Source organism: Taudactylus pleione, unplaced genomic scaffold (genome assembly GCF_031769625.1).
Source record: "Taudactylus pleione unplaced genomic scaffold, aTauple2 ptg000740l, whole genome shotgun sequence".
NCBI classification, from domain to species: domain Eukaryota; kingdom Metazoa; phylum Chordata; class Amphibia; order Anura; family Myobatrachidae; genus Taudactylus; species Taudactylus pleione.
The window spans coordinates 269,653-413,831 of NW_028285142.1; the positions used below are offsets into that span (position 1 = coordinate 269,653).

General features: G+C 47.9%; 1 protein-coding gene across 2 annotated transcripts; it reads right to left on the bottom strand.

Moving 5' to 3' along the window:
* Positions 1 to 2,963: 2,963 nt before the first annotated feature.
* PIK3CD (phosphatidylinositol-4,5-bisphosphate 3-kinase catalytic subunit delta) lies at positions 2,964 to 78,546 on the bottom strand. 2 transcript variants are annotated; one of them, XM_088457160.1, is made up of 23 exons: positions 78,376 to 78,546; positions 37,035 to 37,204; positions 36,364 to 36,592; positions 32,671 to 32,894; positions 31,751 to 31,930; positions 30,570 to 30,713; positions 30,390 to 30,479; positions 29,488 to 29,706; positions 29,315 to 29,411; positions 22,715 to 22,845; positions 21,477 to 21,527; positions 20,009 to 20,176; positions 19,780 to 19,901; positions 19,468 to 19,611; positions 18,922 to 19,021; positions 15,300 to 15,478; positions 12,848 to 12,957; positions 12,695 to 12,773; positions 12,305 to 12,472; positions 10,317 to 10,440; positions 9,126 to 9,271; positions 7,978 to 8,110; positions 2,964 to 3,959 (listed from the first exon to the last, which is right to left on the bottom strand). In XM_088457160.1, exons 2-23 carry the CDS (start codon positions 37,173 to 37,175, stop codon positions 3,822 to 3,824), a joined length of 3,117 nt encoding a protein of 1,038 aa, XP_088313286.1. In that variant the 5' UTR covers positions 37,176 to 37,204; positions 78,376 to 78,546; the 3' UTR covers positions 2,964 to 3,821. The 2 variants fall into 2 exon arrangements, with proteins under 2 accessions (XP_088313286.1, XP_088313285.1); XM_088457159.1 differs by having other exon boundaries at positions 78,307 to 78,546.
* Positions 78,547 to 144,179: the final 65,633 nt, after the last annotated feature.

The following is a 144,179-nucleotide window of genomic DNA, read 5'->3' on the forward strand; positions in this document are numbered from 1 at the left end:
AAGTTAAATCACTGGCAGGTGAACGTAGACTTTTAAACTTCAGATGAACTGACTCACGGGCCTTTTTCCGCCTGCTGCCTGCCTATTCGGTGGTCACAGAGCTCGGGACGGGTCCCGAATCAGTGTACGTGGCACCCCAGGCGGGGACTTAAGGCACTCGTCACTGTGCCGGTCTCTTTTAGGGCCAGAAAAGACAGGAAGGACAATCTGAATAAGGTCTCTGAAAAGTTGAAGGAAATTATTCTAAGCCTTAGTGGACTGTATTAGATGAGACCTCTGTATTAGATGAGACCTCTATTGAAGCCCTATCAAAATAAGCAGCCAACCTTCTATCTGTACTGCTAAAGAGACAATTCGGAGAGAGTCTAGTCTCTTTAGGCTACAATAACTTATTTGGCTCAGCAGCCCACCACAGCAAGGCTAAAGCCCACAGCCACTACAGTGGAAATCTTAGGATGTATTACTTATTGGAGCATATACTTCTCCCCATAAGTTGCTATATAATTTCCTGTCATCCTACATATTTAAAAATTCTTGGAGTGAAGACAACCCCTTAGGATTATACTCACCCCACGGTATAGGCGGAATGTCAGCCCATGTGGTCCATTATACTGATAATAATCAGACATATTAAAATATTAAGTGATCGTATACTAGACCAGAGCCTGTGCCTATAAGCTTAAGGCACTACAAGGTTTTTTTTAGGAATGACTGTCTTAGAGAGCTGCATAAAATCCTGGTTACGGACTACTGGCTAAGGAACTGGAAGTGGAGTACGTCCAAAGACGCTACTATACCGCGTAGTGCTCTTTTGAGGCACTATAGACCAGCCCTGTAGCACCTGCAGTGTATTAAATGGAGCACCCGGAGAAAACCCACACAAGCACAGGGAGTATATACTCTGCACAGTTAGGGCCGTAGTGGGAATCAAACCCACAACCTCAGTGCTGTGTGGCAGTAATGCTAACCATTACACCGTCTGTGCTGTTCTAATGTGCTAGGAGTCTTGCATTGCTGGCCTGGTGGGATTGAAACCCAGGCTGTGTGGGGTGCTAGCCAGAGACTCTACCCTTGAGCTACGGCTGGAATACTCTAGAAACCTTAGAGCTGGAGACACCATCCCTGTTCTGAGAAGCCACCTGGTGAGCAGAGGGAAAACGAACCTACCTTTATAGGAGCAGCAATGCTACACCCCCCCGAACCGAACCTATAGGCATGGGGATGTTTGATACTGAACCCGTGGACCCCAAAATTGGAGCACGTTTTAACTTACGCTGTACAGGACAGCGTATCCAACACCCCTTACCTTGTTATACAGTGTAAGGGAGCAAATTAGGTTCTTAGTGGGTAATTAACTCTGGGGACGCCTCAGTGCCCCTATGATACTTATAGACCCCACTCAAACGACAGTAAGTGTGACAGTAAGTGTGGTGAAACCAGGTTAGAATCTGAAGCTGGCATACAGAGAGGCAGGAGAGAGCGTCTATGTAACGCTCCTGGCAGTGCCATGGAGCCATTTATAATTGCATACACTGTTTTCACATGCATACATGAGACATGTATTACGACAGACAACAGATACATACACATATACACAATATATACATATACACATACTCAGAGTGCCAGAAAAACCTTAGGCATATCATTAAGCAATTGCTGTTTTCCTGCTCTCCTGACCAGCCCAACCTCCACTGTGTGTTAACAGTATCAAGTTAGGCAATCAGCCACTAGAATAAGCCCCTCTGTCCGGATCTGGTGCAGGCTTTCTATATGTAGTAGACGGTCAATGGCCACCCGCAGCTAAAGCGTCGATGGCCACAAAAACAGCATGACCGCCAAGCTAGGCTCCGCCTCCAGTCTGGCACCAAACAGGCCACTGGCACTTAGCGCTGATAAGAGGCTCAGCGCAGTCCAGCAAAATCTGCAATGTTTACAATGCAAAATCGTCTGTGCTTAGAAGCGCCAGGACAGGAGGAAGCAAGGAGCAGATCTCAGCGATAGGCTCCGCACTCCCGCCTATGGCGCCTGTTGTAACGCGCCCTTACTATCACACACCGCCTTTTTTTTGTGCCAGACTGATGCTCACAGTATCTGCCTAAGCTGCCGGTGGGGCTAATGGAACACCGGACGTGCACCGCAAGCAGCGCATCCTGGTCAACCCTGGAGACAGTGGTCTCCATAGCCGAGGACCCCAGCGTGAGCCGCAAGCAGCTGCAGTAGGATCCTCCCGGCAGCTCCCACGTCGCAGACAGGCAGGGGCAGTCGGCTGCCTGTCTGTCCTCAATGCTTGTAATCAGCACCATCTTTTCTATTTTTAATCTAAACTATGCCCTAGGAGCACATTTCTAAGACTGAGGCTCGGGGGGGGGGGGGGGGTTGTGGGGAGATGGGGAAGAGCTACTAACTTCTAAATTCTTAAAAGTACCAGCTCCCGGTTAGCACACATCTATAAAAAAAAAAAAAGCTTAGGGGCTGCTATTCAGCCCCCCTGCGCTAACGTTCACCCGACTCCGGCCGGGCACCAACTTAAACTGAGGTGCCTCTTGCTTGGAGGTGGGGTTATAGGGAGAGTGGACACAGTGCATCCTGGGAGCAGAAAGCTTTAATTGCGTGGTGCCCGGATTTGGTTCCCAACCTATATCCCAAGGTCAGCCCTGTATACCCCCTATGGACCCTGAAGTAGAAATGATGGATACACAGATCTTTTCTGTCAATGTGAGTGCGTCACAACGCTCGGACCGTTGCTCTCTCTTACCTTCGCTGCTCACCGCGGTGAAAGCTGACAAGAGTACCTGGGGCCCCTGTTAGGGCCGCAGCGATATTTAATTCAGAGGATCCCCGACCCTCGGGGGCTGCTGCGGCCATAACCAGTGCGTGAAATGGTTTCCTGCATAGCCAGTATGTTCTGCTGTTACAGCACATCGTCACTACACAGAATAATATAAACCACACACAGCATCTCTAGGGAACAAGGAAAGATTGTGATCACATTTAATATTAAATGAAATAAAAACAAAAAATTCCGTCTTTCCGAACACGAACAGTGTACACATTTATTAACATAATTACAAGGGGAGTTGGTTTATTGCCACATTAAAGGCTTTCCTGTGTCCAACTCTGGCGGAAAACTACAGGTAGTCTGTGGTAATGGGTCAGTGCAAGATCTGCCATTTATGGGCTGCGAGAATCCCGGAAGCCTCAGACGAAGCCGCCAGTACAACAAGCTGGGAATGACCTTTCCGGACAGACAGACTTGTACATTGGAGCCATCACTCAGCGCGAGGTTTCCCCTCCTCATGTGCGACTTAGGACTGCGCCTTCACAATTGCGCGAGAGGACTCCAGCACGTAAGTTGCCAACAGACTGCAACCTCCCATTATATATCATTTAAAGAGAGAGTCAGCAATGGTCATCTACCACAGCACAGATGGCATCGAGAACCTACAGCCGCCAACATGCTGATGGTACACAGGTGGGGTGACGCCCACATGCCAGGACAGCTGGAAGCTTGTGGAGGACATAGCGGGCCCCAGTGATCAAGGGCCCCTGGATTGCACATCATTCCAAATCATGATTTTGTTCCTTGCAAGCTGTTGCTGAACCTACTGCGATGTCAATATGTATTGCTCCCCACCCATCATAGAACCTCGGTGTCGGCAAACGGACGGCGTAACCCAACAGCCCGATAAAGCCCCAGCAACGATGTTCGGCAAGAAAGGTTTAAATAGAATGTCTTCACCGACGCTGTCTCTAGAGTGCTTGGAATGAGACCCATCGCGCCTGAGCTCGGTACGCGGTCTCCGGTCTGTTCCTTCCTCTCACTGCCTGTTGTCTTTAGATACAGTGTGAGCAAACCAGTTCACTTTGGTCTTCCAGCTCTCGCGCAGGGCCTCATTAAACTTCACCCGGAAATGCTTCAACGCGTCCTCATCGCTCTTCCCAAGTGCTAAGGAATCCTGTCGGGAATAAGGGAGAATATTACGTTCAGGTCAAAATTGAACATTTGAAAATACAAAGTAACAGCCATGTTCTAGGTTTTATTAGTACAAACGTAATAGAATGAGATCAGAGGTCACAATTGACAATTTTTCGGTGAAGTGCGGGGAGACTTTGTACAACAGAAACACACACACACACACACACACACACACACACACACACACACACAGTGCACCTGAATCTCCCCTATACAGGTAATGCCCTGGGTACACTGTGCACCTGATCCCTATACAGTATATGCTGCTTACACAAACACCTATACAGGTAATGCCCTGGGTACATTGTGCACCTGATCCCTATACAGTATATGCTGCTTACACAAACACCTATACAGGTAATGCCCTGGGTACACTGTGCACCTGATCCCTATACAGTATCTCCTGCTTACACAAACACCTATACAGGTAATGCCCTGGGTACACTGTGCACCTGATCCCTATACAGTATCTCCTGGGTACATTGTGCACCTGATCCGTATACAGTATCTCCAACTTACACAAACACCTATACAGGTAATGCCCTGGGTACACTGCGCACCTCAATCCCCCTCTGTACAGTATCTCCTGCTTACACAAACACCTATACAGGTAATGCCCTGGGTACATTGTGCACCTGATCCCAATACAGTATCTCCTGCTTACACACACACCTATACAGGTAATATCCTGGGTACACTGTGCACCTGATCCCTATACAGTATCTCCTGCTTACACAAACACCTATACAGGTAATGCCCTGGGTACACTGTGCACCTGATCCCTATACAGTATCTGCTGCTTACACAAACACCTATACAGGTAATGCCCTGGGTACATTGTGCACCTGATCCCTATACAGTATCTGCTGCTTACACAAACACCTATATAGGTAATGCCCTGGGTACACTGTGCACCTGATCCCTAACCTGATCCCTATACAGTATCTGCTGCTTACACAAACATCTATACAGGTAATGCCCTGGGTACACTGTGCACCTGATCCCTATACAGTATCTGCTGCTTACACAAACACCTATATAGGTAATGCCCTGGGTACACTGTGCACCTGATCCCTATACAGTATCTGCTGCTTACACAAACACCTATATAGGTAATGCCCTGGGTACACTGTGCACCTGATCCCTATACAGTATCTGCTGCTTACACACACACCTATACAAGTAATGCCCTGGGTACACTGTGTAAGCAGGAGTTACTGTATAGGGATCGGTTGCACAAACACCTATACAGGTAATGCCCTGGGTACATTGTGCACCTGATCCCTATACAGTATCTCCTGCTTACACACACACCTATACAGGTAATGTCCTGGGTACATTGTGCACCTGATCCCTATACAGTATCTCCTGCTTACACAAACACCTATACAGGTAATATCCTGGGTACACTGTGCACCTGATCCCTATACAGTATCTCCTGCTTACACAAACACCTATATAGGTAATGCCCTGGGTACATTGTGCACATAGAACCTAGGACATTAAATTCAAACCAGTAAGCAGCAGTCTGTTCAGTAGGGACTAATGGCAGTGCTGAGGCATGAGGCACCGATTGGTGGATACATTCTCATGCATATATTGGTTCAGGTATTGTGCTATAGGTTAGAATACGTCAATTCACTGGGAACAGAGGCACGAGGTTCCTAATGCCTGAACTGTCCCCTCCATCTTCTTGGCACAAAGGTCTGCGTGGGGCCCTATTATCATCCTATAGTTATATGCCACAAGGGTTCTGCAGCACCTTATAAAGTACATAAACAAGTGAGCGACCAAGAAACCAGCGACTTACTGTACAATACAGTACAGGACATGGTATATACATTGCTGCATTATTGATCATAACACTGACACAAGCAGCAGGGCGCCAGCAAGCAAGTATTAGGCGCCGCCGCGAGGAGTAAGCGATAGTATGAGTAAGGGGAGGAGAAGCACATGAGGGAAGAGGGCCCTGATCCTGAGAGCTTACATTCTAAAGGTAGGGGCAGACAGATAGGGGTGACAGATGTGGTAGACAGGGAGGAAGGAGCAGCAAGTTAGGATGAGAGCTGGAAGGCTTTGATGAAGTAGTTGGTCTTGAGAGCCCGTTTGAAGATTAGTTGGAAGGTGGAGAGTCAGATAGGGAGAGAGTTCCAGAGGTAGTGAGCAAGTAATCAGTAGGCAGGAGAGACAGTGTACACTTGTTGAGCGGAGTGAGTGGCCAGGAGTGTGAGGAGAGATGAGGTCAGAGATGTAAGTGAGAGAGGAATGGGTCAGGGCTTTGTAAGTGAGTGTAAGAACCTTGAATTGGGTTCTGAAGAGGAAGGGGAGCCAGTGTAGGGCTTGTAGGAGAGGGGAGGCAGATGTAGAGCGTTTGGAGAGGAAGATGAGCCGAGCAGCAGCATTGAGGACAGACTAGAGAGAAGAGATGGATTGGATTTGGGGAGGCCAGATAGGAGAAGGTTACAGTAGTCCAATCTGGAGATCAGTGGATGAGGGTCTTCATAGCATCCTGGGTGAGATAGGGTTTCACCCTGGAAATAATTTTGAGACGGAAACGGCAGGACTGTGAGAGGTGCTGAAAGTGTGGTGTGTAGGAGAGGAAGGAGTCCAGGATAACTCCAAGACAGGGCACTTTGGGGCTAGAGGAGATAGCTGTGCTGTCAATAGATCATGAAATAGTCTTCCCACATAACCTCACTTCCCACTATCAGTTCAGTCTTAAGACTTGTTAAGTGTAAGAAAATGCTGGGACATCCAGGAAAAAAAAAAAGAAAGACAAGCAAGTGAGGAGAGAGGTCAGGGGAGGAGATAGCAGAGACAGTTGGAGATACGAGTGAGGAGAGAGGTCAGGGGAGGAGATAGCATAGACAGTTGGAGTTACGAGTGAGGAAAGAGGTCAGGGGAGGAGATAGCAGAGACAGTTAGAGATACAAGTGAGGAAAGAGGTCAGGGGAGGAGATAGCAGAGGCAGTTGGAGATACAAGTGAGGAAAGAGGTCAGGGGAGGAGATAGCAGAGGCAGTTGGAGATACGAGTGAGGAGAGAGTTCAGGGGAGGAGATAGCAGAGACAGTTGGAGATACGAGTGAGGAAAGAGGTCAGGGGAGGAGATAGCAGAGACAGTTGGAGATACTAGTGAGGAGAGAGGTCAGGGGAGGAGATAGCAGAGACAGTTAGAGATACAAGTGAGGAAAGAGGTCAGGGGAGGAGATAGCAGAGGCAGTTGGAGATACGAGTGAGGAGAGAGTTCAGGGGAGGAGATAGCAGAGACAGTTGGAGATACGAGTGAGGAAAGAGGTCAGGGGAGGAGATAGCAGAGACAGTTGGAGATACGAGTGAGGAAAGAGGTCAGGGGAGGAGATAGCAGAGACAGTTGGAGATACGAGTGAGGAAAGAGGTCAGGGGAGGAGATAGAGGCAGTTGGAGGTACAAGTGAGGAGAGGGGTCAGGGGAGGAGAGGTAGATCTGAGTATCAGCAGAGAGATGATATTGGAGGTCAAAAAAGCTGATGAGTTTACCTAGGGGCATATTTATTATTATTTTTACTAAAATAATGTGAAACGGCTTTTTTCACACCCTTTTCACATTATTTTAGTATCACAAATTTATTAATGGGCAATTTGAGTAGTTTTCGTGAAAATTACTCCATGGTTGTACACAATATGCTCAAGGAGTTTGGAAGCAAAAGGGAGGAGAGATATGGGTCGGCAGTTGGAGAGATTTGTCCCGTTTTACTACAGTGCTTGTTCTCAATTATAAAAAAGGTCAATAATAAATAATAATGAAGCATAAAGGAAGTATGTCTTATATAACCATCTCATCTCCTGATGCAAACTGGCCTGATGTAACACACATACTTCTTTTTCTACTCATTTCACTTTGTACCCAGTATCGGATGCATTGCGTGAGAGTAAGAAACGGTTATGCCCATCTGGGCTTGGTTCATAGGCAACAAAATGACTTCCGGTGATGTATGCAGACAATGGGAATAGTACTTCACCTTGAGATATTGTATATCCTTAGAACAGGCGAGTTCGGGCAGACCTGCCGCTTTCATCAGTGCAAACAAGTTAAGAAAGAGGGCACCGTGGCATCGAAGGATCGTGTATGCTTTTTCACAGTAGTCCCGGAACCTGTATGGACAGGAAAATGCAAAATGTCAATGTGTACCAACACTATGAAGCCATGGGCAACCTGTAATGTGCACCAACACTATGAAGCCATGGGCAATCTTTAATGTGCACCAAGACTATGAAGCCATGGGCAACCTGTAATGTGCACCAACACTATGAAGCCATGGGCAACCAGAAATGTGCACAAACACTATGAGGCCATAGGCAACTTGTAACAGAACACTATATGACATCGGTTTAAGAGTTCAAATAAATAGTTTTAAACAGCATAGACAGAAAAAAAAATGGTGATTGTAACAACTATTTATTCCTAAAGCCAACGGACTCCAAAATGTTATAAATAGGTGTACATTTAACACAGGGAGAACAGTCCACTCCCCTAGCCTAAAATGTCACAGGGCAGTAATGCATGGTTTTATGGCAGACTGGTCACCTAAATGCAGCCATTGGGTATGTCCAATCTCCTAGTGTAGGTTTCACAGGGCAATAATGCATGGTTTTACAGCGGAATGGTTACCTACAGGCAGCCATTGGGTGTGCAGTTTACAGTGACATTACTAAGATAGCACAAGACTCGTGTTCATGAGGTCAGACTGGTCATGGTGAGGTTCCTAGCAGATTAATGCGATTTCATATATGGGTGCCCCAGATTATGTACAGGACAAAATGTCCTATACAACATACTCAACCTTGTCATCTTTTAGGTTCTCGTCTCTTTATAAAGAGTTGGGAGCAAACACAAAACGGATACAGTACTGGAAATTATACTTAAATATTAAGTGAGGAAACAAACCATAATTTGCAAAATAACTTCCACTATAAATTAAAAGACTCAACCACAACCCCAAACCTCATCTCTATCTCCCCCCACCCCCTTTACCCCAGGGGCACAGTCTGATGAGGTCAGCCCAACAAAGAACGTGGCTGCTATCTGCAGGTGCCCAGCAAGCCCCTCAGGGTCTTGGATCAGTAATGAAGAACAAGGTACATTTCAGTATCAAAGGGTTTTTCTCACCTCTCAAATTTCTCACTGTTGTTGGTCTTCCCTTGCTGGATAACGTGCACAAAATCGTACGTCAGGATGAAGGGAACCCGTTCTCGGTTAAAGCCAAACTTGGTCTTAAAATTACCGAGGAAGTGACCAAAATCTATGTGGAACAGCTGTAAAATGAAAACACTTATTTTCAGAATCAGGAGGCGGTGAGGGGCTGTATTCGCAATGAAACGGCTTGAGTGTGTAGTAAATAAAGATATCAGATTAACTCCTAGCACAAACAATGATAGCCGGTACATCGCGCTTTTAGTGTGTCCTAACACGCTCCTCACAACCCTTGGCTCGGCATTCCGCATGGGAATCTATGGCAGTTATGGTCTGTGTGAGAAAGGAGTGGGTGAAGCCTGACATCTTGTTAAATCGAACGTTAGTGCCTTCACAGCCCACCATTGCCGTCCCTTGGCAGTTTCCATTTTATTATTTTTTCTTACAATCTCCTTTCATACCGTGGCGTGACGGTCAGAATAATACTGCAACTCCTTGCCTCCAGCCGAGCGCCATAGTGACAGCCAAGGTCTGGCGGATTGCTGGGAGCGCAGCACAAATGTTCAGTCCTGTAGCCGCTGCACGTTTTTATAATCCGCAATAATAATAATAATTATATAGCACTTTTTTCCCCAATGAGGACTCAAAGTGCTTTACATTTGCCTTTACAGCACAAAATATAAAATAAGCTGAACAAGGGACATTAGTGAAATGCGTGAGGACAGTAGAGTCTATTTTTGAAGGACTCTAGAGTGGAGGCCTCTCGTACTGTGAGGGGAAGCGAGTTCCAGAGAGTCAGAGACACAAAGCTGAAAGCTCGACCCCCAGATAAATTCCGGGAGATTCTCGGTACTGTTATTAATCCTTCGTCAACGGATCGCAGTAATCGAGTGGGGCAGTAAGGGATCAGAAGCTGCTTCAGGTACGTTGGGCCCAGAAAGCCAATCGTGAAAACGACTCGCCATCTTACAGGCAGGAACCGCTTCCATAGAAAAGGGCCGCTATTTTAAAGGTAAATACTTATTGACACCAGCTTCTCCCCCACCCCTAAATATCCCCGCAGCCCTGCTGGGGCAAACACAGTCACCTAATGGAAATGCATTGTAATAATTCTGGCATTAGTAGTCCTGTATCCTGTAACAAATGACATCAGTAGGGATCACCCACCTGGCCGGTTTCACGTATCATGATATTGTCGCTGTGACGATCTCCGATGCCCAGGACATATGTCGCTACACAGTAGCCAGCGCAAGACAGAGTGAACTCCTCAATAGCGCGTTCCAGAGCTTCCCTATTATACAAGGTGAAAAAGAGACTCTCAGAGATAACAATGGGGGAACCTCTAACGCACAGGCTCTCAAACTCGGTCCTCAGGACCCCACATGGTGCATAATTCCAGGTCTCCTCACAGAATCACAAGTGAGATAATTAGCTCCACCTGTGCATCTTTTAAACCGTGTCAGTGAGTAATGAATACACCTGTGCACCTGCTGGGTGACCTAGGAAATGTGTCAGTGAGTAATGAATACACCTGTGTACCTGCTGGGTGACCTAGGAAATGTGTCAGTGAGTAATGAGTACACCTGTGCACCTGCTGGGTGACCTGGGAATGTGTCAGTGAGTAATGACTACACCTGTGTACCTGCTGGGTGACCTGGGAAATGTGTCAGTGAGTAATGACTACACCTGTGTACCTGCTGGGTGACCTGGGAAATGTGTCAGTGTGTAATGAATACACCGGTGTACCTGCTGGGTGACCTGGGAAACGTGTCAGTGAGTAATGAATACACCTGTGCACCTGCTGTGTGACCTGGGAAATGTGTCAGTGAGTAATGACTACACCTGTGCACCTGCTGGGTGACCTGGGAAACGTGTCAGTGAGTAATGACTACACCTGTGCACCTGCTGGGTGACCTGGGAAATGTGTCAGTGAGTAATGAATACACCTGTGCACCTGCTGGGTGACCTGGGAAATGTGTCAGTGAGTAATGAATACACCTGTGCACCTGCTGGGTGACCTGGGAAATGTGTCAGTGAGTAATGAGTACACCTGTGCACCTGCTGTGTGACCTGGGAAATGTGTCAGTGAGTAATGACTACACCTGTGCACCTGCTGGGTGACCTGGGAAATGTGTCAGTGAGTAATGAATACACCTGTGCTCCTGCTGGGTGACCTGGGAAATGTGTCGGTGAGTAATGAATACATCTGTGAACCTGCTGGGTGACCTGGGAAATGTGTCAGTGAGTAATGATTACACCTGTGCACCTGCTGGGTGACCTGGGAAATGTGTCAGTGAGTAATGAATACACCTGTGCACCTGCTGGGTGACCTGGGAGATGTGTCAGTGAGTAATGACTACACCTGTGCACCTGCTGGGTGACCTGGGAAATGTGTCAGTGAGTAATGAATACACCTGTGTACCTGCTGGGTGACCTGGGAAATGTGTCAGTGAGGAATGATTACTCCTGTGCTCCTGCTGGGTGAACTGGGAAATGTGTCAGTGAGTAATGAATACACCTGTGCACCTGGTGGGTGACCTGGGGAATGTGTCAGTGAGTAATGATTACACCTGTGCTCCTGCTGGGTGACCTGGGAAATGTGTCGGTGAGTAATAATTACACCTGTGCACCTGCTGAGTGACCTGGGAAATGTGTCAGTGAGTAATGAATACACCTGTGCTCCTGCTGGGTCATCTGGGAAATGTGTCAGTGAGTAATGACTACACCTGTGCTCCTGCTGGGTGACCTGGGAAATGTGACCTGTGTGAGGTCCTGGGGACTGAGTTTGAGACCCTCTGCTCTAATGGACCCTGCGGATATTTCTCTGAAGGTGGGGGGTACACACTGAGCGCTCCACTAGAGGTATTAGAATTATTGCTATAATAATCCTGTGTTACTAACAAACGTGGCGATTGGCCCCGTACTTCTCTCCTAGACATTTTGATAAACACGAAGAGGGTTCTGGACCATCAATTAAATATAACATATTAAATGGAGATTACAAAATAAAATTCCTGTAGTATTGGTTTCGGCCTGGCCTTAGCCAGTGGTGTCGCGATAGTCGCTATATCAGACGCAGAAGATCATTTATCCCAGCGCAAGGCGTCAGCACCATCGGTAAATGATCAGTCTTGAAAGCTACTCCTGTAACGCACCCTGGATTCTTGCTCTTTAACCAGTTCAGAAGGGCGTCTTTATTGAAGGCCGCGGTAGCCGCCATGTTGCTTTTGTTTCGTTGGATGTTGGCGATGGTGTCAGAATGCATGACGACCTCAATCAGACCCGTCTTATCCCCTGTTGATAGGCAGCCATAAGGGGTCACCCTATAAGGAGAGAGAGAGGCATTCACATACTTACACGCTGAGAAACTGCTCCCAGCTTCCATCACTACCCCCAGATCCCCACGAATCCCCCACCCCCCATGTCCATCCACATATAAAAGGAGTTTCAATGACACTTCTATAAAAATAAGAAGTTGGTAATAACTTTCCCAAAGTGCAGGAACATGGTCCCCCGGAGCTAGGGCGAGCCTGGCGTAACATTACCTGAGGTCCAGGCCTTCCTTCTTCCACAGAACATCCATCAGCGTAATCATCTGCAGCGTCAGCATGTCCTGCCGCAGGTCTGCGCAAGACAGAGGACATTATGTAAGGATTACCCCAGGGATCTCCTACATCGCCCCATGAACCCGCTCTTACCATCTCCGTTCTTAAATATGATCCCGACTCTGCTCCCACCCGACAGCTCGTTATTGTACACGATCCAAAGCGGCTTCATCTTGGACTCCATAAAAGTGCAAAGTTCCACACTGTCAATGAGATGGGCGACAGTCACTGGCTGTATCAGCCGCCCGCACGCTATATCCAACGCCTGAGGGCAGAACGCCCAGGGGGTGGGTATAAATCAGCACAGACCCGATATACCTAGCCCTAGAGTAAGCTATATAATGCTGCAAGGTACTCCCAGGAGGAGAGAGAGATGTACACACCTAATACCCCGGGGACACTGTTCCCCCTACTGGTGAGTAACTGACGGGGCAACATCATTTTCCTCTCCTGTCCCTACACCGCGCTATAGTGATTGCAGGAAGGAGCAGAGCGGCCATGTTGGAGGCTGGGGCGAAGCTGCCGGAGGTTCTGCCCTTACAGGAGAAACTGTCCTCTAATGGTGCATACACACGGTCAGATGTGTCAGACGAACGACTGAACGATTTTTGCCTGTATTAAAATTAATGGAATTGTCCAAATCTGCAAACACATCAGATGTCAGATATCGTTATCTGACCATCGGGAACGCGCATCGCTCATCGTCCATCTGACAAACATGCAGATATTTCCTCCAGATATGAACAATTTTTTAACGCATTATTGTACAGATCTGAAGCAAAATCTGACCCTGTGTATGCGCCATTATCTGACCCTGTGTATGCGCCATTATCTGACCCTGTGTATGCACCATTATCTGACCGTGTGTATGCACCATTATCTGACCGTGTGTATGCACCATTATCTGACCGTGTGTATGCACCATTATCTGACCCTGTGTATGCACCATTATCTGACCCTGTGTATGCACCATTATCTGACCCTGTGTATGCGCCATTATCTGACCCTGTGTATGCGCCATTATCTGACCGTGTGTATGCGCCATTATCTGACCGTGTGTGTGCACCATTATCTGACCGTGTGTGTGCACCATTATCTGACCGTGTGTGCGCACCATTATCTGACCCTGTGTATGCGCCATTATCTGACCGTGTGTATGCGCCATTATCTGACCGTGTGTATGCGCCATTATCTGACCCGGTGTATGCGCCATTATCTGACCCGGTGTATGCGCCATTATCTGACCCGGTGTATGCACCATAAGCCTATAAATGCCAAAAGCACAAATTTCTATACCGGATACATTTTGCGATTATTATTATGAGGGTACTATTGGGTTGTCGGGGGTTTTAGGTTTAATGGGGCTGCACTAGATATAGGTTATAAACAGTAATATTTATATATATATATATATATATATATATATATATATAAATATAACACGACGGAGGCCGCACCTCGCTCCCTGTATAACAGACACAGGCCGCACCTCGCTCCCTGTATAACTAAGACACAGGACGGAGGCCGCACCTCGCTCCCTGTATAACTAAGACACAGGACGGAGGCCGCACCTCGCTCCATGTATAACTAAGACACAGGACGGAGGCAGCACCTCGCTCCCTGTATAACTAAGACACAGGACGGAGGCCGCACCTCGCTCCATGTATAACTAAGACACAGGACGGAGGCCGCACCTCGCTCCCTGTATAACTAAGACACAGGACGGAGGCCGCACCTCGCTCCCTGTATAACTAAGACACAGGACGGAGGCAGCACCTCGCTCCCTGTATAACTAAGACACAGGACGGAGGCCGCACCTCGCTCTGTATAACGGAGGCCGCACCTCGCTCTCTGTATAACATAGACACACAGGACGGAGGCCGCACCTCCCTCCCTGTATAACTAAGAGACACACAGGACGGAGGCCGCACCTCCCTCCCTGTATAACTAAGAGACACACAGGACGGAGGCCGCACCTCGCTCCCTGTATAACTAAGACACAGGACGGAGGCCGCACCTGGCTCTGTATAACGGAGGCCGTACGTCGCTCCCTGTATAACTAAGACACAGGACGGAGGCCGCACCTCGCTCCCTGTATAACTAAGACACAGGACGGAGGCCGCACCTCGCTCCCTGTATAACTAAGACACAGGACGGAGGCCGCACCTCGCTCCCTGTATAACTAAGACACAGGACGGAGGCCGCACCTCGCGCCCTGTATAACGGAGGCCGCACCTCGCGCCCTGTATAACGGAGGCCGCACCTCGCGCCCTGTATAACGGAGGCCGCACCTCGCGCCCTGTATAACGGAGGCCGCACCTCGCGCCCTGTATAACGGAGGCCGCACCTCGCGCCCTGTATAACGGAGGCCGCACCTCGCGCCCTGTATAACGGAGGCCGCACCTCGCGCCCTGTATAACGGAGGCCGCACCTCGCGCCCTGTATAACGGAGGCCGCACCGCCCTCCCTGTAGCTCCTGCGTGTATAACGGTCGGCTGTTTGTACCATATTACTCCCAATCACATCCCAGCACTATGGCACTCACCAGACATCTGTGAGAATGAGGTTGGGGTCCAGAGGGGAGTAGAGGTGGGACAGGGGCTCCAGGTAGGTGTCCTGCCTTATACACATGTGCATGGCCTCTTTAGCCTGGGCCTTGTTGGTCTTCTGGACACTGGACCTCACAAAGTCATTGAGACCCTTCAACTTGGATAGAGCGTCCCCCTGCACCACACACACGATACAAGGGTCATTTACTACAGAGAACAACTCTACTCACACAGAGGCATCCAATAAATGATTCATTGTGACAACCCCCCACCCCCCCTTCATATGTCACTTCCCAAAATATCAGCCACTAAACAAAATGCCCAATCCTCCAATTCCCTGAAATAATCTACAATGACAACAACGGAGTTACTCTCTACATGAGAATAATGACATTTCTAATGAAAACAGGGTTGAAGTACCAGCACTTGCCCAGTAGGGGGCAGAGAGACACCAGTAATATCATATAGAGCGCAGGGTTCTCACCTCTAATCCACAGTACCCCCCATCAGGACATGTCTGCAAGATTTCTGCCTGAGGAAGCTGGCGGGATAATTACTGACCCAGCAACAAGGATTACCTCACCTGTGCATGATTAAAGAAATCCACAAAACATGGCCTGCTGGTGGTACTGGGCTACTGGAGATGGAAACGCTGATCTAGAACATAAAAACCCCTTGAAACTTCGTATATTGGCTGCATATAATGTACGATGGATTGACTGCCCTTCCCCGTGGCTGCTACATCACATACCCGGCCACGTGATAGCTGCACTGCGCGATCTTCTCCTGCACCAAGGACAATCGCCCAAACATCAGGCAATCGCCTAATGAATGCACCACCAGGGGGCAGGGCAGGGCAGGGCAAGTCACCACCAAGGGGCAGGGCAGGGCAAGTCACCACCAGGGGGCAGGGCAGGTCAAGTCACCACCAGGGGGCAGGTCAGGTCAGGTCACCACCAGGGGGCAGGTCAGGTCAGGTCACCACCAGGGGGCAGGTCAGGTCAGGTCACCACCAGGGGGCAGGGCAGGTCAGGTCACCACCAGGGGGCAGGGCAGGTCAGGTCACCACCAGGGGGCAGGGCAGGTCAGGTCACCACCAGGGGGCAGGGCAGGTCAGGTCAGGTCACCACCAGGGGGCAGGGCAGGTCAGGTCAGGTCACCACCAGGGGGCAGGTCAGGTCAGGTCACCACCAGGGGGCAGGGCAGGTCAGGTCACCACCAGGGGGCAGGGCAGGTCAGGTCACCACCAGGGGGCAGGGCAGGGCAGGTCAGGTCACCACCAGGGGGCAGGGCAGGGCAGGTCAGGTCACCACCAGGGGGCAGGGCAGGGCAGGTCACCACCAGGGGGCAGGGCAGGGCAGGTCACCACCAGCGGGCAGGGCAGGTCACCACCAGGGGGCAGGGCAGGGCAGGTCACCACCAGGGGGCAGGGCAGGGCAGGTCACCACCAGGGGGCAGGGCAGGGCAGGTCACCACCAGGGGGCAGGGCAGGTCACCACCAGGGGGCAGGGCAGGTCAGGTCACCACCAGGGGGCAGGGCAGGTCAGGTCACCACCAGGGGGCAGGGCAGGTCAGGTCACCACCAGGGGGCAGGGCAGGTCAGGTCACCACCAGGGGGCAGGGCAGGTCAGGTCACCACCAGGGGGCAGGGCAGGTCAGGTCACCACCAGGGGGCAGGGCAGGTCAGGTCACCACCAGGGGGCAGGGCAGGTCAGGTCACCACCAGGGGGCAGGGCAGGTCAGGTCACCACCAGGGGGCAGGGCAGGTCAGGTCACCACCAGGGGGCAGGGCAGGTCAGGTCACCACCAGGGGGCAGGGCAGGTCAGGTCACCACCAGGGGGCAGGGCAGGTCACCACCAGGGGGCAGGGCAGGTCAGGTCACCACCAGGGGGCAGGGCAGGTCAGGTCACCACCACCACTTACAAAATTGTATTTTATTTTTCCTTTTAAATACAACAAATTGCACATTTTATTGTAGTGCTTGATTGAGGGATGTACCCATTATACCACCTGGACAAAGTCATTGGCCTGTGATAAATGGACGGCTACAGTCTCATAAATGCTGTAAAGGGATCAGCGCCAACTGCGCGGAGAAGACAACCACAGAGGGACGAGGGAAAGGCCGGAGATATGGCGTAGCCGTCTCAGCCCCTTCCAACCAAGGAGGAATTTGTTTACACTACAGGGGCAAAAAGGTCTGCTGCCCCCCACCCCAACATAAGAGAGGGGGGGGGGTAAGAGTATTAAACAGTACGTAATGAAAATCCAATTGATTCTCCGGGCGCACTAGGGGGACGCTACACATGTAGAGTGTCGGTGAGAGTATTGCGTGGAGCAAAGAGTCAATTCAACATAACATACTGGAGTCACATTGTGATGGGGCATGGGGCACGAGTGCTGTATCATGTAAGATTTCATTTTTACCAACAATTATGAAGGGGGACTCTGTGTTCTGTTTGGTAAATATACCTTTAAGAGCATGTAGTGGTGTGTGATATACAGGTATCTGGAGCCATGCTGACTGCAGTGCCTCCCACAGCGGCTGGAGGGTGCGTGGTGGAGTATCCACAGAGCAAACACAACGATCGCGGTCGTCTCACAGATGCTCAATCGTGTTCATGTTTAGGGAATTAGGGGCCAGGGAAGTAGTCGGAAGTCTGGGTCGTGCTCCTTCTCCCACTGTCAGACACCTCTAGCCGTGTGACTTGTCATTGTCTTGCTGGAAGATCCCATCCACCTCAGGGAAGACTATCAGCATGTATGGGGGTACGTGCTCTGCAAGGATGGATTCATAACCACTTTGGCTGAGGGCGCCTTCCCCATGGAGGAGTGGGCCCAGAGAACGCCATGAAAACATCCCCCAGACTATAATGCTGCCACCACCAGCTCGTGGTCTTCCACCAATGGTTGGAGGGTGATTGTTCTCCGATGTTTCTCGTCTGACACGCCAACGTCCATCCATTCGATGAAGCAGAAAACGTGACTCATTGGAGAAGGCAACCCTTCACCAATCAGCGGAGGTCTCCAATTCCGATACAGGGGTGAAAATTTAAGCCTTTTCCGCCGATGCACCTTCGTTAGCATAGGTGCAGTGACCATTCGTTTGCTTCGGAGCCCCATACGCAGCAGGGATCGCTGAACTGTCGTTTTAGATACGTCTGGTGGCCCCCAGGTTCATTTTGACGGTGAGCTGCTCCACTGTAGCGTGTCGGTCCGCCATCACGCACCTTTGTAGCCGACATTCACCTCTCCGCAGTTTCCACATCGGTTATTCGCAATGGTGCCATTTGTCCAGTCACGATATACCTCCACCACAACAGCACGCGAACAGTTCACAAACTGCGCTGTTTCATAAATACGTCCACCCTTGGCCCGAAAGCCAATAATCATCTCTTTTTGCAACTTGGATAAATTGCACCTTTTGCCCATGACAGCAACGGGTGATATGTGTGCAGACGGCCTATCGCACTCCTTATATACCCACCAACCCAGCGCACGGCACGTGATGTACTTCATGGGCTACACGCTGCCAATGTCAAATGTAGGAGGTGGTCATAATAATGTGACTCAACTGTGTTTATCTACACACACAAATATCTATATCTATTTATTTATACCTGCTTCATAAGAACCTTCATATGGTAGGTGCTCCCCCGGCAATACGCTTCAAGAATGAGCCCGAACCTCAAGGCCACAGCCGGAACGTGCATCTCGGACCTAGAGTGGAATGAAGAATAGAGTCATCTAGGAGAGAGGTTCTCAAACTCGGTCCTCAGGACCCCACACAGGTCACGTTTTCCATGTCACACAGCAGGGGCACAGGTGTAGTCATTACTCACTGACACATTTTAAAAGTTCCATAGATTAAGCTAATTATTTAACTTGTGATTCTGTGAGGAGACCTGGAAAACATGCACTGTTTGGGGTCCTGAGGACCAAGTTTGAGAACCTTGGTCTAGGAGGTTACTCAGACCCACAGAAACAGGGAATCGAACAATATACATGAAGGTTTAATGAGGATGACGCCAGAGGGTGTTGGGGCGCTCTCATTGGTTACCCTCTGGCCGAACGGTCAATGCTTCCCCCAGACACACGACCTGTCTCCAATGGTCCCATCATCTACAGTGTTTCTAAATACCAACGTCAGTCAGATCATGTCTTACCTAAGGTGCCAGAACAAGAAGTGTCCAATCTTGCGGTGGTTCAGTGCCCGTTCCAGGAGGAACATGGTCAGCTCACAGTCCAGGTAGGATTCATACTTGAGAACCTGCACCAGCTGCAGGAGGTACTGGCGAAGCTCCTCGTTCCTACAGAGGAGAAGTCAGATTAGCGTCGCCTAAAGTCTATTCATCTTCTAACTAGTGAGGTCCAGCTTTCTGTGTTCACCCACCCCAACCATTGATGGCATAGACCTTGACCAACCACCACCGAGCAGGGCCCCCCCAGCCACCCGTGCCAACATGAGCTGCACTCACGTTAATTTCTTCAGGCAGCTCATTGTAAAGGATCCCACGTGTCGATCAGGGAAGTTGAAGTCTAGTAACTCCAGGGCGGTCAGGACCGGCAGCTCCGGCCAATTCTGCAGCAAATACACCATCTTTGGAAGACGCAATACGAATGGTTATTTTTCAGTTGCCATTTCCCGATCTCCCCTCCCCGCTACAAGACTTTCGGTCGATGTCACGCGTTCCCCCTGGTCAATACCTGCGCCACATCCTCGTGTTTGTTCCACTTGGTGGTCAGCAGCAGTTTGGGGAGGGCCTCTGGGTAATGGACTTTAATTTCGTGACGCAGTTTCCACACAAGCTCCTTCTCGTGCTCGTATAGCTCTGCTTGGCCTTTCCGTTCCACGATCTCCTGGAGCTGCTGCCGCTGGGTGGGGGAGAGGGACAGACACCGGCTGTTTGTCATAGCTCAGAGTGACCCAGATCGTTCAGCACAGACAACAGCCCACGTGGGGGGCTATTCACATGGAGCACATCCTCATGGCACAAAGACACAACACACACCGGGGGGGGCAGCATTGTAACTGTTACTATGTATAGTCTAGGACAACAACGAGATTCACGTTAAAGACATATGTACAGGTCTGTGCTGGGAAAAGACCACGACATGCCCCCTAATTGCCAATTAATAGGCTTAGAACACTAATTAGGCAATTTAGAGGTTCTCAGATTTAGTAACATTCACAGAACATGATAAGAGAGGTGTCAGTAAGTTATGTGTAATAATCCCTCTGCCACCACACATAACCTACAGCAGCGCCGATATAGGCTCTACGTCCTGGCGTTATTTCCACCGACAGGCAGCGACCGTCATCAGGCGCGGCAGGGAATAAACTGGATGGGATAAGGGACACAGACAATGACCACCTACATGACTTCCTGCTGGACGCACGAACGCACCTCGTACACAAAAGATAAAGCTACGACCCTCCGATGTGCTTGGGGGAGGGGGGGTCTTGGGACAATATGACCCACCAACATACTGGGGGGGTGGGTTCAATATGACCCACCGACGTGCTTGGGGAGGGCTATATGATCCACCGACATGCTTGGGGTGGGGGGGGGTTGGGGGCAATATGACCCACCGACATGCTTGGGGGGGGGGGGGGGGGTGGCATTATGACCCACCGACATGCTTGGGGGGGGGGGGTGGCATCATGACCCACCGATATGCTTGGGGGGGGGCAATATGGCCCACCAACATGCTTGGGGGGGGGGGGCAATATGACCCACCGACATGCTTGGGGGGGGGTGGCAATATGACCCACCAACATGCTTGGGGGGGGGGGGAGGGGGGTCACAATATGACCCACCGACATGCTTGGGGGGGTGGCAATATGGCCCGACATGCTTGGGGGGGCAATATGAACCACCGACATGCTTGAGGTGGGCGGGGGCAATATGACCCACTGACATGCTTGGGGGGGGGGGGGGGGGGGGCAGTATGACCCACCGACGTGCTGAGGGGGGGGGTGGGCAATATGACCCACCGACGTGCTGAGGGGGGGGGGGGGAGGGGGGGCATATGACCAGACGTGCTGAGGGGGGGGCATATGACCAGACGTGGTGGGGGAATATGTTGCACAGGGAGAGCAGGAAATAATGGGATAACTGTTCCTATAAATCAAATAAATACTAGATTTCTCCCTTTAAGGTGCCCACATTACCTCGTCAGGGGTCGCAATGTTCACTTCTCCAAGTCTGCCCAGATCCAGGATCTACAGGAGAGAATCAGAGGATTAGGACAGACCGTCAGTCAGACCACAGTACACCTCAGCACAAGATGGCCGCCCCCATGCACCAGGCTTTTCAGTGTGACACGGGTGACGGCAGAAACAGAATAACCTCAACACAGGAATTTAGCTTTACGCCATCGTACTAACCAGGCCACGCCCATAATCGGGTCACATGTCCCTTTTCCAAAGTCATACCCCAGCCTGGGCTGTGAGAGACGTCACTCAGTAAGACTGACCGGAGATCTCAGGGAAGGGATATGGAGAATAGAAGGCAAACGAGGGACCTGTACATGATGGTGATCTCTTCATGCTGAATGACTAGCACCATCATAGACACTGAGCAATGCTCTATAACAAGGATATTCTGTACAGGGAGAGCAGAACACTAGGGGCGAGCAGTTCCCAAAAACAGGGGAGAAAATACAGGTTGAGTCTCCCATATCCAAAATGCTTGGGACCAGGGATATTTTGGATATTGGAATATTCTGTATTTTGGAATAATTGCATACTATAGTGAAATATCTTGGGAATGGGTCCCCAATATACAGACAGAATGCATTTATGTGTTATATACACCTTATATATACACAGCCTGCAGGTCATTATATACAATATTGTCAATAATTTTGTGGCTCAAACAAAGTTTGTGTACATACATGAAATTCATTTATATATCATATACACCTTATACACACAGCCCATAGGTCATTTTATACTTTATTTTTTATAATTTTGTGCATTAAATGAAGTTTGTGTACATTGAACCATCAAAAATCAAAGGTTTCACTATCTCAGTCATGCTAAAAATATTCCGTATTTTGGAATATTTGGATATGGGAGACTCAACCTGTACACACTTCTCCCTTTAAGGCAGTGTTTCCCAAACTCAGTTCTCAAGGCACCTTAACAGTCCAGGTTTTAAGGATATTCATGCTTAAGCACAGGTGACTTGCATTCTAACTTAGTCAGTTTGATTTAAATATCTGGGTTCAAGCATGGCTATACTTAAAACCTGGATTGTTAGGGTTCCTGGAAGACAGTGTTTGGGAACCACAGCTTTAAGGATTCCAGTATATAGGAGCACCGGTGTCCTACAGATATTATTCCGGATCCGGAGATGTCCCCTGCTCTGTGATACTCCTCAGACACCGCGCTCAGTCCCCACCTACCTTATCAGCAGAGGGATAGTACACCGGGCAGTCGGACATGCTGAAATAGCAGATCCTTAGAGTTGCTGCACTCTCTGTATTAGGGTTACACTGTATGGTTCCCATCGGGTTCAGCAATTCCCCCTTTTCATCTACAGTAGAAAGAAGAAGAGATCAAAAGACCAAGATGAGCCCTTACAGGAGCAGAAGGTAGACCTGCAATGCAGGAGCAGGTAATCAGCGCGTCCTGGCCACACAAGTGGGGACGTTTATCAAAGCTTGGGGAGAGAAAGAACCAACCAATCGGCTCCTAACTGTCATGTTACACTTCCATAGGATCACTATCTGTTCGGCGGGTTCTTTGTGGATTGCAAGCGAACCAGGGCCAGCCATGCATTCCTGCCGCTATCTGTAATGATTTCCGTGCGCAAGGAGACCGCAAGCGAACCAGGGCCGGCCATGCATTCCTGCCGCTATCTGTAATGATTTCCGTGCGCAAGGAGACCGCAAGCGAACCAGGGCCGGCCATGCATTCCTGCCGCTATCTGTAATGATTTCCGTGCGCAAGGAGACCGCAAGCGAACCAGGGCCAGCCATGCATTCCTGCCGCTATCTGTAATGATTTCCGTGCACAAGGAGACCGCAAGCGAACCAGGGCCGGCCATGCATTCCTGCCGCTATCTGTAATGATTTCCGTACGCAAGGAGACCGCAAGCGAACCAAGGCCAGCCATGCATTCCTGCCGCTATCTGTAATGATTTCCGTGCGCAAGGAGACCGCAAGCGAACCAGGGCCAGCCATGCATTCCTGCCGCTATCTGTAATGATTTCCGTGCACAAGGAGACTGCAAGCGAACCTGGGCCAGCCATGCATTCCTGCCGCTATCTGTAATGTCCGTGCACAAGGAGACCGCAAGCGAACCAGGGCCAGCCATGCATTCCTGCCGCTATCTGTAATGATTTCCGTGCGCAAGGAGACCGCAAGCGAACCAGGGCCAGCCATGCATTCCTGCCGCTATCTGTAATGATTTCCATGCACAAGGAGACTGCAAGCGAACCTGGGCCAGCCATGCATTCCTGCCGCTATCTGTAATGTCCGTGCACAAGGAGACTGCAAGCGAACCAGGGCCAGCCATGCATTCCTGCCGCTATCTGTAATGATTTCCGTGCACAAGGAGACTGCAAGCGAACCAGGGCCAGCCATGCATTCCTGCCGCTATCTGTAATGACGTCCCTGCACGAGGAGACTGCAAGCGAACCAAGGCCGGCCATGCATTCCTGCCGCTATCTGTAATGACGTCCATGCACAAGGAGACTGCAAGCGAACCAGGGCCAGCCATGCATTCCTGCCGCTATCTGTAATGACGTCCGTGCACAAGGAGACTGCAAGCAAACCAGGGCCAGCCATGCATTCCTGCCGCTATCTGTAATGTCTGTGTACAAGGAGACTGCAAGCGAACCAGGGCCAGCTATGCATTCCTGCCGCTATCTGTAATGACGTCCCTGCACGAGGAGACTGCAAGCAAACCAGGGCCGGCCATGTATTCCTGCCGCTATCTGTAATGACGTCCCTGCACGAGGAGACTGCAAGCGAACCAGGGCCAGCCATGCATTTCTGCCGCTATCTGTAATGACGTCCGTGCACAAGGAGACTGCAAGTGAACCAGGGCCAGCCATGCATTCCTGCTGCTATCTGTAATGACGTCCACAAGGAGACTGCAAGCGAACCAGGGCCAGCCATGCATTCCTTCCGCTATCTGTAATGTCCGTGCACAAGGAGACTGCAAGCGAACCAGGGCCAGCCATGCATTCCTGCCGCTATCTGTAATGATTTTTGTTCACAAGGAGACTGCAAGCGAACCAGGGCCAGCCATGCATTCCTGCCGCTATCTGTAATGACGTCCGTGCACAAGGAGACTGCAAGCGAACCAGGGCCAGCCATGCATTCCTGCCGCTATCTGTAATGATTTTTGTTCACAAGGAGACTGCAAGGGAAACAGGGCCAGCCATGCATTCCTGCCACTATCTGTAATGACGTCCGTGCACAAGGAGACTGCAAGCGAACCAGGGCCAGCCATGCATTCCTGCCGCTATCTGTAATGATTTCTGTGCGCAAGGAGACCGCAAGCGAACCAGGGCCGGCCATGCATTCCTGCCGCTATCTGTAATGATTTCCGTGCGCAAGGAGACCGCAAGCGAACCAGGGCCGGCCATGCATTCCTGCCGCTATCTGTAATGATTTCCGTGCGCAAGGAGACCGCAAGCGAACCAGGGCCAGCCATGCATTCCTGCCGCTATCTGTAATGATTTCCGTGCGCAAGGAGACCGCAAGCGAACCAGGGCCAGCCATGCATTCCTGCCGCTATCTGTAATGATTTCCGTGCGCAAGGAGACCGCAAGCGAACCAGGGCCGGCCATGCATTCCTGCCGCTATCTGTAATGATTTCCGTGCGCAAGGAGACCGCAAGCGAACCAAGGCCAGCCATGCATTCCTGCCGCTATCTGTAATGATTTCCGTGCGCAAGGAGACCGCAAGCGAACCAGGGCCAGCCATGCATTCCTGCCGCTATCTGTAATGATTTCCGTGCACAAGGAGACTGCAAGCGAACCTGGGCCAGCCATGCATTCCTGCCGCTATCTGTAATGTCCGTGCACAAGGAGACTGCAAGCGAACCAGGGCCAGCCATGCATTCCTGCCGCTATCTGTAATGATTTCCGTGCGCAAGGAGACCGCAAGCGAACCAGGGCCAGCCATGCATTCCTGCCGCTATCTGTAATGATTTCCGTGCACAAGGAGACTGCAAGCGAACCTGGGCCAGCCATGCATTCCTGCCGCTATCTGTAATGTCCGTGCACAAGGAGACTGCAAGCGAACCAGGGCCAGCCATGCATTCCTGCCGCTATCTGTAATGATTTCCGTGCACAAGGAGACTGCAAGCGAACCAGGGCCAGCCATGCATTCCTGCCGCTATCTGTAATGACGTCCCTGCACGAGGAGACTGCAAGCGAACCAAGGCCGGCCATGCATTCCTGCCGCTATCTGTAATGACGTCCATGCACAAGGAGACTGCAAGCGAACCAGGGCCAGCCATGCATTCCTGCCACTATCTGTAATTATGTCCGTGCGCAAGGAGACTGCAAGCGAACCTGGGCCAGCCATGCATTCCTGCCGCTATCTGTAATGTCCGTGCACAAGGAGACTGCAAGCGAACCAGGGCCAGCCATGCATTCCTGCCGCTATCTGTAATGATTTCCGTGCACAAGGAGACTGCAAGCGAACCAGGGCCAGCCATGCATTCCTGCCGCTATCTGTAATGACGTCCCTGCACGAGGAGACTGCAAGCGAACCAAGGCCGGCCATGCATTCCTGCCGCTATCTGTAATGACGTCCATGCACAAGGAGACTGCAAGCGAACCAGGGCCAGCCATGCATTCCTGCCGCTATCTGTAATGACGTCCGTGCACAAGGAGACTGCAAGCAAACCAGGGCCAGCCATGCATTCCTGCCGCTATCTGTAATGTCTGTGTACAAGGAGACTGCAAGCGAACCAGGGCCAGCTATGCATTCCTGCCGCTATCTGTAATGACGTCCCTGCACGAGGAGACTGCAAGCGAACCAGGGCCGGCCATGTATTCCTGCCGCTATCTGTAATGACGTCCCTGCACGAGGAGACTGCAAGCGAACCAGGGCCAGCCATGCATTTCTGCCGCTATCTGTAATGACGTCCGTGCACAAGGAGACTGCAAGTGAACCAGGGCCAGCCATGCATTCCTGCTGCTATCTGTAATGACGTCCACAAGGAGACTGCAAGCGAACCAGGGCCAGCCATGCATTCCTTCCGCTATCTGTAATGTCCGTGCACAAGGAGACTGCAAGCGAACCAGGGCCAGCCATGCATTCCTGCCGCTATCTGTAATGATTTTTGTTCACAAGGAGACTGCAAGCGAACCAGGGCCAGCCATGCATTCCTGCCACTATCTGTAATGATTTTTGTTCACAAGGAGACTGCAAGCGAACCAGGGCCAGCCATGCATTCCTGCCACTATCTGTAATGATGTCCGTGCACAAGGAGACTGCAAGCGAACCAGGGCCAGCCATGCATTCCTGCCGCTATCTGTAATGACGTCCGTGCACAAGGAGACTGCAAGCGAACCAGGGCCAGCCATGCATTCCTGCCGCTATCTGTAATGATTTTTGTTCACAAGGAGACTGCAAGGGAAACAGGGCCAGCCATGCATTCCTGCCACTATCTGTAATGACGTCCGTGCACAAGGAGACTGCAAGCGAACCAGGGCCAGCCATGCATTCCTGCCGCTATCTGTAATTATGTCCGTGCACAAGGAGACTGCAAGCGAACCAGGGCCAGCCATGCATTCCTGCCGCTATCTGTAATGACGTCCGTACACAAGGAGACTGCAAGCGAACCAGGGCCAGCCATGCATTCCTGCCGCTATCTGTAATGACGTCCGTACACAAGGAGACTGCAAGCGAACCAGGGCCAGCCATGCATTCCTGCCACTATCTGTAATGATTTCCGTGCACAAGGAGACTGCAAGCGAACCAGGGCCAGCCATGCATTCCTGCCGCTAACTGTAATGTCTGTGCACAAGGAGACTGCAAGCGAACCAGGGCCAGCCATGCATTCTTGCCGCTATCTGTAATGACGTCCGTACACAAGGAGACTGCAAGCGAACCAGGGCCAGCCATGCATTCCTGCCACTATCTGTAATGACGTCCGTACACAAGGAGACTGCAAGCGAACCAGGGCCAGCCATGCATTCCTGCCGCTATCTGTAATGTCTGTGCACAAGGAGACTGCAAGCGAATCAGGGCCAGCCATGCATTCCTGCCGCTATCTGTAATGACGTCCGTACACAAGGAGACTGCAAGCGAACCAGGGCCAGCCATGCATTCCTGCCGCTATCTGTAATGTCTGTTCACAAGGAGACTGCAAGCGAACCAGGGCCAGCCATGCATTCCTGCCACTATCTGTAATGATTTTTGTTCACAAGGAGACTGCAAGCGAACCAGGGCCAGCCATGCATTCCTGCCACTATCTGTAATGACGTCCGTGCACAAGGAGACTGCAAGCGAACCAGGGCCAGCCATGCATTCCTGCCGCTATCTGTAATGACGTCCGTGCACAAGGAGACTGCAAGCGAACCAGGGCCAGCCATGCATTCCTGCCGCTATCTGTAATGATTTTTGTTCACAAGGAGACTGCAAGGGAAACAGGGCCAGCCATGCATTCCTGCCACTATCTGTAATGACGTCCGTGCACAAGGAGACTGCAAGCGAACCTGGGCCAGCCATGCATTCCTGCCGCTATCTGTAATTATGTCCGTGCACAAGGAGACTGCAAGCGAACCAGGGCCAGCCATGCATTCCTGCCGCTATCTGTAATGACGTCCGTACACAAGGAGACTGCAAGCGAACCAGGGCCAGCCATGCATTCCTGCCGCTATCTGTAATGACGTCCGTACACAAGGAGACTGCAAGCGAACCAGGGCCAGCCATGCATTCCTGCCGCTATCTGTAATGACGTCCGTACACAAGGAGACTGCAAGCGAACCAGGGCCAGCCATGCATTCCTGCCACTATCTGTAATGATTTCCGTGCACAAGGAGACTGCAAGCGAACCAGGGCCAGCCATGCATTCCTGCCGCTAACTGTAATGTCTGTGCACAAGGAGACTGCAAGCGAACCAGGGCCAGCCATGCATTCTTGCCGCTATCTGTAATGACGTCCGTACACAAGGAGACTGCAAGCGAACCAGGGCCAGCCATGCATTCCTGCCACTATCTGTAATGACGTCCGTACACAAGGAGACTGCAAGCGAACCAGGGCCAGCCATGCATTCCTGCCGCTATCTGTAATGTCTGTGCACAAGGAGACTGCAAGCGAATCAGGGCCAGCCATGCATTCCTGCCGCTATCTGTAATGTCTGTGCACAAGGAGACTGCAAGCGAACCAGGGCCAGCCATGCATTCCTGCCGCTATCTGTAAATGTCTGCGCAGCACACGTATAGGAAACGACTGCGATGCGAGAAGTGCGTCACATATATGACTTCGGATTAATGTTTCTGTCTCAGTTATCGCACAAGACTTTGCCATCTCTGGATCGAAGGCTCGGTACATTGAGAGACAGAGGAAGGCCGGCAATGCATCCGGCAAAGCTGCGTACTGATGGGAATGTCGCCTGCACGCCATCGCATGTCTGCAAGCCAGGCCTTCGCATCATCAGCCCGCGTCTCAGAGAGGTGACTGGCTCAGAGGTGGGCTGCTACTGTCTATTCTCATGAATGGTACATAGCTCCGTCACACTTCTCCCTTGGTATAAAGTACTCAATGTTATGCTGAGATTTAGTCGCCCACATTGTGATTATCCATCATTTGGGAGCATCAGACTTCCCTGACACCCTCCCTAAGACCACGTTTCCCCCTGCGTACTGGGTCACTGGTCGTGGGGACCGCTTGCGGCTATTAGAAGCGAGTACTGTATCACTGAGGGACCGGACTAGATGCAACCTCCAGAGTTCCATAGAATAGACAATTATTGGCACAGCGAGCTGAGATTTGGGCTATGCGGGTACCCCCGCTGCCAGACGTAACGCCCATTACCTGGAATGGATGACCACATACAGAGCGAGTACTCCCCGCACTTCAGCATGTCCTTGTAGTCAAACAACATGGTGTTCACCCAGGCAATGGGGTAATCCTGCACAGACCAGAGACATTGTCACCACAGAGACCAGGCAGCATGGACAACCGCTGGCACACGGGCGGACACTCACCGTTTTTTTGGACTTCTTCTTGGTCGACCTGGGTTTTTTGGACTTATCGACTGCATACAAAGCAAGGCTGAGCCGGGTCATGCGAGGAAGGTCACATACTGCGATGTCGAACTCCAGAATATGCTGCCATTGTGGCTCAGAAGAAGCACTGACCTCATTACTGGCCACCGTCTTACAGAGGAGCTCATTGCCGTGGTAGAGGCCACACTGGACCAATAGCTGCAGGAGACAAGTAACGCGAATAATATAGATGACCGCTTCTACGCATAACACCCGGGCACAATACCATTTGTCCACAGTCAAAACGTGGATAGGAGAATGCAGACGCTGTAGTAATTTAATTTAAAAATGTTAACTGCGCTGGCCAGGGGGCAGGGCAGGCGCCGGCGAGGCCAGGGGGCAGGGCAGGCGCCGGCGAGGCCAGGGGGCAGGGCAGGCGCCGGCGAGGCCAGGGGGCAGGGCAGGCGCCGGCGAGGCCAGGGGGCAGGGCAGGCGCCGGCGAGGCCAGGGGGCAGGGCAGGCGCCGGCGAGGGGGCAGGGCAGGCACCGGCGAGGGGGCAGGGGGCAGGGCAGGCACCGGCGAGGGGGCAGGGGGCAGGGCAGGCACCGGCGAGGGGGCAGGGCAGGTGCCGGCGAGGGGGCAGGGGGCAGGCGCTGGCGAGGGGGCAGGGCAGGCGCCGGGGCAGGCGAGGCCAGAGGGCAGGCCAGAGCAGGCTCCGGTGAGGCCAGATACAGGGCAGGCGCCAGCGAGGCGTCTCGATGGGAATGCAGTAATTTCCCTGTACCAAAGTCTATGGTCACTTTACCCCTCTACCTCTATAATAAATAGGGCATTAGTCACATGCAGGGAGCCACATTACAGAAGATCTGCTGAATTATTATTTAATAACCTGGCCCCTCACCTTCAGTCCTTCATCTGCATTCACGTTATATGCGTACAGGAGCTGCAAACAAAATGGCTTCTCCAGCTTCCATAGAGAACACTGATGTGGCTGTAAAGGAAGATACAACAATGCATTATGGGTTGGGAGACTTCTCCTAAGCTATAGACAGTAGCGCTGTGACTGGAATGTGAGGCTTACCTTCTTAGTAGGTAATGGTGGGGGTTTGTGCCGTATTTTGGAGCCGAGTATTGTGGCATCTCCTTGCTGGATGGGTAATGTGGAGATCGTGGTGACGAGGGTGAGGTGAGCGGTGCAGTTGGTTTTAATACATTTGTTGATGTACTGAAACATAAGAGGATAAAAAATTTTTTACTTATGGTAAAACTTACCTTTGTTAACTCTCTTTTTTCAGAGTCCATAGAGTCCACAGGAAGACCTTTGGGGGGGGGAAGGTGGTGATTGAGGACCGGGCACCATGCAGTTAAAGCTTTCAGCTCTCAGGATGCGCCGGTCCATCCCCCTATACCCCACCCCCGAGCCAAAGGCACCTCAATTCTTGACAAGCCAAAGGCCGGAGGAGGGATGAGGAGGAGGAGAGAGAAGGAAGACTTGAACACACAAGAATCACACTCTCACGGAGGAGACGAGAAACCGGTGACCAGAAACATTGCCCATATGAAGCCAGGTGCGTCAGGGCGGGTACCCTGTGGACCCTATGGACTTCGAAGAAAGAGAGTTAACAAAAGGCAAGTTTTACCATAACTAATTTTCTTTTTCAGGGTCCAGACCTTGGGGATGACCCAAAGCAGTCATTTAAGGGTGGGGACGCTCCTGGGCTGAGAGCGGAATCCGGCGCCCAGGAGCCGCACAGTAGAAGTCCTGGAGCTGAGCAGGAATATCTAAGGACAGGAGCAGCACAGGAGAAGTCCTGGAGCTGGGCGGGAATGTCTGAGGACAGGAGCCGCACAGGAGAAGTCCTGGAGCTGGGCGGGAATGTCTGAGAACAGGAGCCGCACAGGAGAAGTCCTGGAGCTGGGCGGGAATGTCTGAGGACAGGAGCCGCACAGGAGAAGTCCTGGAGCTGGGCGGGAATGTCTGAGGACAGGAGCAGCACAGGAGAAGTCCTGGAGCTGGGCGGGAATGTCTGAGGACAGGAGCAGCACAGGAGAAGTCCTGGAGCTGAGTAGGAATATCTAAGGACAGGAGCAGCACAGGAGAAGTCCTGGAGCTGGGCAGGTAATCATTCAGCTGCTTTATGCCAGATGTACAAAGTTGGACATAGGCTGAACACCACAACAGTGTTAGGAAAGGCTGTTAAGTGAATATAAAGCAGTTACATTTGTTTATCTTTATTTCAGCAGGACATGGCAGACACTTACCGTGAACTGACACAGAGGGTAGTTGCCATAGATGTACTCCAGCACGCCATTGACCTGCAATGTGTACTCCTCTGGGCGTCCCGGACACGGCTGGCCGGACACATTGGACTTCTTCCTTAGCGCCAGGCGGACAACAGATATAGGAAAGTCTCTCGGAGTCACCTGTAGTGTGAAGCTCTCCTGCAGATAACAAATGCAGAGTAATTGTTTTACCACCTCTGGAGGATCTCCGGAGACATGGCAGAAGTCTCTAGCAGCTCCAGAAGGATTCGGTGGGTTTGCAGCAAAACACAAAAACGTGTCAAACTATTGCTGAAACACTTATGTAAAGAAGGAAATTAAAAATACCCAACATTTCTTTTTTTTTAGAAATAAAATCAGTTAACAAAAGATCGGAAATAACCAGCCGGATCTGACCCTTACTTTACATATTAATAAACAATGAAGAAGAACTAGAAAATCTAATTTGTAATTTAAAAAGAGTCTATTTTAAATTTACAGACAAATTGGAAACGAAGCTAAGATTTACATAAGCGCCTGGATAGCCCACGGGGAGGAATGACAGGGTTAATAACCAGTCTTGTATTATTACCAACACAAAGAGGTTGGAGGGAGCTGCTCACAGGCTTACACTCTATAGTAACGCAGGAGGATTATATACCAGAGTAAGTGACGCAGCCGGTACGCTGGTCCAGCCAGACTACAACCGGAAAAACGCTTAACGTGGCAGACGTGGTCACACGGGTGACAGATGATAATCTAGATAAAGTGCCAGGTATTGATATCAGGGAAGTCAGCATATAGCTGAAGCATGCCCCCCCGTTTGCGGATTTGGTACATCCCTTGTTCCTCTCTGGAGTCGGAGATGTTGGCGATCAGTGGAACATATGACAGAGCGCAGTCCACGGGACCCTGCTCACCTCGCTACTTTGAAACTTGATGTTGATCATGAGGGTCTTGGTGCTCTGGGGGGACTTGGTGAAGACTTTGGAGGAATGCTCCAGCTGGAGAGGAAAGTTAGATTCCATCCAGCATTCCCATTTCATTTGCTCCCGCTTCGCGGCCGTCTCCTCACAGAACTGGCGCATTCTGCTGCGAAAATCATTCACTTCCGGGTCATTTAAAGAGTCAAATTCGTGGAGACCTGAGAAATCAGATTTGAAACGAAGATATACGAGCACAGTCTCTGCAACAGACATGATACACCAGCCACAGGCTAGTGACAGACACGATACACCAGCCACAGGCTAGTGACAGACACGATACACCAGCCACAGGCACGATGCACCCGCCACAGGCTAGTGACAGACACGATGCACCCGCCACAGACACGATGCACCCGCCACAGACTAGTGACAGACACGATGCACCCGCCACAGACTAGTGACAGACACGATGCACCCGCCACAGACACGATGCACCAGCCACAGACTAGTGACAGACACCATACACCCGCCACAGACTAGTGACAGACACGATGCACCCGCCACAGACACGATGCACCAGCCACAGACTAGTGACAGACACGATGCACCCGCCACAGACACGATGCACCAGCCACAGACTAGTGACAGACACCATACACCCGCCACAGACACCATACACCCGCCACAGACTAGTGACAGACACGATGCACCCGCCACAGACACGATGCACCCGCCACAGACACAATGCACCCGCCACAGGCTAGTGACAGACACGATGCACCCGCCACAGACACGATGCACCCGCCACAGACTAGTGACAGACACGATGCACCCGCCACAGACTAGTGACAGACACGATGCACCCGCCACAGACACGATGCACCAGCCACAGACTAGTGACAGACACGATGCACCCGCCAGACACCATACACCCGCCACAGACTAGTGACAGACACGATGCACCCGCCACAGACACGATGCACCAGCCACAGACTAGTGACAGACACGATGCACCCGCCACAGACACGATGCACCCGCCACAGACTAGTGACAGACACGATGCACCCGCCACAGACACGATGCACCCGCCACAGACTAGTGACAGACACGATGCACCCGCCACAGACACGATGCACCCGCCACAGACAAGTGACAGACACGATGCACCAGCCACAGACACGATGCACCAGCCACAGACTAGTGACAGACACGATGCACCAGCCACAGACTAGTGACAGACACGATGCACCCGCCACAGACTAGTGACAGACACGATGCACCCGCCACAGACTAGTGACAGACACGATGCACCCGCCACAGACACGATGCACCAGCCACAGACTAGTGACAGACACGATGCACCCGCCAGACACCATACACCCGCCACAGACTAGTGACAGACACGATGCACCCGCCACAGACACGATGCACCAGCCACAGACTAGTGACAGACACGATGCACCCGCCACAGACACGATGCACCCGCCACAGACTAGTGACAGACACGATGCACCCGCCACAGACACGATGCACCCGCCACAGACTAGTGACAGACACGATGCACCCGCCACAGACACGATGCACCCGCCACAGACAAGTGACAGACACGATGCACCAGCCACAGACACGATGCACCAGCCACAGACTAGTGACAGACACGATGCACCAGCCACAGACTAGTGACAGACACGATGCACCCGCCACAGACTAGTGACAGACACGATGCACCCGCCACAGACTAGTGACAGACACGATGCACCCGCCACAGACACGATGCACCAGCCACAGACTAGTGACAGACACGATGCACCCGCCAGACACCATACACCCGCCACAGACTAGTGACAGACACGATGCACCCGCCACAGACACGATGCACCCGCCACAGACTAGTGACAGACACGATGCACCCGCCACAGACACGATGCACCCGCCACAGACTAGTGACAGACACGATGCACCCGCCACAGACACGATGCACCCGCCACAGACACGATGCACCCGCCACAGACAAGTGACAGACACGATGCACCAGCCACAGACACGATGCACCAGCCACAGACTAGTGACAGACACGATGCACCAGCCACAGACTAGTGACAGACACGATGCACCCGCCACAGACTAGTGACAGACACGATGCACCCGCCACAGACACGATGCACCAGCCACAGACACGATGCACCAGCCACAGACACGATGCACCAGCCACAGACTAGTGACAGACACGATGCACCAGCCACAGACACGATGCACCAGCCACAGACTAGTGACAGACACGATGCACCAGCCACAGACTAGTGACAGACACGATGCACCAGCCACAGACTAGTGACAGACACGATGCACCAGCCACAGACTAGTGACAGACACGATGCACCAGCCACAGACTAGTGACAGACACGATGCACCAGCCACAGACTAGTGACAGACACGATGCACCAGCCACAGACTAGTGACAGACACGATGCACCAGCCACAGACTAGTGACAGACACGATGCACCAGCCACAGACTAGTGACAGACACGATGCACCAGCCACAGACTAGTGACAGACACGATGCACCAGCCACAGACTAGTGACAGACACGATGCACCAGCCACAGACTAGTGACAGACACGATGCACCAGCCACAGACTAGTGACAGACACGATGCACCAGCCACAGACTAGTGACAGACACGATGCACCAGCCACAGACTAGTGACAGACACGATGCACCAGCCACAGACTAGTGACAGACACGATGCACCAGCCACAGACTAGTGACAGACACGATGCACCAGCCACAGACTAGTGACAGACACGATGCACCAGCCACAGACTAGTGACAGACACGATGCACCAGCCACAGACTAGTGACAGACACGATGCACCAGCCACAGACTAGTGACAGACACGATGCACCAGCCACAGACTAGTGACAGACACGATGCACCAGCCACAGACTAGTGACAGACACGATGCACCAGCCACAGACTAGTGACAGACACGATGCACCAGCCACAGACTAGTGACAGACACGATGCACCAGCCACAGACTAGTGACAGACACGATGCACCAGCCACAGACTAGTGACAGACACGATGCACCAGCCACAGACTAGTGACAGACACGATGCACCAGCCACAGACTAGTGACAGACACGATGCACCAGCCACAGACTAGTGACAGACACGATGCACCAGCCACAGACTAGTGACAGACACGATGCACCAGCCACAGACTAGTGACAGACACGATGCACCAGCCACAGACTAGTGACAGACACGATGCACCAGCCACAGACTAGTGACAGACACGATGCACCAGCCACAGACTAGTGACAGACACGATGCACCAGCCACAGACTAGTGACAGACACGATGCACCAGCCACAGACACGATGCACCAGCCACAGACTAGTGACAGACACGATGCACCAGCCACAGACTAGTGACAGACACGATGCACCAGCCACAGACAATGCACCAGCCACAGACGCGATGCACCAGCCACAGACTAGTGACAGACACGATGCACCAGCCACAGACACGATGCACCAGCCACAGACTAGTGACAGACACGATGCACCAGCCACAGACACGTAACAGACTACAAGGACTCCAGAGGTAGAAGGAGAATAACCTCGCTAGATACTTATTACAAACACACACTATATCTCTCACCCACCGCCCTAGTCTCACCTTTCCCAATGAGCAGGCTGATCTGGGAGTTGAGCGACTTCTCTGCCCGATCACCCTCCCTGGCCACGAGCCTCAGGACTGGTAGGAATGGCTGAATGTCACAGAGCCGCCGCTGCTCGTCCTCCAGCTCCTGCTGCTCAGCCGTCTGGTTGATGCAGGTGAAGACATACGATGTGGGGGATCCGAGAGTGTGGAAGAGGGGCTCCTGCTGCGCCCGTTGCCATAGTAACTGAGGACAGAGAAAACCGCACCGCGAATGTTAGGCACAGGATAATTATATGGTCCTTAAAACACCTACTGGAAAAGCCTCCAGTGTGAATAACCATACATGAGGAAAAGAGAGAAAGCCAGGAGCGACCTCGGTACATGCAGCTCATCACAGGAACCCAGCGACATGACTGAGGCACGAGGCGCTGGTTCCTGGTGAATGGACAGATAAATATGGGTGCCTGGATGCCTCCACCCCGTGAAAGTCTCTAGCCTGAATTCCATGGGCTTTGGTTGGAACATAAGAGACTTCCAGATATACAGTATTTACTATTGCGTGTTTTGGTGCACTGCATAACCCGTTAGCCGGTGAAAGTGATGCGTAACAGACGCGTTACTATTATTAGCGAATGGAAGTGCGGCCAGGCTCCTGCCATGTAGCACATTGATGAGGGCATTCCTACCTTCTTGATATTCCCTAGGCTGGCGCTGCATGGCACAGGAAAGTTGAGGTAAATGCCAGTCGGCAGCAGGAAATCCACTGAAATGTTCTGCTTTTCCTCTTTGGCCCAGAAGTCCACTGGGCAGTAAACTCCAGGTGGCATCCTGCCCTGTGGCTACTGCCCCTCCGGCCCTGCGGACAGAACACATTTACCATTAGCGTCACATGGGTTTTCTGACTGACCACGTCCCATAACAGCTCCATAATCCCCACCATAGCTTTCAGAGCGAGCGCGTCCATATGACGTATATAACCTGGGCTCTCACACAGCGATGCCCTCAGTTCTAGTCATAAAACACTTTGTGCAGGATAATGAACAGATGTGATCTATCATCAGCTAAGCAGAGAATAAGGGCACCAGACGTCTACACAGTGGTGGCAGCCATTTTGTAAGAGATAGACAGCCATACAATCCATTCACTAGGAGACGGCGACATCACTGAGGACAATACTTATGATGCAATGGTTCCTAGTGAAGGGTTTTATAGTGATTTAGCCCACAAAACGGCAGCCTGCATCATGCAATGCATGCGAGAGAGTTTATAATCTTTAATGAGATTTCCACCAGGTAGCAAGCTTATTTTTCTCCCCCATTTTGAAATTTTAAGGCTCCTAAACCAGATCTGACCGGGAGAGGGTGCGCTGGCATACTACCCCCAGGAGACCATACCAGGGACCCCGCCCACTTCTCCAGTAAAATGTGCCATCCGGGGTCTTGATAAGGTTTGCAGCAAACCTCGACCTCATGGGGCTGCCGCGCCCTTCACTGTGCCGCAACTGAAGCATTGCACAGCAGGGGCGCGGGTCTGTGATGATGCAACGCCCTTTTCCGCGCATTTCACACCTGGACCAATGAAAAGCCAGCAAGAAGGCCCGCTGTACAGTGCTCTATCCTAGCCATGCTAATAAATTATATTATAATAAATAAATATTATATATATACACACACACACATATATATATATATATATATATATACACACACACACATATATATATATATACACATATATATATATATATATATATATATATATATATATATATATACACACAGTAAGACCTACTAATAACATACACAGGTGTGCCTTTATATAGTTCATGATTGATATCTACCTCTGTCATGAAGCCAGGCCTACACTAGAGTTCAGACTAATGGGGCTGATGTGTACTCAGTCACCTCTATGATAGTAAGTTTAGATGAAACGCGTCAGTCAGCTGCAGTTGTGCTCTGAGCAGTAATAGAGCATCCGGTCTGCTCTGTGTGCGTCTGCCGGCTAACAGGGAATGGTGCAGCGTTGCTCCAGTTTTACTCCGGCTTCTATTACAATCTTTGTTTACTTTGTCATGGCCATGCCGGGTGCACACAGCAAGGGAGCTGCCACTCACTACGGCCATGCCCGATGCACACAGAAGGGAGCTGCCACTCACTACGGCCATGCCGGGTGCACACAGCAAGGGAGCTGCCACTCACTACGGCCATGCCGGGTGCACACAGCAAGGGAGCTGCCACTCACTACGGCCATGCCGGGTGCACACAGCAAGGGAGCTGCCACTCACTACGGCCATGCCGGGTGCACACAGCAAGGGAGCTGCCACTCACTTCGGCCATGCCGGGTGCACACAGCAAGGGAGCTGCCACTCACTTCGGCCATGCCGGGTGCACACAGCAAGGGAGCTGCCACTCACTACGGCCATGCCGGGTGCACACAGCAAGGGAGCTGCCACTCACTACGGCCATGCCGGGTGCACACAGAAAGGGAGCTGCCACTCACTACGGCCATGCCCGATGCACACAGCAAGGGAGCTGCCACTCACTACGGTCATGCCCGGTGCACACAGCAAGGGAGCTGCCACTCACTACAGGCATGCCCGATGCACACAGCAAGGGAGCTGGCCACTCACTATGGGCATGCCGATGCACACAGCAATGGAGCTGCCACCCACTACGGGCCTGCCTGGCGCACAGGGCAAGGGAGCTGGCCACTCACTATGGGCATGCTCGGTGCACACGGCAAGGGAGCTGCCACTCACTACGGGCATGCCTAGTGCACACGGTAAGGGAGCTGCCACTCACTACGGGCATGCCCAGTGCACACGAGAAGGGAGCTGCCACCCACTAGCCCAAGGTGAGGCCCTGTGTCTGGTGTCAGTGATAACTGGGGGTCTCTGCTCTCATAGCACATGGAGGCTACACTGACCTGCTGGATATGCGTCTGATACCTCCTGCATAGAATGTGGATGTGATTTGAGCCAGCGTCGCTAGTCTTACCACCACGCTGCTGGTCAGGATCATAGATCTGTGCCTGTGATCGTTGCCCATTGTGCTGTCCATGGTGGGTGGGTCCAGGGAGGCGGAGGGTACAGGGACCCCCGGGGGGATTTTGGGTTAGGCACCCCCCCCTGGGAGGGTTAGGGTAGGGGAAGGGGGGTTAGGCACCACGCAGGAGGGGAGGGGGGGGCGGGTTAGGTTTAGCCTCTAACGTGGGGAGGGGGGGGTTAGGGTTTGGCACCTCTAAGGGAAGGGGGGGGGGGGGGAGAGGGGAGGGTTAGGGTACTTACCTTCAGTTGATGGGATTTCAGAACACCAGCTTTACATACCGATTCCGGAAGTAGCGTGTAAGATTCATTTCCTGAGCAGCGGCTTATAAACGCCCCATACCTTGCTATTAAAGCATCGCCCTTTTACATTTGGGGCTTAAACGCACTGGGAAGCAGCCACTTCCTTGTAAACGTACCTGTGACACCACCTGTCAGACATTGAAGAGGATGCGCGGAGGTCTGGGGCTCTTTTGCTGGATCCCGAATAGGTGACTTGCACCCCAAATCAAAAGGGGATACTACAGCACCCTCTGGTGTACGTCTGGTTGGTCAAGAGTCCATCCTACAGCAAGATCATGAGCGAGTATATACCTCCAGGCTCCGTCTCATCTACTTTCCAGGAGAGGAACAAGACGCTAGGCTTCACATTATGGAATGGCCGAGCAGTCTCCAGACTTACACCCCATCGCGCTGGTTTGGGAGGGACAGGACAGAAGGGCGAGAGCAGAGACACCTACAGGTGCAGCACGTGTGGGGGAGCTTCTGCTGCAGGGCTGGTTATCTGGGATTTCTTTATATCACATTATTCATTTGTTCTAAGCTTTAGTGTCAGAGAACAGAGAGTCAAACCGCAACGTTCAATAAAACCTGGAAAATATGGGTATTTCTACAAGTGTTGGCTGGTAGGGTGCTTCCGAATGGAAGTGGTCAGACCTGTTTGAGGAAGGCATTTCTACCAGAATTCTTTACTAAAACAATTGTTTTGTGCCTGGTATGTGACATTTCAGGTCCTTGAAACAACGAACACTGCAAGTATAGACTTTCCAGCCCTGCCATATAGTCCCACACAGAGGTGCAAAAACAGCAGCTAGAGCAGAAATCAGGGCCGGGAGTAAACCCACTATAGAGTCTGATATAAATGTAACATAAACGGGAGATTGCAGAACAGCCCGAGACCCCTCACGGTCACTCTCAGCGATCAGAGGCATGACGGGATAAGAAAGTCCTCTACCCAAAAAGTACATTATATGCACACTCTTGTGTTCTATGGTGGCCTGACGGGGGTCCCCATTAAATATACCATATATATTATATATACTGTATACATTTATTTTTTTACGTACAAATTGGAGGGCTATGAAAATTGCTTTAAATATAAAAATACAACCGATTCTTCCTCAGTCAGTAACGGTTTTGCTGCCACGTGGCAGATACGTTATTGAGGACGGCAGTGCACGCAATGACGGAGATGTGGCCATTTTATCACAAAAAGCGAAGAACGACTTCAGTTTTACTGAACAAAGAACTCCCAGGCGGATCCACGCCGTGCCGGTAACGTATAGGGTGTAACACAGACCCACCATGCAGACGTGCATTATATAGGGGCTGAAATATTACTCTTCTCTAAATAAAGTGTGGGGGGGGGCTCTTCAGGGTGAACTGATGAAGCCGGAGTATTTACGGCAATGGGTAAAGGGGGCGTTCGCAGAAGGGCCAGACCATTACTTTCCTAGAAGTTATAAAGTGTTCCTGTCTTAGGTTGGTGCTGGATGTCACCTTGCACAAAGGGTCAGAACATGGCGCCTTTCAAGTAAAAAAAACACAAAAAACCAGAACATGTAAATGGCTGCAAAAAAAATAAATGAGATATTTATATTATAGCATATAAGACCGTGTATTTTTGCCATTTTACATACCAATAACTTATACTGCTCTGCGCCTTTTGTTCTAATTTGTCTAAAGCAGTAGAAAAAAGGAGAATATTTATATAAGTAGCGTTCCCACTACGCCGTTTTAGCGTGGCGCCGCGCCCTGCCTTATTTCTAAAGGGCAAAAAGCACCCTGCCCGGCACCCCGCAGTAACAGCCTGCGGGTTCTGTCCCCACCTGCGGGTCGCAGTGTCCTGCGGGTGGGGAAAACTGCGGTGTAGCAGTCAGTCGGTGAATGGATGCCGGGCGCTTGGCGCAATGCATCCATTCACACTGACAGCAACGCTTGGGGGCAGCCCAGCATGTCTAAGTGCCAGGCACGCCCCCAGGCGTAACAAAAGGGGTACGCGTCTTTAAGACATGCCGCTTTCAGGCACATGTACTTTATAATAAAATTATATATATATATATAAATAATTAATTTTAATTCACTGTTACACCTCTTTCAGCCGGGAGGTAGTTGAATCCCGGCACCGGCATCCCGATGGTAAGTAGCGGGGTTCGGGTTAAGCACTAGAGAGGGGTGGGGGTTTTAGGATAGGGTTATGATACTTACCGCCAGGTGTCAGTACTCTAACCATCAGAATGCTGGCGTCGGAACTCTGATCGCTGGGACGGCGAGCGCCGGCATCCCGTACCCGACCCTTGTACATACTGATCTTGTGAGAACACCCGACGCATTTCACCTCTCTGACTGCAGCTCTCCGTGTGTTACAGAGTTATTGTCCTTGTTCATATTGGTCATAAGTCAGCCCTGATAATGGCCAAAGTCAGTAACTGCTTCGGCATTTCTCATGAACATTGCTGGCTCGGCCCCAGTGACGGGCTAAATCAAGGGGGCCAAGTAACGGCTCGGCCCCAGTGGCGGGCTAAATCCCGGGGGCCAAGTAACGGCTCGGCCCCAGTGACGGGCTAAATCCCGGGGGCCAAGTAACGGCTCGGCCCCAGTGACGGGCTAAATCCCGGGGGCCAAGTAACGGCTCGGCCCCAGTGACGGGCTAAATCCCTGGAGACGGGCCGTCCCAGTCGTGGGCTAAATCCCTGGAGACGGGCCGTCCCAGTCAGGGGGTAATAATGAGAGCTGGACAGATCCCAGGAGACAGGCAGACAGTGCATATATAGAAAATACCAGCAGTGGAGTATGTATGCTTCATATAACTGAGGAAAAACGTTGTACAGAGAGCGTACGATGTTCTGCACATCTGGAAAGCATAATCCGCCCGACTCCTTACAGTCGAAGCATCAGTCACTACACAGCGTTCCTTTCCCCGGACATACACAGCACTCGCTAACAGTGGTAATGAGCCCCAGTCCTGCCCTTTTGCGCACTCACTGCCCGCTCTGCGCCATCTTCTCACTCAATCACACATTAACACACTGCTGGAACAGTGATGCCACCATGGGTACAGACATAGCAGGAGTGGGGTCTTCCAGAGATCCCACATGGTCCCGTCTCTCTATATAACCCTCAAAGCCGTATACTCCTCACTGCTCTATAAGCACCAAGAATCTGAGCTCTATAAATAGGAGTAGAGGGAGCATTTGGGTTTACACAAGACTCGTACAAGGCAAATTAGGACAGAGACTAGATTAGAGAACAGTGAAGGCAGCCATTTTGTGGGCTGGACCTATAGTCAAAAAAATGAAACTGAGCCACCAGTGTGCCTCGTAACATTTGATCATTCTAGTACCTCAGTGCATCTCGTTGCATGCGAATGAACAGAAGGTCAGCCCACAAGATGGCTGCTGCCCAGTGCATATAGACACACTTTAATGGTCTCTCTCAGCTTGCTCAGTAAGGGTGCCCCAGTCTCCTTGCAGCAGAGGTCCTCTCCCCAGTCAGCATTCCTGACATCCCAGTCACAGAGGTTACACACCATTCCCAAACGCTGGGGCTGTATGAGCAGGAGCCATGTAAACCTAGGCAGGGGAATCCCTGCTGCACAGACGGTGTATGACTCACAGACATCCAGACATGTCATCTCCATGGAAACGGAACTGCGTCAGATTATAGTATACAGGAGTACGCCAGGAAAGGACCAGTGTACGTAATGTATACATGGCCCAGCGCTGCCCAGGGACTTGCTGCCTTTTCATTGAAGAAAACCAGATTTCGTACATTAAAATTTTCAGTAAACGTTTCCATCAGCATCCACAGAGACGCATTGGAATGCGGAATATAATACTATTATCCCTAGTAATGCCTGTATACTTCCATCTGTGCAGTCACAGCCTCTGAGCGCAGGGATAATGGGCACCCGGGGTCAGCTGCAATATTGTAAAGAAGACTGACGCCACTTGCGGATCTCCGACGGTTTTAGTGTAAGGAATAGGGGGACATTATTGCATTATGCTTACAGACAGAGAAAATACATGTCAGCTAAAAAGCTCACAAGTAGATATGTTGGAAATAAATTTTAAACAGAACATTCTTCAGGAATGAAAACAAATAATTATCCCGTCCCACCATATCAGGCAATGATTTGGGTAGGGGGAGGGCATATAAAAGAAAGGAGAGAACAGTCTGCAAAGTTGATTGGAGGATGGAAGGACCGCCCAATGCGCAGTGTAATGTCTGTAAGTCCAAACGTCAACCTGGACTAATGCTGTGTGAAATATTTAGAACCCTGCCTTGGTGCTGGCCTTTCTGTGGGAGGTCCTTCCTCTGCGGTCCTCCATGGCAGCCATTACAATGTGCTTAGGATGGGTCAGAGGAGATTAAGCATCCCCCATGTGTTATATAGTAAAAGGCGGGACCCCTGCGACTTTTCTTCCGTTGAGGTAAGCTGAGGACTGGAGACTTATCAATCAAGAGTTACTCGCTGTATCGGGCCAGCGTTACTTGGCTGTTATTTATTCTGTATTCTGCGCCCCCTTCGCTCCCCTGAATTTCGCTCCTTGTCACCATCTCCTCGCTGTCTCCTGCACATCACTGATATTCCTGGGTGCAGTCAGGGGTCAGACCAAACGTCATTACATTCCAACAAGATGGCTATCAGTCACAAAGAGCGGACAAGCGCCAAATGGGGACGTCTGAGGTACCACTACGCGGGGCAACACGTAGGGGGAGGCAGGTTGAGTCCCAAACCAGCAGAGGTAGAGAATGGTTCAGTACAGGAGGGGAGGATGAATCCCTGCACCACACGGCAGGTGCCCCGCGTTGTAATGACTATGGAGGGCAACAATAGACGACTAAAGTATAGAAACGTAGTGTCGGTGCCGCTGGTTACTGCGGAATGTGAAGGCGCACAACATGCCGGTTCCCAGACCGGATAGGACCACCTCCACAGCAGTTTAGAAAGCCTATAGCTTGCATGAAGGAACCTTTGTCACTTATCGCCAGCCTGGCTGCCTAATTCTACAGGGCTAGAACATATCTGTCCAATTAATGACCAGCAATAATGGATTCTGTCCCTAAACTAGATGCAGCCATAGGGTCATTTCTCTTGAAGATGGGAGACCTCTTCTGTCCCTCATGGATATAAAGATGGAGCGTTCTTTCATAGAGCTGAGTTCATCATCAGGAGCCACATTGAAGACTGTTATTGCCATGGTCTCAGCGGGCATCAGATTAGGCGGAGAGCCACCCCATGTGGACGCCAGGAGACGGTAAACAGGCAGTACCAGTGAAGTCCCATGAAGAGACATCTATACGACTCCTGTGTGCAGCCTGTTTGGACACCAATGCTTTTTCGTCAAAGACTACGGCATCAGTGTCAGAGGCTAGTAGAGGCCACTGGTTACGCCCTGGGCAGCAGACATTCAGGGAGAAAACAGACAAGTCTATCTTGTAGATACAAACGTCCTCTGGAGGGAAGTCAGACTGTACGCCTCAGGAGCAAAGGTCCAAGTACTCTCATCCTCCTTCATCCAGTCAGCAATATGAAGACGCTGGAAGCTATAGGCCAGGAAAGCAATACAGCAGCCAGAACAGTCCTCCTTCTAAGCTACGCTATAGAGCATTCAGGAGTAGAGACGCAAAACCTCAAAACAGCCGTAGTGGGTGGAGCTGCACAATAAGTGGTCACATGGACCCATTCTAGCAAGGACCAATAGGTTTTAGATAGCATAGGACAAGAACACAGGATAGATTTCAACAGTATCCAGAAGGAAATGTCTGTGCATCAATCTCAGCGGTTAGAAGCTTTGCAGGACCATGTACAAACCTTGATAAGGGAAAGGATATTTCTCCAGACTATTGCTGGTGTCATAAATCCTCAGCTTGCACTATTCTGGTCCTAAAAAGGAGACTCCACAGTCAACCCATGTTCTCTCTCCTCCAAGGATGTCCTATCAGTCTGGCCCAGGCTGTGGGTCATGGATCAACACTTTCAACTCGCCTGTCTGCCTGAGCAGATTCAAGAACATTTACAAATATGCTCTGGCGATGGATGCGAGAAAATGTAGGGTCAAGAAACGCCCTACTTTGAGGACTTTCTGGAGATAGGGCAGTCAGAACAAGTTGGACACACAACACCAGTAGTAACAGCACAAAAGCGTGGCTTGGGAGCTGGACCACGTCAGCTCGTCCCGTCCCAGCAATTAAAGTATCCTACAAAAAGTAACTATGTCAGGAGGGGCAGCGAGATATAGTCACTGGCACAACCACCGTAAATCAGCCAACAGCCACAAGGAACGGGCTTCTGCTGCTGGGGATACTTCTCTCTCCCATAAGGGTGTTTTCCTGAATATGATGGCCACATACCCAGCCTCCAGCAAGAACTAACCAACCTGTGGGATCACAAACAGATATCCGGTTCACAAATTCAGGTAATCAGGACCATCAAAAATGTGTCTTCCCTGGTGGCAACTAGAGACACACAGAATAGGTCCTTAGACCCAGAATGGCTAATCTTACGTCTGATTCCCGTGGATCAGGCTGGAGAGCTTAGAACAGCGCAAGGTACATGGCCACGGGAAAAGAGAAAACGGACATCTACTTACTAATAATACTACATAACAAATACTACTACATCACCTTAATAATAATAAAAAAATAATTATCACTATCATGTCACAATAATACCAATCATCCAGAAAATTTAATAAGAGCCATAATAGTCGTCTATTACTACATTATTGACTTATAATGGGATCTTGGTACTTACCAGTAAATCCTTTTCTCTGATTCCACAGGGGACACTGGAGGTGCTTACGCTGGGGTATAGAGGCGTGGATAACCGGAGCCGGCACTAATTAATGCAAAAGTGTGAAGCTCCTCCCCCTCTATTCCCCACCAGCCCTCAGTTTAGAAAATGAAGACCGAGAGGAGATGGAGAACAATACGAGTGAAAAAGAGAAATATCACACAACAACAAAACCATACAACATACCGAACTAACAGGCAGGCAAAGAGCGCTGAGGTGGGCGTCCAGTGTCCCCTGTGGAATCAGAGAAAAGGATTTACCGGTAAGTACCAAAATCCCATTTTCTCTTTCATCCACTAGGGGACACTGGAGGTGCTGACGCTGGGGACATCCCAAAGTTTTCCCCACGGGCGGGGGCGCTCTGAGGGACCTGCAGAACAAGGCGGCCTAAACTTGTGAACCAATGACCAAGTGGCCGCATGGCACCATTGTAAAGTGGAGGCACCCACACCCACAGAATGTGTTGACCGACAATCATTACTGACATAACTTGACTACGAAGAGCTCGAACCACATCCAGGGTTCCACCAAAGAGGCACCACAAAAGGTTGGCTTATGTGGGAAGCCGACCCCACCTCAGGGAGGAAAGCGGCTACCGTCCTGAGTACCGCCCTATCAGCATGAAACACAAGTTAAGGACGCTTATGGAACAGAGCCCTCCCATTCCGAAACTCTGCATGCCGAAGCCAAAGCCAAGAGAAGCCCCAAGGATCCATAGGTGGTACAAAAGGTGGAAGAAACGGCTGCATCTCGGGAATGAGGAGCAACTTACGGTGAAAGAAATAAGAGCAGAAACCTGCACTTTAGAATATCCCAATTGCAGGCCAGAAACTGATCTGGTCTAGAAAAAAAAAAACAACGGAACAACCGCAAAGTTCTAGACGGAAAGCCCCGACTGGTACCCATGTCACATAAGAGCGCCAGGTGCGATGATAATGCGCATCCGAAACTGGTCTCCTGGCGCTAAACATGGTGGGAAGAAAAAAACGAGTCTGGGATGCTTTTGTATCCTAACATATCAGTTCAAGAGCCACCCCGTAAAATGCAGTTTTGCTAAATTGGGGTGGACGAAAGGACCCTGTTGCAGAAGGTCCAGGAAAGAGGAAGGGGCCACGGGACTTCTGCCAGGAGGAACTGAAGGTCCGAGAACCAACTAGTCCGAGGCCAGTTCGAAGCCACGAGAAGACTGAGGTCGACTTGTGTTTTATCCTATTTTGTAAACGAGGAATTAGTGGAATCGGAGTAAACCGGTAATCCAAGTTATAGGACTGGTAGAGTGTCGACTGCCCTTGCCTGCGGATCCCGAGTATTTGACATGTGTGCTGGAAGCTGATTATTCAATCTGGACACAATAGGGGTCCACCTGAGGACGACCCCATCGACTCACGAGTGCGTGGGACACGTTTGGTTAAAGCCTACATTCCCCAGGGATGGATGTCCTGGCGACTTAGGTAGTCTGTTTTCCAGTTGTCCACTCTCGGGATAGATACTGTCGACAGACTATCGTCCTTTTTTTTTTTTTTTTCTTTAACAAGAGAATCTGAGTTACTTCTCGCATGGCCATGAGACTTCGAGTTCCACCCTCGAGGTTGACGTAAGCGACTGTCTTCACGTTGTCTGAGTAAAACCTCCCCGGAAGAGACCTTAGCAACTTTGCTGCTTGTAGCAGAGCATAGTAAATTACTCTGAGTTCCAACTCACTTATGGGCCACCCTGTTTCCAGAGGGGACCCATGAACCTTAAAGTGATAGCCAAGAACCACTGCTCCCCAGCCTTGTAGGCTGGCATCTGTAGTCACTTTCCGAAATTTCTGCCCGCCAAGAGATTGTTGGATTGTGTCCACCAGAGTAGACCAGTAGCCGGGAACAAACGGATCCGTTGATGTAGATGCAGGAGAGTCCCTGACCTCTTGAAATACCGTATCCAGGATCATCCCCAGAAACTGGAGTCTCTGGGATGGACTGAGGCTGGATTTCTAGAAATTGATTATCCAACCATGTTGGATAAGAGTCTGGTATGTCAGGTAGGCGTGGTCCAAGAAAAGAGATTCCTATGGAGCCTTGAATAACAGGCTCTTAGGTGAAAATGCGGGGAACCGAGGATAACCCTAACGGCAACACCCAAAATAGTTAGTGATTTTTCAAAATTGCAAAAAGCAGGAAGGCCTGCTGCGGTTCCCCATATGGGAACATGGAAATAGGCATCTTCTATATCCAGGGAAATGAGGAACCCCGCTGGTTCCAACTTGCAAGACAGACTGAAGTGACTCCATTTTGAAATGATACATCCTCAGATACTGGATTAAAGACCTCAGGTTTAAGATGGGTCTGACTGAAGCATCCGGCTTGGGCATCACCCAAAGATCTGAGTAAAGCCCCATACCACGTTGATGCACTGGAACCGGAACAAGCACAGCAGATTGTTGCAGAGACTGCGACCAAGCCTGTTGAAAAGACCTTAAGCGAGTTCTGTACCTGTCGTGCAACCTTTTGTGGACGACGGCTACCTCTGCCGCCACATGCCTACTTGGGAGCACCTCGGGCCCTACCCTGAAAGGGCTGTGGGTGCATGAAAAGACTGAAACGTGGAACCAGAGTAAGGTCTCCTGGATCCAAAGCATATCACCAGTGAACTGTAAATATTCAACAGCCCTTCTGGATTCTGCGGCCGCCTGCCGAGAGTGCAACCAGAGAGCTCTGCGGCCAGAAATGGCAGATGCGGATATGCAAGTACTGATCTGACTGCATAGATAATGAATGTGTCCCGCTAATAGATGCAACTCTGCTCTGGATGTACCAGAGTCCAAGCTCGTATTCAAGTGGTCCGCCCAGCCAGCTACCGCTTTGTTAATCCAGGAGCTAATAAGTTCTAAGTTGAACCCCCCCTGTAGTATAAATAGATCAGTCCAACTGCGATAAGAAGGGGGTCCCCATGGTAGATCTAGGATCTGTCGGACAGTCAGAATTAAAGGCTCCCCCACCGTAGAGTATTAAGTAACGTAGCACCCGGAATTGGAAGCATTGTTTTCTTAGAAAGACGAGAACAGACGCATCCACCGGGGAATATGTCACCCAACTTTCCATCATAGATAATGGAAAAGGATAACTGGGGGGGGGGGGACACGTGGAATCTGTATCAAACAGATTAAAAATCTTTGGGTAGCAGCAACTAATTTTAAAAAATGATTCACGGATCCTCATGAGCGTGGAATTCCCCGTCTGACTTCTCTGACTGTAGGACAGTCATCAGAGGGCGCTTTTGAGTAGGTTTTTTTTGTTTTTGTTTTTATAGAAAATGGAGGGTACAGTAGCCGCAGTACCTATAACCTCGAGTATTGATAGGTAACGCCCTATGAGGGCAGCAAGGGGGCTTGTCTGAGATCTTCCCAGGGGGAAGAGCATTAGACCCCTTCCTTCAGCTGTACCTGGAAGAGACATGAGGGAGGGTTGAAGAGGAGGCTTCTGCCCACACTTTCCAGGAAAATAAGAAAGTTAGCCCTTTGCGGGCTCGCATCGCTCGCCACAAAGATATATTCCCCTCTCACTTGGATGGTAGGGAATGACGTTGGACACTGGCAGATGACGTCATCGTACATCTATGGAAAGGGATCTCACATGCATGTGTGCTATAAAATAATAAAATAAAACAATGTATTGCTGGAGCACAGCATATAGTGACCAGCTCCTAAGGCACATTTTCTAAACTGAGGGCTGGTGGGGAATAGAGGGGGAGGAGCTTCACACTTTTGAATTAATTAGTGCCAGCTCCAGCTATCCACACCTCTATACCCCAGCATAAGCACCTCCAGTGTCCCCTAGTGGATGAAAGAGAAAACTAGATTATTATGACTATTATTGACTATAATCTAGTCAATAATATAATATCACAATCTAAAAATAACCATAATCAAACATTATAATATAATTGCACTTCTCTAGCAATAGGACCCAAGGGGGAGCAATTCAATTGTTTATTGCTCCTGTAGCGCCCATATAAAGTGACCGGGCGCTATTCAATGGCAGAAATTTGCGAAAGGAGGGCTTTGGCGTTGCTCGTGAGTACCAGACGTAGTACCTTAACTGCAGGCGGAAGAATTTGCTTAATGTGACTAATCCCCTGCATTAGGGGGCAAAAATGCGCCAGGCGCGACCAGCTGGTTGAGCAAACAATTGAATAGCTCCCTGTCACTTTAAAACAAGATAAACAACGAAATCACCCCCAAAGTGCTTTACATTTGCATTTAATAAGAAACAAAAAAACAAAGTACAAAATAAAGGAACTACGCATTTGGGTAGAATTTAGTTTTTTTAGGAATGAAAGGAGCATTAATGAAATGCGTGAGTTAACAGGCATGTCTGCGCGAGGAAGAGAGTTCCATAGAGTTAGACCCCAAAGCTAAAAGACCCCCGAAGGATACATGGGAGATTGAAGGTACTGCTAATAGTCCCTCATCTGCAGATCGCAGTAAGCGAGTGGGCAGTAAGGAATCAGAGGCTGCGTCAGGTACCTTGGACCCTGGTTATGTAGGGCTATGAATGTCACTAAGCTAATCATGAAAAAGATCGCCCATCGTACAGGCAGCCAGTGATGGGAGATTGTAGGTACTGCTAATAGTCCTTCATCTGCAGATCGCAGTAAGCGAGCGGGCAGTAAGGAATCAGAGGCTGCGTCAGGTACCTTGGACCCTGGTTATGTAGGGCTATGAATGTCACTAAGCTAATCATGAAAAAGATCGGCCATCGTACAGGCAGCCAGTGATGGGAGATTGTAGGTACTGCTAATAGTCCTTCATCTACAGATCGCAGTAAGCGAGTGGGCAGTAAGGAATCAGAGGCTGCGTCAGGTACCTTGGACCCTGGTTATGTAGGGCTATGAATGTCACTAAGCTAATCATGAAAAAGATCGGCCATCGTACAGGCAGCCAGTGATGGGAGATTGTAGGTACTGCTAATAGTCCTTCATCTGCAGATCGCAGTAAGCGAGCGGGCAGTAAGGAATCAGAGGCTGCGTCAGGTACCTTGGACCCTGGTTATGTAGGGCTATGAATGTCACTAAGCTAATCATGAAATAGATCAGCTATCGTACAGGCAGCCAGTGATGGGAGCAGAGAACTGGGGTTATGTGGCAGGAATGGGGACAGTTAGCTGCATTTTGTACCAGGTGCCATTCTGCTGCTGGGAGGCCCAGGTAGAGGAAGTGCAGGAGTCTAAGGGCCCGAGTGAGATTTAGCACTTAGCTGATCATCTTGGTGACACCAGTCTGCACTGCAGGGGGGGGCAGATTTATAATGTGCAGAAAGGATTTAGATTTGGGAGGGAGTCTCCAAACTGACATCTAAAGTGCAGTGTAATAATAAAGCTGTGCAGTATTTGTGGGCTACATACAAAAGCAGCCAGTATGTACACTACATGCAAAAAAATGTATGTATTACACCCCTTGCATGGCAATATGGTTTGCCAAGGTACACAGTTACTGTAAGTGCTAATTCTCACTGGGCCTGACTCAGAGCCGGACGCTATTTGCGCTCGCTCGTTCAGAAAAAGGGGCCGGATATTTAAATAGAGCGCTCGCTCTTTGCGGTCTGTTGACGCCTCTATGTCTGAACGAGCGAACGAAACATGCGCTTGCTATTTTTTTAAAAACGCCCCTTGGCCGCTCGCATCCTACGTCATCTCCGCTATTTATTAGATTAATCAAGTACATCGAAAGGCGTATGAACTGCTCGCAGTGCTTGTGGTAGCATTTTCCTACCGCAATCATGCGAACAGTTCAGGCTAAAAGACAACCAAGTGACGTGGTCGATGACGCTGCTTTGTTAATTATGCACACCCTTAAAACGCCCGTTTTGACCGTTTGGCACGCCTGCGTTCGGATCTCCACTCCCCGTTTTCAAGCACCTTCCCCTGTTACCACCCACAAACGCCTCATCCTGTCACTCAAATTAGCAGGCATTCGCTATTTTGCGAGTACACAATTTCCGACCGCAATGACTGGTTCGCGCATGCGTATTACAACTAGGGGTGTGCACCGGCCACTTTTCGTGTTTTGTGTTTTGGTTTTGGATCTGGATCTTTCTTCGTGTTTTGGATCTGGATTGGTTTTGCCAAAACCACCCTTCCGTGTTTTGGGTTCTGGGTTTTGTGTTTTGGATCTGTATTTTTTTGAAAAAAAGCATAAAAACAGCTAAAATCACAGAATTTGTAGGTTTTTCTGCTCCTATGCTATTATTAACCTCAATAACCTTAATTTCCACTCATTTCCAGTCTATTCTGAATACCTCACACCTCACAATAGTGTTTTTATGTCCAAAAGGTTGCACCGAGGTAGCTGGATGACTATGCTAAGCGACACGAGTGGGCGGCACAAACACGTGACCCATCTAGGCGTGAAACTGCAGTGGCAGACAGGATGGCATTGAAAAACTAGGCCCCAAACTGTACATAATGCAAAGAAAAAAAAGAGGTGCAAGATGGAATTGTCCTTGGGCCCTCCCACCCACCCTTATGTTGTATAAACAGGACATGCACACTTTAACAAAGCAATCATTTCAGCGCCAGGGTCTGCCACACAACTGTGGCTGAAATGATTGGTTCGTTTGGGCCCCCACAAAACAAGCTGGCAATTAATCTGTCCCTGCACAAACTGGCTCTACGGAGGCAAGAAGTCGTCCTCATCCTCCTCATCCACAGATTCCTCACCCTCTTCAGTGTTATGTACATCCTCATCCTCACAGAGTATTAATTCGTCCCTGCTGGAACCACAGGTCCCTCTGTACGTTCTGGAGGCTGGTCTCCCTGGAAGAGTTGAATTGTTGAAGTTGTATGAACATCATCTTCTCCACATTTTGTGGAAGCAACCTCCTACGCCTTTCGCTAACAAGGTTCCCGGCTGCACTAAACACTCTTTCGGAGTACACACTGGAGGGGGGGCAACTCAGGTAAAATAGAGCCAGTTTGTACAGGGACCTCCAAATTGCTTCTTTTTCCTGCCAGTACAGGTACGGACTGTCTGACATGCCTACTTGGATGCTGTCACCGATGTAATCCTTTAACAGACAGACGCACGCTTGTCGCTGCTGCTTTGAGGATTCAAGTGCGGCTACAGCCCACACAATTCACAAAGACAGAAAAAAAAAAAGAATATTTTTATTGTTTGTGGAGCACACTTTGAGGGTTACACCACCCTCTAACAGACAGACGCACGCTTGTCGCTGCTGCTTTAAGGATGCAGGTGCGGCTACAGCCCACACAATTCACAAAGACAGAAAAAAGAAGAATATTTTTATTGTTTGTGTAGCACACTTTGAGGGTGTCACCACCCTTTAACAGACAGACGCACGCTTGTCGCTGCTGCTTTGAGGATGCAAGTGCGGCTACATCGCACACAAGTCACAAACACATTAAAAAAATAGTTTTTTATTTTTTGGAGCACTTCGTGAGTTACACCACCCTTTAACAGACAGACGCACGCTTGTCGCTGCTGCTTTAAGGATGCAGGTGCGGCTACAGCCCACACAATTCACAAAGACAGAAAAAAGAAGAAGAATATTTTTATTGTTTGTGTAGCACACTTTGAGAGTTTCACCACCCTTTAACAGACAGACGCACGCTTGTCGCTGCTGCTTTGAGGATGCAAGTGCGGCTACAGCCCACACAATTCACAAAGACAGAAAAAAAAAGAACAATATTTTAATTGTTTGTGTAGCACACTTTGAGGGTGTCACCACCCTTTAACAGACAGACGCACGCTTGTCGCTGCTGCTTTGAGGATGCAAGTGTGGCTACATCGCACACAAGTCACAAACACATTAAAAAAAATTTTTTGATTTTTTGGAGCACTTTGAGAGTTACAACACCCTTTAACAGACAGACGCACGCTTGTCGCTGCTGCTTTGAGGATGCAAGTGCGGCTACAGCCCACACAATTCACAAAGACAGAAAAAAAAAGAACAATATTTTAATTGTTTGTGTAGCACACTTTGAGGGTGTCACCACCCTTTAACAGACAGACGCACGCTTGTCGCTGCTGCTTTAAGGATGCAGGTGCGGCTACAGCCCACACATTTCACAAAGACAGAAAAAAAAAGAACAATATTTTAATTGTTTGTGTAGCACACTTTGAGGGTGTCACCACCCTTTAACAGACAGACGCACGCTTGTCGCTGCTGCTTTGAGGATGCAGGTGGAATCTAGACGGGATTTGGAACCGAGGACACACTACCTCCATCAATTGTCTAAATCCCACTGCACTAATGTCGGATACCGGACGCACGTCTAACACCAACATAGCAGTCAAGGCCTCAGTTATACGTTTTGCTTCAGGATGACTGCTGTCGTACTTCATCCTCATCGCTAGGGACTGTTGGAGGGTCAATTGTTTAGTAAAAGTAGTGATGTTCCTACTTCCTCTCTGGGATGATGAACAACTCCCAGCAGCAGCAACAGCACTAGTAGGAAGTGGTTCTTGATCTTTCCCTATTTTATTTTTATCAGAGAAAGTTTGGTCCTCCATTTATGTTATATTGATATATATACGTGCGGCTAAAGCGCACACAAACACAGAAAATATTTTTTTATTTTTGCTGGAGAGTAGTGCACTTTGTGGGTTACACCACCCTTTAAGAAATGAGCCAGCCGGCTCTTTACTTATGGGACACAGGCGCACGCTTGGCGCTGCTCCTTTGTTGATGCACGTGCAGCCACAGTGCACACAAGTCACAAACACAGAAAATATATATTTTTTTGGTTTGGAGTGTACTTTGGGGGTTACAGAACCCTTTAACGGTCAAGCCAGCCGGCCCTTTACTTATGACACAGGCGCACGCTTGGCACTACTTTGTTGATGCACGTGCGGCTACTGCGCACACAATTCACAAACACAGAAAATAATTTTTTTTTTGGTTTGGACTGGAGTGTACTTTCGGGGGTTACAGCACCCTTAACGGTCAAGCCAGCCGGCCCTTTACTTATGACACAGGCGCACGCTTGGCACTACTTTGTTGATGCACGTGCGGCTACTGCGCACACAATTCACAAACACAGAAAATATATTATTTTTTTAGCACTTGGGGGGAGCACCCCTGATGGACAGAGCACCCCCTGGACAACACTGCAGCACTCCTTTAGGACTGGGACACTGCACAGGACTTTGGAGTGGACACAGCCCCTATGGAGAACTGACTGCACAACACAGTCCAGCCAGCCCCTATGGACTTTGAAGTAGTGGACACAGCCCCTATTAACAACAGCAGCACAGCACAACACAGCCAGCCCCTATGGACTTTGAAGTAGTGGACAACAGCAGCACTACACTACACTACACTACACAGCCCTAACTCCCACCCTCCCTCTTCACTGTCCACAGCCGAGTGAGAAAATGGCGCCGACGTGGGTACCTTATATAGGATCCAAAACCCGCGAGACTCGGAAGGCGGGATGATGACGTTTTGCCTCGATTTCAGATCCGAGTCAGGCGGGAAAAGTCGAGCCTGATTCGGATCGGACTCGGATCGGGGGGGCTCGGGGGGGTTCGGATTTCAGAAATCCGAACCCGCTCACCCCTAATTACAACCCATACGCAGGTGCAGTTGTGCGAACATTGCTCGGAGCGAACGAGCGGCCGCTTACGAGCGGCTCTGAATCAGGCCCACTATTCCCAACTCTGAATCAGGCCCTAAGCGCGATACAAATTCTGAGGGAACAGAGTGCCGGATCCTGGCTCTGTTCCTCAGATGGAAGAATAAGAGGCTGGTACAGGATGCCACCATCCAGGAGACTGTACGACCTTCCTTTCACCCACACCAGCAACGGAACGGACGGGAAACTGCATTTCAGATCATTAGGTTTCATTTTCCAATGTTCTGAGTTGGATACACATGTACTGTAACTGTATATACATTGTAACATGTTCTCTTAGCCCCTCTGCCATGGATGAGCGTATAATGCTCTCACCAGACTCTTAGGGATACACAACAGCTATTCAGGATTCCATACAGGACCTCAGGCTTTGGCGAAGCAGAGCTGCAGGCTGGACATCCATCCCTTCTGCAGTGACCATCATACAGCTATATCATCTTCTGCTGGCTCTCAGTGTAGGAGACCCGTCCTCCGCAGAGCCGCAACTGAGACACACATCCGGCATAATCAAGAGCGTATTTCTGTAGGCCATTTACTACAGATCATTCCTTACCCCTGGATTCCTCCATGGTGGCACACGCGTTGGTCAAATCCTCCTCCTCCTCCTCCTCCTCTGGCACAAGCTGCCATCCTGAAAGAACATCTCACTCCCCAACGGTAACCCTAGTGGCGTGTCGTAAGCCTGCGGAGCCTGGTAAATTCCCTGTACAGTGGGATGGTCAGGGCCCATGATAACGGGTGGAAGCGGCGGAAGGAGCTCAGTAACGGGTCCCTTAGCCGCTCTCTTAATGAAGACAAAACCGTCTGAGTCAGAGCAGCTCACACACGAAACTCCAGCCATTGTCTCCCCAGCTCCATTGTCCCGGGGGTTACTCTGCATCACAAAGAGCAGTTACCAGGAAGTTACAGACTATTTTTCATTTAAAGGAACAAGGACTCTGTAGAGTTTATTATAATCTTCTGCATAACTCACATCTGATTTAATCATTACGACTCCCATGTCTTCGGGACAGAGTGTTGCAGTTGTCTAACCAGTGCACCACCGCAGTTTAAGTTCAGGCCTCTAGGGGAGCTGTTGTGATGGACATTAAAGAGCATATTCTATTTCAGCTAAGCAGTCCAATATTTCTTATTCATCATCATCATCTATTTATATGGCACCACAAGGGGTCCACAGCGCCTTACAGAACACAAACAGAATGAATAAAAAAGTTACTTAGGCCAAGTATACACTTGTACGACCGGAAGTTTTGCTGACAGTCGGGGTAATCACACAACATTGCACATGACCCGCGAGAGTATGCCCGATTTGTAATTCCAATACGGCAAATCAAGCCGATATCGTGCAAGTGTTTACCCAACCTTTAGGCCGGTACATACTAGACAATGTCTAGCGATACACACTTGCAGATGTCGGCAGCGACGAAGCGGCGGCAGGGGCCAGCTGACGATATCGGCCCATTGGACTTGCATGCAGGTCCGAGGGTCGATATTGCTGACGATGCACCCAACGTCTCGTCCGATCCGGCTGGGTCGGACAAGATATAGTCTACGGCAGAGTTTCCGAAATGCGGTCCTCAAGGCTCCCCAACAGTGCAGGTGTTAGAGATACCCATGGTTGAGCACAGGTGTTAGATCAAATTGACTGAGGTACTAATTAAGTCACCTGTGCTCAATCATGGATCTCTCTAACACCAGAGCTGTCGGGGAGCCTTGAGGAGCGAGTTTTGGAACCTCTGCTCTAGTGTGTACCCGGCATTACAGTACAGAACATGGACCAGGTCTATAAGCATTGCCGCAACAGCACAGCAGCCAAACACAAGGGTTTGTATATGGATATCCCAAATCCTAAGTGTGCACAGATTAGTAACCCCCATCACTTACTCAAAATCTATAATACAGAACAAGCAATTATATATATAGTGAATAAATGGCTTTATTGTAAGATCTTTAGTGATGGATAGCGTTCCCCTATACTAGAAGCACACAGAAGACACATACAGAACAATGTGCGATTACACACTAACAAGAGTTAATGTGTACAGAAGGTTTTTGTGTAAGTAGGGGAGGGGGTCACTGCTCACACAATATACAGGAACCGCAAAAAGAAGAAATGGGTCTGGGATGTGCCATGGGTCCTCTCTGACTGCATAGAACCCATATCTGGGTGTAGTTTTACATTCAAACTAAAGATTACCAAATAGTGAGCCAGCAATGCAGTAAACGACCAATCGCCTGCATGGATGCCGCCACTTTGTAGACGGAGCTAATTAAGCAATATATATTATAAATCACATAATAAGCAGTAAATGTACAGGCAAACAGGGCAAACCTGCAAACAGGGCAAACCTGCAAACAGGGCAAACCTGCAATCTGCTATTCAACAAAATACAAAGACTTTGCTAGGACTTTACTGCATTACTAATTATATTACTACTAAAAAAGGGTAAGAAACCACTTCAGACTTTACGTCACAGACTCCCTCACGCTGGGTACACACTGGCCGATCTATCGTGTGTGCGTCGCCCAGTGTGTGCCCAGCTAAGTAGAGGCTGAAGTGGTTCCTGAGGTCACGACGTTGCATTGTAGGAAAGACTGCACCTCGCTGTTAATATTCAATTAGATTTTAATAACCATTTTGCAACTTAAACTGATATTTCAAAGTCAATTTTACAATCAAACCACCAGAAAACATCATGACTTTGTATTTGTGGGAAGCACAGATAAAAAAAAAAAAAAAGAAGAAGAATAACCCCACTAGCTTTATAGGGAGGGTCAGCATTAAATGGAGATCTTAATATAGGGGAAAGTCTTGAGGAAGGAGAGGGCCTGACCAAAAAGGGCTTCACAGGCAAGGATATTGTGGCTAGTAAGATTGCACCTAAATCAACCATTTATTGGATCAAGAACTTCAAGGAGAGGCTCGATAGTTGTGAAGAAGGCTTCAGACCGCCCAAGAACATCCAGCAAGAGCCAGGACCATCTCCTAAAGTTGATTTCAGCTGCGAGATCGGGGCACCACCAGTGCAGAGCTTGCTCAGGAATGGCAGCAGGCGGGTGTGAGTTCATCTTCACGCACAGCGAGGCGAAGACTTTTGTAGGATGGCCTGGTGTCAAGAAGGGCAGCAAAGAAGCCACTTCTCTCCAGGAAAAAACATCAGGAACAGACTAATATTCTGCAAAAAGGTACAGGGATTGGACTGCTGAGGACTGGGGTAAAGCTATTTAATCTGATGAATCCTCTTTCAGATTGTTTAGGGCATCTGGAAAAACGCTTGTCCGGAGAAGGAAAGGTGAGCGCTACCATCAGTCCTGTGACATGCCAACAGTAACGCATCCTGAGACCATTCATGTGTGGGGTTACTTCTCAGCCAAGGGAGTGGGCTCACTCACATCTTTGCCTAAGAACACAGCCATGGATAAAGAATGGTACCAAAACATCCTCCAAGAGCAACTTCTACCAACCATCCAAGAACAGTTTGGTGAGGAACAATGCCTTTTCCAGCATGATGGAGCACCTCGCCATAAGGAAAAAGTGGTAACTAAGTGGCTCGGGGAACAAAACATCGAAAATAAGTACTTACATATGTAATCAAAAGTAGCCAAGCACATACAAAGCAGCAGATGGAAATGTTCCTATTATTAAAACTTATCCTCCAGTGTTCTCCCCAGGCTGTTTTTTGTGGGTGCACCACCTGGCACTTTGGGAGCCTGCAAGTGGGGACAGTATTTGGGGGCTGTATAAAAAGGACCAGATCCTACAGACTCTGCCGCTTTTTCATAATCAGATGACTGGGCCTCTAATAAGAAGAGGAGAATATATATAAAATGTGATTTCAAGTATAAATCATTATAAAGGTCAGGATTTATTATAACATTTTATTATTGCAAAGGCCCCCACCCAGCTACTGGGGAGAACACTGTCCTATTCGAGAGCAAAACTTTATGTAGATTTTATATATAATCAAAGTACAATAAGCTACTAAATGTACCAAAGCACAACATTTACAATAATAATAGATTAAATAAATAATAAAAAAACAGTTTACAAACCATACTAATAGCGGTTATAGTCCCTGCAAAACAAACACGTACTTGGTTTACAACAAGGAGCATTGTGATCTGTCCCGCGACTGGCAATACGGATCTAAGAGGATAATTATCAGACATGGTGATAAATACGGTCGGAAGGAATTATTATTTTTTTTTTTTTTTAAGAATCAAATTCAAGGCAGGGACATATAACTGCAATATATACAATTTCTGTGCCTATGCACAAATATGCTTCATATAATCAGAAATAGACTAGAGAGGAGCGATTGCTCTATTCCCCACCAGTATGTACCTGCACTACACACAGCATTAGTTTTACTATACCCACAGGTCCGGTCTCTAACCATGGGGGAACCTCTATATTACACAACATCACCCGCATACATGCTACTACACCCCACACCTACATACATACATACCCACAGGTCTGGTCTCTAACCATGAGGGAATCTCTATATTACACAACATCACCCGCATACATGCTACTACACACCACACCTACATACCCACAGGTCCGGTCTCTAACCATGGGGGAATCTCTATATTACACAACATCACCCGCATACATGCTACTACACAACACGCCTACATACCCACAGGTCCGGTCTCTAACCATGGGGGAATCTCTAAATTACACAACACACCTACATACCCACAGGTCCAGTCTCTAACCATGGGGGAATCTCTATATTACACAACATCACCCGCATACATGCTACTACACAACACACCTACATACATACATACCCACAGGTCTGGTCTCTAACCATGAGGGAATCTCTATATTACACAACATCACCCGCATACATGCTACTACACACCACACCTACATACCCACAGGTCCGGTCTCTAACCATGGGGGAATCTCTATATTACACAACATCACCCGCATACATGCTACTACACACCACACCTACATACCCACAGGTCCGGTCTCTAACCAGGGGGGAATCTCTATATTACACAACATCACCCGCATACATGCTACTACACAACACGCCTACATACCCACAGGTCCGGTCTCTAACCATGGGGGAATCTCTATATTACACAACATCACCCGCATACATGCTACTACACACCACACCTACATACCCACAGGTCCGGTCTCTAACCATGGGGGAATCTCTATATTACACAACATCACCCGCATACATGCTACTACACAACACACCTACATACATACATACCCACAGGTCCGGTCTCTAACCATGGGGGAATCTCTATATTACACAACATCACCCGCATACATGCTACTACACACCACACCTACATACCCACAGGTCCGGTCTCTAACCATGGGGGAATCTCTATATTACACAACATCACCCGCATACATGCTACTACACACCACACCTACATACATACATACCCACAGGTCCGGTCTCTAACCATGGGGGAACCTCTATATTACACAACATCACCCGCATACATGCTACTACACCCCACACCTACATACATACATACCCACAGGTCTGGTCTCTAACCATGAGGGAATCTCTATATTACACAACATCACCCGCATACATGCTACTACACACCACAGGTTCGGTCTCTAACCATGGGGGAATCTCTATATTACACAACATCACCCGCATACATGCTACTACACACCACACCTACATACCCACAGGTCCGGTCTCTAACCATGGGGGAATCTCTATATTACACAACATCACCCGCATACATGCTACTACACACCACACCTACATACCCACAGGTCCGGTCTCTAACCATGGGGGAATCTCTATATTACACAACATCACCCGCATACATGCTACTACACAACACACCTACATACATACATACCCACAGGTCTGGTCTCTAACCATGAGGGAATCTCTATATTACACAACATCACCCGCATACATGCTACTACACAACACACCTACATACCCACAGGTCCGGTCTCTAACCATGGGGGAATCTCTATATTACACAACACACCTACATACCCACAGGTCCAGTCTCTAACCATGGGGGAATCTCTATATTACACAACATCACCCGCATACATGCTACTACACAACACACCTACATACATACATACCCACAGGTCCGGTCTCTAACCATGGGGGAATCTCTATATTACACAACATCACCCGCATACATGCTACTACACACCACACCTACATACATACATACCCACAGGTCCGGTCTCTAACCATGGGGGAATCTCTATATTACACAACATCACCCGCATACATGCTACTACACCCCACACCTACATACATACATACCCACAGGTCCGGTCTCTAACCATGAGGGAATCTCTATATTACACATCACCCGCATACATGCTACTACACACCACACCTACATACCCACAGGTCCGGTCTCTAACCATGGGGGAATCTCTATATTACACAACATCACCCGCATACATGCTACTACACACCACACCTACATACCCACAGGTCCGGTCTCTAACCATGGGTGAATCTCTATATTACACAACAACACCCGCATACATGCTACTACACAACACGCCTACATACCCACAGGTCCGGTCTCTAACCATGGGGGAATCTCTATATTACACAACATCACCCGCATACATGCTACTACACACCACACCTACATACCCACAGGTCCGGTCTCTAACCATGGGGGAATCTCTATATTACACAACATCACCCGCATACATGCTACTACACAACACGCCTACATACCCACAGGTCCGGTCTCTAACCATGGGGGAATCTCTATATTACACAACATCACCCGCATACATGCTACTACACACCACACCTACATACATACATACATACCCACAGGTCCGGTCTCTAACCATGGGGGAATCTCTATATTACACAACATCACCCGCATACATGCTACTACACACCACACCTACATACCCACAGGTCCGGTCTCTAACCATGGGGGAATCTCTATATTACACAACATCACCCGCATACATGCTACTACACAACACGCCTACATACCCACAGGTCCGGTCTCTAACCATGGGGGAATCTCTATATTACACAACACACCTACATACATACATATATACAGACACACACACACACACATGTATCATCTATAATGCCCATATGTACTATTTCAGGACTTGAGTCTATTATGTCAGAGATTCTTTGCCCTTTACACTGCATACCGGAAGAAAGGGTAACGTTAATCTATAACCAACGCTGCTTTCAGTTCCTGGTAGAGTCAGGGGGATGTATCTCAGCTCCCTGGGACCTCAGCGGTCAGCACCGATGATGTGGGATAAAAGGGAACCAAAGAACAAACATTAGCTAAGAGGATAAAGCAGACACCAGCTTGTATGAAAGGTTAATAAGTTTAGCAGTTACCCCTGTATCGCCTGTAAACGCTTTAGAGGTCCTGCAGGGGGAGCGGCCGGCCAAATATTCATTAGAACGGGGCCAACCAAATCTCTAACAACCAGTGACCAGAGTGACTGCACCTCGCGCCTCAGTGCGGCACCGGCTTACAGCAAAGAGATAGGCGACGGTCACATGGAAATCGGTTCAGCCCATAAATATAGTCTCCGTGTGTGTATACAGCCGGTGTATTCTCTCCTTACAGAGCACAAAGGGGACGTTATACTGGTGAGAACCGTGCCAACCAGACCATGCCAACCTCACACATATTCATATCACCGATGGAAAGTACTGGGCCACCATCATCATGAGGGGTGACCCTACTGTCACTTAGGACAGAGACGGACAATTTACTGAGGCTCCAGACAGCCCAGAGGCCCAAAAGACTGCTGGCACCTTAACGTGTCAGAGTTATTTCTATGTTAGGTCAATGGACACTGATGGCCTCTGGCCCTCTGTAACATACAAGATACATCTCTGGCCCTCTGTAACATACAAGATACATCTCTGGCCCTCTGTAACATACAAGATACATCTCTGGCCCTCTGTAACATACAAGATACATCTCTGGCCCTCTGTAACATACAAGATACATCTCTGGCCCTCTGTAACATACAAGATACATCTCTGGCCCTCTGTAACATACAAGATACATCTCTGGCCCTCTGTAACATACAAGATACATCTCTGGCCCTCTGTAACATACAAGATACATCTCTGGCCCTCTGTAACATACAAGATACATCTCTGGCCCTCTGTAACATACAAGATACATCTCTGGCCCTCTGTAACATACAAGATACATCTCTGGCCCTCTGTAACATACAAGATACATCTCTGGCCCTCTGTAACATACAAGATACATCTCTGGCCCTCTGTAACATACAAGATACATCTCTGGCCCTCTGTAACATACAAGATACATCTCTGGCCCTCTGTAACATACAAGATACATCTCTGGCCCTCTGTAACATACAAGATACATCTCTGGCCCTCTGTAACATACAAGATACATCTCTGGCCCTCTGTAACATACAAGATACATCTCTGGCCCTCTGTAACATACAAGATACATCTCTGGCCCTCTGTAACATACAAGATACATCTCTGGCCCTCTGTAACATACAAGATACATCTCTGGCCCTCTGTAACATACAAGATACATCTCTGGCCCTCTGTAACATACAAGATACATCTCTGGCCCTCTGTAACATACAAGATACATCTCTGGCCCTCTGTAACATACAAGATACATCTCTGGCCCTCTGTAACATACAAGATACATCTCTGGCCCTCTGTAACATACAAGATACATCTCTGGCCCTCTGTAACATACAAGATACATCTCTGGCCCTCTGTAACATACAAGATACATCTCTGGCCCTCTGTAACATACAAGATACATCTCTGGCCCTCTGTAACATACAAGATACATCTCTGGCCCTCTGTAACATACAAGATACATCTCTGGCCCTCTGTAACATACAAGATACATCTCTGGCCCTCTGTAACATACAAGATACATCTCTGGCCCTCTGTAACATACAAGATACATCTCTGGCCCTCTGTAACATACAAGATACATCTCTGGCCCTCTGTAACATACAAGATACATCTCTGGCCCTCTGTAACATACAAGATACATCTCTGGCCCTCTGTAACATACAAGATACATCTCTGGCCCTCTGTAACATACAAGATACATCTCTGGCCCTCTGTAACATACAAGATACATCTCTGGCCCTCTGTAACATACAAGATACATCTCTGGCCCTCTGTAACATACAAGATACATCTCTGGCCCTCTGTAACATACAAGATACATCTCTGGCCCTCTGTAACATACAAGATACATCTCTGGCCCTCTGTAACATACAAGATACATCTCTGGCCCTCTGTAACATACAAGATACATCTCTGGCCCTCTGTAACATACAAGATACATCTCTGGCCCTCTGTAACATACAAGATACATCTCTGGCCCTCTGTAACATACAAGATACATCTCTGGCCCTCTGTAACATACAAGATACATCTCTGGCCCTCTGTAACATACAAGATACATCTCTGGCCCTCTGTAACATACAAGATACATCTCTGGCCCTCTGTAACATACAAGATACATCTCTGGCCCTCTGTAACATACAAGATACATCTCTGGCCCTCTGTAACATACAAGATACATCTCTGGCCCTCTGTAACATACAAGATACATCTCTGGCCCTCTGTAACATACAAGATACATCTCTGGCCCTCTGTAACATACAAGATACATCTCTGGCCCTCTGTAACATACAAGATACATCTCTGGCCCTCTGTAACATACAAGATACATCTCTGGCCCTCTGTAACATACAAGATACATCTCTGGCCCTCTGTAACATACAAGATACATCTCTGGCCCTCTGTAACATACAAGATACATCTCTGGCCCTCTGTAACATACAAGATACATCTCTGGCCCTCTGTAACATACAAGATACATCTCTGGCCCTCTGTAACATACAAGATACATCTCTGGCCCTCTGTAACATACAAGATACATCTCTGGCCCTCTGTAACATACAAGATACATCTCTGGCCCTCTGTAACATACAAGATACATCTCTGGCCCTCTGTAACATACAAGATACATCTCTGGCCCTCTGTAACATACAAGATACATCTCTGGCCCTCTGTAACATACAAGATACATCTCTGGCCCTCTGTAACATACAAGATACATCTCTGGCCCTCTGTAACATACAAGATACATCTCTGGCCCTCTGTAACATACAAGATACATCTCTGGCCCTCTGTAACATACAAGATACATCTCTGGCCCTCTGTAACATACAAGATACATCTCTGGCCCTCTGTAACATACAAGATACATCTCTGGCCCTCTGTAACATACAAGATACATCTCTGGCCCTCTGTAACATACAAGATACATCTCTGGCCCTCTGTAACATACAAGATACATCTCTGGCCCTCTGTAACATACAAGATACATCTCTGGCCCTCTGTAACATACAAGATACATCTCTGGCCCTCTGTAACATACAAGATACATCTCTGGCCCTCTGTAACATACAAGATACATCTCTGGCCCTCTGTAACATACAAGATACATCTCTGGCCCTCTGTAACATACAAGATACATCTCTGGCCCTCTGTAACATACAAGATACATCTCTGGCCCTCTGTAACATACAAGATACATCTCTGGCCCTCTGTAACATACAAGATACATCTCTGGCCCTCTGTAACATACAAGATACATCTCTGGCCCTCTGTAACATACAAGATACATCTCTGGCCCTCTGTAACATACAAGATACATCTCTGGCCCTCTGTAACATACAAGATACATCTCTGGCCCTCTGTAACATACAAGATACATCTCTGGCCCTCTGTAACATACAAGTAGCTGCAGGTTGTGAGAATTCTCAGAAATTCACATTATTTGGCACACACGTGGTTAAAGATCCAATTATCAAAACCTTGGGGCCTATTTACTAAACAGTGGTTTAGCAGCAGGATTTAAAGCAGTGATTTCATTTAAAGGCAAAACAGCAATTTTTATTTTAATAAAAAAAATATATATATATATATACCCTGATAAGGTGTGTGTGTGTGTGTGTGTGTGTGTGTGTGTGTGTGTGTGTATATACACACTCTATAAATCTTGAGCTAAAAGCACTGAATAACAACAGCTTGCAATAAGTAAGGTTTAGTAAATATACCCCTTTCTGTGTTCCAAACAGTTATTATTTTAAGATTTCCCCTAACAGGATCGTGTTGCGAGGAAACAAAGGCTGCGGAAGTGTGATCACCTCCTGCGTACAAAGGCTGCGGAAGTGTGATCACCTCCTGCGTACAAAGGCTGCGGAAGTGTGATCACCTCCTGCGTACAAAGGCTGCGGAAGTGTGATCACCTCCTGCGTACAAAGGCTGCGTACGTGTGATCACCTCCTGCGTACAAAGGCTGCGGAAGTGTGATCACCTCCTGCGTACAAAGGCTGCGTACGTGTGATCACCTCCTGCGTACAAAGGCTGCGTACGTGTGATCACCTCCTGCGTACAAAGGCTGCGGAAGTGTGATCACCTCCTGCGTACAAAGGCTGCGGAAGTGTGATCACCTCCTGCGTACAAAGGCTGCGTACGTGTGATCACCTCCTGCGTACAAAGGCTGCGGAAGTGTGATCACCTCCTGCGTACAAAGGCTGCGGAAGTGTGATCACCTCCTGCGTACAAAGGCTGCGGAAGTGTGTACGCCAGTATCAGTTGTGTGTAACATATTCCACCAGTGGTGTCTGGACAATGGGTTTAATCTGTATAAAGTAAGATACAATTGGCATACATATGCACTTTAAAGCACCCACAAAAAGCTTAAGACATGAAACTTTCAGTGCCAATGCTGAACTACGCCATTTGTAGAGTAGCATAGCCCAATGCAATCTCAGCGTTCCGCTTTGGTCAGTCTGCAGTAAGTGACAAATGTGAACACCTAGATCATCGCCACAGTACTAGGACAGCCAACACTTGCAGCCCTGCCGTGGACAAGCAGCGCTCAGTACTAGGACAGGCAACCCTAGCAGCGCTGCCGTGGACAACAGGCGCTCAGTACTAGGACAGCCAACACTAGCAGCCCTGCCGTGGACAAGCAGCGCTCAGTACTAGGACAGCCAACACTTGCAGCCCTGCCGTGGACAAGCAGCGCTCAGTACTAGGACAGGCAACCCTAGCAGCGCTGCCGTGGACAACAGGCGCTCAGTACTAGGACAGCCAACACTAGCAGCCCTGCCGTGGACAACAGGCGCTCAGTACTAGGACAGCCAACCCTAGCAGCCCTGCCGTGGACAACAGGCGCTCAGTATTAGGACAGCCAACACTAGCAGCGCTGCCGTGGACAACAGGCGCTCAGTACTAGGACAGCCAACCCTAGCAGCGCTGCCGTGGACAACAGGCGCTCAGTACTAGGACAGCCAACCCTAGCAGCCCTGCCGTGGACAACAGGCGCTCAGTACTAGGACAGCCAACCCTAGCAGCCCTGCCGTGGACAACAGGCGCTCAGTACTAGGACAGCCAACACTAGCAGCCCTGCCGTGGACAACAGGCGCTCAGTACTAGGACAGCCAACACTAACAGCCCTGCAGTGGACAACAGGCGCTCAGTACTAGGACAGCCAACACTAACAGCCCTGCCGTGGACAACAGGCGCTCAGTACTAGGACAGCCAACACTAACAGCCCTGCCGTGGACAACAGGCGCTCAGTACTAGGACATCCAACACTGGCAGCCCTGCCGTGGACAACAGGCGCTCAGTACTAGGACATCCAACACTGGCAGCCCTGCCGTAGACAACAGGCGCTCAGTACTAGGACAGCCAACACTAACAGCCCTGCCGTGGACAACAGGCGCTCAGTACTAGGACAGCCAACACTGGCAGCCCTGCCGTGGACAACAGGCGCTCAGTACTAGGACATCCAACACTAACAGCCCTGCCGTGGACAACAGGCGCTCAGTACTAGGACATCCAACACTGGCAGCCCTGCCGTGGACAACATGCGCTCAGTACTAGGACATCCAACACTAACAGCCCTGCCGTGGACAAGCAGCGCTCAGTACTAGGACAGGCAACCCTAGCAGCGCTGCCGTGGACAACAGGCGCTCAGTACTAGGACAGCCAACACTAGCAGCGCTGCCATGGACAACAGGCGCTCAGTACTAGGACAGCCAACCCTAGCAGCGCTGCCGTGGACAACAGGCGCTCAGTACTAGGACAGCCAACAATAGCAGCCCTGCCGTGGACAACAGGCGCTCAGTACTAGGACAGCCAACACTGGCAGCCCTGCCGTGGACAACATGCGCTCAGTACTAGGACATCCAACACTAACAGCCCTGCCGTGGACAAGCAGCGCTCAGTACTAGGACAGCCAACCCTAGCAGCGCTGCCATGGACAACAGGCGCTCAGTACTAGGACAGCCAACCCTAGCAGCGCTGCCATGGACAACAGGCGCTCAGTACTAGGACAGCCAACCCTAGCAGCGCTGCCGTGGACAACAGGCGCTCAGTACTAGGACAGCCAACAATAGCAGCCCTGCCGTGGACAACAGGCGCTCAGTACTAGGACAGCCAACCCTAGCAGCGCTGCCGTGGACAACAGGCGCTCAGTACTAGGACAGCCAACACTAACAGCCCTGCCGTGGACAACAGGCGCTCAGTACTAGGACATCCAACACTGGCAGCCCTGCCGTGGACAACAGGCGCTCAGTACTAGGACATCCAACACTGGCAGCCCTGCCGTAGACAACAGGCGCTCAGTACTAGGACAGCCAACACTAGCAGTCCTGCCGTGGACAAGCAGCGCTCAGTACTAGGACAGCCAACACTAGCAGCCCTGCCGTGGACAAGCAGCGCTCAGTACTAGGACAGCCAACACTAGTAGCGCTCAGTACTAGGACAGCCAACACTAGCAGCCCTACCGTGGACAACAGGCGCTCAGTACTAGGACAGCCAACACTAACAGCCCTGCCGTGGACAACATGCGCTCAGTACTAGGACATCCAACACTAACAGCCCTGCCGTGGACAAGCAGCGCTCAGTACTAGGACAGGCAACCCTAGCAGCGCTGCCGTGGACAACAGGCGCTCAGTACTAGGACAGCCAACACTAGCAGCCCTGCCGTGGACAACAGGCGCTCAGTACTAGGACAGCCAACCCTAGCAGCCCTGCCGTGGACAACAGGCGCTCAGTATTAGGACAGCCAACACTAGCAGCGCTGCCGTGGACAACAGGCGCTCAGTACTAGGACAGCCAACCCTAGCAGCGCTGCCGTGGACAACAGGCGCTCAGTACTAGGACAGCCAACCCTAGCAGCCCTGCCGTGGACAACAGGCGCTCAGTACTAGGACAGCCAACCCTAGCAGCCCTGCCGTGGACAACAGGCGCTCAGTACTAGGACAGCCAACACTAACAGCCCTGCCGTGGACAACAGGCGCTCAGTACTAGGACAGCCAACACTAACAGCCCTGCAGTGGACAACAGGCGCTCAGTACTAGGACAGCCAACACTAACAGCCCTGCCGTGGACAACAGGCGCTCAGTACTAGGACAGCCAACACTAACAGCCCTGCCGTGGACAACAGGCGCTCAGTACTAGGACATCCAACACTGGCAGCCCTGCCGTGGACAACAGGCGCTCAGTACTAGGACATCCAACACTGGCAGCCCTGCCGTAGACAACAGGCGCTCAGTACTAGGACAGCCAACACTAACAGCCCTGCCGTGGACAACAGGCGCTCAGTACTAGGACAGCCAACACTGGCAGCCCTGCCGTGGACAACAGGCGCTCAGTACTAGGACATCCAACACTAACAGCCCTGCCGTGGACAACAGGCGCTCAGTACTAGGACATCCAACACTAACAGCCCTGCCGTGGACAACAGGCGCTCAGTACTAGGACATCCAACACTAACAGCCCTGCCGTGGACAAGCAGCGCTCAGTACTAGGACATCCAACACTAACAGCCCTGCCGTGGACGACAGGCGCTCAGTACTAGGACAGGCAACCCTAGCAGCGCTGCCGTGGACAACAGGCGCTCAGTACTAGGACAGCCAACCCTAGCAGCGCTGCCGTGGACAACAGGCGCTCAGTACTAGGACAGCCAACAATAGCAGCCCTGCCGTGGACAACAGGCGCTCAGTACTAGGACAGCCAACAATAGCAGCCCTGCCGTGGACAACAGGCGCTCAGTACTAGGACAGCCAACACTGGCAGCCCTGCCGTGGACAACATGCGCTCAGTACTAGGACATCCAACACTAACAGCCCTGCCGTGGACAAGCAGCGCTCAGTACTAGGACAGCCAACCCTAGCAGCGCTGCCATGGACAACAGGCGCTCAGTACTAGGACAGCCAACCCTAGCAGCGCTGCCATGGACAACAGGCGCTCAGTACTAGGACAGCCAACCCTAGCAGCGCTGCCGTGGACAACAGGCGCTCAGTACTAGGACAGCCAACAATAGCAGCCCTGCCGTGGACAACAGGCGCTCAGTACTAGGACAGCCAACCCTAGCAGCGCTGCCGTGGACAACAGGCGCTCAGTACTAGGACAGCCAACACTAACAGCCCTGCCGTGGACAACAGGCGCTCAGTACTAGGACATCCAACACTGGCAGCCCTGCCGTGGACAACAGGCGCTCAGTACTAGGACATCCAACACTGGCAGCCCTGCCGTAGACAACAGGCGCTCAGTACTAGGACAGCCAACACTAGCAGTCCTGCCGTGGACAAGCAGCGCTCAGTACTAGGACAGCCAACACTAGCAGCCCTGCCGTGGACAAGCAGCGCTCAGTACTAGGACAGCCAACACTAGTAGCGCTCAGTACTAGGACAGCCAACACTAGCAGCCCTACCGTGGACAACAGGCGCTCAGTACTAGGACAGCCAACACTAACAGCCCTGCCGTGGACAACATGCGCTCAGTACTAGGACATCCAACACTAACAGCCCTGCCGTGGACAAGCAGCGCTCAGTACTAGGACAGCCAACAATAGCAGCCCTGCCGTGGACAACAGGCGCTCAGTACTAGGACAGGCAACCCTAGCAGCGCTGCCGTGGACAACAGGCGCTCAGTACTAGGACAGCCAACCCTAGCAGCGCTGCCTTGGACAACAGGCGCTCAGTACTAGGACAGCCAACACTAGCAGCCCTGCCGTGGACAACAGGCGCTCAGTACTAGGACAGCCAACACTAACAGCCCTGCCGTGGACAAGCAGCGCTCAGTACTAGGACAGCCAACACTAGCAGCCCTGCCGTGGACAAGCAGCGCTCAGTACTAGGACAGCCAACACTAGCAGCGCTCAGTACTAGGACAGCCAACACTAGCAGCCCTACCGTGGACAAGCAGCGCTCAGTACTAGGACAGCCAACACTAGCAGCCCTGCCGTGGACAACAGGCGCTCAGTACTAGGACAGCCAACCCTAGCAGCGCTGCCGTGGACAACAGGCGCTCAGTACTAGGACAGCCAACACTAGCAGCCCTGCCATGGACAACAGGCGCTCAGTACTAGGACAGCCAACACTAGCAGCCCTGCCGTGGACAAGCAGCGCTCAGTACTAGGACAGCCAACACTAGCAGCCCTGCCGTGGACAACAGGCGCTCAGTACACAGAGAAATGAGGGAGAAGAATGTAACTATATGGAATTTATCAATTTGATTTCTTTAAAAACAAATACAAACAACCACCTACAATGAGCATTAGTTGTACTGGGAATGATGACCCCAATGGCTGGATATCAGGAGAGGCGACGTACGGATGAGTAATTCTCAGAAGATGATAGGCTGGAAGCTGATAATGTTCCTGGACAGATGATCACGATGTTATTATAAGGCCGGACAGAAGCCTTCATGTGGATAATGCAATTCTCAGCTTAGGGTGAAGAACACGCAGCACCTCATTCTGACCAAGGACCAATCTGATCTGAGCTACTAGCGACCAAGCGGAAAGGACGACTTCCAACAGCGAGGAATATCCACGTTACTTAGCGGTTTCTATGCACTTGTAGCTTACACACATGGAGGAGAACGTGTGGCCTGTACCACTATTCAGCCTATTCATTCACTATGAACTGACAGCAGCAAGGCAAGAGGCACGAGGCATCCTACCCTACCCTGTATGTATGCGATGGATACATGGGGTGAGACACAGGGAGAGTAGAGATCGGCCAGTATGTAGAGCCAGGAAAAAGTCTTGGTGCCCCAGTTGTATATGTTATGGCGGAGGTCAGACCAGACTGCAGCGCCCGCGTGACAGTGTGCCAGTCAGTAAGAGCTATTCAGACGCACCCTCACAGCAGACGCAGTCTCAGAGATATCTCAGCACTTTGTAATAAAACAAGTTACGGACAGATGAAAAGTAAAAGGATTCATGCGATAGTAATCAGTAGTAATTAAAGCACCTATCCCCAAGAGCTTACAATCTATATGGACATGGGGAAACAGGAGAAATGAAAAGCATTACAAGGACAATTTTGAAAACATGAGCCTGCAGTATTGGCTAGGGCACTTCTCGTGTGAAACTAGCAGACACATTACATGCCAATCACAGCAGGGGAAGAGCTACTTGTCCCTGCCAGTGGGAGATATTATTAGGAGTATTGGAGCCATCCAAACCATAGAGGATATCTGCGGCACCAGTGTAGGGACAGGTCTGGGGAAACGCAAATTAGCATCATCAGTAAGGGGGAGAATTAGCACCACTATGGGGCAGGATGAAACCTAAACACAGTCTCCAACAGCGATACCGCAGCAAAGGGAAACGGCTATTGGTCATCACCAGCCTACATTTAAGCCAGCGTGGGTGGGAAATGACAGTCAGCAGGGGTATGTATGACGAGGAGTAGTGAATGGCGTTACATTAGTGCCAGTAAAGGGGAGAGTAGGACAGAGGGTGGGGGCATAAGTGACCAAGACAATACTTGGGTAGAGGATGATATTTAGTGGAGACCTTGGGCCATGCTGGACGGACAGGACTGACCTCAGAGGGAGCATTAATGTGACAGGACCAGTAGGGGGAGATAGCTGACCAGGATGCCATGCAGTAAGCAGGGTGCAAGGGAGAGGGCATATGGGGATGCTAGTCAGGGGTAGTTGATAGCTAGTCACAGAGGGGTAGGGTGGCATGCTGTGCGTGCCAGTCAAACAATTACAATATACCAGGATGTCTCACAGACGGGTGACTCAGAAGGGGGCAATGCCAGTAAGACAGTGAACAGTAGGTCATTTAGGATGGCAGAGGCCACTACGTAGGTGCCCAGGACAACCAGTGGTGATTGGTGCCAGTCAGAGAGGGTGCTTAGGGGAGAACAAGGATGGTCAGGTATCTAGTAGACTAGGATGCCAATAAGAAATGGGCGAATTATCAGAATGAGCAATGTGGTCAGAGGGTTAGTCAGGTGGTGCTAGAGGTTGGCATGGCAGAAGGGGCTCATGGTGCAAGTTACAGCATTATGCAGTATATCAGGCATAAATTGCTCATTATAATCAACAGGCTATGGGGTGATCACAGTGCCTATGGGGTTATGGGGTGATCACATTGCCTATGGGGTTATGGGGTGATCACATTGCCTATGGGGTTATGGGGTGATCACATTGCCTATGGGGTTATGGGGTGATCACATTGCCTATGGGGTGATCACATTGCCTATGGGGTTATGGGGTGATCACATTGCCTATGGGGTTATGGGGTGATCACATTGCCTATGGGGTGATCACATTGCCTATGGGGTTATGGGGTGATCACATTGCCTATGGGGTTATGGGGTGATCACAGTGCCTATGGGGTGATCACAGTGCCTATGGGGTGATCACAGTGCCTATGGGGTGATCACAGTGCCTATGGGGTTATGGGGTGATCACAGTGCCTATGGGGTGATCACATTGCCTATGGGGTTATGGGGTGATCACATTGCCTATGGGGTGATCACAGTGCCTATGGGGTTATGGGGTGATCACATTGCCTATGGGGTTATGCGGAGATCACATTGCCTATGGGGTTATGCGGAGATCACATTGCCTATGGGGTTATGCGGTGATCACATTGCCTATGGGGTTATGGGGTGATCACATTGCCTATGGGGTTATGGGGTGATCACATTGCCTATGGGGTTATGGGGTGATCACATTGCCTATGGGGTTATGGGGTGATCACATTGCCTATGGGGTTATGGGGTGATCACATTGCCTATGGGGTGATCACAGTGCCTATGGGGTTATGGGGTGATCACAGTGCCTATGGGGTGATCACATTGCCTATGGGGTGATCACATTGCCTATGGGGTGATCACAGTGCCTATGGGGTGATCACAGTGCCTATGGGGTGATCACAGTGCCTATGGGGTTATGGGGTGATCACATTGCCTATGGGGTTATGGGGTGATCACAGTGCCTATGGGGTGATCACAGTGCCTATGGGGTGATCACAGTGCCTATGGGGTGATCACAGTGCCTATGGGGTGATCACAGTGCCTATGGGGTGATCACAGTGCCTATGGGGTTATGGGGTGATCACAGTGCCTATGGGGTTATGGGGTGATCACATTGCCTATGGGGTTATGGGGTGATCACATTGCCTATGGGGTTATGGGGTGATCACATTGCCTATGGGGTTATGGGGTGATCACATTGCCTATGGGGTGATCACAGTGCCTATGGGGTGATCACAGTGCCTATGGGGTGATCACAGTGCCTATGGGGTTATGGGGTGATCACAGTGCCTATGGGGTTATGGGGTGATCACAGTGCCAAGTGTCAACATCACTGTGTGGTCTTCTGAGGCGACAGTCCCAAGTGGTGGGGGTAATATGCCTGGCAGAGAAGGTGATTAGAACACCAATTGGGATGGGCAATGCCAGTCAGAGCTAACTAGGACACATTGCCGATCAGACGACTAGGACACCAGTCAGGGTGGAGAGCGCCAGTCAGGGGTGATGAGGGTACTGGGATAACACACCAGTCAGGAAAGGAATCCACACAGGAGGGTGACTAGGAGACAAGATGGTACCTGCATGGTCTATGTGGGGCGTGCAGAGGACAAGACCGGGAGGGTGACTGGGGTGTGAGGGTAATGAGACTGGGAGGGTGAATGGGGCGGGAGGGTGCAGACAGGGTGGTTGGTTTGAGGGGAGAAGGGGTGCAGCCACGGTGGTTGGCATTGGGGTGGGATGAGCCCGATGAGACCAGTGGGACCGGGGGGGGTGACAGGGTAGTTCGTATGAGGAGCATGAGATTGGGGGGCGTTATTGGTGTGTGAGGGTGCAGACAGGGGAGTGACAGGTTTGTTAGGTGGGGTGAGGATACAGACAGGGTGGTGTGAGGGAGGGGATGAGACAGGGTGGGTGGTATGAGGGGGGGAATGTGGGTGAGGGTGCAGAGCAGACAAAGTGGTGTGAGGGAGAGGATGAGACAGGGTGGGTGGTATGAGGGGGGGGATGTGGGTGAGGGTGCAGAGCAGACAGGGTGGTGTGAGGGAGGGGATGAGACAGGGTGGGTGGAATGAGGGGGGAATGTGGGTGAGGATGCAGAGCAGACAAAGTGGTGTGAGGGAGAGGATGAGACAGGGTGGGTGAGGGTGCAGAGCAGACAAAGTGGTGTGAGGGAGAGGATGAGACAGGGTGGGTGGTATGAGGGGGGGATGTGGGTGAGGGTGCAGAGCAGACAGGGTGGTGTGAGGGAAAGGATGAGACAGGGTGGGTGGTATGAGGGGGGGATGTGGGTGAGGGTGCAGAGCAGACAGGGTGGTGTGAAGGGGGGGGATGAGACAGGCTGGTTGGTATGGGGGGGATCTGTGTGAGGGTGCAGAGCAGACAGGGTGGTGTGAGGGGGGGGATGAGGCAGGGTGGGTGGTATGAGGAGGGGATGTGGGTGAGGGTGCAGAGCAAACAGGGTGGTGTGAGGTGGGGGATGAGGCAGGGTGGGTGGTATGGGGGGGGATGAGGCAGGGTGGGTGGTATGAGGGGGGGATGTGGGTGAAGGTGCAGAGCAGACAGGGTGGTGTGAGGGGGGGGATGAGGCAGGGTGGTTGATATGAGGGGGGGATGTGGGTGAGGGTGCAGAGCAGACAGGGTGGTGTGAAGGGGGGGGGATGAGACAGGCAGGCTGGTATGGGGGGGGATGTGTGTGAGGGTGCAGAGCAGACAGGATGGTGTGAGGGAGGGGATGAGAGGGTGGGTGGTATGAGGAGGGGGATGTGGGTGAGGGTGCAAAGCAGACAGGGTGGTGTGAAGGGGGGGATGAGACAGGCTGGTTGGTATGGGGGGGATGAGGCAGGGTGGGTGGTGTGAGGGGGGGGATGTGGGTGAGGGTGCAGAGCAGACAGGGTGGTGTGAGGGGGGGGATGTGGGTGAGGGTGCAGAGCAGACAGGGCGGTGTGAGGGAAAGGATGAGACATGGTGGGTGGTATGAGGGGGGGATGTGGGTGAGGGTGCAAAGCAGACAGGGTGGTGTGAAGGGGGGGATGAGACAGGCTGGTTGGTATGGGGGGGATCTGTGTGAGGGTGCAGAGCAGACAGGGTGGTGTGAGGGGGGGATGAGGCAGGGTGGGTGGTATGAGGAGGGGGATGTGGGTGAGGGTGCAGAGCAAACAGGGTGGTGTGAGGTGGGGGATGAGGCAGGGTGGGTGGTATGGGGGGGATGAGGCAGGGTGGGTGGTGTGAGGGGGGGGATGTGGGTGAGGGTGCAGAGCAGACAGGGTGGTGTGAGGGGGGGGATGTGGGTGAGGGTGCAGAGCAGACAGGGCGGTGTGAGGGAAAGGATGAGACATGGTGGGTGGTATGAGGGGGGGATGTGGGTGAGGGTGCAAAGCAGACAGGGTGGTGTGAAGGGGGGGATGAGACAGGCTGGTTGGTATGGGGGGGATCTGTGTGAGGGTGCAGAGCAGACAGGGTGGTGTGAGGGGGGGATGAGGCAGGGTGGGTGGTATGAGGAGGGGGATGTGGGTGAGGGTGCAGAGCAAACAGGGTGGTGTGAGGTGGGGGATGAGGCAGGGTGGGTGGTATGAGGAGGGGGATGTGGGTGAGGGTGCAGAGCAGACAGGGTGGTGTGAGGGGAGGGGATGAGACAGGGTGGGTGGTATAAGGGGGGATGTGGGTGAGGGTGCAGAGCAGACAGGGTGGTGTCTGGAGGTGAGCAGGAAGAGCAGGCGGCTGGGTTAGGATGCTGCCGGCTGGACAGTGCCAATCACTGAGGTGAGCAGGGGAGCACACAGGCAGGATGGGCACAGGATGGCACCGGACTAGCAGCAGTGCGCCGTCTCACCTGCCTCCTCTCTGGCTCCGCTCCGCTGCCCGTATCCCCCAGGCATGAACCCGATAGCCCCGGCTGTACCTGGAGACGTTGATGTCAACAGCCCGGGTACAGGACCCGTGCTGAGCCGCTCTCCAGAGTCCCCAGGGCCGCTGGCCGCCCCGATGTATTCCCGGTACAGGCCGGGGTCCAACTGCCGAGCATTTCCCATCAGAGGCGGCGGAGCATCACCAGGGGCGGGGACAGCCGCTGTCATCCAATCACCTGCTGTAACGCCAAAAAAGAGGGCGCGGATATCGTGACGTCTGTAGGTAGGCGTGGATTTGCAACCACGTTATCAACCACCGCATGGTCCTAACGCTTCCTGCTTCCTCCTTACATGATGTAGTAGTATACTATCATTATATCACATCTCTGCACCCTCTGTCCTGTCCTATACTATTATATTATATGTCATACTATCATTATATCACATCTCTGCACCCTCTGTCCTGTCCTATACTATTATATTATATGTCATACTATCATTATATCACATCTCTGCACCCTGTGTCCTGTCCTGTACTATTATATTATATGTCATACTATCATTATATCACATCTCTGCACCCTGTGTCCTGTCCTGTCCAATACTATTATATTATATATCATACTATCATTATATCACATCTCTGCACTCTGTCCTGTCCTATACTATTATATTATGTCATACTATCATTATATCACATCTCTGCACTCTCTGTCCTGTCCTGTCATATTATATGTCATACTATCATTATATCACATCTCTGCAATCTCTGTCCTGTCCTATACTATTATATTATATGTCATACTATCATTATATCACATCTCTGCACCCTGTGTCCTGTCCTGTACTATTATATTATATGTCATACTATCATTATATCACATCTCTGCACTCTCTGTTCTGTCCTGTACTATTATATTATATGTCATACTATCATTATATCACATCTCTGCACCCTCTGTCCTGTCCTATACTATTATATTATATGTCATACTATCATTATATCACATCTCTGCACCCTCTGTCCTGTCCTATACTATTATATTATATGTCATACTATCATTATATCACATCTCTGCACCCTGTGTCCTGTCCTGTACTATTATATTATATGTCATACTATCATTATATCACATCTCTGCACCCTGTGTCCTGTCCTGTCCAATACTATTATATTATATATCATACTATCATTATATCACATCTCTGCACTCTGTCCTGTCCTATACTATTATATTATGTCATACTATCATTATATCACATCTCTGCACTCTCTGTCCTGTCCTGTCATATTATATGTCATACTATCATTATATCACATCTCTGCAATCTCTGTCCTGTCCTATACTATTATATTATATGTCATACTATCATTATATCACATCTCTGCACCCTGTGTCCTGTCCTGTACTATTATATTATATGTCATACTATCATTATATCACATCTCTGCACTCTCTGTTCTGTCCTGTACTATTATATTATATGTCATACTATCATTATATCACATCTCTGCACTCTCTGTCCTGTCCTGTCATATTATATGTCATACTATCATTATATCACATCTCTGCAATCTCTGTCCTGTCCTATACTATTATATTATATGTCATACTATCATTATATCACATCTCTGCAATCTCTGTCCTGTCCTATACTATTATATTATATGTCATACTATCATTATATCACATCTCTGCACTCTCTGTTCTGTCCTGTACTATTATATTATTTGTCATACTATCCTTTATATTTATATATTATAATTATAGATCACATCTCTACACCCTCTGTCCTATACTATTATATTATATGTCATACTACCCATTATATATATATATATATATATATATATTATATTTATATATCACATCTCTGCACCTTCTGTCCTATACTATTATAGTATATGTCATACTACCCATTATATTATATATCAGACATACACACTCTCTGTCCTATACCATTATTTTATATATCATACATACACATCCTCTGTCCTATACCATTATATTATATATCATACGTACACACCCTCTGTCCTATACCATTATATTATATATCATACATACACACCCTCTGCCCAATACCATTATATTATATATCATACATACACACCCTCTGCCCTATACCAGAAGAAGTAAGTATCAATAAGGGTTGAGGTAATATGTTTAAAAATGGGGCAGCCTAGATGGGCCAAGTGGTTCTTATCTGCCGTCAAATTCTATGTTTCTACCATTATATTATATACCATACATACACACCCTCTGTCCTATACCATTATATTATATATCATACATACACACCCTCTGTCCTATACCATTATATTATATATCATACATACACACCCTCTGTCCTATACCATTATATTATATATCATACATACACACCCTCTGCCCTATACCATTATATTATATACCATACATACACACCCTCTGTCCTATACCATTATATTATATACCATACATACACACCCTCTGCCCTATACCATTATATTATATACCATACATACACACCCTCTGTCCTATACCATTATATACCATACATACACACCCTCTGTCCTATACCATTATATTATATATCATACATACACACCCTCTGTCCTATACCATTATATACCATACATACACACCCTCTGTCCTATACCATTATATACCATACATACACACGCTCTGTCCTATACCATTATATTATATATCATACATACACACCCTCTGTCCTATACCATTATATTATATATCAGACATACACACCCTCTGTCCTATACCATTATATTATATGTCATACATACACAACCTCTGCCCTATACCATTATATTATACAGTCAGGTGCATAAATATTGGGACATTGACAGAATTTTCATATTTTGGCCTCTATTTACCACCACAATGGCATTGAAATGAAACAAACAAGATGTGCTTTACCTGTAGACTTTCAGATTTAATTTGAGGGTAATTACATCCAAATCAGGTGAACGGTGTAGGAATTACAACGGTTTCTATATGTACCTCCCACTTTTTAAGGGGCCAAAAGTAATGGGACAAACTAAACAATCCTAAATCTAACTTTCACTTTTTAATACTTTGTTGCAAATCCTTTGCAGGCAATTACAGCCTGAAGTCTGGAACGCATAGACATCACCAGACGCTGGGTTTCATCCCTGGTGATGCTCTGCCAGGCCTCTACTGCAAATGTCTTCAGTTCATGCTTGTTCTTGGGGCATTTTCCCTTCAGTTTTGTCTTCATCAAGTGAAATGCATGCTCAATCAGATTCAGGTCAGGGGATTGACTTGGTCATTGTATAACATTCCACTTTTTAGCCTTAAAAAACTCTTTGGTTGCTATTGCAGTATGCTTCGGGTCATTGTCCATCTGCACTGTGAAGCACCGTCCAATAAGTTCTGAAGTATTTGACTGACTATGAGCATATAATATTTCCCGAAACACTTCAGAATTCATTCTGCTGCTTTTGTCAGCAGTCACATCATCAATAAATACAAGGGAACCAGTTCCATTGGCAGCCATACATGCCCACGCCATGACACTACCACCACCATGCTTCACTGATGAAGTGGTATGTTTTGGATCATGAGCAGTTCCTTTCCTTCTCCATACTCTTCTCTTCCCATCACTGTGATACAAGTTGATCTTTGTCTCATCTGTCCATAGGATGTTGTTCCAGAACTGTAATGGCTTTTTTAGATGTTGTTTGGCAAACTCTAATCTGGTCTTCCTGTTTTTGAGGCTCACCAATGGTTTACATCTTGTGGTGAACCCTCTATATTCACTCTTGTGAAATCTTCTCTTGATTGTTGACTTTGACACATATACATCTACCTCCTGGAGAGTGTTCTTGATTTGGCCAACTGTTGTGAAGGGGTTTTTCTTCACCAGGGAAATAATTCTTCTGTCATCCACCACAGTTGTTTTCCGTGGTCTTCCGGGTCTTTTGGTGTTACTGAGCTCTCCGATGCGTTCTTTCTTTTTAAGAATGTTCCAAACAGTAGATTTGGCCACACCTAATGTTTTCGCTATCTCTCTGATGGGTTTGTTTTGATTTTTCAGCTTAATGATGGCTTGCTTCATTGATAGTGACAGCTCTTTGGATCTCATATTGAGAGTCGACAGTAACTGATTCCAAATGCAAGTGTCACACCTAGAATCAACTCCAGACCTTTTACCTGCTTAATTGGTAATGAAATGTCGAGGGAATAGCCCACACCTGTCCATGAAACAGCTTTTGAGTTGATAGTCCCATTACTTTTGGCCCCTTAAAAAGTGGGAGGCACATATAGAAACCGTTGTAATTCCTACACCGTTCACCTGATTTGGATGTAATTACCCTCAAATTAAATCTGAAAGTCTGCAGTTAAAGCACATCTTGTTTGTTTCATTTCAAAGCCATTGTGGTGGTCAATAGAGGCCAAAATATGAAAATTCTGTCAATGTCCCAATATTTATGCACCTGACTGTATATCATACATACACATCCTCTGTCCTATACCATTATATATCATACATACACACCCTCTGTCCTATACCATTATATTATATACCATACATACACACCCTTTGTCCTAAAACATTATATTATACATCATACATACACACCCTCTGCCCTATACCATTATATACCATACATACACACCCTCTGCCCTATACCATTATATTATATACCATACATACACACCCTCTGCCCTATACCATTATATTATATATCATACATACACACCCTCTGCCCTATACCATTATATTATATACCCTCTGCCCTATACCATTATATTATATACCATACACACACCCTCTGCCCTTAACCATTATATTATATATCAGACATACACACACTCTGTCCTATACCATTATATTATATATCATACATACACACCCTCTGCCCTACATCATTATATTATATATCATACATACACACCCTCTGCCCTACACCATTATATTATATATCATACATACACACCCTCTGCCCTGTACCATTAAATTATATATCATACATACACACCCTCTGCCCTATACCATTATATATCATACATACACACCCTCTGCCCTATACCATTATATACCATATATAAACACCCTCTGCCCTATACCATTATATTATATACCATACATACACACCCTCTGTCCTAAAACATTATATTATATATCATACATACACACCCTCTGCCCTATACCATTATATTATATACCATACATACACACCCTCTGCCCTATACCATTATATTATATATCATACATACACACACACCCTCTGCCCTATACCATTATATTATATACCATACACAAATCCTCTGCCCTAAACCATTATATTATATATCAGACATACACACACTCTGTCCTATACCATTATATTATATATCAGACATACATACACTCTGTCCTATACCATTATATTATATATCATACATACACACCCTCTGCCCTACACCATTATATTATATATCATACATACACACCCTCTGTCCTATACCATTATATTATATTCCATACATACACATCCTCTGTCCTATACCATTATATTATATATCATACATGCACACCCTCTGCCCTACACCATTATATTATATATCATACATACACACCCTCTGTCCTATACCATTATATTATATACCATACATACACACTCTCTGCCCTACACCATTATATTATATATCATACATACACACCGTCTGTCCTATACCATCATAGTAATTACAGTGCCCCCCAGTAGGACTTGGCGGCATCAGAGCAGTTTATAGATGCAGTGAGTGAGTACAGTGCCCCCCAGTAGGACTTGGCGGTATCAGAGCAGTTTATAGATGTAGTGAGTGAGTACAGTGCCCCCCAGTAGGACTTGATAGTAACAGGGCAGTTATAGATGTAATGGGTGAGTACAGTGCCCCCCAGTAGGACTTGGAGGTAACTGGGCAGTTTATAGATGTAGTGAGTGAGTACAATGTCCCCAGTAGGACTTGGAGGTAACTGGGCAGTTTATAGATGTAGTGAGTGAGTACAGTGCCCCCAGTAGGACTTGGCGGTAACTGGGCAGTTTATATATGTAGTGGGTGTGTACAGTGCCCCCAGTAGGACTAGGTGGTAACTGGGCAGTTTATAGATGTAGTGAGTGAATACAGTGCCCCCAGTAGGACTTGGCAGTAACTGGGCAGTTTATAGATGTAATGAGTGAGTATAGTGCCCCCCAGTAGGACTAGGTGGTAACTGGGTGGTTTATAGATGTAGTGGGTGTGTACAATGTCCCCCAGTAGGACTAGGTGGTAACTGGGCGGTTTATAGATGTAGTGGGTGTGTACAGTGCCCCCCAGTAGGACTAGGTGGTAACTGGACGGTTTATAGATGTAGTGGGTGTGTACAATGTCCCCCAGTAGGACTAGGTGGTAACTGGGCGGTTTATAGATGTAGTGAGTGAGTACAGTGTCCCCCAGTAGGACTTGGCGGTAACTGGGCAGTTTATAGATGTAGTGGGTGTGTACAGTGCCCCCCAGTAGGACTCAGTGGTAACTGGGCGGTTTATAGATGTAGTGAGTGAGTACAATGTCCCCCAGTAGGACTAGATGGTAACTGGGCGGTTTATAGATGTAGTGGGTGAGTACAGTGCTCCCAGTAGGACTAGGTGGTAACTGGGCGGTTTATAGATGTAGTGGGTGAGTACAGTGCTCCCAGTAGGACTAGGTGGTAACTGGGCAGTTTATAGATGTAGTGGGTGAGTACAGTGCCCCCAATAGGACTTATCGGTAACTGGGCAGTTTATAGATGTAGTGGGTGAGTACAGTGCCCCCCAGTAGGACTAGGTGGTAACTGGGCGGTTTATAGATGTAGTGGGTGTGTACAATGTCCCCCATTAGGACTAGGTGGTAACTGGGCAGTTTATAGATGTAGTGGGTGAGTACAGTGCCCCCAGTAGGACTAGGCGGTAACTGGGCAATTTATAGATGTAGTGGGTGAGTACAGTGCCCCCCAGTAGGACTAGGTGGTAACTGGGCGGTTTATAGATGTAGTGGGTGTGTACAATGTCCCCCAGTAGGACTAGGTGGTAACTGGGCGGTTTATAGATGCAGTGAGTGAGTACAGTGCCCCCCAGTAGGACTAGATGGTAACTGGGCGGTTTATAGATGTAGTGGGTGAGTACAGTGCTCCCAGTAGGACTAGGTGGTAACTGGGCAGTTTATAGATGTAGTGGGTGAGTACAGTGCCCCCAGTAGGACTTATCGGTAACTGGGCAGTTTATAGATGTAGTGGGTGAGTACAGTGCCCCCCAGTAGGACTAGGTGGTAACTGGGCGGTTTATAGATGTAGTGGGTGTGTACAATGTCCCCCAGTAGGACTAGGTGGTAACTGGGCGGTTTATAGATGCAGTGAGTGAGTACAGTGCCCCCCAGTAGGACTAGATGGTAACTGGGCGGTTTATAGATGTAGTGGGTGAGTACAGTGCTCCCAGTAGGACTAGGTGGTAACTGGGCAGTTTATAGATGTAGTGGGTGAGTACAGTGCCCCCAATAGGACTTATCGGTAACTGGGCGGTTTATAGATGTAGTGGGTGAGTACAGTGCCCCCAGTAGGACTAGGTGGTAACTGGGCAGTTTATAGATGTAGTGGGTGTGTACAATGTCCCCCAGTAGGACTAGATGGTAACTGGGCGGTTTATAGATGTAGTGGGTGAGTACAGTGCCCCCCAGTAGGACTTTTGGCGGTAACTGGGCAGTTTATAGATGTAGTGGGTGAGTACAGTGCCCCCCAGTAGGACTTTTGGCGGTAACTGGGCAGTTTATAGATGTAGTGGGTGAGTACAGTGCCCCCCAGTAGGACTTTTGGCGGTAACTGGGCAGTTTATAGATGTAGTGGGTGAGTACAGTGTCCACCAGTAGGACTAGATGGTAACTGGGCGGTTTATAGATGTAGTGGGTGAGTACAGTGCCCCCCAGTAGGACTTGGCGGTAACTGGGCAGTTTATAGATGTAGTGGGTGAGTACAGTGCTCCCCGTTCTTCCCCCCCATAGGACCTGCTAAGATTGGGGCAGTCTGTTGATATAGAGCAGGGGTCTTCAAACTTGGCCCTCCAGCTGCTGTGGAACTACACATCCCAGCATGCACTGCACATAGTTTTAGCATGCTGTTATATCAAAAAGGTGGCAGTGCATGCTGGGATGTGTAGTTCCACAGCAGCTGGAGGGCCAAGTTTGAAGACCCCTGATATATAGAGAGTGAGTATAATGCCCTTGCGGAAAGTCTGACCCGCCGCAGCTTTGGGGGCTCTTCTGACACGCAGAGCTGCGTATGCACTCGCAGTGGCTATTTTATGCACGCTTATGTAACGGCGTTCAAACGGACAGATACGCCTGCGTTTTTTTGACCATCCCCCCGAACGCTGACAACCTGTCACTCACTCTGTGATGGATTCCTCTGTGCGTCCTTAGTCGCTAAGCGATTGCTGTGCACACACAGTTCGGCTTATACGCAATAGCAAACAATCACTCGATGTGCGCTCGTATTTGACTTTGCATCCAGCTCTGAATCAGGCCCGAAGATGCGACTTCCTTTCACCCCTCATCACAGCTGTAGCCAAGGATCGCTGTACGGTATTTTATTTCCACCAATGTGTGAATTGCAGACTCCTCTTCTCCACCTAACCAGGGGCGTATCTATAATGGGTGCAGGGTGCGCAGTGCCCACGGGCCCCCGGGTCCTGCTCCCATACTTTGTATTACCTCTCCGAAGTCCCGCGTTGGGTCTCCCAGCACTGTTCAAAAGCTGGAAAATGGCCACCGCGGCCATTTTTCTGGCATTTGCGCATGCGCTGTGAGAATATTGTCGGGAAAATGTCATCCACGCCATTTCCCCGCAGATCTGCGCATGCGCAATTGACCCTGGGCACACTCTAGTGCCCAGAGTCTATTGATTCTGCGGTGGCCGGCCAGCCGCGCCCGTCGGCTGCCGGACACCGGAGCGAAAACAAGTGCAGAATTGGGGTTTAGGGGTGCAAACATTAAAAAACTACCCTGCAGCCTTTGGAATGTCCCCTAAAAGTAATGTGTCAACAATTTTTTAAAAAGTAGCCTAGGACACCCCTAAAAAAGTGGTTTCGTTTTGGGGGCAAAAAAAAAAGTTGGGGGACAAACTTAAAAACTTGCGAAATAGAGGCAGGAAGGGTCCCCAAGTATGCGGCAGGTGTTTTCTATAATGCGGTTAGTTGCGGCAGGTGTTTTCTATAATGCGATTAGTGGCGGCAGGTGTTTTCTATAATGCGGTTAGTCGCGGCAGGTGTTTTCTATACTGCGGTTAGTCGCGGCAGGTGTTTTCTATAATGCGGTTAGTCGCGGCAGGTGTTTTCTATAATGCGGTTAGTCGCGGCAGATGTTTTCTATAATGCGGTTAGTCGCGGCAGGTGTTTTCTATAATGCGGTTAGTTGCGGCAGGTGTTTTCTATAATGCGGTTTATTTGCGGCAGGTGTTTTCTATAATGCGGTTAGTTGCGGCAGGTGTTTTCTATAATGCGGTTTATTTGCGGCAGGTGTTTTCTATAATGCGGTTAGTTGCGGCAGGTGTTTTCTATAATGCGGTTAGTTGCGGCAGGTGTTTTCTATAATGCGGTTAGTTGCGGCAGGTGTTTTCTATAATGCGGTTAGTTGCGGCAGGTGTTTTCTATAATGCGGTTAGTTGCGGCAGGTGTTTTCTATAATGCGGTTAGTTGCGGCAGGTGTTTTCTATAATGCGGTTAGTTGCGGCCGGTGTTTTCTATAATGCGGTTAGTTGCGGCAGGTGTTTTCTATAATGCGGTTTATTTGCGGCAGGTGTTTTCTATAATGCGGTTAGTTGCGGCAGGTGTTTTCTATAATGCGGTTAGTTGCGGCAGGTGTTTTCTATAATGCGGTTAGTTGCGGCAGGTGTTTTCTATAATGCGGTTAGTTGCGGCATGTGTTTTCTATAATGCGGTTAGTTGCTGCAGGTGTTTTCTATAATGTGGTTTATTTGCGGCAGGTGTTTTCTATAATGCGGTTAGTTGCGGCAGGTGTTTTCTATAATGCGGTTTATTTGCGGCAGGTGTTTTCTATAATGCGGTTTATTTGCGGCAGGTGTTTTCTATAATGCGGTTAGTTGCGGCAGGTGTTTTCTATAATGCGGTTAGTTGCGGCAGGTGTTTTCTATAATGCGGTTAGTTGCGGCATGTGTTTTCTATAATGCGGTTAGTTGCTGCAGGTGTTTTCTATAATGCGGTTTATTTGCGGCAGGTGTTTTCTATAATGCGGTTAGTTGCGGCAGGTGTTTTCTATAATGCGGTTAGTTGCGGCAGGTGTTCTCTATAATGCGGTTAGTTGCGGCAGGTGTTCTCTATAATGCGGTTAGTTGCGGCAGGTGTTTTCTATAATGCGGTTAGTTGCGGCAGGTGTTTTCTATAATGCGGTTAGTTGCGGCAGGTGTTTTCTATAATGCGGTTAGTTGCGGCAGGTGTTCTCTATAATGCCGTTAGTTGCGGCAGGTGTTCTCTATAATGCCGTTAGTTGCGGCAGGTGTTCTCTATAATGTGCTTAGTTGCGGCAGGTGTTCTCTATAATGTGCTTAGTTGCGGCAGGTGTTCTCTATAATGTGCTTAGTTGCGGCAGGTGGATTTTTGAAGAATTTTAAAACTTCACTCTAGGGACTTGAAGATATGATTGCACCCATTTTCATGTACCCCAAATTTGATAGGACTAGTTATTTTTTTTCAAAAAAATGAAGCTAAATGCTATTCTTCACTACTTCTTTAAAGACGCATTAATGCACCTGCCGCTGCTGTTTATAAACCCCAATTACCTTTAGCAGGCCAATTTGGGGGTACCCATAGTGATCCCCCATGTCAGACCATCTTTTGGGGGGGTGACAGGCTTATTTCCCCAAAAGTGACAGGACTTTTCGATACTTACCTTTCCGCCGGGTCCCGTTTTCGCCGATTCCTAATTGAATCGGGGATACATGGGCATGCACCCGATACTTTACCCCCAGGAAAAAATGGCGATGATGGCGAAAAGTCAGACTTTTCACCTCTAAGTGAATATTGCCCATAGACTCAGTATTATAATAAAATACAGGAATACAATCTATTGGTGCATATACAGTAAGTGATATGAACAGAAAACCGCAATTCAACAATGATTAGCAATATAAGAGTCAATAGTCAACTTATGTGTGAACGTCCTTAAATATGTCCTTTATAGATTCTAAACCTCAGAGGGGATCGCGCCTGCGCTACTTCAGTGCTCAGAATCGATGGTCAGTCATCGCAGAAATACTAAGCGCAGACACCTATCGCTCTCTGGGACTGATTCATTACAGAACGCAACTGCGATTACGCACGCAGACAGCTGATTGTTGTGTACTGCACATGTGTATGCATCGCTGTGCGCGTGCGCGAAGGCTCCACTGCGACGGCACCGATGTCTTTGCAGACTTGCAACGTATTACGTGTGAGTAAGGGGATATGGGTGTCTTTATGTTGGGCTGCTGAATCCCAATGACACATAGAAGCTGCTGTAGTATACATTCTGTTGACCAAACTATGGGCCTAATTCATAACGGAACGCACCTGCGATTACGTATGCAGACGGCCGATTGTTGTTTTCTGCGCATGTGTAAAGGTCACACTGCGATCGAAGACACTAGGCAGACCCATCGCAGAGTGATTGACAGGAAGCGAGCGTTTGGAGGTGGTGACGGGGTGGTCGGGGAAACGCAGGCGTGTCAGTACATTTGAACGCCGTTGCAGGGGCGTGCATAAATTAGCCAATGTGATGCCATACGCAGCCTAAGCTCCCACTACGTGCGACGAGGTAAGGTCTGACCTTGTGCTACTGTGCGTGAGGCTGCGATTGTACTCTATGTTACCGATGGTTTCGCTGTTTTATAATGTATTACGCATGTGAGTTAGGGGATGTGGGCGTCCTTATGTTGTGCTTCCTTATGTTGGGCTGCGTATGGTATTGCGATTGCAAACAGCATATTTTCGCAGTGAGACTGCGTGCGTAATCGCAATGGTGATCCGTAATGAATCGGGCGCTCTATTTTCTGCAATCGGAACAGCTCTGTATAATCTGGCTCTAACTGGTATTTGGACCATAATGGTGACAATCTGACAAGATCCTTTTATGCCCTATGAGAATCAGGGTCTCTGCTGCTGCAACCAGGGGCGTATCTATAATGGGTGCGGGGAACACAGGGGGCCCCACACACCCTGCACCCATAATATTACCTCTCCGAAGTCCCACGTCAGCGTGGGGGTCCAGCGCTGTAAAACAACTGGAAAATGGCCGCGGAGGCCATTTTCCCCTCGTTTGCGCATGCGCAGTACAGGGAAAATGGCCGCCACGCCCATTTTCCCGGTGACCTGTGCATACACTATAGACTTTGGGCACACTATAGTACCCAGAGTCTATAACTCCGGCGCTGGGCGAACACAGCTGAGTGCGCTGCAGTCGCTGGGCGGAGAGGAGGGGGCCCGTGTCAGAGACTGCACACGGGCCCCCTCCTCTCTAGAAACGCCCCTGGCTGAAACATAGACTTACAAACCCTAATAAACAAGCAGAGATTTTATATAAGATAAATGTTGCATCATCTGAAATAAAAGGTTCATTTGGATAAAAAGAACCAATTTGCTGCCCTATGAAAGATTTTAGCTGGCGCACCTTACACGAGGTAGGGTTGGCCGACGTGCCAGCTGGACACCCCCTGGAGCAATAGCATCCTAGGCATTCAGCTAAACGACTTATGCCCAGGGCCAGCGACAGATGGGCTCGGCAGAAGACATCACGGCACTCACCTTGCTCCTGCCATTCCAATATTTTTCTCAGACAGACCGCGTGATGGCGAGCAGAACTGCGCCAGATGTGTACGAGATATCAGGGAACCTGCCGGACCTTGTGAACATGTGGGGTGAAGCTTTTGCTATTTCACCAAAATGAATAAAGAAATGATGTCACAATTGAGATGATCTGCTACATTATGGTTGAAAATAGGTACATGTATCAGGCTTTTTTGCTGCATTTAATATATATATATATATATATATATATATAGCGCCTGATTGATTGGATGTAATGGAGCAATTGTTTTCTTCTGCATCTAAATCGCACAGCGCATGCGTCCAGATTGTGATTGAGGAACATAGGAGATGCATGTCGTGATTATGGTATAGATTGTTTAGATAATCGGCTACATGGAATCCTGTATGTTTACTAACTATATTTATTTTACCAGCATGGTGACCTGGGAATGAATCTTTATGTGTATGTCCAGCTGCTGGGGTAATTACTGTATTTGCAGGAGAAGATGCCATTTGAGGCGGAGGCTAGCAGATTTATGTATAGCCCATTAGGAATGCCAGTAAATGATCCAAAAGAAAGAAAATGGTAAATTGATGGAGGTCTTATACATACTGGTCTTGCCCTTCTCACTAAAATGAGGTTGTCCTAGGGAGTGTCACCCCTCCCCCACCTTCATGCCAGCATGCTCTGGATAAAGGGCCATAAAACCTCGTTATCATCTAATCATGCCAGTGAGACTGCAGAAGAGGGGCTGTGTGACAGCCAAGGTAAGCATAAGATACCATGTAGAACTCTGAAAATGTATACAATTCTTGTGAGCCAATCTGACATTGGGAATTTCTCCATCTTCTTGCATCTCCCGCAAACAGAATCATGTAAGTGAGACTTCTGTAATTTTTTTCCTTTTTGTGTATAAGAAAAATTTTGACTATACTAAAACTATATTTGTATGTCATTCTTATTCATTTATTTGTATTAACTATAAGCATTGTGCGTCTCTTTCTCTTATTAAACTTTATTTAATAAGATTGGTCTCTGTGATTCTTATCGGGTCCATTTTGCCTCTGTATTTGGCTCATCCATGCTACATATTTGTACTACATGTTATTATTTGGGTAATGATAACTGGGACTTAATTGTAATTGTGTAGGGAGACCAGAGACCTTCTAGTTGGAGTGTGTTGCTCCTGAACCAACTTCCGTGATTATTATTAACAGTGATGGCATTATTGGGAAATTAGTAGTTATACCCCTTTTACACCAGTGCTAAAACCCGGGCTATTGCAGGGTTATACCGGGTAGCTCCTTGGTGTAAAAGGGGAAAGGGTTGGATTGCCGGGTTGAGTGACCCGACAATCCAACCCAGGTAAATTGCAGGGTTTAACACAGGAATAACTCGTGAAACCCTGCAGTGTGAACGATGCGCTCTGGGTCACGATGACCTGGAGTGCGCCGCATGCAGGCCGATTGGTCGGCTTCAGTGGCGTCATCTCCAAGCGTCCACTTCAGCGCCAGAAAAGCCGGGTCAATGCAGACCCGGCTCCGGTGTGAAAGGCGCCAACTTAGGATTATCCTGGGTCGGCGCCGGGGAGATTCCGGGTCTGATATGGGTTGGAACTCTGGGCCTTATTCAGACCTGGTCGAAAGTGCTGAGCGCTTGCAACCGGGTTGATGTTTGCCCACTGGGCATGCGCACATTGGAGCCGGCTCCAACGTGCGCATGTGCGAGACCCGGCTAGCGACGGGTGCTCAGTCGCTACGGGTCTCGTACCAAAGGGGGTGAGCTGTCGATGGTGATTGACAGCTCGCCCCATTTGGGAGGCAGGCAGGGGGCGTGGCCGGCCAAACGGAGGCGTTCCCGATGGAACGCTTGCCGTTTGGGGGCGGCCCCACTGACATCAGCAATGTCGTCAGTGGGGAGCTTCCTGCTTGATCAGAGCAGGAAGCTCCCCGGGGCTTGCGCTTGCCGAGACCCAACCTTAGGGTCTAGTCGCAAGCCCCGATGGTCGCGATGGTCCTGACCATCGCGACCATCAACCTGATCGCTCGCTAGAGCTGTGGGTGGTATCCCACAGCTTAGCTAGTGACCAGGAGGCTGCATTTCACACCACAAGCAGCCGCCCTCATTCAGAGCGACCGCTTCTATCTAGCGATCGACTCTGAATGAGGGCCCACTGTTCCAACTCCGGGTCAGACCCGGAATTTTGGTGTAAAAGCGGTATAAGAGAGATACTGGGGAGTGTCATTATTTCTGTAGACAGACCAGGTGTTTTTTTGGTTAACTTAGTATCAGACCCACGTCCCGCAGGCTCACATGGGTGCTGATCTTGGCAAGGTTACGTACAACGGTTAGAGATTGAATTGTCCTGGAACCAGGTCCGTCACACACGGTCTCACAAATGTTTGGAAAATGTGCCGGGCATTACTGTTTGTTGTGACAGGGAGGTGGCTAAGCAGAAGCATGGAGATGGTCTGTCATATGGGCGTGATATGAGCGTGTTGCAGGCGTGTCGCAGAGAGACGCGCAACCGCTCACATAGGAGGGACAGTGGGCACCTCAGTCCTTGCACAGTCAGACGCACGCATGTACACACGCATGTACACCAGGAAGGGCTATTAGCATATTGTCGCAGATGTGACTATAGCAAAAGAAACGCTAAAGCCGTTGCAGCAGTGTGCGAATCACAATCAGCCCCATCATGTCTCTCCAGCAATTTAGTTGTCAGCCTATAAACACGGCGCCTAATTGCTTTGACAGTGACCGTTATTAATGAATGAAGACTTGAAAGTAGCAATTGCAGAGTGTATAGACTTTTGTCCTATTGTAGAAAAAAAAAGAGAAGGGAGGGGTTGCTTGGTCGGTCGAAATTCTCCAGCTCACAAGTAGATAGGGTAGATACAGATTTACTATGTATTTATTTTTCCACCAGAAGGCAGCTGAAAAGTTAATAGCAGTAAAATGGGAAGCACCATAGTATATCAGTGGGGGGGGGGCCTGGTGTCTATTTTTTGAAAGAAAAAGGAGATGGAAAGCGACATGGGTTAATCAGTAGTAGAGCAGATATACTGTATGGATGACTCTCTCTCTGGAAATGCAGAAGGAACAAGAACTTTAACCCTGCACGAGACTGTACAGTAGTCCTGATGCCCAAACTGTAATAATGAATGTCATGGGATAGTGCACCTGTCCTATGTTCTTTATTATCTAGATGTGATTGCACACCTGTCCTTTACTATCCGGGATTCTATGCACAGAATTTTACCTGTCTACAGTTATCCATTACGTATTTATTACATCCTCACATTTCTCTATTGCAGCAGAATTCCAGGACAGGAAGTGGCAGGAGTCTCATCACATTATTACACGTTGGGCCACTGCGGGTTCCATTCATAACACCACAAAGGGAAGTGTAAAAACTACCTAAAAAACCCCAAAACTTACTAATCATATCTTTATATTACAAGTTTCACTTCCAAAAAAAAGGAAGTACTTTATCCATTAAAAGCGGATGAGTTGTGCGTACGGTTAATTTTATGTCCCATATTAATAGATTCAGAACACCCGCAGTCCTGTTAACACTAGACTCAGAGAAGGCCTTCGATCGACTGTCCTGGCCCTTTATGATTCAGGGGTCTATTTACTAAGATGCAGACCCGCTCGCGAACGCAGGGCACTCGCAAGCGGGTCGATGGTCCCCCACTGCGCATGCCGGAGCCGGCTCAGGCGTGCGCATGCGAGAGACCCGGCCAGCAACGGGTGCTCTGTCGCTACGGGTCTCGCACCAAAATGGGGCGGCCATCGATTGTGATTGACAGCTCGCCCCGTTTCGGAGGCGGGCAGGGGGGGGTGGCTGGCCAAACGGAGGTGTTCCCGAAGGAACGCCTGCCGTTTGGGGGGCGGCCTCAGCAGTGAGCTTCCGTCTCTATTAGAGCCGGAAGCTCACTGGGGCTTGCGATGGATGAGACCCTACCACAAGGGTCTCGTCGCCCGTCGCATCACCAGGCCACTCGCAAAAGCTGGAGGTGGTCACCCATAGCTTAGCGAGCGGCCAGGAGGCTGGCTCTCAAAAAAAAATAAAAAATGCCGCCCTGATCAGAGAGAGCGCTTTGAAAGAGCGTCCGGCTCTGAATCAGGCGCAGAGTGAAAAGCGATAAGGTGCCAGCCAATCAGCTTCTAACTGTCACCTCACAGGCTGTGTTTGAAAAATGACAGTTGGGAGCTGATTGGCTGGTACCTTATCACTTTTCACTCTGTCTCCTAACACTGCTTAGTAAATAGTGGCGTCACAAGGCGGGTGCGGGGGGTGCGGCCCGCACCCGGGTGTCACCCGCCGAGGGGTGACACCAAGGTGCAGGATCCCCCTCAGCGACAGGAGCCGGGTGCTGCACTATAGCCCCTCCCGAAGGCCTGCCATGCAAGACCACGCCCCCGACAACCCCTCCCGAAGACCACGCCCCCATTTCGGCAGGTGCCGCGCGCATGGCGTCCCTCCCCGCACCGGGTGTCACCGTGGGGAGGGACACCACTGGTAAATAGACCCCTCAGACTTTACAGGCATATGGCCTTTGTGGGGATTTTTTACAGGCAGTCCAAACGTTATATTTTAGCCCGACTGCGATTGTGTCAACCAATGGACTTTTGTCACCAACATTTAAGATATGTAATGGTACCAGGCAGGGCTGCCCCCTTTCCCCATTACATTATGCATTGAACCCCTGGCAAATAAGATACGGAAAGATCCTGATATCAAGGGTATCTCTGTCCTGAACATGGAATATAAATTGACGCTGTTTGCAGACGATGTACTTTGACCCTCTCTTCTCCCATGACATCACTTCCTAATTTGGGGGCCGAAGTGGCTCTATATGGATTATATACTCTGAGTATAAGGTTAACGGATCAATTCTGAGGCGTTGGCGTTTCACCTTTTCCCGTCTGATTCTAAATTATTAGATCTTCATTTTGATTACCTCTGGCGCCAGAAATCTCTTACATGGAATCGTTATCCAGATAAGGAAATTATATGACCATCTATATGCAGCGAACGTTGTCCCTCTTTTGCAATCAATTAAAGCAGATTTGGCCAGATGGGCTCCCCTCTCTGTATTTCCTGGACTAAACTGATAAACGCTATTAAGATGAATATTCTGCCTCTGCCTATTTCAAACAGTCCCGATTGTTGTCGCGATGGTGTCTCTATGCACAGTCCAATCGATATGTGGTACTTTTTATATGGCAAGGTAAAACCTCGAACCCGTAGGAGCTGTTTGGCTAAATCCTGAATTAATGGGGGTCTAGCCTCCCCATCTTTCAATGTTATTACTTTGCTACACAGCTCAGCCACATTATGTTTTGGCATTTTTCCCTGGTCACAAGAAATGGGTTGATATTGTAAGTGATTTATTCGGGGATCAAAGTGATGGTTTTCCCCCCGGTATGAGACCAGCCTCGGTACATTTGGTTCCCTGCATTCAGGCCACTTTATGCCTTAGGGATGAGTAAATAAATGGTTAGATTTAAGGTGCCCAGCCACTTGCCGATAAAACTGAGCGATTGCGTGATTACAACATCGCTCAGGCATCGGCTGCAAATCGGGCATTTAAATGTCTAAAAGGACCAGCGAGGTGTGCGCCCGCTGGTCGTTTCCGACATCTATCATCGCCCGAACATGACGGTCAACCTGACGACCATCGTCAGGTTGCCCATGTTCGGGGATGATTGATGTGCATGCACTGAACGTCTGAACGTTCAGTGTGTGCGCTTCACCCTGCGGGAGACGACGGCGCGATTATGATATCGTAATTGTGCAGTCGTCCCCGCATCTACAAGTGGATGGGTACCTTTAGCCACGCACCCATCCCCGCTATCACCCCTTTGGGGAAACCCTCAGTTTCCTTCAGGATGTGTAGGCCCCTATATGCGCCCCTGGGTTGCTGCAGGTATCACTAGAATCGTACATGTCATTGGGGACTTTGGGCCTGATTCAGACACGGTGGCAAGCGCTGTGCATCGTGCCGCTATGAGGGATCCGATCGGATCCCTCCCAGCATGCCCCGCGGCCGTCGCGTCACTCTGCACATGTGCAGATGGACTCCCGGGTCGTAAAGCCGGGAGTCCACGGCGCAGGGCAGACCGCAAAGTACAGCTCTTATCGGAAGAGCTGTCCTTTGTGCTGCTGATCGCATATGTTAGGGCCTATGCGATCAGCAGGGAGGCGGTGTCCGGCGGTAAGTACTGCGAGGTGTTAGGGCCTATGCGATCAGCAGGGAGGCGGTGTCCGGCGGTAAGTACTGCGAGGTGTTAGTGCATATGCGATCAGCAGGGAGGCGGTGACCGGCGGTAAGTATGACGAGGTGTTAGTGCATATGCAATCAGCAGGGAGGCGGTGACCGGCGGTAAGTATGACGAGGTGTTAGTGCATATGCGATCAGCAGGGAGGCGGTGACCGGCGGTAAGTATGACGAGGTGTTAGTGCATCTCGCTGCAAGGCTTACCAGCCCCAAGGCTGCTACACGGCCCAAAGGCCGCATCTTGTTATACAGCCCAAAGGCCAGTGGTTGAAACATCCTATACTATATTATGTTGCTATTGTCTAATTGTGACTCTGTACTATTTGATGCTACATTATTTTTTATTTACTTTTGCTGTCTGTATTTTTATTTGTTATCTACCTTTATAAATAAAGAGATTTAAAAAAAAAAAGCTGATGCGTTGTGACATCATTAAGGTCCTGGGTGGAAAAGACTAATGCTAGGTACACAGCTCAACCAATCATTGCGATGCAGAATGCCATGCAGCAGGTCCAATCCAAACATCGGATCCGCGCAGGATAATGGGCCCTGGGTGCTGCATTGGGACGTTGAGGTGTGTACCTAGCATTACACACTGCGGGATAATCAGACCAGCTATTGCACAGTGGGGGTCATTCAGACCCGCTCGCGAGCGAAGATCGCTCGCTAGCGGGTCGATGTTACCCCAATGCACATGCGCACGATGGAGGGAGCTCCATCGTGCGCATGCGCGAGACCCGGACTGCGACAGCCAAGCTGTCGCTCCGGGTCTCGCACCAAAGGGGGCATGCTGTCGATGGTGACTGACAGCACGCCCCTTTGGTGGGCGTGCCGGGGGCGTGGCTGCCAGACGGAGGCGTTCCCATGGGAACGCCTACCGTCTGAAGCCGGCCCCACTGACATCAGTAATGATGTCAGTGGGAGTGACTTTGGCTCTGATGGAGTCAAAATCACTCCTGGGCTTGCGGAAGCGAGACCCTACCGCAGGGTCTCGTCGCAAGCCCGATGGTCGCGATGGTCTTTGACCATCATCATGGACGCTCGCTATAGCTGTGGGTGGTAACCCACAGCTATGAGGACGCTCCAAAAAAAGGTAGGAGGGCCCTGATTCAGAGCAAGCGCTCTGGTCAGAGCGTTCAGATCTGAATCAGGCCCAGTGTGCAGCCTGCAACTTCCCTGCCCATGAGATTTCTATGTGCCTGATCCAACTGATGAGAATGATTGGGCGCACGCTGCAGTTGCACAGCCGATGTTGGCCAGTTGGCGTAGTACTTGGCATGTGTGCTCCAATAATGACCAACTGTAGTCCCTTCAGCAAATTATCAGACATGCTGGCAAATGCAGCGATAAGATGAGCAGAGTGGACTAACCACACTAACTTGCCCCAGTCATTTCCCAAGGGTTCCAAATATATATATATATATATATATATATATATATATATTTATTGTGTGTGTTTGTGTGTATATGTTATGTACATACATTATTATCGTTTATTTAAGTTGCGCCACAAGTGTTCTGCAGCGCCTTACATTGTAGAATTTGCAGCAGGAGAGGGTGGTCAATTGTGTCGAAAGCAGCAGAGAGGTCAGGGAGAATGAGCAGAGAGTAGTGGCCGTTGGATTTGGCAGCCAGGAGGTCATTGCTGACTTTTGTGAGGGCAGTTTCAGTGGAGAGAACAGAAGCCAGACTGAAAAGGGTCAAGGAGGGAGTGAGAAGAAAGAAATGTGGTGAGGTGGTTGTAGACAATACGCTCAAGGAGTTTGGAGGCAAAAAGGAGGAGAGAGAAGGGTTGGTAGTTGGAGAGAGTGTTAGAATCTAGGGTAGGTTTTTTAAGAATAGGGTAGACAAGGGCATGCTTGAATGCAGACAGGACAGTGCCTGATGAGAGGGAGAGATTAAGGAGGTGGGCAAGATGGGAGCAGGCTGAAGGAGAGAGGTAGCGGAGGAGACGTGAAGGGATAGGGTCAAGGGGGGAGGTGGAATTGGGGGGGGGAGGACCAGATGAGGGCCATGACTTCCTCTCCAAATACAGGGGAGAAGCATGTCAGAGTAGGTGACATGGAAGGGGAGGGATGATCCAGGAAAGGAGGAGGTGTAGTTATGGGGGACTGGTGGGATATGATGTCCTGACGTATGGAGTCAGGGTGGAGGGCAAGGAGGGATGGCGAGGCGGGATTGCTTGAAATATGACTGTTTAGAGAGGGAAAGGGCAGCACTATAGGATGAGCATAAATTTGAAATGGAGAAAATCTGCCTAATGGAGCATACACACGGTCAGATTTGTCAGACTTGTCAGATGAATGACTGAACGATTTGAACGATTTTACCAAAGTTTTGAACGATTGAACGATTTTTGACTGCATTAAAATGAATGGAATCGTCCAAGTCTGACTGCAAACACATCAGATGTCAGATATCGTTATCTGACAAACGGGAACGCGCATCGTTGATCGTCCATCGTTCAGGCATGTCAGATATGAACGATTTTCCTTCAGATATGAACGACTGAACGATTTTTAAATCGTTATCGTTCATATCTGAAGGAAAAATCTGATCGTGTGTATGCACCATTAGAGCGTGATCTTCTCCACTGTCGCCCGAGCGGTTCGTGAACACTTTTGCAGGTATCTGGTGCATCTGCATTCAGCCCACATCTCTAGTCTGGAGAAGCATCTGCAATGGGCCTTACCTTTAATTCTGTAATGAGTCCTGAAGATTTCTGTAAGGTCTTGAAGAAATAGCATTAATATGACATTAATATAGACTAAGAATTTATACCAGGAGAATCTATTCAAAGTCTTAAAAATACTTCTAATCATACTCATAGCATCTATAAACAGGAGTAGTTTCAAGGGACGGAGGTGCTTGATCATTAGATAAATTAATAGTTCAAGATGGAGGCAGTGATTAAACATCTGAAGGGACACCCAGGAGATAATAACCTGTAGAATCATCAACCAATCCCAGGGAATAACAACCAGATGATTCATCAGAGAAATAAATACCAGGAAAATAGTCAACCAATCCCAGGAGATAACCAAAAGAAGCATCAGGGATTGCCAGATGATAAGAACCAGAAGAATCATCAGACAATCCCAGGAGATAACCAAAAGAAGCATCAGCCAATCACAGGAGAAAAGTACCAGAGGAATCAGCCAATCCCAGGAGATAACCAAAAGAAGCATCAGCCAATCACAGGAGAAAAGTACCAGAGGAATCAGCCAATCCCAGGAGATAACCAAAAGAAGCATCAGCCAATCACAGGAGAAAAGTACCAGAGGAATCAGCCAATCCCAGGAGATTACCAGAAGAATCCTCAGGGATTGCCAGAGGATAAGAACCAGAAGAATCATCAGACAATCCCAGGTGATAAGAAGCAGAAGAATGTTCAGCAAAACACAGGGGATAGGAACCAGAAGGTGCATCAACCAATCCTAGAAAGATAACAACCAGAAGAATCCTCAGCGAATGCCAGGAGATAAGAACCTGAAGGATCATCAGCCAATCCCAGGAGATAAGAAACATCAGCCAATCCCAGGAGATAAGAACCATCAGCCAATCCCAGGAGATAAGAACCATCAGCCAATCCCAGGAGATAAGAACCATCAGCCAATCCCAGGAGATAAGTACCATCAGCCAATCCCAGGAGATAAGAACCATCAGCCAATCCCAGGAGATAAGAACCAGAAGAAATGTCAGTAAATACCATGTTGTCGATCATTGGACAAACCTAAGCAACTTTTTGTTCGTTGCTATAGGTAGATCGATTTTGTCAGTTCATCATAACAATAATTAAAGGTTTTCTCTAGAAATACTAAATAAATAAATACCATATAATTTATATAGTGCATCTTATATAGTGATGATTCTCAAACTGTAATGCAAGAGCGCCATAGGTGGGTGGTCCGCTCCCAAATCCAATGATTGTGGCTAGTATTTCTTTAGGGAATCTGTATGAAATACCGATGGACGGGAAGCTGGATGACAGTACACTGACAGCACCATCCAGATGGTTATTTTGATGGAGCACATGTATAGCCACGTATAGCCAAAACTGCAAAAAAAGGAGAAAAAAGTGTACATTCAATATTACCTATAATAATGATGAGAAAGCAGCTTATGTTCTATTAAATTAAAACAACTATAAAAGGATACAACCAAAACTATAATAGTATAAAAAAAAAGGTACTGAGGAATTGAAAAAAAAGTATATATATATATATATATATATATATATATACACATACATACACAGATAAAAGTACAGTTCATAAAAAAAGTGCAATTTCAAAAGATTCAGGGCCTGAGTCAGGGCTAGATGCGGATGCTCGCTCCCAGCGTATGCAAATTCAGCTAAGTGACGTCAAGGCAGGCAATGACACGGCAAGGCATAAGCATGCCCACTATGTCTTGGCGTGCGATCACTTTGTGTATGCAGACGCCCACCAGCCTGTGTTTAGCCACCCACTAGCGAACGTCATCTTGAGGAAGTATATACAACAATCGATACAACGGGTTCCATCTGAGCTGACTGGAACGCTTGCGGTTGACTGTACCCTACCGCAAGGACTGCGAGCACTTCAGTGTATAATTCAACCAGGTGACGTGTACTATGACGCTGTCTGACCTGCACATACCTCTCACAGCCATTCTGATGTCAGTTCTGCCTACAAAGTAGATTTGCTTTGTACTATTTAAATGGAAAATCCACATTGTGAATAGTAGTGTAAATAAAAGAGCTGCAGTGACTCAGATGGGACCCAACCTCAGTTCTGCACACACAAGGCCTAGGCTGTACATCGTGACATACCTCCAACCGTTACAGCATGGATAATCAGGACATAGCACACACACAAGGCCTAGGCTGTACATCGAGGCATACCTCCAACCGTTACAGCATGGATAATCAGGACATAGCACACACACAAGGCCTAGGCTGTACATCGAGGCATACCTCCAACCGTTACAGCATGGATAATCAGGACATAGCACACACAAGGCCTAGGCTATACATCGTGACATACCTCCAACCGTTACAGCATGGATAATCAGGACATAGCACACACAAGGCCTAGGCTATACATCGTGTCATACCTCCAACCGTTACAGCATGGATAATCAGGACATAGCACACACAAGGCCTAGGCTATACATCGTGTCATACCTCCAACCGTTACAGCATGGATAATCAGGACATAGCACACACAAGGCCTAGGCTATACATCGAGGCATACCTCCAACCGTTACAGCATGGATAATCAGGACATAGCACACACAAGGCCTAGGCTATACATCGTGGCATACCTCCAACCGTTACGGCATGGATAATCAGGACATAGCACACACAAGGCCTAGGCTGTACATCGTGACATACCTCCAACCGTTACGGCATGGATAATCAGGACATAGAGCACACAAGGCCTAGGCTGTACATCGTGACATACCTCCAACCGTTACGGCATGGATAATCAGGACATAGCACACACAAGGCCTAGGCTGTACATCGTGACATACCTCCAACCGTTACGGCATGGATAATCAGGACATAGCACACACAAGGCCTAGGCTATACATCGTGGCATACCTCCAACCGTTACAGCATGGATAATCAGGACATAGCACACACAAGGCCTAGGCTATACATCGTGACATACCTCCAACCGTTACGGCATGGATATTCAGGACATAGCACACACAAGGCCTAGGCTAAACATCGAGGCATACCTCCAACCGTTACAGCATGGATATTCAGGACATAGCACACAAGGCCTAGGCTGTACATCGTGACATACCTCCAACCGTTACAGCATTGATAATCAGGACATAGCACACACAAGGCCTAGGCTATACATCGAGGCATACCTCCAACCGTTACAGCATGGATAATCAGGACATAGCGCACACAAGGCCTAGGCTGAACATCGTGGCATACCTCCAACCGTTACAGCATGGATAATCAGGACATAGCGCACACAAGGCCTAGGCTGAACATCGTGGCATACCTCCAACCGTTACAGCATGGATAATCAGGACATAGCGCACACAAGGCCTAGGCTGTACATCGTGACATACCTCCAACCGTTACAGCATGGATAATCAGGACATAGCACACACAAGGCCTAGGCTATACATCGTGTCATACCTCCAACCGTTACAGCATGGATAATCAGGACATAGCACACACAAGGCCTAGGCTATACATCGTGACATACCTCCAACCGTTACAGCATGGATAATCAGGACATAGCACACACAAGGCCTAGGCTATACATCGTGACATACCTCCAACCGTTACAGCATGGATAATCAGGACATAGCACACACAAGACCTAGGCTATACATCGTGACATACCTCCAACCGTTACAGCATGGATAATCAGGACATAGCACACACAAGGCCTAGGCTATACATCGTGACATACCTCCAACCGTTACAGCATGGATAATCAGGACATAGCACACACAAGGCCTAGGCTATACATCGTGACATACCTCCAACCGTTACAGCATGGATAATCAGGACATAGCACACACAAGACCTAGGCTATACATCGTGGCATACCTCCAACCGTTACAGCATGGATATTCAGGACATAGCACACACAAGACCTAGGCTATACATCGTGGCATACCTCCAACCGTTACAGCATGGATAATCAGGACATAGCACACACAAGGCCTAGGCTATACATCGTGGCATACCTCCAACCGTCACAGCATGGATAATCAGGACATAGCACACACAAGGCCTAGGCTATACATCGTGGCATACCTCCAACCGTTACAGCATGGATAATCAGGACATAGCACACACAAGGCCTAGGCTGTACATCGTGGCATACCTCCAACCGTTACAGCATGGATAATCAGGACATAGCACACACAAGGCCTAGGCTGTACATCGTGGCATACCTCCAACCGTTACAGCATGGATAATCAGGACATAGCACACACAAGACCTAGGCTATACATCGTGGCATACCTCCAACAGTTACAGCATGGATAATCAGGACATAGCACACACAAGGCCTAGGCTGTACATCGTGACATACCTCCAACCGTTACAGCATGGATAATCAGGACATAGCACACACAAGGCCTAGGCTATACATCGAGGCATACCTCCAACCGTTACAGCATGGATAATCAGGACATAGCACACACAAGGCCTAGGCTATACATCGTGACATACCTCCAACCGTTACAGCATGGATAATCAGGACATAGCACACACAAGACCTAGGCTATACATCGTGGCATACCTCCAACCGTTACAGCATGGATATTCAGGACATAGCACACACAAGACCTAGGCTATACATCGTGGCATACCTCCAACCATTACAGCATGGATAATCAGGACATAACACACACGAGGCCTAGGCTATACATCGTGGCATACCTCCAACCGTTACAGCATGGATAATCAGGACATAGCACACACAAGGCCTAGGCTATACATCGTGACATACCTCCAACCGTTACAGCATGGATAATCAGGACATAGCACACACAAGGCCTAGGCTATACATCGTGACATACCTCCAACCGTTACAGCATGGATAATCAGGACATAGCACACACAAGACCTAGGCTATACATCGTGGCATACCTCCAACCGTTACAGCATGGATATTCAGGACATAGCACACACAAGGCCTAGGCTGTACATCGTGGCATACCTCCAACCGTTACAGCATGGATAATCAGGACATAGCACACACAAGACCTAGGCTATACATCGTGGCATACCTCCAACCATTACAGCATGGATAATCAGGACATAGCACACACGAGGCCTAGGCTATACATCGTGGCATACCTCCAACCGTTACAGCATGGATAATCAGGACATAGCACACAAAAGGGGTGCATCTGGTTGGTGTTCCAGCACCAAATCAAATTACTTATTGCCAATGTAATGTAAATATATGAACAAACAGAAGCACAAACCTGTCCCCACCACATAACTGAGCCTACGGATGACCGGTCAGCACTTTACTACTTTACTACATTTTTTTCTGAATTTCTCAATAAGAAACATTTGAGGGGTACCGTGAAAACAATGCTGATACTCTATGGTGCTGTGATTCACAAAAGTTTGGGAACCGCAGTGGCAAACGCAGGATTTTAGAGGGGAGTTTCCAAATGCTTGATTATAGAGTCAGTGTGGCCACCATGGAGAGGGCATAATTAGCACTTATCCAGCTTTAATATGTTACATACAAAGTATATTGTGTTGCATAATTCCAGCATATACAGGACCAGTGATCACAGTAACCCATTATATGTGTCATACATAGTGTATTGTGTGTCATAATTCCAGCATATACAGGACCAGTGATCACAGTAACCCATTATATGTGTCATACATAGTATATTGTGTGTGATAATTCCAGCATATACAGGACCAGTGATCACAGTAACCCATTATATGTGTCATACATAGTGTATTGTGTGTCATATATCCAGCATATACAGGACCAGTGATCACAGTAACCCATTATTTGTGTCATACATAGTGTATTGTGTCATAATTCCAGCATATACAGGACCAGTGATCACAGTAACCCATTATATGTGTCATACATAGTGTATTGTGTGTCATAATTCCAGCATATACAGGACCAGTGATCACAGTAACCCATTATATGTGTCATACATAGTGTATTGTGTGTCATAATTCCACCATATACAGGACCAGTGATCACAGTAAGACATTATATGTGTCATACATAGTGTATTGTGTGTCATAATTCCAGCATATACAGTACCAGCATATACAGGACCAGTGATCACAGTAACCCATGATATGTGTCATACATAGTGTATTGTGTATCATAATTCCAGCATATATAGGACCAGTGATCACAGTAACCCATTATATGTGTCATACATAGTGTATTGTATATCATAATTCCAGCATATACAGGGCCAGCGATCACAGTAACCCATTATATGTGTCATACATAGTGTATTGTGTGTCATAATTCCAGCATATACAGTACCAGCATATACAGGACCAACATATACAGGACCAGTGATCACAGTAAGCCATTATATGTGTCATACATAGTGTATTGTGTGTCATAATTCCAGCATATACAGTACCAGCATATACAGGACCAACATATACAGGACCAGTGATCACAGTAAGCCATTATATGTGTCATACATAGTGTATTGTGTGTCATAATTCCAGCATATACAGGACCAGTGATCACAGTAACCCATTATATGTGTCATACATAGTGTATTGTGTGTCATAATTCCAGCATATACAGTACCAGCATATACAGGACCAACATATACAGGACCAGTGATCACAGTAAGCCATTATATGTGTCATACATAGTGTATTGTGTGTCATAATTCCAGCATATACAGTACCAGCATATACAGGACCAACATATACAGGACCAGTGATCACAGTAAGCCATTATATGTGTCATACATAGTGTATTGTGTGTCATAATTCCAGCATATACAGGACCAGTGATCACAGTAACCCATTATATGTGTCATACATAGTGTATTGTGTGTCATAATTCCAGCATATACAGGACCAGTGATCACAGTAACCCATTATATGTGTCATACATAGTGTATTGTGTGTCATAATTCCAGCATATACAGGACCAGCGATCACAGTAACCCATTATATGTGTCATACATAGTGTATTGTGTCACATAATTCCAGCATATACAGGACCAGCGATCACAGTAACCCATTATATGTGTCATACATAGTGTATTGTGTGTCATAATTCCAGCATATACAGGACCAGTCATCACAGTAACTAGGGATGTGCGCCGGACCATTTTTGCCGGATTTGGATTTGGATTTGGTTCTAATTCGTCGTCCGGATTTGGATTTGGATTTGGATTTGGATTTGGATTTTTTTACAAAAATTGACAAAAAAAGCTAAAATCACATAAATTGGTCTTTTTTTTCTTCCTAGAGTATTATTAACCTCAATAACATTAATTTCCAGTCAATTTAGACCATATCACAGCTTATAATATTGTTTTCAACATTATTGGCCAAAGGTTGCAGTGAGCTGACTGGTTACTAAGCGACAAAGCAGCGGCACAACGACACAGACACCACAGTATAAAGCACATCTATGACACATTGCCACACAGCAGTGGCAGAAATGAAAAGTAGTGCACCCACCCAGTGGGGTACGGCCAGCAGAGTCACAGTACTTGTTTACAAAGTGGGCTACGGCCCTAGGAGTCACAGTGCACAATCTTATTAGCATTACACCGCACATAGGGCCTGATTCACATTACACCATAAAGTAGTGTCTCTTATTTATGTTACGACACACAGTAGTGCCCCTTTTACACAATGCCCACAGTAGTGACCCTTTTACACAATGCCCACAGTAGCGGTGTCCCTTACACAATGTCCCCCAGCAGTGGTGCCCCCTATGCAGTCCCCTTAGTAGTAGGGTCCACTATGCAGTGCCCCCAGTAGAATGCCCCCCAGTAGTATGCCCCCCATTAGCAGGCCCCCCCAGTAGTATGCCCCCCATTAGCAGCCCCCCCCAGTAGTATGCCCCCCATTAGCAGGCCCCCCCCAGTAGTATGCCCCCCATTAGCAGCCCCCCCCAGTAGTATGCCCCCCATTAGCATGCCACCCAGTAGTATGCCCCCCCAGTAGTATGGCTCCCCCAGTAGTAGGCTGCCCCAGTAGCAGGCCCCCCCAGTAGTAGGCTGCCCCAGTAGTAGCCCCCCTGTAGTATGGGCCCCCCCTGTAGTATGGCCCCCCCTGTAGTAGGCTGCCCCAGTAGCAGCCCCCCCAGTAGTAGTAAGCCCCCCCAGTAGCAGGCCCCTCAGTAGTATGGCCCCCCCAGTAGCAGACCCCCCCAGTAGTATAGCCCCCCCCAGTAGCAGGCCCCTCTGTAGTATAGCCCCCCCAGTAGTATAGCCCCGCCTAGTAGCAGACCCCCCCAGTAGTGCAGACCCCCCCAGTAGTATAGCCCCCCCCCCAGTAGCAGGCCCCTCTGTAGTATGGCCCCCCAATAGTGCAGATCCCCCCCAGTAGTATGGCCCCCCCAGTAGCAGACCCCCCCCAGTAGTATAGCCCCCCCCAGTAGCAGGCCCCTCTGTAGTATGGCCCCCCCAGTAGTATTGCCCCCCCCAGTAGCAGACCCCCCCCAGTAGTGCAGACCCCCCCCAGTAGTATAGCCCCCCCCAGTAGCAGGCCCCTCTGTAGTATGGCCCCCCCAGTATAGCCCCCCCCAGTAGCAGACCCCCCCAGTAGTGCAGACCCCCCCCCAGTAGCGCCCCCGGACCTTTGACAAGTAAAATAATAAAAAAAATAAAACTTACCTGTATCCCCGCTCCCGCGCCGTCCGCTCTGTCACACGCTGAGGAGGGAGACGGAAGACGGAGCTCATGTGTGAGCTCCAGCCGGCTCCCTCCGTGCAGCAGCCAATGAGAGTCTGTGTGACTCTCATTGGCTGCTGTAACAAACACACAGCTGCCGCTGGCGGCTGTGTGTCTGTGTCTGTGTAGGGCAGAGCGCTATCACTGCGCTCTGCCCTACACGCGAGGAGACCTGATGTCGGATTCTCTAGTGAGAATCCGACATCAGGCGGCCGCCGTTCGGCCCCGAACGGGGATCCGAGTCAGGCGGTGAACACCCGAACAGGGTTCGGGTGGACTCGGATCCCCAATGTTCGGAGCGGTTCGGATTCCACAGAATCCGAACCGCTCATCTCTAACAGTAACCCATTATATGTGTCATACATAGTGTATTGTGTGTCATAATTCCAGCATATACAGGACCAGTGATCACAGTAACCTATTATATGTGTCATATATAGTGTATTGTGTGTCATAATTCCAGCATATACAGGACCAGCGATCACAGTAACCCATTATATGTGTCATACATAGTGTATTGTGTCACATAATTCCAGCATATACAGGACCAGCGATCACAGTAACCCATTATATGTGTCATACATAGTGTATTGTGTGACATAATTCCAGCATATACAGGACCAGTGATCACAGTAACCCATTATAGGTGTCATACATAGTGTATTGTGTGTCATAATGCCAGCATATACAGGACCAGTGATCACAGTAACCCATTATATGTGTCATACATAGTGTATTGTGTGTCATAATTCCAGCATATACAGGACCAGAGATCACAGTAACCCATTATAGGTGTCATACATAGTGTATTGTGTGTCATAATTCCAGCATATACAGTACCATCATATACAGGACCAACATATACAGGACCAGTGATCACAGTAACCCATTATATGTGTCATACATAGTGTATTGTGTGTCATAATTCCAGCATATACAGGACCAGTGATCACAGTAACCCATTATATGTGTCATACATAGTGTATTGTGTCATAATTCCAGCATATACAGGACCAGAGATCACAGTAACCCATTATAGGTGTCATACATAGTGTATTGTGTGTCATAATTCCAGCATATACAGGACCAGTGATCACAGTAAGCTATTAGATGCCGCAGTAGGTCCATCCTGTCTGAGCAGAATGTTTTTTTTTCAGATGTGGGCCCCATTCCTGAGCATTGGAGCAAGTCCGGGAGTCTGAGGGAGCAGCAGAAGAACTTAGCACTGCGCTGGACATATATGTACATATCGGTCTCCTTATGTACTGGATAGTGTATTATTATGCATTATTAACCCTATTAATGGTCTATAGCAGTGCACCCCTAACAGTTCATGTTTTCCACATATCCTAGTTGGTGCACAGGTTATTTATTACTGGCTGACACATTTTAAAAGTAGGTGCTAATCATTTAATTTGTGATTCTGAGAAGAACATGCAGCACTAGTAACATTCTATTATAGTACTATTTCTATTGTGGTCATGGCGTGTGCTGGGGAGGGGGGATTCCAGGCAGACGGAACCCCCCCGAGTTTGCCTATGAACTGCTGCACAACCCTCCTTCCTTTCCCTTAAAGCCCACAAGCAATGGATGTGCACTAGTGGCAGATGAGGCAGCCATTCAGCATTTCTCTGTGGTGAATGGATCATATCATCCAACATTCCAGGACAAATGTGCTGACAATCGCTTGCTGGACAGACACTTGAAATCGGGAGAGTCCCAACTAAATTATAATAATTGGGATGTAAGATATTTTAATGTGTAAATACACAGAGCAGGCAGCCATTTTGTGGGGAAAAATAGAATACAACCTAACAATTCTTTAGGAACCAATGCAGCCTATCCATTCACTAAGAACCAGTGATATTGCAGATAACGCAGCCTATACAGTCACTAGGAGCCAGTGACATCACTGAGAATACAGCCTATCCAGTCACTAGGAGCCAGTGATATTGCAGATAATACAGCCTATACAGTCACTAGGAGCCAGTGACATCACTGATAATGCAGCCTATCCTGTCACTAGGAGCCAGTGACATCACTGAGAATGCAGCCTATCCAGTCACTAGGAACCAGTAACATTACTGAGAATGCAGCCTATACAGTCACTAGGAGCCAGTGATATTGCAGATAATACAGCCTATACAGTCACTAGGAGCCAGTGACATCACTGAGAATGCAGCCTATCCTGTCACTAGGAACCAGTAACATTACTGAGAATACAGCCTATCCAGTCACTAGGAGCCAGTGATATTGCAGATAATACAGCCTATCCAGTCAATAGTAGCCAGTGACATAACTGAGAATGAGACTATCCAGTCACTAGGAATCAATTACATCACTGAGAATGCAGCCTATCCAGTCACTAGGGAACCAGTGACATAACTGAGAATACAGCCTATCCAGTCACTAGGGAACCAGTGACATAACTGAGAATGCAGCCTGTCCAGTCACTAAGAACCAGTGACATCACTGAGAATGCAGCCTATCCAGTCACTAGGGAATCAGTGACATCACTGAGAATGCAGCCTATCCAGTCACTAGGGAACCAGTGACATCACTGAGAATGCAGCCTATCCAGTCACTAGGGAACCAGTGACATCACTGAGAATGCAGCCTATCCAGTCACTAGGGAACCAGTGACATCACTGAGAATGCAGCCTATACAATCACTAGGAACCAGTGACATCAATGAGAATGCAGCCTATCCAGTCACTAGGGAACCAGTGACATCACTGAGAATGCAGCCTATCCAGTCACTAGGGACCAGTGACACCACTAAGAATGCAGCCTATCCAGTCACTAGGAAACAGTGACATCACTGAGAATGCAGCCTATCCAGTCATTAGGAACCAGGGACATCACTGAGAATGCAGCCTATCCAGTCACTAAGAACCAGTGATATTGCAGATAATACAGCCTATACAGTCACTAGGAGCCAGTGACATCACTGAGAATGCAGCCTATCCTGTCACTAGGAGCCAGTGACATCACTGAGAATGCAGCCTATCCAGTCACTAGGAACCAGTAACATTACTGAGAATGCAGCCTATCCAGTCACTAGGAACCAGTGACATCACTGAGAGTACAGCCTATCCAGTCACTAGGGAAACAGTGACATCACTGAGAATGCAGCCTATCCAGTCATTAGGAACCAGGGACATCACTGAGAATGTAGCCTATCCAGTCAATAGTAGCCAGTGACATAACTGAGAATGAGACTATCCAGTCACTAGGAATCAATTACATCACTGAGTGCAGCCTAACCAGTCACTAGGAACTAGTGACATCACTGATAATGCAGCCTATCCATTCACTAAGAACCAGTGATATTGCAGATAATACAGCCTATACAGTCACTAGGAGCCAGTGACTTCACTGAGAATGCAGCCTATCCAGTCAATAGTAGCCAGTGACATAACTGAGAATGAGACTATCCAGTCACTAGGAATCAATTACATCACTGAGTGCAGCCTATCCAGTCACTAGGAATCAATTACATCACTGAGTGCAGCCTATCCAGTCACTAAGAACCAGTGATATTGCAGATAATACAGCCTATACAGTCACTAGGAGCCAGTGACATCACTGAGAATGCAGCCTATCCAGTCACTAGGGAATCAGTGACATCACTGAGAATGCAGCCTATCCAGTCACTAGGGAACCAGTGACATCACTGAGAATGCAGCCTATCCAGTCACTAGGGAACCAGTGACATCACTGAGAATGCAGCCTATACAATCACTAGGAACCAGTGACATCAATGAGAATGCAGCCTATCCAGTCTCTAGGGAACCAGTGACATCACTGAGAATGCAGCCTATCCAGTCACTAGGGAACCAGTGATGCAGCCTGTCCACAGTCAGATTGGGAACATAAAGTGGCCCTAAGAAAAAAATAAAAAAAGTTGCTTCATGTAGGTGGGGCCAAGGAAAAGTAGGCCTGGTTAGCACACTGTTGCCCCTACCCAAGCTGGACCAACACAAGACGCAATGGCAGACAAAGCAATGTAAATGGTTGGAGTATTGTCACTGCCATACAATATAGAGAACATCCAAGTGACCACCATAAAACCTTCTGTCAACAAATCGTCTAGGCCACGGTACACGGAGGTGTGACCAAGCATTCTGTTGTCTGTGGAGGTTGCACGTTGCTGGGGAATTGGGGGGGGGGGGGAGGACATCACACACACACAATGTACTGGATTTGGCAGGAAAAGAAGTTGGACGTAAACCTGAAAGTTTAATCACCGATTCAGTAATCCTGCAGCTGTGTTTGCCGCACCTGTTACGGATCTACTGCCAGTTATTGAGGAACTACATGTCCCAACATGCACGGAAACCCCTTGACTTGTAGGACATGCTAAAATGTTTGTTGAACCACAAGCAGCAGCATAATGCATACGTTTCCTTGTATAAAACACCCTCAAAATGTGTAATCATCACTTTATCGTATAATAAAATGTATTTTCTCTCTTTGCAGTGAAGAGAACACACCACACGCTGATCACTGCTACACACACCACACGCTGATCACTGCTACACACACCACACGCTGATCACTGCTACACACACCACACGCTGATCACTGCTACACACACTGATCACTGCTACACACACCGCACGCTGATCACTGCTACACACACCGCACGCTGATCACTGCTACACACACTGCACGCTGATCACTGCTACACACACCGCACGCTGATCACTGCTACACACACCGCACGCTGATCACTGCTACACACACCGCACGCTGATCACTGCTACACACACCGCACGCTGATCACTGCTACACACACCGCACGCTGATCACTGCTACACACACCGCACGCTGATCTCTGCTACACACACCGCACGCTGATCTCTGCTACACACACCACACGCTGATCTCTGCTACACACACCGCACGCTGATCTCTGCTACACACACCGCACGCTGATCTCTGCTACACACACCGCACGCTGATCTCTGCTACACACACCGCACGCTGATACACTGCTACACACACCACACGCTGATCTCTGCTACACACACCACACGCTGATCTCTGCTACACACACCACACGCTGATCTCTGCTACACACACCACACGCTGATCACTGGTACACACACCGCACTTTGATACACTGTAAAAAAAAACAAAAAGAACTTACCTGAGTCCAGGGACCGGTGGTCGGGGCTCCGGTGATGTCTCTCCTCTGGTGAGCTGGTCTCCCATCTTGCACTGGGGCCCGGTTGTCACCTGACCGTTTATTTTGGCGAAAATACCATGATAAGGCTGCGGAGGGGATTCGCAGGGACAGAGCTTTATCTCAAGCTCTGTTCCTGCAAGGGATTTGTAGTAAATCCCTGTGATATTGGCTGACGCCATTTTCACAGTGAGTTTTTGCTGCGGAGCAGCACATCGGAATCTGCAGAGAGGTAAGTATATTATCAACTATGTGTGCAGTGTGGGTCCCTCTGGACCCAGGGGCCCGTGTGCACCACACTCCCTGCACCCATTCTAAAGTTTCCTATTCTCTGAAGGAATTGTTTTTCCCTGGGTAGATGGGGTCTTCAGTCGGCATTCACATTAGAGATCACGTGGTCCAGAAGATGCCTGTTTGCACAAGAATATAATCAATGTAATTGTCATATAGCAGTGTTCCTTCAGCCCTAGTGTGTCACTCCAGCCCCACACAGTGTCCCTCCAGCCCAAACACTTACCTTCTTCTGGCAACCCACCGTGGCTCCTCTGCGTCATGTCATGCAAACATAACCTTAGCCCTGAAACTAGCAAACTTCTCTGAACCAGCCCAAGACAATATCACACAGCAGAGGGAAACCAACACAAGGTCAGCACAATAGTATAACCCAGTGGTTCTCAAACTCAGTCTTCAGGACTCCACACAGTTCACGTGTTCCAGGCCACCCAGCAGCTGCACAGGTTTGTTCATTATTCACTGGCACATTTTAAAAGATCCACAGGTGGACCTAATTATTTCACCTGTAATCCTGTAAGGAGACCTGGAAAACATGCACTGTTTGGGGTCCTGAGGACCAAGTTTGAGAACCTGTGGTTTAACCTGGTAACCTGGACAACCGCGAAGCACAGAGTAAAGCAGAATAGGTTAATTTCCTGCACTGTCTTCGCAGTATGATGGAATGAACCAAACAAGAAAAAAAGAAATCTGCTCCCCCAACCAAGAGGTATTATTTCTGCTGGCAAATGGAACAGGAAGCATATCCACAGCAACAGAAGGTAATTCAGAACAAAACCAAATAAACATAGGTAGAGAGATGAACATACCTAGGACAGGATAAATAAGCAAACAAATAAAAGTCTAAGAGCAATGTGTGCAAATGCCAGGAGCTTAGGAAATAAGATCCCCGAACTAATTGCAATAATGACAAGGAATGATCTGGATATTGTGGCTATTACGGAGTCTTGGTGCAATGAAAATCATGACTGGGACATATACTTTATTTAGGAAGGACAGAATGGGAAGAATAGGCGGAGGAGTATCAATGTATGTCAAGGAAAGCATAAATACTACGTTAATACATAGTATTGAACAGGGCCGTAGCTAGGGTGGTGCGGCCGGTGCCTCCGCACAGAGCACAACATTGCTGAGGGCGGAACTCCAACCGCCCACCATCTCATATAATAGTATTCTCTCACTCTTAATCCAGTGACGGGCGGCCGCTGCTGCTTGTCCGCGGCGCCCAGCACAGTCACAGCACAGCAGTCATATACAAGAAGGCAGCAGACAGTGCCATCCTATTTTTAGCTGGGCCGCCTGCCGCCCCTGCCGCTGGGCACTGTGAAACAGCGCCAGCCGCATCCCTTGATTGATGCTGAGTGCAAGCCAATCACAGCTCGCAAAACAGCAGCCAATCAGGTGCGTCCGCTTCTGATTGGCTGCTGTCTCGCGAGCTGTGATTGGCTCGCGGCGGGCGCCATATTTGAAATGGCACTTGGGCCATCAGAGCTCGGAGGAGGAGATCCAGCAGCAGGATGAAGGCAGAGAGGGACGAGCAAGGCAAAGGTGAGCTCCGAGCACGCTGTGTACATGTGTTGGGGGAATTGCCTGGTTCTCACAGGGCACCTGTTATCCCTGTTGAAATGAGGGCATCTCTGCTTACATATAGTCCTGTCATGTATGTATGTATGTATGTATGTAGGTGAACCAGCCGTGTAGGCCTTAGTATGTTCCTAATGTGACATGGCTGTGTGTGTGATGCGATTGCCCTATTGTACTCCACGTGTAGACAGGACACATGAGCACTGCTGCACACATGGATGTAGGTGGCACACATCAGGTGGTGATGTAAATACTGTATATAATGAGCACATGTAAGCAAAGTACCTGCTGTAATGTGGTGTAGTAATGGCGGCTGTGGTCAGGGCAGTGCCCATCTCTGTGTTCTGGATAAGATTACGTGCAAGAGTCACAGGAGGGCATAGGGGCGTTGCTGGTCGCGGTAAGCCTGCCTTTGTATGCTGGCAGAATAGATCAGGTTCCTTTGTTTCTCCATAGATGGCCCCGCCAGTTATATCCCCGGCATTTAGGAGAAGTCTTCTCCAGGGGAGGCTGTAACTGTGTATGCGCACAGCGTCATGTTCCGGAGCCAGCTGGGGGCTGTAGCCAGCCGGGGTCTGCGGGTGACACCCCCCGGCTGACTTACAGTGGTTCTTGCGTGGGTTTCCTCCCAGGGTGTGTGTGTGTATAATATATATATATATGGAGGGGGGGCTCCGATTAACTTTCTCGCACAGGTCACCAAAATGTCTAGCTACGGCCCTGGTATTGAAGAAAAAAACGAGTCCCTTTGGGAGACTATAGAAACAGGGGAGAAAGTCATCCTTCGTATTGGGGTGATCTACAGACCACCAGGTCAGGAAGAGGAACTGGACAATAAACTACTGCAGGACATCACTAAAATGGCATTAAGGTTATAATCATGGGAGATTTTAATCTACCCGATATAAACTGGGAGGTGTCTGTGGCAAGTTCCACCAGAAGTAGGGACATCCTGAATTCATTGCACGGAGCCTGCCTCCAGCAATTGGTGAGGGAGCCCACTCGGAAAGACGCAATATTAGACTTAATACTTACAAATGGAGACAGAATGGAGCTCATTCAGAGCCGCTCGCTGCTGGTGGCCGCTCGCTCTGAATGAGGGCGTGTTTATTTGTTTTTGGTCTGTGCTGGCGGGCTGGAGACCGTCACGATAATCGCGACCATCGGCCTTGCGATGAGTCCCTGTGGTAGGGTCTAGATGCCGCAAGGCCGAGTGGACTTCCTACTCTAATAGAGCAGGAATTTCACTACTGACCTCAATAGTGATGTCAGTTGGGCCGCCCAACAAATGCCAGGCGTTCCTAAGGGAATGCCTGCGTTTGTGCAGCCACCCACAAAACGGGGCGAGCTATCAACATTGACAGCCATCACGTCTTGTTGCGAGCCCCGTAGCAACTGAACTTCAGTCGCTCAGCGGGGTTTGCGCACGCCGGACCCAGCGCATGCACAATGCGCAAACATCGGGCCGCTTGCGAGCACTCAGCGCTTGCGGGCGGCCCTGAATCAGCTCCAATACCTGATGTAAAAGTGGGTGAAAAGAAACCTGGGATCCAGTGATCACCAAGCAGTATGGTTCAGAATAAAGACCGATACTGACTCACCCCATACAAAAACAAAGGTGTTAGATTTTAGGAAGGGTGATTTTGCAGGGATGGGAAGACGTATAAGTGAATCTTTGGCAGAGTGGAGGAACGTGAAAGGAGAGCAGGTGAGGTGGGAAAATGTAAAAAGTGCATTATTAAAGGAAACCGACCTTGTATCAAAAGGGTTAGGAAAACCACAAGGAAAAGGAAGCCAGTGTGGTTTGGGAAAGAGGTAGCGCGTATTGTGAAAGCAAAAAAGATGGCCTTTAGGAAATGCAAGCAGATGCAAAATAATGAGGACAAAGAGGAGTATCTTGTAACACAGAAGGAGGCTAAGGGCTCTATTTACTACAATCCGCATTTGTAATGCAGATTGTAGTGTGATATTATCGACTCAGGCAATATCACAGGGATTTACTACAAAACCCTTTCAGGGACAGAGCTTGCGATAAAGCTCTGGGCCTGATTCAGAGCCGGACGCTATTTGCGTTCGCTCGTTCAGAAAATAGGGGTGGCTATTCAAATGAACCGTTCGCTCTTTGCCGTCTGTTCACGCCTCTATGTCTGAACGAGCAAACAAAACTTGCGGTCGTTTTTTGAAAAAATACGCCCCCTGGCCGCTCGCATCCTACGTCATGTCCGCTATTTATTAGATTAATCGAGTACATGGACCAGGGTATGAACTGCTCGCTATTCTTGTGGTTGGTGTTTGCTACCACAATTTTGCGAGCAGTTCTGGCTATAAAATAACCCAGTGACGTGGTCAATGACGCTGCTGTATTAATTATGCACACCCTTAAAATGCCCGTTTTGACCTTTAAGCACGCCTGCGTTCGGATCTCCACTCCCCGTTTTCAAGCACCTTCCCCTGTTACCACCCACATACGCCTCTTTCTGTCACTCAAAATAGCAGGCATTCGCTATTTAGCGAACAAACGATTTTCGTCCGCACTGACTGGTTCGCGCATGCATATTACGTTCCGTACGCATGCGCAGTTGGGCAAACATCGCTCGGAGCGAACGAGCGGCCGCTTACGAGCGGCTCTGAATCAGGCCCTCTGTCCCTGCGAATCCCCTCCGCACACTAGTCAAGGTATTTTTGCAAAAAATACTGTGACAAAGTGCCTGCGCATGCGCCGACCGGCCACCGCTGCTACTTCCCCGGCGCTAAGCCCCACCCCCCACAATCACTGACCCTCCCTCCCTTAATAACACTTACCTGCAGTCATCGGTGCTCCGGTGATGTCTTCCATGCCTCCGGTCAGCTGATATCCCATACTGCACTGGGACCCGATCACCTGATGACCGGGCCGCAGTGCACCATGGGAGACCAGCTGACAGGAGGGGTCATCACCGGAGCCCTGACCACCGGTCCATGGAGTCAGGTAAGTGAATTTTTTGTATCAGCTTGGAGTCTGTTTAGACCACACAGCTGATCACTGGGACCGGCTCCCGGCTCTGCTCTCCCCGTTCGAGCATGGCAGGAGTCCGGTAACCGGGGGAGACCCTGGATAATGCCACCTCCAGGTGGCGTTATTATCACAGGGCTTTCCCCGGTATTTTTTTACAATTTATTTTTAGTAACTTTGGTCAGATCACATTTCCCATTACAGTTATGGGAAATGCGATCTGATTACTAAAAATAAGTAATACTTAGGACTTGGAGTAGAATTTTACGAATTCTACTCCAGTTGCCCTGTAGTAACTATAGGTGATACTAAAATAATGTGAAAAGGGTGTGAAAACACAAAACAGCCTTTATCACTTTATTTTAGTAAAAATAATGTTAATAAATAGAGCCCTAAGGAAGTAATCAGATGTGCAACGGCAAAAGCTGAGGAGAAAATGGCACAGTCAGTGGGTAAAGGGGGCAAAACTTTTTTTAAGTATATAAGCGAAAGGAGAAAAACAAAAGATGGAATAAAAAGACTAAGGACAGAAAGAGGGAGTCTTGTTGAGGGAGACAATGTAATAGCAGATCATCTTAATAATTATTGTTGGTCAGTATTCACTACTGAGAGAGAGGGGAAGGGGCCACAGGTAAGTTGCAGTAGTGATCAGAAAAATTAGGTAGGAACAAGAACATTTACAGAGGAGAAGATCCTATCAGAACTCTCAAAACTGAAAGTGGATAACTCAATGGGGCCAGATGGGTACATCCATATGTTCATATGTTTCGCCGGTGCGAAAAGTCAATGTAAAAAAACGGGGATAAATTTTCGTTTGCCTTTAGCAGGTGAAAAAAAGTGCAGAATTGGGGTTTAGGGGTGCAGGCTTAAAAAAAAAAATAGCCTGCACCCCTGGGAATGGCCCCTAAAAAATATATATGTTAAAAAAGTTTAAAAATAAAAAATAAAAAATAGGGATACCCCAAAAAATATATTTAAATTTTGGGGTTAAAAAAAAAAAAGTGGAAACAAATACTAAACTACCGTAATAGATTCCAGAGGGGTTCCCAGGTATGCGGTAGGTGTTTTCTTAATTGTGGGTGGTAGCGGCAGGTGCATTTTTAAAGAATTTTAAAAATAATTTTAGGGACTTAAAAATATGTTTGCACCCATTTTCATGTACCCCAAATTTGATGGCTATAGTTATTTTTCACCCCCAAAAAGGCTAAGTACTATTCTTCACCACTTCTTCATAGCCGCATTTATGCACCTGCCACGGCTATTTAAAAACCTGACTTTCTTCTGTAGGCAAAAATGGGGGTACCCATAGTGATCCCCCATGTCTGGACATCTTTAGGGGTGTCCTAGGATTATTTCCCGAAAATTCCCGTTTTTTTTCACGGATCCTAGTTTTGCCGGTTCCCGATTTCGCCTACTTTGGAATTGAATACAGGGAATAGCGGGCACGGGGGCGACAATATTTCCACCTGGAAAACAGGCGAAGGAGGCGAAAAGTCCAGCACGCAAAAAGTCTGGACTTTAGCCTCAAATCGAATACGGGCCTAAAAGATTTTTAGGGATTTTAGTATTTATTTTTTGTATGTATGTATATATATATATATATATATATTTTTTTTTTTACTTTTTTGTATTATCATAATTGTATCTCTAATATTTGTTTGAATACTGTCACGTGGTTACAATATAAGAGTCTTTTATACACTGGGGATCCTGCCTTCTTCCTAGTAGAACCGCATCTAACTACTATGTATTGGAGGAATCACCAACAAAATGGCGCCTCCCATGGTGAAGACTAAGTAGCCTGATGCTATTATTCCTCTAGTATCTGTGCTTGATATAAACAGCACAGAGACATTAGGGGGCGGGATCAGCCAGGTATATAAGGAGACTCAGAATAAGGTCCCTCATAACCCCTGAGGAAGCCTATGAGGTGAAACATGTTGGGAACTTTGTCCAACACCCTGCACCATTAAGAGACTATCCTGTATATCCCTGTAAATCACGATTCTACAAGAAAACTCTCCCTTAGGACCAGCCACTTTGTTTTGAAGATAAGTTTTTGAATTTCTATTGTAATACTGTTTTAAAAATTATTTACCATGAAATAAAAAACATTAACTATTGGATACTAGCGACTGTAGTTCAATTTTAAGGATATCCAAATTGGTGGCGTACTGGAGTCGGGGGAAGAGAGCAATTAGAAAGGTGGAATGTGAGGGATTCCTGTCCAAAGACAGATTTATTGTTACGCTTAATATACAAGTGTACTTACGGTATGGGTACTCACTTACTTCTTAAAAAATTGTTCATTGTATTATCTGACAATACCACACTGTCAGGCGCTTGTCCCCTCTCCCCTCTTCTATATCTATATCTATATATCTATATATATATATATATATATATATATATATATATACACACATGATAATACATACATATGTATATACACACACACATATTTGTGTGTGTGTATATATATATATATATATATATATATATATAGTGTGTGTGTGTATATATATATATATATATATACTAAGGATACTGAATTAACCTCTATGCGCTCTTGTCTATACCTTCTAAAACCCTGCCCATACCTTCTGATATTGACGCTATTTGCGTACGCAGTCATACAGTAAAATAAAGACTTTAGACCTTGAAAACGTGTTTCCAAAGCACAAAGTATTATTCAAGTAAAGTACAGTCAGTTACACGCTGTGATCTAAGTACAATTTAGCGCAAAGAAATTATACAGACCCAAGATACAGTTATACATATGCACGCGCTCTGGACCAGATACCGGCATCAGCAAGAAACCTCCGTCACTCAGCAATCAGCAAGAAGACTCCAGATTGGGGTCACAACACACACATTTATACCCTTACAGAAACATACAACACAATAGAGAGGTTCGTTGCGATCCCATTGGTTCTCCATCACGGTGCATTTGTTACAGGACATTTAACAGGTTGATTCAAATGGACACAGAACAGCCTCTAACAGCTTGTTGCCTCCGTTTTCCCGCCTCATGCAAATCTAGGCTGTTGGTTTTACAAAGTACATTTTGGTGCTTTAAGTCTCTATTGTCCATAAGTTGAGAACGCATGTTGCGATCTTCACACCGATGATACCGGAAAGCTGTTGAGAAAGTGCAGATCAGTATAACACCAAACACGGCTTACTTATCACGTTTTAAACCTTAGATGCAGAGAACAGTCATTTCTTTACACGCTGGCATTGTGACGGAATCATGTAATAAACTAATAATAACCCTTTTGCGCTATGGAACGATTGCTTTAAGTGTATGTATGCAAGGGAGAACGACACTAAATAGCATTGTGTGTCTGGGGGTCTGTGGGGTACTTAGCGAGCAGCACTAAGCTGGAAAGGTATCTCTGAGTGTATGGGACTAAATCGGTATTGGTTGTGTAGGGATCGTTAAAAAGCTGAACGTGCTAATAATTAGCTATTTTGCGTTGTGCACTGTTTAATATCGCATGTATGTGTTAATGTGAATGCAGGGAAAACACCACTAATTTGCTACTATTTTGCACTGTTCATTATTTAAGTTCCTGTTGATTTTAATGTGTTGGAAAGTCATTTTTATGTATGTTAAACACCGTCGGTATGTGTTTGGGGAATATTGTTAAAAAGCTGGCCGTGCTACTTATTAGCAATTTAACGTGTTTTGTTAACTATGTGGTTTTGACAAATTGCTATTTATTAGCAATTTAGCGTTGTGTTTTGTGTACTATGTAGTTTGGACAAAATGGCGCTGTGTGACCTATTTCTAAGATGGAGTCTTGTCGCCATTCACAAGATGGCGTCGCTCCAAGCTAATTTTACACTGATTCTGTCTCAGCCACTAAACCAGCTTCGACAGTCCACCCTTTCATAGCGAACAACATGCTATCACGCTCTGGTTTAAAAATTAATTTCGGCTTACATTTTGATATATTATTTAATGTTATATTATGGGATGGCACAAGGTGGTTCTTAATCCATCAATAATGTGTCTCTAGGAGGGGACATAAAACTACCATTATACATACACCGCGGATCTTGGAAGATCATGGGAATGATGTGGAGATGTATCAATCCTATAAAGGAAGTCTTGAGGGGGGATTAGGGACTTACATTATTTGAGGTGTTTTTTTTTTTTAATTTTAATAATACATTTTGTGCACATCTAAATATAATACATTATATGATGGTATTTCCTAGTTCAGGGTTGTAATGCAGTTCTATATTTACCTCAGTATTCATATTGTCATTACTGACCACCATCAGAATTTTGTTCTTTCGTTTTACCTTATCTTTACATTTTCCACACTTCAAAACAGTAGGAACACACTGGACACATATGCCAATTACTATGATGACAACCAGTATAAGAATCAGGAAGTTACCTATGCTTGCGATCATTTCCTGGGCCCATTTCCCTAGGCCTAAGAACCATTTCACAGGGTTCAACCATGACACCCATTCCGCTACCTTCTCCTCTACTACAGCCACTGAAGCGTTATGGTTCTTTCAAAATTCCCATTTCAGCTGCAGAATTTCGTCCATCTTTCGGTCTATTACCTCCTTGGGGTCGCTCCTGTCATTGGTGACATAGGTGCAACACTTCACTCCAAATTGGGTGGCCAAAGTTATGCAGTACCCCCCAGTGACAACTGTTAAATAATTTAACACTAACCTGTGTTGCACAAGTTCTTTCTTGTACACTTGCAATTCTCTACCTGTATACCTGAAGGTGTCATCATACATCTCGGTGATATTATCTATCAATTTAGCAAGGTCTTGAATATATCTAAAATTCAGTGTACCCTGAGCGATCCTGGTGGGATCCAATGCTACTAAAACTTGAAAGCCAGTTGTCTAACTAATTAACTGAGTGGCTTTATGCAAATCACCAGGTATCATATTTATTTTGCCTCTGTGTTCATACTGTGTGTGAAGGTATGGTGATGGTGTGTTTTTATGGATACCGAGCATTTCAACATGTGTGAGGGTCATAACCTCTGGGACTACTCTTCCCAGGTAACACAAACCTTTGGAACCCGGGGAGAGCCACTTATATGCTTTTCTTCCACATATAAAATATACATTATCAGGGAGAACATAAGGAATGGTATGCATCATTATCATTAAACACATTTCCCTTGCAAATAATCCTATTTCAGGTTCTTACATCTGGTACATACAAGTTTCTGGTTGTATTATCTTAGCACAATATCCATCTGGTACCTTACCAATAATTTGTTTGTTGGAACTTAATGTATAACGATACCTAAAGTTTCTCACATTAGATTTAATTGAGCGGAACAGATCATGATTCATAGACTCATTATCAGCTCTCAGTGAGAAGGTCATCGTCTGATTATTCCCCGTCACTTCCCAATTCCCTGGTTTATTGGGGTTGGTTATGTTTAAACACAAAAGTGAACTATCTGCTTGGAATTGATATAGTTTGAAATGAGGTGGTTTGGATGAGAGGAATTTTCCATCCAAGGTTTTCCCTTTTTGCAATTCTAAAATTTCCGTGATATTCAGCGGAAATGGCACCAACCCTACGTTATGCTGTTCCTGTGGCACGTGTGAGCACACCCAATAATCAGTCTGGTTTAATACTTTGCCTACCATGCTATGATAATCCTCTAAAGGATACCCACCCCAGTACGGGTTATATTTAGGTTGGCACCGTTGGATACAGTTCTCATCAACTAGGGACCTACAAAACTCACAAATACAGGAATCTTCAGACGATAAACCTCCACACCATACCAGAGTATCCGGAATAGCAGCTCTCTTAACAATTACAGTACTAAGATTGGTCAGACACTCCCCTGATGGGCATAGCACTCCTCCTTCTGACTCCACTCCATCAGCAATGCCATCAGCTACCATCTCCTCTATTGGTCCCCCATCACAGAAACTGGACATTCCCGAACCAACCAGAATGGTGAAAACTCTGGAAGAGAATATGAAAATTAACACAGCAGGCCCGTCCATTGCCACAACAAAGACCTGCAAATTTCTTTCAGTTCAGGTATCTCACTACAACCTTTCAATCCTCCCGGAACAAGCTCGCGATCGACAGGTCCACGTTATCAGCCTTGTCTCTGCCTTGTTTCTCCACCGGTTGGTTGACCTTTTTGCAGTGAGTGGAATGGACCCAGGTATCTCTCTCAGCCACCTTCAATGATGTGGTACTTGTCAGTAACACTTGGTACTGGCCTTCCCACCGATCAGTCAAACAACCTGAACGCAAGAAATTTCTGATCATAACATATTCTCCAGGTTCAACATCATGACAGTTAGTTTCAGGCATATCATGGGACAACAATTTCAGTTTCTGCTGTTGCTGTTTTGACTGTTTACTCATTGATATGATACTTTAAAGTTACCTCGTTGTTACCCTTCAAGTCTTCCTGTGGACTTATAATCAAATGAGGTTGTCTACCAAACAGTGTTTCAAAGGGGGACAGATTTAGAGGGGGTCTAGGAGTGGTCCTTATGCTATGCAGGACCAACGGTAATGCTTCTGGCCATCCTAGTCCAGTCTCTGCCATGATTTTACTTAACTTATTTTTAATAGCCCCGTTCATCCTCTCCACCTTGGCGCCTGCGGTCGGTAGGGGGTGTGAAGTCGACTATTAATACCCATCAGTTTACACATGTTTTGAAAAACATCACCTGTGAAATGAGTACCCCTGTTACACTCGATGATTTTAGGGATACTGTATCTGCATACAAACTCCTGTACTATTTTCTTGGCAGTAAACGTAGCAGTATTAGTGGCCGCTGGGTAGGCCTCAACCCAATTGGAAAACATGTCAGTGCAGACTAATACATACTTGAGATTCCTGCAGGGTGGTAATTGGATGAAATCAATTTATATCACCTGGAAAGGTCCGTCAGTCGGTGGAATGTGGGATGGTTCGGTAGGAATCGTTTCCCTATTTTCTTCCTCAAGCAGGTCAGACAGGACATTGCTATCTTCTCTGCTTGTGAAGAAAAACCCGGTGCACACCAGTACGCTCTCACCAACTTGCACATACCTTGCTTTCCCAGATGAGTCAGACCGTGTGCTGCCTCAGCCAGGCTGGGGTAATATGCCTTGGGGGCTACTGGCTTACCTTGTCCGTCCCTCCAGAGCCCGGAGGGCTCTTGCCCACATCCCTTGGACTTCCAAACTGACTTCCTGGATTGAACACAAATTTTGCATCTCAATTAATTTCAACATCTCAATTGTTTGGAAAGACATAGGGCCTGATTCAGAGCCGCACGCAATTAGTGCTCGCTCGTCCAGAAAATAGGGGTGGCTATTCAAATCAGCCGTTCGCTCTTTGCGGTCTGTTCACGCCTCTAGGTCTGAACGAGCGAACAAAACTTGCGGTCGTTTTTTGAAAAAATACGCCCCCTGGCCGCTCGCATCCTACGTCATGTCCGCTATTTATTAGATTAATCGAGTACATCGACCAGGGTACGAACCACAATTTTGCGAGCAGTTCTGGCTATAAAATAACCCAGTGACATGGTCAATGACGCTGCTGTTTTAATTATGCACACCCATAAAACGCCCGTTTTGACCTTTAAGCACGCCTGCGTTCGTATCTCCACTCCCCGTTTTCAAGCACCTTCCCCCGTTACCACCCACATACGCCTACTCCTGTCACTCAAATTATCAGGCATTCGCTATTTTGCGAGCACATGAATTTCGACCGCACTGACTGGTTCGCGCATGCGTATAACGATCCGTACGCATGCGCTAGTTGGGCAAACATCGCTCGGAGCGAATGAGCAGCCGCTTACGAGTGGCTCTGAATCAGGCCCATAATTTGTTCAGCTGGAAAAACATTTTTAACCCTGCTGCCCATTTTGCAGCTTCATCGTTCTGTTGTTGCCCAGTGACACCGGGTCATCCTCACATGTATGGGCTTTATACTTAATGACTGCCACCGTTTTGGGCAGTTGGATTGCTTTTAGTAATTGTTTCATGTGTCTGGAATGTGCAACTGGTGTGCCTGCTGCTGTCATAAAATTTCTCAGACGCCATAGAGCTCCAAAATCGTGCACCACTCCGAACGCGCACCTAGAGTCAGTGTAAATGTTAGCAGATTTGCCTGCTGCCAGTTCACACGCTCTTCTTAGTGCTACTAACTCTGCCACCTGGGCTGAGTGAGGAGGACCAAGAGGTTCAGCTTCTATGATGTCTGTGTCATTTACAACAGCATAACCTGTACATAATTCACCTGTATCTGTTTGTCTATGACAACTCCCATCCGTGTAAAATGTCACATCCACATTCTCTAAAGGTGTGTCACGTATGTCAGGTCTAGCAGTAAAGGTCTGATTCAGATATTCCATACAATCGTGTGTATCATTATATCCGCTGAACTCACTTCCCACCAGCAACTCATCTCCTTCCACCCTTTGTACATCATGTTGTACATATGGTAAATACGTTGCTGGATTCAGCGTGCTGCAACGTTTAACAGTGATGTTTGCAGGTGCGATTAGAGCTAGTTCCCATTTGGTAAACCTCGCTGAAGAAACATGTCTGGTTTGGGCAGAGTTCAGCAGAGCAGATACAGCGTGGGGAGTATAGACAATCATATCATGGCCCAATACTACGTCCTCACTTTTACTCACCAATAGAGCCGTTGCTGTCACACTTCTTAAACACATTGGGAGTGATCTTGCCACAGTGTCCAATTGGGCATTGTAGTATGCTACGGGCCTACTGGTATCACCATGTTTTTGTGTAAGGACACCTGCAGCACAACCATCGGCTTCCGTACAATACAAATCAAAAGGTTTTTCATAATCAGGTATTCCCAATGCAGGTGCTTTTGTCAGACTATCCTTAAGATTAAGGAAAGCCTGCTCTGATTCCTCTGTGTGTATGACACGATCTGGCTTTGAGGAAGAGACTAATTCCTGTAATGGCAAGGCCAAAATAGAAAAACCTGGGATCCACATTCTACAGTATCCACACATTCCCAAGAAGGTACGAATTTGCTGTTGGTTCTGCAGCAGAGTCATGTTCTGTATGGCCTGGATTCTGTCATTTGTGAGATGTCGTAACCCCTGAGTTAGGCAGTGTCCCAAATATTTTACTCTGGATTGGCACGGCTGTAGTTTGTCCTTAGCAACCTTGTGTCCTGTGTGCGAGAGGTGAAGCAACAAAAGTTTAGTATCATTTAAACATGACATAAACGAATCAGAACATAGCAATAAATCGTCCACATATTGAATTAGAACAGGCCCATTGGCAGGTTGAAAATATTGTAAACAGTCATGCAGGGCCTGGGAGAAGATACTGGGGCTGTCTATGAAACCTTGGGGCAATCGTGTCCATGTGTATTGTACACCCCTGTATGTGAAAGCGAATAGGTACTGACAGTCAGGGTGAAGAGACACAGAGAAGAAAGCAGAACAAAGGTCAATGACAGTGAAATGGGTTGAATTGGGTGGGATCTGCATGAGAATGACAGCTGGATTTGGCACTACGGAAAATTGGCTCTCTACTACCTTATTAACACCTCTAAGGTCTCGTACCAGCCTATAACCCCTCCCACCACTCTTCTTTACCAGGAAGATGGGACTGTTGGCTATACTGGCTGTACGATCTAACATTCCCTGTTGTAATAATCGCTCAATTATTGGATAAACCCCTAATTCTACCTCCCGTTTTAGAGGGTACTGGGGAATTTTTGGAGCTTGCCTACCGCCTTTTAAATTTACCATTATGGGGCTTACGTTTGCCATTAATCCAGTGTCCTGTCCATCCTTGGTCCAAAGTGAATCTGGAATTTGGGAGAACATTTGATCTACCTGAGATGGATTTTCATTTAAACTGGTAGAGTGATACATTATCCTTTATGGAGTGTCCAACACCTCGTGCGCAACTCTCTCTGGGATATCTAAAAATACACCATCAGGGGTACAATATATGATACATCCCATCTTAAATAACAAATCTCTCCCCAGTAAGTTAATAGGAGCCGCAGCAGCCAGAAGGAAAGAATTCCTGGTATGCAATGGCCCGATAGTAACCTCTGTGGATTTTGTTAAAGGATAATGTTGCACTTTACCCATTACGCCCATTGCTGGTACTGTCTCGTTGGTTACCTGTAAATTAACGGGAGATTTTATCACTGACCTGGTCGTCCCTGTGTCTACAAGAAAAGGATATTTAGTACCAGCTACATCAACCATCATGACCGGTTCTTCCCTAGTACTTCCTTTAACCTGACTATCTATAGACCACAGGTATGACCTGACCCCTAGCGCTGGCTCCCACTCTCCAATAAAGCATTAACGGCCACAATTGGAGCTGGTGCCTGTTGGACAATTGCTGGTCTCTGTGCATATCCTTTATGGCGATATCCAGGTTTTCCCTGGTTTGGGGGTCCTACCCTTTTTACCGTACAGTTTCTACTTAAATGTCCTGGCTGGTTACAATTAAAATACGTTCGTGGATTGGATGAAGAGAAGGATTGCTGTGTGGGTTGAGCAGGAGGGAGAGGTGGTGGGTATGGGTATGGATATTGAGGGAAAGGATATGGTGGGAGATATGAAGTTTGTGGGTGGTATGGGACTTGTGGTTGTGTAGGATAAGTGGGGTAGGGCTGTGTTTGCAGTGGTGTGGGATTAGTGAGGGCGTGTAACTGTTCGGGTGCAGGTGTGTGTGTCTGCTGGCTGTGATGTTACCGTCATTCCTTCTAGAGCTTGAATACTGACAGCCATTAGTTTCTCGCTCTGGGTCTCTCTCTTCTTTAAGATGTTTTTGCCATGTTCTATGGCAGATTCTATGAGGGTATCTATTGTGACTCCCCTCCAGCCAGGCTGTAAGGTCTGAACCTGGGTTTTTAGGTTCTCTTTAAGGCCATCCATGAGTATAGTGACAATCATTCCCCTGTGGTGAGTGCTATCTTTAATATCCTCTAACCCAGTGTACTGGGTGATAGCCTGCAGAGCCCGGTCACAATAATCTTCTGCAGATTCACTCTCTTTTTGTTTTATAGTGAAAATTTTGTTCCAGTTAACTACTACTGGAAAATATACACCCAATTGAGTTATTGTACAGGTAATGTTACCTTGGTTTACTTGGTCTGTTAAGGGTACGTCACCATCCAATAAACAATCCGTGATAAATTTTGTCACGTTGATATTGTGTGGTAGACAGGCCCTTAACACCACACTCCAATCTTTATTGGTTGGCTTGTGAGAACTACCCAAATTTCTCACAAATCTTTGACATTTGGCTAGTTCCTTTTTGGGATCGGGAAAATCATTCATGATGGAATTTAGCTCTGCTCTTGTCCAAGGACAATGCATTACCACTTCCCATGTAGGTACAACTCCGCTCGCATCCGCATTCCCATTCGGAACAGTTATTGTCCGGATGGGATGCAGACCGGCCGCACTGCTACCTTTGACCTTATTACCTGACTGGGGGTTTAGTCTGTTGCTGCAACATATAGTATTAACAACTTCCTTAACGGGCACAGAAGAGTTTAACACTTCCCGTGCTGTTACAGATGAAGATGGTGGCACCACTTGGGCTTGTCGTGGTGCCGCATCTAACATGTGCACAGCATGGGAAATGGCAGACATGACAATAGGCTCATCATCCACATCATGAACATTTTCCTTATGGTTACTTAAGAGAGGGTACAAATTGCTTGTTACATTTTTATGGGTTTTTTCAATAACTGAACCTGCACCCCCATCCACATAAGGTGGTATTCGTGTGCGTGAACTACTGGCAATACCTTCTGCAACGCTACCTTGCCTCCCGTGCGCGCCATTATGTGGCTCACACGCATTGCAATCTAGCGCCGCGGGTGTATTTGCTGGCAATGCGTTCGCAAAGCTAGTTTGCGTCGCTTGCACATTTTTAAGCCACTCATCCCCTTCATACTGCCACAATTTTAAACATTCGTAATATTTTGCCTTTTTACCTCGAGAGCGCATCAGACTGATGTGATCCCGGACATTTAACAATACATACTGATCAAAACTACCAATTCTGGGAAACGGTCTAACACTCTTCATCGTCATTTTAAAACATACATCACAATACCTTATTGCATAAGTACCGTACTTAGTATGCATAATACGACAGGCCGATCCAAGCGGCGCTTCCATTAGCAGCACATCATTGTCTAACATCTCTACTGTTTGCGTGGCTCCCATCTTGAGACAACTCCTACGCTTTTCAATAAAGATTTAACCTGGTGAAAGACAATCAAGATACTTTCACTTACCTGCGGACGCCTTTGAAAAAGGGTGTATCCACAAACCCTATGGAGGATCTCTAGATGCCTCCATTCACCTATGGGAGAAAAGCTGCTCCCACGCAGAAATCCCTTTTTGACTACGTTTCAACCGCTAGGTTGAGAAAGTGTAGATGAGTATAACACCAAACACGGCTTACTTATCACGTTTTAAACCTTAGATGCAGTGAACAGTCATTTCTTTACACGCTGGCATTGTGAATGAATCATGTAATAACCCTTTTGCGCTATGGAACGATTGCTTTAAGTGTATGTATGCAAGGGAGAACGACACTAAATAGCGTTGTGTGTCTGGGGGTCTGTGGGGTACTTAGCGAGCAGCACTAAGCTGGAAAGGTATCTCTGAGTGTATGGGACTAAATCGGTATTGGTTGTGTAGGGATCGTTAAAAAGCTGAACGTGCTAATAATTAGCTATTTTGCGTTGTGCACTGTTTAATATCGCATGTATGTGTTAATGTGAATGCAGGGAAAACACCACTAATTTGCTACTATTTTGCACTGTTCATTATTTAAGTTCCTGTTGATTTTAATGTGTTGGAAAGTCATTTTTATGTATGTTAAACACCGTCGGTATGTGTTTGGGGAATATTGTTAAAAAGCTGGCCGTGCTACTTATTAGCAATTTAACGTGTTTTGTTAACTATGTGGTTTTGACAAATTGCTATTTATTAGCAATTTAGCGTTGTGTTTTGTGTACTATGTAGTTTGGACAAAATGGCGCTGTGTGACCTATTTCTAAGATGGAGTCTTGTCGCCATTCACAAGATGGCGTCGCTCCAAGCTAATTTTACACTGATTCTGTCTCAGCCACTAAACCAGCTTCGACAGTCCACCCTTTCATAGCGAACAACATGCTATCACGCTCTGGTTTAAAAATTAATTTCGGCTTACATTTTGATATATTATTTAATGTTATATTATGGGATGGCACAAGGTGGTTCTTAATCCATCAATAATGTGTCTCTAGGAGGGGACATAAAACTACCATTATACATACACCGCGGATCTTGGAAGATCATGGGAATGATGTGGAGATGTATCAATCCTATAAAGGAAGTCTTGAGGGGGGATTAGGGACTTACATTATTTGAGGTGTTTTTTTTTTTTAATTTTAATAATACATTTTGTGCACATCTAAATATAATACATTATATGATGGTATTTCCTAGTTCAGGGTTGTAATGCAGTTCTATATTTACCTCAGTATTCATATTGTCATTACTGACCACCATCAGAATTTTGTTCTTTCGTTTTACCTTATCTTTACATTTTCCACACTTCAATACAGTAGGAACACACTGGACACATATGCCAATTACTATGATGACAACCAGTATAAGAATCAGGAAGTTATCTATGCTTGCGATCATTTCCTGGGCCCATTTCCCTAGGCCTAAGAACCATTTCACAGGGTTCAACCATGACACTCATTCCGCTACCTTCTCCTCTACTACAGCCACTGAAGCGTTATGGTTCTTTCAAAATTCCCATTTCAGCTGCAGAATTTCGTCCATCTTTCGGTCTATTACCTCCTTGGGGTCGCTCCTGTCATTGGTGACATAGGTGCAACACTTCACTCCAAATTGGGTGGCCAAAGTTATGCAGTACCCCCCAGTGACAACTGTTAAATAATTTAACACTAACCTGTGTTGCACAAGTTCTTTCTTGTACACTTGCAATTCTCTACCTGTATACCTGAAGGTGTCATCATACATCTCGGTGATATTATCTATCAATTTAGCAAGGTCTTGAATATATCTAAAATTTAGTGTACCCTGAGCGATCCTGGTGGGATCCAATGCTACTAAAACTTGAAAGCCAGTTGTCTAACTAATTAACTGAGTGGCTTTATGCAAATCACCAGGTATCATATTTATTTTGCCTCTGTGTTCATACTGTGTGTGAAGGTATGGTGATGGTGTGTTTTTATGGATACCGAGCATTTCAACATGTGTGAGGGTCATAACCTCTGGGACTACTCTTCCCAGGTAACACAAACCTTTGGAACCCGGGGAGAGCCACTTATATGCTTTTCTTCCACATATAAAATATACATTATCAGGGAGAACATAAGGAATGGTATGCATCATTATCATTAAACACATTTCCCTTGCAAATAATCCTATTTCAGGTTCTTACATCTGGTACATACAAGTTTCTGGTTGTATTATCTTAGCACAATATCCATCTGGTACCTTACCAATAATTTGTTTGTTGGAACTTAATGTATAACGATACCTAAAGTTTCTCACATTAGATTTAATTGAGCGGAACAGATCATGATTCATAGACTCATTATCAGCTCTCAGTGAGAAGGTCATCGTCTGATTATTCCCCGTCACTTCCCAATTCCCTGGTTTATTGGGGTTGGTTATGTTTAAACACAAAAGTGAACTATCTGCTTGGAATTGATATAGTTTGAAATGAGGTGGTTTGGATGAGAGGAATTTTCCATCCAAGGTTTTCCCTTTTTGCAATTCTAAAATTTCCGTGATATTCAGCGGAAATGGCACCAACCCTACGTTATGCTGTTCCTGTGGCACGTGTGAGCACACCCAATAATCAGTCTGGTTTAATACTTTGCCTACCATGCTATGATAATCCTCTAAAGGATACCCACCCCAGTACGGGTTATATTTAGGTTGGCACCGTTGGATACAGTTCTCATCAACTAGGGACCTACAAAACTCACAAATACAGGAATCTTCAGACGATAAACCTCCACACCATACCAGAGTATCCGGAATAGCAGCTCTCTTAACAATTACAGTACTAAGATTGGTCAGACACTCCCCTGATTGGCATAGCACTCCTCCTTCTGACTCCACTCCATCAGCAATGCCATCAGCTACCATCTCCTCTATTGGTCCCCCATCACAGAAACTGGACATTCCCGAACCAACCAGAATGGTGAAAACTCTGGAAGAGAATATGAAAATTAACACAGCAGGCCCGTCCATTGCCACAACAAAGACCTGCAAATTTCTTTCAGTTCAGGTATCTCACTACAACCTTTCAATCCTCCCGGAACAAGCTCGCGATCGACAGGTCCACGTTATCAGCCTTGTCTCTGCCTTGTTTCTCCACCGGTTGGTTGACCTTTTTGCAGTGAGTGGAATGGACCCAGGTATCTCTCTCAGCCACCTTCAATGATGTGGTACTTGTCAGTAACACTTGGTACTGGCCTTCCCACCGATCAGTCAAACAACCTGAACGCAAGAAATTTCTGATCATAACATATTCTCCAGGTTCAACATCATGACAGTTAGTTTCAGGCATATCATGGGACAACAATTTCAGTTTCTGCTGTTGCTGTTTTGACTGTTTACTCATTGATATGATACTTTAAAGTTACCTCGTTGTTACCCTTCAAGTCTTCCTGTGGACTTATAATCAAATGAGGTTGTCTACCAAACAGTGTTTCAAAGGGGGACAGATTTAGAGGGGGTCTAGGAGTGGTCCTTATGCTATGCAGGACCAACGGTAATGCTTCTGGCCATCCTAGTCCAGTCTCTGCCATGATTTTACTTAACTTATTTTTAATAGCCCCGTTCATCCTCTCCACCTTGGCGCCTGCGGTCGGTAGGGGGTGTGAAGTCGACTATTAATACCCATCAGTTTACACATGTTTTGAAAAACATCACCTGTGAAATGAGTACCCCTGTTACACTCGATGATTTTAGGGATACTGTATCTGCATACAAACTCCTGTACTATTTTCTTGGCAGTAAACGTAGCAGTATTAGTGGCCACTGGGTAGGCCTCAACCCAATTGGAAAACACGTCAGTGCAGACTAATACATACTTGAGATTCCTGCAGGGTGGTAATTGGATGAAATCAATTTATATCACCTGGAAAGGTCCGTCAGTCGGTGGAATGTGGGATGGTTCGGTAGGAATCGTTTCCCTATGTTCTTCCTCAAGCAGGTCAGACAGGACATTGCTATCTTCTCTGCTTGTGAAGAAAAACCCGGTGCACACCAGTACGCTCTCACCAACTTGCACATACCTTGCTTTCCCAGATGAGTCAGACCGTGTGCTGCCTCAGCCAGGCTGGGGTAATATGCCTTGGGGGCTACTGGCTTACCTTGTCCGTCCCTCCAGAGCCCGGAGGGCTCTTGCCCACATCCCTTGGACTTCCAAACTGACTTCCTGGATTGAACACAAATTTTGCATCTCAATTAATTTCAACATCTCAATTGTTTGGAAAGACATAGGGCCTGATTCAGAGCCGCACGCAATTAGTGCTCGCTCGTCCAGAAAATAGGGGTGGCTATTCAAATCAGCCGTTCGCTCTTTGCGGTCTGTTCACGCCTCTAGGTCTGAACGAGCGAACAAAACTTGCGGTCGTTTTTTTAAAAAATACGCCCCCTGGCCGCTCGCATCCTACGTCATGTCCGCTATTTATTAGATTAATCGAGTACATCGACCAGGGTACGAACCACAATTTTGCGAGCAGTTCTGGCTATAAAATAACCCAGTAACATGGTCAATGACGCTGCTGTTTTAATTATGCACACCCATAAAACGCCCGTTTTGACCTTTAAGCACGCCTGCGTTCGGATCTCCACTCCCCGTTTTCAAGCACCTTCCCCCGTTACCACCCACATACGCCTACTCCTGTCACTCAAATTATCAGGCATTCGCTATTTTGCGAGCACATGAATTTCGACCGCACTGACTGGTTCGCGCATGCGTATAACGATCCGTACGCATGCGCTAGTTGGGCAAACATCGCTCGGAGCGAACGAGCGGCCGCTTACGAGCAGCTCTGAATCAGGCCCATAATTTGTTCAGCTGGAAAAACATTTTTAACCCTGCTGCCCATTTTGCAGCTTCACTGTTGTTGCCCAGTGACACCGGGTCATCCTCACATGTATGGGCTTTATACTTAATGACTGCCACCGTTTTGGGCAGTTGGATTGCTTTTAGTAATTGTTTCATGTGTCTGGAATGTGCAACTGGTGTGCCTGCTGCTGTCATAAAATTTCTCAGACGCCATAGAGCTCCGAAATCGTGCACCACTCCGAACGCGCACCTAGAGTCAGTGTAAATGTTAGCAGATTTGCCTGCTGCCAGTTCACACGCTCTTCTTAGTGCTACTAACTCTGCCACCTGGGCTGAGTGAGGAGGACCAAGAGGTTCAGCTTCTATGATGTCTGTGTCATTTACAACAGCATAACCTGTACATAATTCACCTGTGTCTGTTTGTCTATGACAACTCCCATCCGTGTAAAATGTCACATCCACATTCTCTAAAGGTGTGTCACGTATGTCAGGTCTAGCAGTAAAGGTCTGATTCAGATATTCCATACAATCGTGTGTATCATTATATCCGCTGAACTCACTTCCCACCAGCAACTCATCTCCTTCCACCCTTTGTACATCATGTTGTACATATGGTAAATACGTTGCTGGATTCAGCGTGCTGCAACGTTTAACAGTGATGTTTGCAGGTGCGATTAGAGCTAGTTCCCATTTGGTAAACCTCGCTGAAGAAACATGTCTGGTTTGGGCAGAGTTCAGCAGAGCAGATACAGCGTGGGGAGTATAGACAATCATATCATGGCCCAATACTACATCCTCACTTTTACTCACCAATAGAGCCGTTGCTGTCACACTTCTTAAACACATTGGGAGTGATCTTGCCACAGTGTCCAATTGGGCATTGTAGTATGCTACGGGCCTACTGGTATCACCATGTTTTTGTGTAAGGACACCTGCAGCACAACCATCGGCTTCCGTACAATACAAATCAAAAGGTTTTTCATAATCAGGTATTCCCAATGCAGGTGCTTTTGTCAGACTATCCTTAAGATTAAGGAAAGCCTGCTCTGATTCCTCTGTGTGTATGACACAATCTGGCTTTGAGGAAGAGACTAATTCCTGTAATGGCAAGGCCAAAATAGAAAAACCTGGGATCCACATTCTACAGTATCCACACATTCCCAAGAAGGTACGAATTTGCTGTTGGTTCTGCAGCAGTGTCATGTTCTGTATGGCCTGGATTCTGTCATTTGTGAGATGTCATAACCCCTGAGTTAGGCAGTGTCCCAAATATTTTACTCTGGATTGGCACGGCTGTAGTTTGTCCTTAGCAACCTTGTGTCCTGTGTGCGAGAGGTGAAGCAACAAAAGTTTAGTATCATTTAAACATGACATAAACGAATCAGAACATAGCAATAAATCGTCCACATATTGAATTAGAACAGGCCCATTGGCAGGTTGAAAATATTGTAAACAGTCATGCAGGGCCTGGGAGAAGATACTGGGGCTGTCTATGAAACCTTGGGGCAATCGTGTCCATGTGTATTGTACACCCCTGTATGTGAAAGCGAATAGGTACTGACAGTCAGGGTGAAGAGGCACAGAGAAGAAAGCAGAACAAAGGTCAATGACAGTGAAATGGGTTGAATTGGGTGGGATCTGCATGAGAATGACAGCTGGATTTGGCACTATGGAAAATTGGCTCTCTACTACCTTATTAACACCTCTAAGGGCTCGTACCAGCCTATAACCCCTCCCACCACTCTTCTTTACCAGGAAGATGGGACTGTTGGCTATACTGGCTGTACGATCTAACATTCCCTGTTGTAATAATCGCTCAATTATTGGATAAACCCCTAATTCTACCTCCCGTTTTAGAGGGTACTGGGGAATTTTTGGAGCTTGCTTACCGCCTTTTAAATTTACCATTATGGGGCTTACGTTTGCCATTAATCCAGTGTCCTGTCCATCCTTGGTCCAAAGTGAATCTGGAATTTGGGAGAACATTTGATCTACCTGAGATGGATTTTCATTTAAACTGGTAGAGTGATACATTATCCTTTATGGAGTGTCCAACACCTCGTGCGCAACTCTCTCTGGGATATCTAAAAATACACCATCAGGGGTACAATATATGATACATCCCATCTTAAATAACAAATCTCTCCCCAGTAAGTTAGTAGGAGCCGCAGCAGCCAGAAGGAAAGAATTTCTGGTATGCAATGGCCCGATAGTAACCTCTGTGGATTTTGTTAAAGGATAATGTTGCACTTTACCCATTACGCCCATTGCTGGTACTGTCTCGTTGGTTACCTGTAAATTAACGGGAGATTTTATCACTGACCTGGTCGTCCCTGTGTCTACAAGAAAAGGATATTTAGTACCAGCTACATCAACCATCATGACCGGTTCTTCCCTAGTACTTCCTTTAACCTGACTATCTATAGACCACAGGTATGACCTGACCCCTAGCGCTGGCTCCCACTCTCCAATAAAGCATTAACGGCCACAATTAGAGCTGGTGCCTGTTGGACAATTGCTGGTCTCTGTGCATATCCTTTATGGCGATATCCAGGTTTTCCCTGGTTTGGGGGTCCTACCCTTTTTACCGTACAGTTTCTACTTAAATGTCCTGGCTGGTTACAATTAAAATACGTTCGTGGATTGGATGAAGAGAAGGATTGCTGTGTGGGTTGAGCAGGAGGGAGAGGTGGTGGGTATGGGTATGGATATTGAGGGAAAGGATATGGTGGGAGATATGAAGTTTGTGGGTGGTATGGGACTTGTGGTTGTGTAGGATAAGTGGGGTAGGGCTGTGTTTGCAGTGGTGTGGGATTAGTGAGGGCGTGTAACTGTTCGGGTGCAGGTGTGTGTGTCTGCTGGCTGTGATGTTACCGTCATTCCTTCTAGAGCTTGAATACTGACAGCCATTAGTTTCTCGCTCTTGGTCTCTCTCTTCTTTAAGATGTTTTTGCCATGTTCTATGGCAGATTCTATGAGGGTATCTATTGTGACTCCCCTCCAGCCAGGCTGTAAGGTCTGAACCTGGGTTTTTAGGTTCTCTTTAAGGCCATCCATGAGTATAGTGACAATCATTCCCCTGTGGTGAGTGCTATCTTTAATATCCTCTAACCCAGTGTACTGGGTGATAGCCTGCAGAGCCCGGTCACAATAATCTTCTGCAGATTCACTCTCTTTTTGTTTTATAGTGAAAATTTGGTTCCAGTTAACTACTACTGGAAAATATACACCCAATTGAGTTATTGTACAGGTAATGTTACCTTGGTTTACTTGGTCTGTTAAGGGTACGTCACCATCCAATAAACAATCCGTGATAAATTTTGTCACGTTGATATTGTGTGGTAGACAGGCCCTTAACACCACTCGCCAATCTTTATTGGTTGGCTTGTGAGAACTACCCAAATTTCTCACAAATCTTTGACATTTGGCTAGTTCCTTTTTGGGATCGGGGAAATCATTCATGATGGAATTTAGCTCTGCTCTTGTCCAAGGACAATGCATTACCACTTCCCATGTAGGTACAACTCCGCTCGCATCCGCATTCCCATTCGGAACAGTTATTGTCCGGATGGGATGCAGACCGGCCGCACTGCTACCTTTGACCTTATTACCTGACTGGGGGTTTAGTCTGTTGCTGCAACATATAGTATTAACAACTTCCTTAACGGGCACAGAAGAGTTTAACACTTCCCGTGCTGTTACAGATGAAGATGGTGGCACCACTTGGGCTTGTCGTGGTGCCGCATCTAACATGTGCACAGCATGGGAAATGGCAGACATGACAATAGGCTCATCATCCACATCATGAACATTTTCCTTATGGTTACTTAAGAGAGGGTACAAATTGCTTGTTACATTTTTATGGGTTCTTTCAATAACTGAACCTGCACCCCCATCCACATAAGGTGGTATTGGTGTGCGTGAACTACTGGCAATACCTTCCGCAACGCTACCTTGCCTCCCGTGCGTGCCATTATGTGGCTCACACGCATTGCAATCTAGCGCCGCGGGTGTATTTGCTGGCAATGCGTTCGCAAAGCTAGTTTGCGTCGCTTGCACATTTTTAAGCCACTCATCCCCTTCATACTGCCACAATTTTAAACATTCGTAATATTTTACCTTTTTACCTCGAGAGCGCATCAGACTGATGTGATCCCGGACATTTAACAATACATCCTGATCAAAACTACCAATTCTGGGAAACGGTCTAACACTCTTCATCGTCATTTTAAAACATACATCACAATACCTTATTGCATAAGTACCGTACTTAGTATGCATAATACGACAGGCCGATCCAAGCGGCGCTTCCATTAGCAGCACATCATTGTCTAACATCTCTACTGTTTGCGTGGCTCCCATCTTGAGACAACTCCTACGTTTTTCAATAAAGATTTAACCTGGTGAAAGACAATCAAGATACTTTCACTTACCTGCGGACGCCTTTGAAAAAGGGTGTATCCACAAACCCTATGGAGGATCTCTAGATGCCTCCATTCACCTATGGGAGAAAAGCTGCTCCCACGCAGAAATCCCTTTTTGACTACGTTTCAACCGCTAGGTTGAGAAAGTGCAGATGAGTATAACACCAAACACGGCTTACTTATCACGTTTTAAACCTTAGATGCAGTGAACAGTCATTTCTTTACACGCTGGCATTGTGAATGAATCATGTAATAACCCTTTTGCGCTATGGAACGATTGCTTTAAGTGTATGTATGCAAGGGAGAACGACACTAAATAGCGTTGTGTGTCTGGGGGTCTGTGGGGTACATAGCGAGCAGCACTAAGCTGGAAAGGTATCTCTGAGTGTATGGGACTAAGGCCCTCATTCAGAGCCGTACGCTCTGAGCAGAGCGCACGCTCTGAATGAGGGCCGGCCTCCATGAAAATGGAGCGTCCTTCTGGACGCTCGTATAGCTGTGGGTCACCACCCACAGGCTATACGAGCGTGCATTTTGATGGCCGCGATGGTCGAGACCATCGCGACCATCGAAATTGCGAGCCGGAGCCTGCGGTTGAGGTTTTCAACCGCAAGCTCCGGAGTGATTTTGGCTCTATCAGAGCCAAAATCACTCCCACTGACATCACAAGTGATGTCAGTGGGCCGGCTTTTGACGGGAGGTGTTCCCGTGGGAACGCCCCCGTCAGGGAGGCACGCCCCCGGCACGCCTACCAAAGGGGGCGTGCTGTCAATCAACATTTCCTTCGCTCGTCGCGTCTGGCGCATGCGCACGACGGAGCTCCCTCCGTCGTGCGCATGCTCAGTCCAGAACATCGACCCACTTGCGAGCGGACAGCCGCTCGCGAGTGGGTCTGAATCAGGCCCTAAATCGGTATTGGTTGTGTAGGGATCGTTAAAAAGCTGAACATGCTAATAATTAGCTATTTTGCATTGTGCACTGTTTAACATCGCATGTATGTGTTAATGTGAATGCAGGGAAAACACCACTAATTTGCTACTATTTTGCACTGTTCATTATTTAAGTTCCTGTTGATTTTAATGTGTTGGAAAGTCATTTTTATGTATGTTAAACACCGTCAGTATGTGTTTGAGGAAGATTGTTAAAAAGCTGGCCGTGCTACTTATTAGCAATTTAGCGTTGTGTTTTGTGTACTATGTAGTTTGTCGCCATTTGCAAGATGGCGTCGCTCCAAGCTAATTTTACACTGATTCTGTCTCAGCCACTAAACCAGCTTCGACAATATATATATATATATATATATATATATATATATATATTGTGATAGGATCACTGGTAATGTGGTCTGTGGCAGGTACATTTGTCCCAGATTCCTGTCTTATGTGTTTTAAACCCCCAGGAGAAAGTCTGCAGTGTAGCAGGCTTGAGTTTCAGCTTTTTGAAAAGCCGGTTTGGGACCTGGGGGTTGTGGGTGAGAGAAGAGGGAGGGCTCCACCCACGGCCACTCCAGGTTTTGGTTCTCGCAGCCTGGTAACAGGTTGTTAGTTTTCCACCTGAGAGTGGCCAATATAAGCCTAATGTGTTTAGGGCTGATTGTCTCACCTGGGAGAGCAGACAGGGAGTTTGCTCAGAGACACTTGGAAAACCTATCTGTGAGTACTGTGCTGTGTTTTGTTGCTGGCGAGGGCATTAGGCCCTGCCAGGTTCTGGTAGTGAGGGAGCTACCTGTGAAGTTAGTGCCCCGACAGGGCTAGGATTTACGTTTATGTTTTCTTTGTGTTATTTCTGACATTGTACAATAAAGACTGGCGCCGACCAGCTTGTACTCGCATCCAGACTGGTGTGCTGCTTCCCTGCTGCTGTGTGTGTGTGTAAGGAAGGAGTCCTCTACCCAGGAGAGGGACCCCCTAACCTAACTGTGTCACAATATATATATATATATATATATATATAATTATATATATATATACACACACACACAAATATATATATGGTGAATAGCTATTTGTCTAGCTCAGAGGGATCCTCAAGGCGACGGATCGCCGCGATAGAGGGATGCGATCAGAAATTTCCGATCGGCCACCATCGATGTTCTGCGATCCGTCGCCGGATTGCAGACATTTGACATGTGAAATGTCCGCGATTTGATAATTGCGTTAATTGCGTTCATTTTTTGATCACAATCGGCAAAATCCAACATGATGGATTTCTGCGATCCTGCGATGTGGGTGTGCTGCATTGCCACAATCCGTCGTAGATGTTTGGGGCCCATAAGAGAGATACATGGCTGAGCACAGGTGAATTTATTAGTACCTCAGTCAGTTTGATTTAACCTCCTGTGCTCAGCCATGGATATTACTAACACCTGAGCTGTTGGGGAGCCCTGAGTACTGCGTTTGGGAACCTCTGAAGGCACCCATACATCAGAGATTGATTGCAGCAATCGTGCAATTTGCAATCGATTGTGTATAAAAATCTTTCCCTTTTTCAATCGATTGTGGCAATTCTGCAGTCGATTGAAAAAGGGAAAGATTTTTATACACAATCGATTGCAAATTGCATGATTGCTGCAATCAATCTCTGATGTATGGGGGCCTTGACTCTAGATGACCAGGTGAGCACACAGCTGAGCTGCTTAGGTGCATCAGGTAATTACAATTGAATGTTTCTGCCTGGATACAGCAATGAAGGAGTATCTGAGCTTGTCACTAATGCTAAAGGTGCATACACACGTAACAATTTTGTAACCAACGATTATCTGTCAGCAGGGGCGTTTCTAGAGAGGAGGGGGCCTGTGTGCAGTCTCTGACACGGGCCCCCTCCTCTCCACCAGGCGGCCGGCAGCGCACTGAGCTGTGCCCGGACAGCGCCGGAGTTATAGACTCTGGGCACTAGCGGCCATTTTCCCTGTACTGCGCATGCGCAAACGATGGGAAAATGGCCGCTGTGGCCACTTTCCAGTCGTTTTACAGTGCCGAACACCCGCGCCGAGGTAAGTAATATTATGGGTGCGGGCCCCCCCTGGACCCAGGGGCCCGTGTTCCCTGCACCCATTATAGATACGCCCGTGTCTGTCAGATTTTCTGTCAGATTTTCCCTTGAAAAGTGAACGATTTTATTGAAGTGTAATGAACGATTTTTACAATGATGAACAAAAAAAGTTCCTTCCCTTAATGAAAATCGTTCTGTTGGACAGACTGAAATGGACGATTAACGATAACTACAAATGAATGATTTTTTGAAAGATTGAACGATAATGATGTTGTTATATTTAAATCGTTAAAAAAATCGTTACGAGTGTACGCACCTTAAGACCCAGACAATTGTAAATTATGAAAATGTCGGATAGATAGATAGATAGATAGATAGATAGATATGAGATGCTAGATAGATAGATATGAGACAGATAAATATATAGATAGTTTATAAATAGATTATATATAGATAGCAATGACAAAATGCATGCAGGAGGTGATATTTCACCTTGGTATACTGACCATGTGACTTGTTGCATCATAAACAGCCTTTGTGATGTCACTCAGCTTTGGTAAAAAGGTCACCATTTAGTAAAGAACTGTCAGTTATCAACTCTATCTGCTGACATGTATCAATTCCTAATAACCTTTATACCCAAAATGTCGGTATTTAGCGTTATAAGTCGCACAAGAAATAATTGCTTTCCAGACTTTGATTGTGGTTCCAAAGCACAAAAAGATATTATTCACCAAAAAGCAGATAGTTACACGCCTTGATGTAAAATACAATTAGCGCAAAAGATTATACATAA

What these genes read in the sequence shown, in the direction of transcription:
- PIK3CD (XM_088457160.1), bottom strand. Translation starts at nt 37,175, where the DNA reads ATGCCACCTGGAGTTTACTGCCCAGTGGACTTCTGGGCCAAAGAGGAA. An exon ending in ACTATCCCTCTGCTGATAAG is followed by an intron (nt 21,528 to 22,714) that starts GTAGGTGGGGAC and finishes TCTCTCCTGTAG; the next exon opens with ATCCTGGATCTGGGCAGACT. An exon ending in AAGGAAGGCCTGGACCTCAG is followed by an intron (nt 12,473 to 12,694) that starts GTAATGTTACGC and finishes CTCTCCTTATAG; the next exon opens with GGTGACCCCTTATGGCTGCC.